This window comes from Musca domestica, unplaced genomic scaffold, assembly GCF_030504385.1.
Source record: "Musca domestica strain aabys unplaced genomic scaffold, Musca_domestica.polishedcontigs.V.1.1 20, whole genome shotgun sequence".
NCBI classification, from domain to species: Eukaryota; Metazoa; Arthropoda; class Insecta; order Diptera; family Muscidae; genus Musca; species Musca domestica.
Window position 1 is genome coordinate 12,708,184 of NW_026712250.1, and position 144,179 is coordinate 12,852,362.

The 144,179-nt window shown below is 33.9% G+C and overlaps 12 protein-coding genes and 2 long non-coding RNA genes across 18 annotated transcripts in view; 6 read left to right on the top strand and 8 right to left on the bottom strand.

Annotated features, from left to right (window-relative positions):
- Positions 1-29,851: 29,851 nt before the first annotated feature.
- Positions 29,852-30,776, top strand: LOC105261609 (uncharacterized). The gene is made up of 3 exons (XM_011292819.3): positions 29,852-30,170; positions 30,229-30,358; positions 30,610-30,776. Exons 1-3 carry the CDS (start codon positions 30,074-30,076, stop codon positions 30,683-30,685), a joined length of 303 nt encoding a protein of 100 aa, XP_011291121.2. The 5' UTR covers positions 29,852-30,073; the 3' UTR covers positions 30,686-30,776.
- Positions 30,777-34,983: 4,207 nt separating this feature from the next.
- Positions 34,984-37,284, top strand: LOC101892766 (uncharacterized). The gene is made up of 3 exons (XM_005175224.4): positions 34,984-35,131; positions 35,209-35,341; positions 36,917-37,284. Exons 1-3 carry the CDS (start codon positions 35,026-35,028, stop codon positions 36,990-36,992), a joined length of 315 nt encoding a protein of 104 aa, XP_005175281.2. The 5' UTR covers positions 34,984-35,025; the 3' UTR covers positions 36,993-37,284.
- A 5,713-nt stretch (positions 37,285-42,997) lies between these two features.
- Positions 42,998-44,541, top strand: LOC105262326 (uncharacterized). Its single transcript, XM_011297023.3, has 3 exons — positions 42,998-43,155; positions 43,222-43,345; positions 44,381-44,541. Exons 1-3 carry the CDS (start codon positions 43,092-43,094, stop codon positions 44,496-44,498), a joined length of 306 nt encoding a protein of 101 aa, XP_011295325.2. The 5' UTR covers positions 42,998-43,091; the 3' UTR covers positions 44,499-44,541.
- A 2,493-nt stretch (positions 44,542-47,034) lies between these two features.
- LOC101893117 (uncharacterized) lies at positions 47,035-52,234 on the bottom strand. The gene is made up of 4 exons (XM_005175226.4): positions 52,095-52,234; positions 48,499-48,661; positions 47,653-47,785; positions 47,035-47,235 (listed from the first exon to the last, which is right to left on the bottom strand). Exons 2-4 carry the CDS (start codon positions 48,599-48,601, stop codon positions 47,136-47,138), a joined length of 336 nt encoding a protein of 111 aa, XP_005175283.2. The 5' UTR covers positions 48,602-48,661; positions 52,095-52,234; the 3' UTR covers positions 47,035-47,135.
- Positions 52,235-56,101: 3,867 nt separating this feature from the next.
- LOC131802362 (venom peptide Pc-like) lies at positions 56,102-56,690 on the bottom strand. The gene is made up of 3 exons (XM_059122548.1): positions 56,494-56,690; positions 56,310-56,430; positions 56,102-56,243 (listed from the first exon to the last, which is right to left on the bottom strand). Exons 1-3 carry the CDS (start codon positions 56,543-56,545, stop codon positions 56,150-56,152), a joined length of 267 nt encoding a protein of 88 aa, XP_058978531.1. The 5' UTR covers positions 56,546-56,690; the 3' UTR covers positions 56,102-56,149.
- Positions 56,691-58,285: 1,595 nt separating this feature from the next.
- Positions 58,286-69,807, bottom strand: LOC105261613 (venom peptide Pc-like). 2 transcript variants are annotated; one of them, XM_059122456.1, is made up of 3 exons: positions 69,669-69,807; positions 69,500-69,614; positions 58,286-58,678 (listed from the first exon to the last, which is right to left on the bottom strand). In XM_059122456.1, exons 1-3 carry the CDS (start codon positions 69,721-69,723, stop codon positions 58,582-58,584), a joined length of 267 nt encoding a protein of 88 aa, XP_058978439.1. In that variant the 5' UTR covers positions 69,724-69,807; the 3' UTR covers positions 58,286-58,581. The 2 variants fall into 2 exon arrangements, with proteins under 2 accessions (XP_058978439.1, XP_011291145.2); XM_011292843.3 differs by lacking the exons at positions 69,500-69,614; positions 69,669-69,807 and adding exons at positions 59,631-59,745; positions 59,800-59,944.
- LOC105261616 (uncharacterized) lies at positions 62,314-62,966 on the bottom strand. 2 transcript variants are annotated; one of them, XR_009342161.1, is made up of 3 exons: positions 62,656-62,966; positions 62,454-62,580; positions 62,314-62,397 (listed from the first exon to the last, which is right to left on the bottom strand). It is a non-coding gene; the product is annotated as an uncharacterized LOC105261616 (long non-coding RNA). The 2 variants fall into 2 exon arrangements; XR_009342160.1 differs by having other exon boundaries at positions 62,660-62,880.
- Positions 69,808-71,328: 1,521 nt separating the features above from the next.
- On the bottom strand, positions 71,329-71,990 carry LOC131802335 (uncharacterized). The gene is made up of 3 exons (XR_009342162.1): positions 71,690-71,990; positions 71,482-71,608; positions 71,329-71,422 (listed from the first exon to the last, which is right to left on the bottom strand). It is a non-coding gene; the product is annotated as an uncharacterized LOC131802335 (long non-coding RNA).
- A 2,875-nt stretch (positions 71,991-74,865) lies between these two features.
- On the top strand, positions 74,866-77,839 carry LOC101893459 (venom peptide Pc). Its single transcript, XM_059122455.1, has 3 exons — positions 74,866-75,085; positions 75,189-75,303; positions 77,678-77,839. The coding sequence occupies exons 1-3, from the start codon at positions 75,019-75,021 to the stop codon at positions 77,769-77,771; spliced, it is 276 nt and encodes a 91-aa protein (XP_058978438.1). The 5' UTR covers positions 74,866-75,018; the 3' UTR covers positions 77,772-77,839.
- Positions 77,840-82,604: 4,765 nt separating this feature from the next.
- On the bottom strand, positions 82,605-84,955 carry LOC101893620 (putative uncharacterized protein DDB_G0271606). The gene is made up of 2 exons (XM_005175228.4): positions 84,342-84,955; positions 82,605-83,760 (listed from the first exon to the last, which is right to left on the bottom strand). Exons 1-2 carry the CDS (start codon positions 84,624-84,626, stop codon positions 83,164-83,166), a joined length of 882 nt encoding a protein of 293 aa, XP_005175285.2. The 5' UTR covers positions 84,627-84,955; the 3' UTR covers positions 82,605-83,163.
- Positions 84,956-87,447: 2,492 nt separating this feature from the next.
- LOC101899268 (kinesin-like protein Klp10A) lies at positions 87,448-109,907 on the top strand. 3 transcript variants are annotated; one of them, XM_059122453.1, is made up of 5 exons: positions 87,448-87,777; positions 91,073-92,132; positions 104,702-104,948; positions 105,019-105,765; positions 108,228-109,907. In XM_059122453.1, exons 2-5 carry the CDS (start codon positions 91,150-91,152, stop codon positions 108,543-108,545), a joined length of 2,295 nt encoding a protein of 764 aa, XP_058978436.1. In that variant the 5' UTR covers positions 87,448-87,777; positions 91,073-91,149; the 3' UTR covers positions 108,546-109,907. The 3 variants fall into 3 exon arrangements, with proteins under 3 accessions (XP_058978436.1, XP_058978434.1, XP_058978435.1); XM_059122451.1 differs by lacking the exon at positions 87,448-87,777 and adding an exon at positions 90,078-90,716; XM_059122452.1 differs by lacking the exon at positions 87,448-87,777 and adding an exon at positions 90,079-90,193.
- Positions 109,908-115,811: 5,904 nt separating this feature from the next.
- LOC101900458 (zinc finger protein 184) lies at positions 115,812-118,370 on the bottom strand. Its single transcript, XM_005174873.4, has 5 exons — positions 118,090-118,370; positions 117,180-118,030; positions 116,737-116,999; positions 116,448-116,677; positions 115,812-116,378 (listed from the first exon to the last, which is right to left on the bottom strand). Exons 1-5 carry the CDS (start codon positions 118,342-118,344, stop codon positions 116,166-116,168), a joined length of 1,812 nt encoding a protein of 603 aa, XP_005174930.3. The 5' UTR covers positions 118,345-118,370; the 3' UTR covers positions 115,812-116,165.
- Positions 118,371-120,424: 2,054 nt separating this feature from the next.
- On the top strand, positions 120,425-123,265 carry LOC101900122 (caspase-8). The gene is made up of 5 exons (XM_005174871.4): positions 120,425-120,644; positions 120,718-121,653; positions 121,722-122,072; positions 122,135-122,292; positions 122,366-123,265. The coding sequence occupies exons 1-5, from the start codon at positions 120,549-120,551 to the stop codon at positions 122,493-122,495; spliced, it is 1,671 nt and encodes a 556-aa protein (XP_005174928.2). The 5' UTR covers positions 120,425-120,548; the 3' UTR covers positions 122,496-123,265.
- An 11,378-nt stretch (positions 123,266-134,643) lies between these two features.
- The window catches only part of LOC101890458 (transmembrane protein 198), a 26,929-nt gene continuing 17,393 nt past the window's right edge, over positions 134,644-144,179 (bottom strand). Inside the window, exons 2-6 of the mRNA XM_059122257.1 lie at positions 140,949-141,051; positions 140,159-140,421; positions 138,604-138,768; positions 137,913-138,182; positions 134,644-135,940 (exon numbers count right to left, since the gene is read on the bottom strand). Coding sequence (XP_058978240.1) covers positions 135,758-135,940; positions 137,913-138,182; positions 138,604-138,768; positions 140,159-140,421; positions 140,949-141,051 — 984 coding nt within the window. The 3' untranslated portion in view covers positions 134,644-135,757. The remainder of the gene's footprint in view (positions 135,941-137,912; positions 138,183-138,603; positions 138,769-140,158; positions 140,422-140,948; positions 141,052-144,179) is intronic.

A 144,179-nucleotide genomic window follows, 5' to 3' on the forward strand; every position in this document is an offset into this window, starting at 1 on the left:
ATATGCTATTTTTCCTCTTTAAATATCTCAACACAAATATGGGCTAAAAACCCCGAAATGTTGATATTTAAGGAGTTATGGACCATTTTAAAATATGCTATTTTTCCTCTTTAAATATCTCAACACAAATATGGGCTAAAACCCCGAAATGTTGATATTTAAGGAGTTATGGCCATTTTAAAATATGCTATTTTTCCTCTTTAAATATCTCAACACAAAATGGGTTAAAAACCCCGAAATGTTGATATTTAAGGAGTTTATGGCCATTTTAAAATATGCTATTTTCCTCTTTAAATATCTCAACACAAATATGGGCTAAAAACCCCGAAATGTTGATATTTAAGGAGTTATGACCATTTTAAAATATGCTATTTTTCCTCTTTAAATATCTCAACACAAATATGGGCTAAAAACCCCGAAATGTTGATATTAAGGAGTTATGGCCATTTTAAAATATGCTATTTTTCCTCTTTAAATATCTCAACACAAAAATGGGTTAAAACCCCGAAATGTTGATATTTAAGGAGTTATGGCCATTTTAAAATATGCTATTTTTCCTCTTTAATATCTCAACACAAATATGGGCTAAAAACCCCGAAATGTTGATATTTAAGGAGTTATGACCATTTTAAAATATGCTATTTTTCCTCTTTAAATATCTCAACACAAATATGGGCTAAAAACCCCGAATGTTGATATTTAAGGAGTTATGGCCATTTTAAAATATGCTATTTTTCCTCTTTAAATATCTCAACACAAATATGGGCTAAAAACCCCGAAATGTTGATATTTAAGGAGTTATGGCCATTTTAAAATATGCTATTTTTCCTCTTTAAATATCTCAACACAAATATGGGCTAAAAACCCCGAAATGTTGATATTTAAGGAGTTATGGCCATTTTTAAAATATGCTATTTTTCCTCTTTAAATATCTCAACACAAATATGGCTAAAAACCCCGAAATGTTGATATTTAAGGAGTTATGGCCATTTTAAAATATGCTATTTTTCCTCTTTAAATATCTCAACACAAATATGGGCTAAAAAACCCCGAAATGTTGATATTTAAGGAGTTATGACCATTTTAAAATATGCTATTTTTCCTCTTTAAATATCTCAACACAAATATGGGCTAAAAACCCCGAAATGTTGATATTTAAGGAGTTATGGCCATTTTAAAATATGCTATTTTCCTCTTTAAATATCTCAACACAATATGGGCTAAAAACCCCGAAATGTTGATATTTAAGGAGTTATGGCCATTTTAAAATATGCTATTTTTCCTCTTTAAATATCTCAACACAAAATGGGTTAAAAACCCGAAATGTTGATATTTAAGGAGTTATGGCCATTTTAAAATATGCTATTTTTCCTCTTTAAATATCTCAACACAAATATGGGCTAAAAACCCCGAAATGTTGATATTTAAGGAGTTATGGCCATTTTAAAATATGCTATTTTTCCTCTTTAAATATCTCAACACAAATATGGGCTAAAAACCCCGAAATGTTGATATTTAAGGAGTTATGGACCATTTTAAAATATGCTATTTTTCCTCTTTAAATATCTCAACACAAATATGGGCTAAAAACCCCGAAATGTTGATATTTAAGGAGTTATGGCCATTTTAAAATATGCTATTTTTCCTCTTTAAATATCTCAACACAAATATGGGCTAAAAACCCCGAAATGTTGATATTTAAGGAGTTATGGCCATTTTAAAATATGCTATTTTTCCTCTTTAAATATCTCAACACAAATATGGGCTAAAAACCCCGAAATGTTGATATTTAAGGAGTTATGGCCATTTTAAAATATGCTATTTTTCCTCTTTAAATATCTCAACACAAATATGGGCTAAAACCCCGAAATGTTGATATTTAAGGAAGTTATGGCCATTTTAAAATATGCTATTTTTCCTCTTTAAATATCTCAACACAAAAATGGGTTAAAAACCCCGAAATGTTGATATTTAAGGAGTTATGGCCATTTTAAAATATGCTATTTTTCCTCTTTAAATCTCTCAACACAAATATGGGCTAAAAACCCCGAAATGTTGATATTTAAGGAGTTATGGCCATTTTAAAATATGCTATTTTTCCTCTTTAAATCTCTCAACACAAATATGGGCTAAAAACCCCGAATGTTGATATTTAAGGAGTTATGGCCATTTTAAAATATGCTATTTTTCCTCTTTAAATATCTCAACACAAATATGGGCTAAAAACCCCGAAATGTTGATATTTAAGGAGTTATGGCCATTTTAAAATATGCTATTTTTCCTCTTTAAATCTCTCAACACAAATATGGGCTAAAAACCCCGAAATGTTGATATTTAAGGAGTTATGGCCATTTTAAAATATGCTATTTTCCTCTTTAAATATCTCAACACAAATATGGGCTAAAAACCCCGAAATGTTGATATTTAAGGAGTTATGGCCATTTTAAAATATGCTATTTTTCCTCTTTAAATCTCTCAACACAAATATGGGCTAAAAACCCCGAAATGTTGATATTTAAGGAGTTATGGCCATTTTAAAATATGCTATTTTCCTCTTTAAATATCTCAACACAAATATGGGCTAAAAACCCCGAAATGTTGATATTTAAGGAGTTATGGCCATTTTAAAATATGCTATTTTTCCTCTTTAAATATCTCAACACAAAATGGGCTAAAAACCCCGAATGTTGATATTTAAGGAGTTATGGCCATTTTAAAATATGCTATTTTTCCTCTTTAAATATCTCAACACAAATATGGGCTAAAAACCCCGAAATGTTGATATTTAAGGAGTTATGGACCATTTTAAAATATGCTATTTTTCCTCTTTAAATATCTCAACACAAATATGGGCTAAAAACCCCGAAATGTTGATATTTAAGGAGTTATGGCCATTTTAAAATATGCTATTTTTCCTCTTTAAATATCTCAACACAAATATGGGCTAAAAACCCCGAAATGTTGATATTTAAGGAGTTATGGCCATTTTAAAATATGCTATTTTTCCTCTTTAAATATCTCAACACAAATATGGGCTAAAAACCCCGAAATGTTGATATTTAAGGAGTTATGGCCATTTTAAAATATGCTATTTTTCCTCTTTAAATATCTCAACACAAAATATGGGCTAAAAACCCCGAAATGTTGATATTTAAGAGTTATGGCCATTTTAAAATATGCTATTTTTCCTCTTTAAATATCTCAACACAAAAATGGGTTAAAAACCCCGAAATGTTGATATTAAGGAGTTATGGCCATTTTAAAATATGCTATTTTTCCTCTTTAAATATCTCAACACAAATATGGCTAAAAACCCCGAAATGTTGATATTTAAGGAGTTATGGCCATTTTAAAATATGCTATTTTTCCTCTTTAAATCTCTCAACACAAATATGGGCTAAAAACCCCGAAATGTTGATATTTAAGGAGTTATGGCCATTTTAAATATGCTATTTTTCCTCTTTAAATATCTCAACACAAATATGGGCTAAAAACCCCGAAATGTTGATATTTAAGGAGTTATGGCCATTTTAAAATATGCTATTTTTCCTCTTTAAATCTCTCAACACAAATATGGGCTAAAAACCCCGAAATGTTGATATTTAAGGAGTTATGGCCATTTTAAAATATGCTATTTTTCCTCTTTAAATATCTCAACACAAAATATGGGCTAAAAACCCCGAAATGTTGATATTTAAGGAGTTATGGCCATTTTAAAATATGCTATTTTTCCTCTTTAAATATCTCAACACAAATATGGGCTAAAAACCCCGAAATGTTGATATTTAAGGAGTTATGGCCATTTTAAAATATGCTATTTTTCCTCTTTAAATATCTCAACACAAATATGGGCTAAAACCCCGAAATGTTGATATTTAAGGAGTTATGCCATTTACAATATGCTATTTTTCCTCTTTAAATATCTCAACACAAATATGGGCTTAAAACCCCGAAATGTTGATATTTAAGGAGTTATGGCCATTTTAAAATATGCTATTTTTCCTCTTTAAATATCTCAACACAAAATGGGTTAAAACCCCGAATGTTGATATTTAAGGAGTTATGGCCATTTTAAAATATGCTATTTTTCCTCTTTAAAATATCTCAACACAAATATGGGCTAAAAACCCCGAAATGTTGATATTTAAGGAGTTATGGCCATTTTAAAATATGCTATTTTTCCTCTTTAAATATCTCAACACAAATATGGGTTAAAACCCCGAAATGTTGATATTTAAGGAGTTATGGCCATTTTAAAATATGCTATTTTTCCTCTTTAAATATCTCAACACAAATATGGGCTAAAAACCCCGAAATGTGATATTTAAGGAGTTATGGCCATTTTAAAATATGCTATTTTTCCTCTTTAAATATCTCAACACAAAATATGGGCTAAAAACCCCGAAATGTTGATATTTAAGGAGTTATGGCCATTTAAAATATGCTATTTTTCCTCTTTAAATATCTCAACACAAAATATGGCTAAAAACCCCGAAATGTTGATATTTAAGGAGTTATGGCCATTTTAAAATATGCTATTTTTCCTCTTTAAATATCTCAACACAAATATGGGCTAAAAACCCCGAAATGTTGATATTTAAGGAGTTATGGCCATTTTAAAATATGCTATTTTTCCTCTTTAAATATCTCAACACAAAATGGGTTAAAAACCCCGAAATGTTGATATTTAAGGAGTTATGGCCATTTTAAAATATGCTATTTTTCCTCTTTAATATCTCAACACAAATATGGGCTAAAAACCCCGAAATGTTGATATTTAAGGAGTTATGGCCATTTTAAAATATGCTATTTTTCCTCTTTAAATATCTCAACACAAAAATGGGTAAAAACCCCGAAATGTTGATATTTAAGGAGTTATGGCCATTTTAAAATATGCTATTTTTCCTCTTTAAATATCTCAACACAAATATGGGCTAAAAACCCCGAAATGTTGATATTTAAGGAGTTATGGCCATTTTAAAATATGCTATTTTTCCTCTTTAAATATCTCACACAAATATGGGCTAAAACCCCGAAATGTTGATATTTAAGGAGTTATGGCCATTTTAAAATATGCTATTTTCCTCTTTAAATATCTCAACACAAATATGGGTTAAAAACCCCGAAATGTTGATATTTAAGGAGTTATGGCCATTTTAAAATATGCTATTTTTACTCTTTAAATATCTCAACACAAATATGGGCTTAAAAACCCCGAAATGTTGATATTTAAGGAGTTATGGCCATTTTAAAATATGCTATTTTTCCTCTTTAAATATCTCAACACAAAATGGGTAAAAACCCCGAAATGTTGATATTTAAGGAGTTATGGCCATTTTAAATATGCTATTTTTCCTCTTTAAATATCTCAACACAAAATATGGGCTAAAAACCCCGAAATGTGATATTTAAGGAGTTATGGCCATTTTAAAATATGCTATTTTTCCTCTTTAAATATCTCAACACAAATATGGGCTAAAAACCCCGAAATGTTGATATTTAAGGAGTTATGGCCATTTTAAAATATGCTATTTTTCCTCTTTAAATATCTCAACACAAATATGGGCTAAAAACCCCGAAATGTTGATATTTAAGGAGTTATGGCCATTTTAAAATATGCTATTTTTCCTCTTTAAATATCTCAACACAAAATATGGGCTAAAAACCCCGAAATGTTGATATTTAAGGAGTTATGGCCATTTAAAATATGCTATTTTTCCTCTTTAAATATCTCAACACAAATATGGGCTAAAAACCCCGAAATGTTGATATTTAAGGAGTTATGGCCATTTTAAAATATGCTATTTTTTCCTCTTTAAATATCTCAACACAAATATGGGCTAAAAACCCCGAAATGTTGATATTTAAGGAGTTATGGCCATTTTAAAATATGCTATTTTTCCTCTTTAAATATCTCAACACAAAAATGGGTTAAAAAACCCCGAAATGTTGATATTTAAGGAGTTATGGCCATTTTAAAATATGCTATTTTTCCTCTTTAAATATCTCAACACAAATATGGGCTAAAAACCCCGAAATGTTGATATTTAAGGAGTTATGGCCATTTTAAATATGCTATTTTTCCTCTTTAAATATCTCAACACAAAAATGGGTTAAAAACCCCGAAATGTTGATATTTAAGGAGTTATGGCCATTTTAAAATATGCTATTTTTCCTCTTTAAATATCTCAACACAAATATGGCTAAAAACCCCGAAATGTTGATATTTAAGGAGTTATGGCCATTTTAAAATATGCTATTTTTCCTCTTTAAATATCTCAACACAAAAATGGGTTAAAAACCCGAAATGTTGATATTTAAGGAGTTATGGCCATTTTTAAAATATGCTATTTTTCCTCTTTAAATATCTCAACACAATAGGGCTAAAAACCCCGAAATGTTGATATTTAAGGAGTTATGGCCATTTTAAAATATGCTATTTTTCCTCTTTAAATATCTCAACACAAAATAGGGTTAAAACCCCGAAATGTTGATATTTAAGGAGTTATGGCCATTTTTAAAATATGCTATTTTTCCTCTTTAAATATCTCAACACAAAATGGGCTAAAAACCCCGAAATGTTGATATTTAAGGAGTTATGGCCATTTTAAAATATGCTATTTTTCCTCTTAAATATCTCAACACAAAAGAGGTTAAAAACCCCGAAATGTTGATATTTAAGGAGTTATGGCCATTTTAAAATATGCTATTTTTCCTCTTAAATATCTCAACACAAAAATAGGTTAAAAACCCCGAAATGTTGATATTTAAGGAGTTATGGCCATTTTAAAATATGCTATTTTTCCTCTTTAAATATCTCAACACAAAATGAGGTTAAAAACCCCGAAATGTTGATATTTAAGGAGTTATGGCCATTTTAAAATATGCTATTTTTCCTCTTTAAATATCTCAACACAAAATATGGGCTAAAAACCCCGAAATGTTGATATTTAAGGAGTTATGGCCATTTTAAATATGCTATTTTTCCTCTTTAAATATCTCAACACAAATATGGGCTAAAAACCCCGAAATGTTGATATTTAAGGAGTTATGGCCATTTTAAAATATGCTATTTTTCCTCTTTAAATATCTCAACACAAATATGGGCTTAAAAACCCCGAAATGTTGATATTTAAGGAGTTATGGCCATTTTAAAATATGCTATTTTTCCTCTTTAAATATCTCAACACAAAATAGGGCTAAAAACCCCGAAATGTTGATATTTAAGGAGTTATGGCCATTTAAAATATGCTATTTTTCCTCTTTAAATATCTCAACACAAAAATGGGTTAAAAACCCCGAAATGTTGATATTTAAGGAGTTATGGCCATTTTAAAATATGCTATTTTTCCTCTTTAAATATCTCAACACAAAAATGGGTTAAAAACCCCGAAATGTTGATATTTAAGGAGTTATGGCCATTTTAAAATATGCTATTTTTCCTCTTTAAATATCTCAACACAAATATGGGCTAAAAACCCCGAAATGTTGATATTTAAGGAGTTATGGCCATTTTAAAATATGCTATTTTTCCTCTTTAAATATCTCAACACAAAATAGGGTTAAAAACCCGAAATGTTGATATTTAAGGAGTTATGGCCATTTTAAAATATGCTATTTTTCCTCTTTAAATATCTCAACACAAAATATGGGCTAAAAAACCCCGAAATGTTGATATTTAAGGAGTTATGGCCATTTTAAAATATGCTATTTTTCCTCTTTAAATATCTCAACACAAAAATAGGTTAAAAACCCCGAAATGTTGATATTTAAGGAGTTATGGCCATTTTAAAATATGCTATTTTTCCTCTTTAAATATCTCAACACAAAAGATGGTTAAAAACCCCGAAATGTTGATATTTAAGGAGTTATGGCCATTTTAAAATATGCTATTTTCCTCTTTAAATATCTCAACACAAATATGGGCTAAAAACCCCGAAATGTTGATATTTAAGGAGTTATGGCCATTTTAAATATGCTATTTTTCCTCTTTAAATATCTCAACACAAAATATGGGTTAAAAACCCCGAAATGTTGATATTTAAGGAGTTATGGCCATTTTAAAATATGCTATTTTTCCTCTTTAAATATCTCAACACAAAATATGGGCTAAAAACCCCGAATGTTGATATTTAAGGAGTTATGGCCATTTTAAAATATGCTATTTTCCTCTTTAAATATCTCAACACAAATAGGGTTAAAAACCCCGAAATGTTGATATTTAAGGAGTTATGGCCATTTTAAAATATGCTATTTTTCCTCTTTAAATATCTCAACACAAAAATGGGTTAAAAACCCCGAAATGTTGATATTTAAGGAGTTATGGCCATTTTAAAATATGCTATTTTTCCTCTTTAAATATCTCAACACAAATATGGGCTAAAAACCCCGAAATGTTGATATTTAAGGAGTTATGGCCATTTTAAAATATGCTATTTTCCTCTTTAAATATCTCAACACAAAATAGGGCTAAAAACCCCGAAATGTTGATATTTAAGGAGTTATGGCCATTTTAAAATATGCTATTTTTCCTCTTTAAATATCTCAACACAAAAATAGGTTAAAAACCCCGAAATGTTGATATTTAAGGAGTTATGGCCATTTTAAAATATGCTATTTTTCCTCTTTAAATATCTCAACACAAAATAGGCTAAAAACCCCGAAATGTTGATATTAAGGAGTTATGGCCATTTTAAAATATGCTATTTTTCCTCTTTAAATATCTCAACACAAAAATGAGGTTAAAAACCCCGAAATGTTGATATTTAAGGAGTTATGGCCATTTTAAAATATGCTATTTTTCCTCTTTAAATATCTCAACACAAATATGGGCTAAAAACCCCCGAAATGTTGATATTTAAGGAGTTATGGCCATTTTAAAATATGCTATTTTTCCTCTTTAAATATCTCAACACAAAAATGGGCTAAAAACCCCGAAATGTTGATATTTAAGGAGTTATGGCCATTTTAAAATATGCTATTTTTCCTCTTTAAATATCTCAACACAAAAATAGGTTAAAAACCCCGAAATGTTGATATTTAAGGAGTTATGGCCATTTTAAAATATGCTATTTTTCCTCTTTAAATATCTCAACACAAAAATAGGGTTAAAACCCCGAAATGTTGATATTTAAGGAGTTATGGCCATTTTAAAATATGCTATTTTTCCTCTTTAAATATCTCAACACAAAAAGAGGTTAAAAACCCCGAAATGTTGATATTTAAGGAGTTATGGCCATTTTAAAATATGCTATTTTTCCTCTTTAAATATCTCAACACAAAAATGGTTAAAAACCCCGAAATGTTGATATTTAAGGAGTTATGGCCATTTTAAAATATGCTATTTTTCCTCTTTAAATATCTCAACACAAAATAGGGCTAAAAACCCCGAAATGTTGATATTTAAGGAGTTATGGCCATTTTAAAATATGCTATTTTTCCTCTTTAAATATCTCAACACAAAATAGGTTAAAAACCCCGAAATGTTGATATTTAAGGAGTTATGGCCATTTTAAAATATGCTATTTTTCCTCTTTAAATATCTCAACACAAAATAGGGTTAAAAACCCCGAAATGTTGATATTTAAGGAGTTATGGCCATTTTAAAATATGCTATTTTTTCCTCTTTAAATATCTCAACACAAAATATGGCTAAAAACCCGAAATGTTGATATTTAAGGAGTTATGGCCATTTTAAAATATGCTATTTTTCCTCTTTAAATATCTCAACACAAAAATGGGTTAAAAACCCCGAAATGTTGATATTTAAGGAGTTATGGCCATTTTAAAATATGCTATTTTTCCTCTTTAAATATCTCAACACAAAATAGGGCTAAAAACCCCGAAATGTTGATATTTAAGGAGTTATGGCCATTTTAAAATATGCTATTTTTCCTCTTTAAATATCTCAACACAAAATGGGTAAAAACCCCGAAATGTTGATATTTAAGGAGTTATGGCCATTTTAAAATATGCTATTTTTCCTCTTTAAATATCTCAACACAAAAATGGGTTAAAAACCCCGAAATGTTGATATTTAAGGAGTTATGGCCATTTTAAAATATGCTATTTTTCCTCTTTAAATATCTCAACACAAAATATGGCTAAAAACCCCCGAAATGTTGATATTTAAGGAGTTATGGCCATTTTAAAATATGCTATTTTTCCTCTTTAAATATCTCAACACAAAATATGGGTTAAAAACCCCGAAATGTTGATATTTAAGGAGTTATGGCCATTTTAAAATATGCTATTTTTCCTCTTTAAATATCTCAACACAAAATAGGTTAAAAACCCCGAAATGTTGATATTTAAGGAGTTATGGCCATTTTAAAATATGCTATTTTTCCTCTTTAAATATCTCAACACAAAATAGGGTTAAAAACCCCGAAATGTTGATATTTAAGGAGTTATGGCCATTTTAAATATGCTATTTTTCCTCTTTAAATATCTCAACACAAATATGGGCTAAAAACCCCGAAATGTTGATATTAAGGAGTTATGGCCATTTTAAAATATGCTATTTTTCCTCTTTAAATATCTCAACACAAAAATGGGTTAAAAACCCCGAAATGTTGATATTTAAGGAGTTATGGCCATTTTAAAATATGCTATTTTTCCTCTTTAAATATCTCAACACAAAATATGGGTTAAAACCCCGAAATGTTGATATTTAAGGAGTTATGGCCATTTTAAAATATGCTATTTTTCCTCTTTAAATATCTCAACACAAAATAGGGCTTAAAAACCCCGAAATGTTGATATTTAAGGAGTTATGGCCATTTTAAAATATGCTATTTTTCCTCTTTAAATATCTCAACACAAAAATAGGGTTAAAAACCCCGAAATGTTGATATTTAAGGAGTTATGGCCATTTTAAAATATGCTATTTTTCCTCTTTAAATATCTCAACACAAAAATAGGTTAAAAACCCCGAAATGTTGATATTTAAGGAGTTATGGCCATTTTAAAATATGCTATTTTTCCTCTTTAAATATCTCAACACAAAATAGGTTAAAAACCCCGAAATGTTGATATTTAAGGAGTTATGGCCATTTTAAAATATGCTATTTTCCTCTTTAAATATCTCAACACAAAATAGGGTTAAAAACCCCGAAATGTTGATATTTAAGGAGTTATGGCCATTTTAAAATATGCTATTTTTCCTCTTTAAATATCTCAACACAAAAAGAGGTTAAAAACCCCGAAATGTTGATATTTAAGGAGTTATGGCCATTTTAAAATATGCTATTTTTCCTCTTTAAATATCTCAACACAAAAAGAGGTTAAAAACCCCGAAATGTTGATATTTAAGGAGTTATGGCCATTTTAAAATATGCTATTTTTCCTCTTTAAATATCTCAACACAAAAATAGGTTAAAAACCCCGAAATGTTGATATTTAAGGAGTTATGGCCATTTTAAAATATGCTATTTTTCCTCTTTAAATATCTCAACACAAAATAGGGCTAAAAACCCCGAAATGTTGATATTTAAGGAGTTATGGCCATTTTAAAATATGCTATTTTTCCTCTTTAAATATCTCAACACAAAATAGGTAAAAACCCCGAAATGTTGATATTTAAGGAGTTATGGCCATTTTAAAATATGCTATTTTTCCTCTTTAAATATCTCAACACAAAAATAGGTTAAAAACCCCGAAATGTTGATATTTAAGGAGTTATGGCCATTTTAAAATATGCTATTTTTCCTCTTTAAATATCTCAACACAAAAGAGGTTAAAAACCCCGAAATGTTGATATTTAAGGAGTTATGGCCATTTTAAAATATGCTATTTTTCCTCTTTAAATATCTCAACACAAAAATAGGGTTAAAAACCCCGAAATGTTGATATTTAAGGAGTTATGGCCATTTTAAAATATGCTATTTTTCCTCTTTAAATATCTCAACACAAAAATAGGTTAAAAACCCCGAAATGTTGATATTTAAGGAGTTATGGCCATTTTAAAATATGCTATTTTTCCTCTTTAAATATCTCAACACAAAATAGGTTAAAACCCCGAAATGTTGATATTTAAGGAGTTATGGCCATTTTAAAATATGCTATTTTTCCTCTTTAAATATCTCAACACAAAAATAGGGTTAAAAACCCCGAAATGTTGATATTTAAGGAGTTATGGCCATTTTAAAATATGCTATTTTTCCTCTTTAAATATCTCAACACAAAATAGGGTTAAAAACCCCGAAATGTTGATATTTAAGGAGTTATGGCCATTTTAAAATATGCTATTTTTCCTCTTTAAATATCTCAACACAAAAGAGGTTAAAAACCCCGAAATGTTGATATTTAAGGAGTTATGGCCATTTTAAAATATGCTATTTTTCCTCTTTAAATATCTCAACACAAAATAGGTTAAAAACCCCGAAATGTTGATATTTAAGGAGTTATGGCCATTTTAAAATATGCTATTTTTCCTCTTTAAATATCTCAACACAAAAATAGGTTAAAAACCCCGAAATGTTGATATTTAAGGAGTTATGGCCATTTTAAAATATGCTATTTTTCCTCTTTAAATATCTCAACACAAAAATAGGTTAAAAACCCCGAAATGTTGATATTTAAGGAGTTATGGCCATTTTAAAATATGCTATTTTTCCTCTTTAAATATCTCAACACAAAATAGGGCTAAAAACCCCGAAATGTTGATATTTAAGGAGTTATGGCCATTTTAAAATATGCTATTTTTCCTCTTTAAATATCTCAACACAAAATATGGGCTAAAAACCCCGAAATGTTGATATTTAAGGAGTTATGGCCATTTTAAAATATGCTATTTTTCCTCTTTAAATATCTCAACACAAAATAGGTTAAAAACCCCGAAATGTTGATATTTAAGGAGTTATGGCCATTTTAAAATATGCTATTTTTCCTCTTTAAATATCTCAACACAAAAATAGGTTAAAAACCCCGAAATGTTGATATTTAAGGAGTTATGGCCATTTTAAAATATGCTATTTTTCCTCTTTAAATATCTCAACACAAAATAGGTTAAAAACCCCGAAATGTTGATATTTAAGGAGTTATGGCCATTTTAAAATATGCTATTTTTCCTCTTTAAATATCTCAACACAAAAATAGGTTAAAAACCCCGAAATGTTGATATTTAAGGAGTTATGGCCATTTTAAAATATGCTATTTTTCCTCTTTAAATATCTCAACACAAAAATAGGTTAAAAACCCCGAAATGTTGATATTTAAGGAGTTATGGCCATTTTAAAATATGCTATTTTTCCTCTTTAAATATCTCAACACAAAATAGGTTAAAAACCCCGAAATGTTGATATTTAAGGAGTTATGGCCATTTTAAAATATGCTATTTTTCCTCTTTAAATATCTCAACACAAAAAGAGGTTAAAAACCCCGAAATGTTGATATTTAAGGAGTTATGGCCATTTTAAAATATGCTATTTTTCCTCTTTAAATATCTCAACACAAAAATAGGTTAAAAACCCCGAAATGTTGATATTTAAGGAGTTATGGCCATTTTAAAATATGCTATTTTTCCTCTTTAAATATCTCAACACAAAAATAGGGTTAAAAACCCCGAAATGTTGATATTTAAGGAGTTATGGCCATTTTAAAATATGCTATTTTTCCTCTTTAAATATCTCAACACAAAATAGGTTAAAAACCCCGAAATGTTGATATTTAAGGAGTTATGGCCATTTTAAAATATGCTATTTTTCCTCTTTAAATATCTCAACACAAAAATAGGTTAAAAACCCCGAAATGTTGATATTTAAGGAGTTATGGCCATTTTAAAATATGCTATTTTCCTCTTTAAATATCTCAACACAAAAATAGGTTAAAAACCCCGAAATGTTGATATTTAAGGAGTTATGGCCATTTTAAAATATGCTATTTTTCCTCTTTAAATATCTCAACACAAAATAGGTTAAAAACCCCGAAATGTTGATATTTAAGGAGTTATGGCCATTTTAAAATATGCTATTTTTCCTCTTTAAATATCTCAACACAAAAAGAGGTTAAAAACCCCGAAATGTTGATATTTAAGGAGTTATGGCCATTTTAAAATATGCTATTTTTCCTCTTTAAATATCTCAACACAAAATAGGTTAAAAACCCCGAAATGTTGATATTTAAGGAGTTATGGCCATTTTAAAATATGCTATTTTTCCTCTTTAAATATCTCAACACAAAAATAGGTTAAAAACCCCGAAATGTTGATATTTAAGGAGTTATGGCCATTTTAAAATATGCTATTTTTCCTCTTTAAATATCTCAACACAAAAATAGGTTAAAAACCCCGAAATGTTGATATTTAAGGAGTTATGGCCATTTTAAAATATGCTATTTTTCCTCTTTAAATATCTCAACACAAAAATAGGTTAAAAACCCCGAAATGTTGATATTTAAGGAGTTATGGCCATTTTAAAATATGCTATTTTTCCTCTTTAAATATCTCAACACAAAAGAGGTTAAAAACCCCGAAATGTTGATATTTAAGGAGTTATGGCCATTTTAAAATATGCTATTTTTCCTCTTTAAATATCTCAACACAAAAAGAGGTTAAAAACCCCGAAATGTTGATATTTAAGGAGTTATGGCCATTTTAAAATATGCTATTTTTCCTCTTTAAATATCTCAACACAAAAAGAGGTTAAAAACCCCGAAATGTTGATATTTAAGGAGTTATGGCCATTTTAAAATATGCTATTTTTCCTCTTTAAATATCTCAACACAAAAATAGGTTAAAAACCCCGAAATGTTGATATTTAAGGAGTTATGGCCATTTTAAAATATGCTATTTTTCCTCTTTAAATATCTCAACACAAAAAGAGGTTAAAAACCCCGAAATGTTGATATTTAAGGAGTTATGGCCATTTTAAAATATGCTATTTTTCCTCTTTAAATATCTCAACACAAAATAGGTTAAAAACCCCGAAATGTTGATATTTAAGGAGTTATGGCCATTTTAAAATATGCTATTTTTCCTCTTTAAATATCTCAACACAAAAATAGGTTAAAAACCCCGAAATGTTGATATTTAAGGAGTTATGGCCATTTTAAAATATGCTATTTTTCCTCTTTAAATATCTCAACACAAAAAGAGGTTAAAAACCCCGAAATGTTGATATTTAAGGAGTTATGGCCATTTTAAAATATGCTATTTTTCCTCTTTAAATATCTCAACACAAAAATAGGTTAAAAACCCCGAAATGTTGATATTTAAGGAGTTATGGCCATTTTAAAATATGCTATTTTTCCTCTTTAAATATCTCAACACAAAAAGAGGTTAAAAACCCCGAAATGTTGATATTTAAGGAGTTATGGCCATTTTAAAATATGCTATTTTTCCTCTTTAAATATCTCAACACAAAAATAGGTTAAAAACCCCGAAATGTTGATATTTAAGGAGTTATGGCCATTTTAAAATATGCTATTTTTCCTCTTTAAATATCTCAACACAAAAATAGGTTAAAAACCCCGAAATGTTGATATTTAAGGAGTTATGGCCATTTTAAAATATGCTATTTTTCCTCTTTAAATATCTCAACACAAAAGAGGTTAAAAACCCCGAAATGTTGATATTTAAGGAGTTATGGCCATTTTAAAATATGCTATTTTTCCTCTTTAAATATCTCAACACAAAAATAGGTTAAAAACCCCGAAATGTTGATATTTAAGGAGTTATGGCCATTTTAAAATATGCTATTTTTCCTCTTTAAATATCTCAACACAAAATAGGTTAAAAACCCCGAAATGTTGATATTTAAGGAGTTATGGCCATTTTAAAATATGCTATTTTTCCTCTTTAAATATCTCAACACAAAAAGAGGTTAAAAACCCCGAAATGTTGATATTTAAGGAGTTATGGCCATTTTAAAATATGCTATTTTTCCTCTTTAAATATCTCAACACAAAATAGGTTAAAAACCCCGAAATGTTGATATTTAAGGAGTTATGGCCATTTTAAAATATGCTATTTTTCCTCTTTAAATATCTCAACACAAAATAGGTTAAAAACCCCGAAATGTTGATATTTAAGGAGTTATGGCCATTTTAAAATATGCTATTTTTCCTCTTTAAATATCTCAACACAAATATGGGCTAAAAACCCCGAAATGTTGATATTTAAGGAGTTATGGCCATTTTAAAATATGCTATTTTTCCTCTTTAAATATCTCAACACAAAAATAGGTTAAAAACCCCGAAATGTTGATATTTAAGGAGTTATGGCCATTTTAAAATATGCTATTTTTCCTCTTTAAATATCTCAACACAAAAATAGGTTAAAAACCCCGAAATGTTGATATTTAAGGAGTTATGGCCATTTTAAAATATGCTATTTTTCCTCTTTAAATATCTCAACACAAAAATAGGTTAAAAACCCCGAAATGTTGATATTTAAGGAGTTATGGCCATTTTAAAATATGCTATTTTTCCTCTTTAAATATCTCAACACAAAAATAGGTTAAAAACCCCGAAATGTTGATATTTAAGGAGTTATGGCCATTTTAAAATATGCTATTTTTCCTCTTTAAATATCTCAACACAAAATAGGTTAAAAACCCCGAAATGTTGATATTTAAGGAGTTATGGCCATTTTAAAATATGCTATTTTTCCTCTTTAAATATCTCAACACAAATAGAGGTTAAAAACCCCGAAATGTTGATATTTAAGGAGTTATGGCCATTTTAAAATATGCTATTTTTCCTCTTTAAATATCTCAACACAAAAATAGGTTAAAAACCCCGAAATGTTGATATTTAAGGAGTTATGGCCATTTTAAAATATGCTATTTTTCCTCTTTAAATATCTCAACACAAAATAGGTTAAAAACCCCGAAATGTTGATATTTAAGGAGTTATGGCCATTTTAAAATATGCTATTTTTCCTCTTTAAATATCTCAACACAAAAAGAGGTTAAAAACCCCGAAATGTTGATATTTAAGGAGTTATGGCCATTTTAAAATATGCTATTTTTCCTCTTTAAATATCTCAACACAAAAATAGGTTAAAAACCCCGAAATGTTGATATTTAAGGAGTTATGGCCATTTTAAAATATGCTATTTTTCCTCTTTAAATATCTCAACACAAAAATAGGTTAAAAACCCCGAAATGTTGATATTTAAGGAGTTATGGCCATTTTAAAATATGCTATTTTTCCTCTTTAAATATCTCAACACAAAAAGAGGTTAAAAACCCCGAAATGTTGATATTTAAGGAGTTATGGCCATTTTAAAATATGCTATTTTTCCTCTTTAAATATCTCAACACAAAAATAGGTTAAAAACCCCGAAATGTTGATATTTAAGGAGTTATGGCCATTTTAAAATATGCTATTTTTCCTCTTTAAATATCTCAACACAAAAAGAGGTTAAAAACCCCGAAATGTTGATATTTAAGGAGTTATGGCCATTTTAAAATATGCTATTTTTCCTCTTTAAATATCTCAACACAAAAATAGGTTAAAAACCCCGAAATGTTGATATTTAAGGAGTTATGGCCATTTTAAAATATGCTATTTTTCCTCTTTAAATATCTCAACACAAAAATAGGTTAAAAACCCCGAAATGTTGATATTTAAGGAGTTATGGCCATTTTAAAATATGCTATTTTTCCTCTTTAAATATCTCAACACAAAAAGAGGTTAAAAACCCCGAAATGTTGATATTTAAGGAGTTATGGCCATTTTAAAATATGCTATTTTTCCTCTTTAAATATCTCAACACAAAAATAGGTTAAAAACCCCGAAATGTTGATATTTAAGGAGTTATGGCCATTTTAAAATATGCTATTTTTCCTCTTTAAATATCTCAACACAAAAAGAGGTTAAAAACCCCGAAATGTTGATATTTAAGGAGTTATGGCCATTTTAAAATATGCTATTTTTCCTCTATAAATATCTCAACACAAAAAGAGGTTAAAAACCCCGAAATGTTGATATTTAAGGAGTTATGGCCATTTTAAAATATGCTATTTTTCCTCTTTAAATATCTCAACACAAAAAGAGGTTAAAAACCCCGAAATGTTGATATTTAAGGAGTTATGGCCATTTTAAAATATGCTATTTTTCCTCTTTAAATATCTCAACACAAAAATAGGTTAAAAACCCCGAAATGTTGATATTTAAGGAGTTATGGCCATTTTAAAATATGCTATTTTTCCTCTTTAAATATCTCAACACAAAAAGAGGTTAAAAACCCCGAAATGTTGATATTTAAGGAGTTATGGCCATTTTAAAATATGCTATTTTTCCTCTTTAAATATCTCAACACAAAAATAGGTTAAAAACCCCGAAATGTTGATATTTAAGGAGTTATGGCCATTTTAAAATATGCTATTTTTCCTCTTTAAATATCTCAACACAAAAATAGGTTAAAACCCCGAAATGTTGATATTTAAGGAGTTATGGCCATTTTAAAATATGCTATTTTTCCTCTTTAAATATCTCAACACAAAAGAGGTTAAAAACCCCGAAATGTTGATATTTAAGGAGTTATGGCCATTTTAAAATATGCTATTTTTCCTCTTTAAATATCTCAACACAAAAATAGGTTAAAAACCCCGAAATGTTGATATTTAAGGAGTTATGGCCATTTTAAAATATGCTATTTTTCCTCTTTAAATATCTCAACACAAAAAGAGGTTAAAAACCCCGAAATGTTGATATTTAAGGAGTTATGGCCATTTTAAAATATGCTATTTTTCCTCTTATAAATATCTCAACACAAAAAGAGGTTAAAAACCCCGAAATGTTGATATTTAAGGAGTTATGGCCATTTTAAAATATGCTATTTTTCCTCTTTAAATATCTCAACACAAAAGAGGTTAAAAACCCCGAAATGTTGATATTTAAGGAGTTATGGCCATTTTAAAATATGCTATTTTTCCTCTTTAAATATCTCAACACAAAAATATTTTAAAAACCCCGAAATGTTGATATTTAAGGAGTTATGGCCATTTTAAAATATGCTATTTTTCCTCTTTAAATATCTCAACACAAATATGGGCTAAAAACCCCGAAATGTTGATATTTAAGGAGTTATGGCCATTTTAAAATATGCTATTTTTCCTCTTTAAATATCTCAACACAAAAATAGGTTAAAAACCCCGAAATGTTGATATTTAAGGAGTTATGGCCATTTTAAAATATGCTATTTTTCCTCTTTAAATATCTCAACACAAAAATAGGTTAAAAACCCCGAAATGTTGATATTTAAGGAGTTATGGCCATTTTAAAATATGCTATTTTTCCTCTTTAAATATCTCAACACAAAAAGAGGTTAAAAACCCCGAAATGTTGATATTTAAGGAGTTATGGCCATTTTAAAATATGCTATTTTTCCTCTTTAAATATCTCAACACAAAAATAGGTTAAAAACCCCGAAATGTTGATATTTAAGGAGTTATGGCCATTTTAAAATATGCTATTTTTCCTCTTTAAATATCTCAACACAAAAATAGGTTAAAAACCCCGAAATGTTGATATTTAAGGAGTTATGGCCATTTTAAAATATGCTATTTTTCCTCTTTAAATATCTCAACACAAAAAGAGGTTAAAAACCCCGAAATGTTGATATTTAAGGAGTTATGGCCATTTTAAAATATGCTATTTTTCCTCTTTAAATATCTCAACACAAAAATAGGTTAAAAACCCCGAAATGTTGATATTTAAGGAGTTATGGCCATTTTAAAATATGCTATTTTTCCTCTTTAAATATCTCAACACAAAAAGAGGTTAAAAACCCCGAAATGTTGATATTTAAGGAGTTATGGCCATTTTAAAATATGCTATTTTTCCTCTATAAATATCTCAACACAAAAAGAGGTTAAAAACCCCGAAATGTTGATATTTAAGGAGTTATGGCCATTTTAAAATATGCTATTTTTCCTCTTTAAATATCTCAACACAAAAAGAGGTTAAAAACCCCGAAATGTTGATATTTAAGGAGTTATGGCCATTTTAAAATATGCTATTTTTCCTCTTTAAATATCTCAACACAAAAATAGGTTAAAAACCCCGAAATGTTGATATTTAAGGAGTTATGGCCATTTTAAAATATGCTATTTTTCCTCTTTAAATATCTCAACACAAAAAGAGGTTAAAAACCCCGAAATGTTGATATTTAATGGAGTTATGGCCATTTTAAAATATGCTATTTTTCCTCTTTAAATATCTCAACACAAAAATAGGTTAAAAACCCCGAAATGTTGATATTTAAGGAGTTATGGCCATTTTAAAATATGCTATTTTTCCTCTTTAAATATCTCAACACAAAATAGGTTAAAAACCCCGAAATGTTGATATTTAAGGAGTTATGGCCATTTTAAAATATGCTATTTTTCCTCTTTAAATATCTCAACACAAAAAGAGGTTAAAAACCCCGAAATGTTGATATTTAAGGAGTTATGGCCATTTTAAAATATGCTATTTTTCCTCTTTAAATATCTCAACACAAAAATAGGTTAAAAACCCCGAAATGTTGATATTTAAGGAGTTATGGCCATTTTAAAATATGCTATTTTTCCTCTTTAAATATCTCAACACAAAAGAGGTTAAAAACCCCGAAATGTTGATATTTAAGGAGTTATGGCCATTTTAAAATATGCTATTTTTCCTCTTTAAATATCTCAACACAAAAAGAGGTTAAAAACCCCGAAATGTTGATATTTAAGGAGTTATGGCCATTTTAAAATATGCTATTTTTCCTCTTTAAATATCTCAACACAAAAAGAGGTTAAAAACCCCGAAATGTTGATATTTAAGGAGTTATGGCCATTTTAAAATATGCTATTTTTCCTCTTTAAATATCTCAACACAAAAATAGGTTAAAAACCCCGAAATGTTGATATTTAAGGAGTTATGGCCATTTTAAAATATGCTATTTTTCCTCTTTAAATATCTCAACACAAATATGGGCTAAAACCCCGAAATGTTGATATTTAAGGAGTTATGGCCATTTTAAAATATGCTATTTTTCCTCTTTAAATATCTCAACACAAAAATAGGTTAAAAACCCCGAAATGTTGATATTTAAGGAGTTATGGCCATTTTAAAATATGCTATTTTTCCTCTTTAAATATCTCAACACAAAAATAGGTTAAAAACCCCGAAATGTTGATATTTAAGGAGTTATGGCCATTTTAAAATATGCTATTTTTCCTCTTTAAATATCTCAACACAAAAATAGGTTAAAAACCCCGAAATGTTGATATTTAAGGAGTTATGGCCATTTTAAAATATGCTATTTTTCCTCTTTAAATATCTCAACACAAAAATAGGTTAAAAACCCCGAAATGTTGATATTTAAGGAGTTATGGCCATTTTAAAATATGCTATTTTTCCTCTTTAAATATCTCAACACAAAAATAGGTTAAAAACCCCGAAATGTTGATATTTAAGGAGTTATGGCCATTTTAAAATATGCTATTTTTCCTCTTTAAATATCTCAACACAAAAATAGGTTAAAAACCCCGAAATGTTGATATTTAAGGAGTTATGGCCATTTTAAAATATGCTATTTTTCCTCTTTAAATATCTCAACACAAAAATAGGTTAAAAACCCCGAAATGTTGATATTTAAGGAGTTATGGCCATTTTAAAATATGCTATTTTTCCTCTTTAAATATCTCAACACAAAAATAGGTTAAAAACCCCGAAATGTTGATATTTAAGGAGTTATGGCCATTTTAAAATATGCTATTTTTCCTCTTTAAATATCTCAACACAAAAATAGGTTAAAAACCCCGAAATGTTGATATTTAAGGAGTTATGGCCATTTTAAAATATGCTATTTTTCCTCTTTAAATATCTCAACACAAAAAGAGGTTAAAAACCCCGAAATGTTGATATTTAAGGAGTTATGGCCATTTTAAAATATGCTATTTTTCCTCTTTAAATATCTCAACACAAAAATAGGTTAAAAACCCCGAAATGTTGATATTTAAGGAGTTATGGCCATTTTAAAATATGCTATTTTTCCTCTTTAAATATCTCAACACAAAAAGAGGTTAAAAACCCCGAAATGTTGATATTTAAGGAGTTATGGCCATTTTAAAATATGCTATTTTTCCTCTTTAAATATCTCAACACAAAAATAGGTTAAAAACCCCGAAATGTTGATATTTAAGGAGTTATGGCCATTTTAAAATATGCTATTTTTCCTCTTTAAATATCTCAACACAAAAAGAGGTTAAAAACCCCGAAATGTTGATATTTAAGGAGTTATGGCCATTTTAAAATATGCTATTTTTCCTCTTTAAATATCTCAACACAAAAATAGGTTAAAAACCCCGAAATGTTGATATTTAAGGAGTTATGGCCATTTTAAAATATGCTATTTTTCCTCTTTAAATATCTCAACACAAAAAGAGGTTAAAAACCCCGAAATGTTGATATTTAAGGAGTTATGGCCATTTTAAAATATGCTATTTTTCCTCTATAAATATCTCAACACAAAAAGAGGTTAAAAACCCCGAAATGTTGATATTTAAGGAGTTATGGCCATTTTAAAATATGCTATTTTTCCTCTATAAATATCTCAACACAAAAAGAGGTTAAAAACCCCGAAATGTTGATATTTAAGGAGTTATGGCCATTTTAAAATATGCTATTTTTCCTCTTTAAATATCTCAACACAAAAAGAGGTTAAAAACCCCGAAATGTTGATATTTAAGGAGTTATGGCCATTTTAAAATATGCTATTTTTCCTCTTTAAATATCTCAACACAAAAATAGGTTAAAAACCCCGAAATGTTGATATTTAAGGAGTTATGGCCATTTTAAAATATGCTATTTTTCCTCTTTAAATATCTCAACACAAAAAGAGGTTAAAAACCCCGAAATGTTGATATTTAAGGAGTTATGGCCATTTTAAAATATGCTATTTTTCCTCTTTAAATATCTCAACACAAAAAGAGGTTAAAAACCCCGAAATGTTGATATTTAAGGAGTTATGGCCATTTTAAAATATGCTATTTTTCCTCTTTAAATATCTCAACACAAAAAGAGGTTAAAAACCCCGAAATGTTGATATTTAAGGAGTTATGGCCATTTTAAAATATGCTATTTTTCCTCTTTAAATATCTCAACACAAAAAGAGGTTAAAAACCCCGAAATGTTGATATTTAAGGAGTTATGGCCATTTTAAAATATGCTATTTTTCCTCTTTAAATATCTCAACACAAATATTTGCTAAAAACCCCGAAATGTTGATATTTAAGGAGTTATGGCCATTTTAAAATATGCTATTTTTCCTCTTTAAATATCTCAACACAAAAAGAGGTTAAAAACCCCGAAATGTTGATATTTAAGGAGTTATGGCCATTTTAAAATATGCTATTTTTCCTCTTTAAATATCTCAACACAAAAATAGGTTAAAAACCCCGAAATGTTGATATTTAAGGAGTTATGGCCATTTTAAAATATGCTATTTTTCCTCTTTAAATATCTCAACACAAAAAGAGGTTAAAAACCCCGAAATGTTGATATTTAAGGAGTTATGGCCATTTTAAAATATGCTATTTTTCCTCTTTAAATATCTCAACACAAAAAGAGGTTAAAAACCCCGAAATGTTGATATTTAAGGAGTTATGGCCATTTTAAAATATGCTATTTTTCCTCTTTAAATATCTCAACACAAAAAGAGGTTAAAAACCCCGAAATGTTGATATTTAAGGAGTTATGGCCATTTTAAAATATGCTATTTTTCCTCTTTAAATATCTCAACACAAAAAGAGGTTAAAAACCCCGAAATGTAGATATTTAAGGAGTTATGGCCATTTTAAAATATGCTATTTTTCCTCTTTAAATATCTCAACACAAAAAGAGGTTAAAAACCCCGAAATGTTGATATTTAAGGAGTTATGGCCATTTTAAAATATGCTATTTTTCCTCTTTAAATATCTCAACACAAAAATGGGTTAAAAACCCCGAAATGTTGATATTTAAGGAGTTATGGCCATTTTAAAATATGCTATTTTTCCTCTTTAAATATCTCAACACAAAAATAGGTTAAAAACCCCGAAATGTTGATATTTAAGGAGTTATGGCCATTTTAAAATATGCTATTTTTCCTCTTTAAATATCTCAACACAAAAAGAGGTTAAAAACCCCGAAATGTTGATATTTAAGGAGTTATGGCCATTTTAAAATATGCTATTTTTCCTCTTTAAATATCTCAACACAAAAAGAGGTTAAAAACCCCGAAATGTTGATATTTAAGGAGTTATGGCCATTTTAAAATATGCTATTTTTCCTCTTTAAATATCTCAACACAAAAATAGGTTAAAAACCCCGAAATGTTGATATTTAAGGAGTTATGGCCATTTTAAAATATGCTATTTTTCCTCTTTAAATATCTCAACACAAAAATAGGTTAAAAACCCCGAAATGTTGATATTTAAGGAGTTATGGCCATTTTAAAATATGCTATTTTTCCTCTTTAAATATCTCAACACAAAAAGAGGTTAAAAACCCCGAAATGTTGATATTTAAGGAGTTATGGCCATTTTAAAATATGCTATTTTTCCTCTTTAAATATCTCAACACAAATATGGGCTAAAAACCCCGAAATGTTGATATTTAAGGAGTTATGGCCATTTTAAAATATGCTATTTTTCCTCTTTAAATATCTCAACACAAAAAGAGGTTAAAAACCCCGAAATGTTGATATTTAAGGAGTTATGGCCATTTTAAAATATGCTATTTTCCTCTTTAAATATCTCAACACAAATATGGGCTAAAAACCCCGAAATGTTGATATTTAAGGAGTTATGGCCATTTTAAAATATGCTATTTTTCCTCTTTAAATATCTCAACACAAAAATAGGTTAAAAACCCCGAAATGTTGATATTTAAGGAGTTATGGCCATTTTAAAATATGCTATTTTTCCTCTTTAAATATCTCAACACAAAAAGAGGTTAAAAACCCCGAAATGTTGATATTTAAGGAGTTATGGCCATTTTAAAATATGCTATTTTTCCTCTTTAAATATCTCAACACAAAAATAGGTTAAAAACCCCGAAATGTTGATATTTAAGGAGTTATGGCCATTTTAAAATATGCTATTTTTCCTCTTTAAATATCTCAACACAAAAAGAGGTTAAAAACCCCGAAATGTTGATATTTAAGGAGTTATGGCCATTTTAAAATATGCTATTTTTCCTCTTTAAATATCTCAACACAAAAATAGGTTAAAAACCCCGAAATGTTGATATTTAAGGAGTTATGGCCATTTTAAAATATGCTATTTTTCCTCTTTAAATATCTCAACACAAAAAGAGGTTAAAAACCCCGAAATGTTGATATTTAAGGAGTTATGGCCATTTTAAAATATGCTATTTTTCCTCTTTAAATATCTCAACACAAATATGGGCTAAAAACCCCGAAATGTTGATATTTAAGGAGTTATGGCCATTTTAAAATATGCTATTTTTCCTCTTTAAATATCTCAACACAAAAATAGGTTAAAAACCCCGAAATGTTGATATTTAAGGAGTTATGGCCATTTTAAAATATGCTATTTTTCCTCTTTAAATATCTCAACACAAAAAGAGGTTAAAAACCCCGAAATGTTGATATTTAAGGAGTTATGGCCATTTTAAAATATGCTATTTTTCCTCTTTAAATATCTCAACACAAAAATAGGTTAAAAACCCCGAAATGTTGATATTTAAGGAGTTATGGCCATTTTAAAATATGCTATTTTTCCTCTTTAAATATCTCAACACAAAAAGAGGTTAAAAACCCCGAAATGTTGATATTTAAGGAGTTATGGCCATTTTAAAATATGCTATTTTTCCTCTTTAAATATCTCAACACAAAAAGAGGTTAAAAACCCCGAAATGTTGATATTTAAGGAGTTATGGCCATTTTAAAATATGCTATTTTTCCTCTTTAAATATCTCAACACAAAAATAGGTTAAAAACCCCGAAATGTTGATATTTAAGGAGTTATGGCCATTTTAAAATATGCTATTTTTCCTCTTTAAATATCTCAACACAAAAATAGGTTAAAAACCCCGAAATGTTGATATTTAAGGAGTTATGGCCATTTTAAAATATGCTATTTTTCCTCTTTAAATATCTCAACACAAAAAGAGGTTAAAAACCCCGAAATGTTGATATTTAAGGAGTTATGGCCATTTTAAAATATGCTATTTTTCCTCTTTAAATATCTCAACACAAAAATAGGTTAAAAACCCCGAAATGTTGATATTTAAGGAGTTATGGCCATTTTAAAATATGCTATTTTTCCTCTTTAAATATCTCAACACAAATATGGGCTAAAAACCCCGAAATGTTGATATTTAAGGAGTTATGGCCATTTTAAAATATGCTATTTTTCCTCTTTAAATATCTCAACACAAAAATAGGTTAAAAACCCCGAAATGTTGATATTTAAGGAGTTATGGCCATTTTAAAATATGCTATTTTTCCTCTTTAAATATCTCAACACAAAAATAGGTTAAAAACCCCGAAATGTTGATATTTAAGGAGTTATGGCCATTTTAAAATATGCTATTTTTCCTCTTTGAATATCTCAACACAAAATAGGTTAAAAACCCCGAAATGTTGATATTTAAGGAGTTATGGCCATTTTAAAATATGCTATTTTTCCTCTTTAAATATCTCAACACAAAAAGAGGTTAAAAACCCCGAAATGTTGATATTTAAGGAGTTATGGCCATTTTAAAATATGCTATTTTTCCTCTTTAAATATCTCAACACAAAAATAGGTTAAAAACCCCGAAATGTTGATATTTAAGGAGTTATGGCCATTTTAAAATATGCTATTTTTCCTCTTTAAATATCTCAACACAAAAAGAGGTTAAAAACCCCGAAATGTTGATATTTAAGGAGTTATGGCCATTTTAAAATATGCTATTTTTCCTCTTTAAATATCTCAACACAAAAATAGGTTAAAAACCCCGAAATGTTGATATTTAAGGAGTTATGGCCATTTTAAAATATGCTATTTTTCCTCTTTAAATATCTCAACACAAAAAGAGGTTAAAAACCCCGAAATGTTGATATTTAAGGAGTTATGGCCATTTTAAAATATGCTATTTTTCCTCTTTAAATATCTCAACACAAAAATAGGTTAAAAACCCCGAAATGTTGATATTTAAGGAGTTATGGCCATTTTAAAATATGCTATTTTTCCTCTTTAAATATCTCAACACAAAAAGAGGTTAAAAACCCCGAAATGTTGATATTTAAGGAGTTATGGCCATTTTAAAATATGCTATTTTTCCTCTTTAAATATCTCAACACAAAAATAGGTTAAAAACCCCGAAATGTTGATATTTAAGGATTTATGGCCATTTTAAAATGTGCTATTTTTCCTCTTTAAATATCTCAACACAAAAATAGGTTAAAAACCCCGAAATGTTGATATTTAAGGAGTTATGGCCATTTTAAAATGTGCTATTTTTCCTCTTTAAATATCTCAACACAAAAAGAGGTTAAAAACCCCGAAATGTTGATATTTAAGGAGTTATGGCCATTTTAAAATATGCTATTTTTCCTCTTTAAATATCTCAACACAAAAAGAGGTTAAAAACCCCGAAATGTTGATATTTAAGGAGTTATGGCCATTTTAAAATGTGCTATTTTTCCTCTTTAAATATCTCAACACAAAAATAGGTTAAAAACCCCGAAATGTTGATATTTAAGGAGTTATGGCCATTTTAAAATGTGCTATTTTTCCTCTTTAAATATCTCAACACAAAAATAGGTTAAAAACCCCGAAATGTTGATATTTAAGGAGTTATGGCCATTTTAAAATGTGCTATTTTTCCTCTTTAAATATCTCAACACAAATATTTGCTAAAAACCCCGAAATGTTGATATTTAAGGAGTTATGGCCATTTTAAAATATGCTATTTTTCCTCTTTAAATATCTCAACACAAAAATAGGTTAAAAACCCCGAAATGTTGATATTTAAGGAGTTATGGCCATTTTAAAATGTGCTATTTTTCCTCTTTAAATATCTCAACACAAAAATAGGTTAAAAACCCCGAAATGTTGATATTTAAGGAGTTATGGCCATTTTAAAATGTGCTATTTTTCCTCTTTAAATATCTCAACACAAAAGAGGTTAAAAACCCCGAAATGTTGATATTTAAGGAGTTATGGCCATTTTAAAATATGCTATTTTTCCTCTTTAAATATCTCAACACAAAAAGAGGTTAAAAACCCCGAAATGTTGATATTTAAGGAGTTATGGCCATTTTAAAATATGCTATTTTTCCTCTTTAAATATCTCAACACAAATATGGGCTAAAAACCCCGAAATGTTGATATTAAGGAGTTATGGCCATTTTAAAATATGCTATTTTTCCTCTTTAAATATCTCAACACAAAAATGGGTTAAAAATCCAGAAATGTTGATATTTAAGGAGTTATGGCCATTTTAAAATATGCTATTTTTCCTCTTTAAATATCTCAACACAAAAAGAGGTTAAAAACCCCGAAATGTTGATATTTAAGGAGTTATGGCCATTTTAAAATATGCTATTTTTCCTCTTTAAATATCTCAACACAAAAAGAGGTTAAAAACCCCGAAATGTTGATATTTAAGGAGTTATGGCCATTTTAAAATATGCTATTTTTCCTCTTTAAATATCTCAACACAAAAATAGGTTAAAAACCCCGAAATGTTGATATTTAAGGAGTTATGGCCATTTTAAAATGTGCTATTTTTCCTCTTTAAATATCTCAACACAAAAAGAGGTTAAAAACCCCGAAATGTTGATATTTAAGGAGTTATGGCCATTTTAAAATGTGCTATTTTTCCTCTTTAAATATCTCAACACAAAAATGGGTTAAAAATCCAGAAATGTTGATATTTAAGGAGTTATGGCCATTTTAAAATATGCTATTTTTCCTCTTTAAATATCTCAACACAAAAAGAGGTTAAAAACCCCGAAATGTTGATATTTAAGGAGTTATGGCCATTTTAAAATATGCTATTTTTCCTCTTTAAATATCTCAACACAAAAATAGGTTAAAAACCCCGAAATGTTGATATTTAAGGAGTTATGGCCATTTTAAAATATGCTATTTTTCCTCTTTAAATATCTCAACACAAAAATATTTTAAAAACCCCGAAATGTTGATATTTAAGGAGTTATGGCCATTTTAAAAAATGCTATTTTTCCTCTTTAAATATCTCAACACAAATATGGGCTAAAAACCCCGAAATGTTGATATTTAAGGAGTTATGGCCATTTTAAAATATGCTATTTTTCCTCTTTAAATATCTCAACACAAAAATAGGTTAAAAACCCCGAAATGTTGATATTTAAGGAGTTATGGCCATTTTAAAATATGCTATTTTTCCTCTTTAAATATCTCAACACAAAAATATTTTAAAAACCCCGAAATGTTGATATTTAAGGAGTTATGGCCATTTTAAAATATGCTATTTTTCCTCTTTAAATATCTCAACACAAAAATGGGTTAAAAATCCAGAAATGTTGATACTTAAGGAGTTATGGCCATTTTAAAATATGCTATTTTTCCTCTTTAAATATCTCAACACAAAAAACCCCGAAATGTTGATATTTAAGGAGTTATGGCCATTTTAAAATATGCTATTTTTCCTCTTTAAATATCTCAACACAAAAATATTTTAAAAACCCCGAAATGTTGATATTTAAGGAGTTATGGCCATTTTAAAATATGCTATTTTTCCTCTTTAAATATCTCAACCCAAAAATGGGTTAAAAACCCCGAAATGTTGCAGTCACCCTGATGAAATTTAGTTCACAGTTGTGTATTAAGGGCACAAATACAAACACACACACACACCATTTTTATTAAATCAAAATGTAAACAATTACTACCTTGCCCAACAATTGTTGTGAATTTTTTTAATTGTTTATTGTTTTGTAGGCTCCAGGTATTATGGGGATTACTAAATTGTGATGGCTGGGCGAAAGTGTTGGCGGAAAACGATCCGACCTCCTTTTCCAGCTACTGCCAATATAAAACGGCAGCAGAAATTTTATTAATTCATTGCAATTTTGTAAAGTCTGCAGTTTGACACAACAATTAAAAAGGCAGCGGAAAATATGTTTTCCAGATACTTTCTCATTGGTCTGGGACTCCTGGCATGTCTGGCAATGGTTGCAACGCAGGCAACTTATCTGGGGAATCGCAGACATCCCAGTGAGTATTTTCAAAAAATTAAAAAAAAAAAAAAAAATTAAAAAAAATTCCTTCTTAGCTCTGCCTGGCCATTGTTTTTACGAAGAATACAATTTGACGATTAAAGTTAATCAAACTTCATATCCTCGCAATGTCAACAATTGCTTCAAGGTTTTTTGCCGCGACGATTTTGTCCTGAGGCTAAATCAGTAAGTTGGCTAAATCTAAGGGTGGAAATACATAAAGCGCATATTTGGCTGGCTTAAGTCATCGGCTGGCTGGCTTCTTCGTAGATGAACAAAGTAGTTTTAGGTTGACTTCGTTCGATTTTGGCCCTAGGCTCCTTTGTTCATTTCCGAAAAAGCCAGCCAGCGTTAAGCGCTTTATGTATTCCCACCTTAAGGTAATTTTTGTTTTGGAATCTAATTCGAAAAAAATTTTTGCTGTTCCACATTTACAGCTGTCCTCGCCGGGCCAATCCTTGTCGCCGAACTGATTTATCCAAACCCTTTCCGCAGTGTTGTGTTTGTATTTAATTAGACAAAACTCTGTACTACAAATAAACAATGATCAGCTGTTTCAAGCCATTTGTCTGCCATAGTAGAAGAATACAGGTAGATGCAGCAGAGCTTGGGAATATTGATAAGTCGAAAAAAAAATTTAATGTTTTTTTTTTTTTTGGGAAGGCTTGGGAAAATTGAAAAGTAAAAAAAAAATTTTAAGGTTTCTTCAAAAATAAGTAGATTTCTATACATTTTCCTATACGACGCCAATCGGAGCATGATATGAAGTGCATTTGTATACCCTCCACCATAGTATGGAGGGGGTATTTTAAGTTTGTCATTCCGTTTGTAACACCTCGAAATATACATTTTAGACCCCACAATATATATATATACTCCTGATCAGCATAAAATTCTATGTCGATTAAGCGATGTCCGTCCGACGGTTCGTCTATGAAAATCACTCTAGCTACCGAACGAATTGAAGTAGATTGATAATATTTTACTCAAATGTATACTATGACTGCAGGACTTTTGGTATTGAAAATGGGATATGTAGGTCCACGTTTTGGTATAGCCACAATATAACTATACCTCCGGATACTCGGTATTTTGATTATTTTAGCGACATTATTCACCGGAATTCTCTCAAATTTGGTATTTGAAATTTGTAATGGATACTACACCCAAAAACAGAAAATTGTCTGTGCAGGTCGACGTGTTCCTATAGCTCCCATATAACGGTTCGCCCCGATTTTCGGTATTTTGATGATTTTTGCGAAAATATTCCCTGGAATTGTTTCGAATTCGGTATTTGAAGTTCGTAATGGATACTACAGCCTAAGAAAGAAAATTGTCTGGGCACGACCACGTCGTCGTATAGCCACCATATAACGATACCTCCGGATATTCGGTATTTTGATGATTTTAGCGACAATATTCACCGGAATTGTTTCAAATTTGGTATTTGAAGTTCGAAATGGATGCTACAGCCTAAGGCAAAAAATTGTCTGGGCACGTCCACGTCTTCGTATAGCCCCCATATAGCGGTACCTTCCGATATTCGGTATTTTGATGATTTTTGCGAAAATATTCATCGGAATGATTTCGAATTTGGTATTTGAAGGCCAAAATGGACACTACAGCCTATGACAGAAAATTGTCTGGGCAGGTTCACGTGTTCCTATAGCCTCCATATAACAGTACCTCCCGATATTCGGTATTTTGATGATTTTAGCGACATTATTCACCGGAATTCTTTTAAATTTGGTATTCGAAGTTCGTAATTTATACTGTAGCTTTCTGCATAAAATTGTCCCTGTATGTTCACGTCTTCGTATAGCCCCCATATAACGGTACCTACCGATATTCGGTATTTTCGTGATTTTAGCGACATTGTTCACCGGAATTCTCTCAAACTTGGTATTTGAAATTTGTAATGGATACTACACCCAAAAACAGAAAATTGTCTGGGCAGATCCACGTCGTCGTATAGCCCCCATAAAACGGTACCTTCGGATATTCGGTATTTCGATGATTTTAGCGACATTATTTACCGGAATTCTCTCAAATTTGGTATTTCAAATTTGTAATGGATACTACATCCTAAGACAGAAAATTGTCCGTGCAGGTTCACGTCTTCGTATAGCCCTCATATAATGGTTCCTCCGGATATTCGGTATTTTGATGATTTTAGCGACATTATTTTTTCCGGAATTGTTCCAAAATTAATATTCAAAGTTCGTAATAGATACTACAGCCTAAGACAGAAAATTGTCTGGTCAGGTCCACGCCGTCGTATAGCCCCCATATAATGGTACCTCCTGATATTCGATATTTTGATGATTTTAGCGACATTATTCATCGGAATGATTTCAATTTTGGTATTTGAAGGCCGAAATGGATGCTACAGCCTAAGACAGAAAATTATCTGGGCACGACCACGTCGTCGTATAGCCCCCATATAACGGTACCTCCTGATATTCGGTATTTTGATGATTTTAACGAGATTATTTACCGGAATTGTTTTAAATTTGTTATTTGAAAGTCAAAATGGATACTACAGCCTAAGACAGAAAATTGTCTGGGCACGTCACGTCTTCGTGTAGCCCCCACACAATGGTACCTCCCGATATTCGGTATTTTGATGATTTTAGCGACATTATTTACCGGAATTCTCTCAAATTTGGTATTTGAAGTTCGAAATGGTTGCTACAGCCTAAGGCAAAAAATTGTCTGGGCAGGTCCACGTCTTCGTTTAGACCCCATATAAGGGTACCTCCCAATATTCGGTATTTTGATGATTTTTGTGAAAATATTCACCGGAATTGTTTCAAATTTGGTATTTGCAGTTCGTAATGGACGCTACAGCCTAAGACAGAAAATTGCCTGTGCAGATTCACGTCGTCGTATAGCCCCCATATAACCTCCCGATATTCGGTATTTTGATGATTTTAGCGACATTATTCACCGGAACTGATTCAAATTTGGTAGTTGAAGTTCGAAATGGATGTTACAGCCTGAGACAGAAAATTGTCTGGGCAGGTTCACGTCTTCGTATAGCCACCATATAACGATACCTCCCGATTTCGGGATAATTGTGCCCCAAATAACCAATATCAGTTCTAATGCCCTTAATTTTGGTACATCCCATCGAATTCAGAAGTAGAAGCAAGTACATCAAATTTGAAGAAAATCTGTTCAGATATAGCTATAGCTCCAATATATAGGTTTCTTCCGATTTGGGGTTGTAAGTCCCTCACATGCGTAATATGCACTCCACAAGAATGATATTTGAAACCGTCATAGGCTGCCCGAATGTTGCTTTTGCGGTATTTTGTCCCATTCCCCGCGAAGCTCTTGCTTGAGGTGATCGACACTTTGGTATTTTTTCAGTGCGCCAACCTTGCTTTCCAAAATTCAGAGCTCCAGACACAACGGAGTCCAACGGATTGGTATACAGAGATTTTTGTGACCATTGTGGGGTGGAAATGATGGGAGGAACCTCATTTAGTAACCATTCTTGGCTGGCGCGTGCTGAGTGCGATGGTGCTGAGTCCTGGCCTGCGGCCAAAATTTTTGCGTGCCCAAGGCATGAACTACACCCTCCAAAATATTTTCGCAATAATATTTATTTTAATTCCGCGGTCGATTAATACGAGCGAAGAACGGCCATCCGCTGTTATGGTGACCCACACCATCACCATGGCCAGCGCTTGAGTTCTGGTGGCCGGCCAACCAAGGTGCATATTTTCAGCTGACCTCTTGGCAGGTAAACACGATAATTGTGTTGTTGTTTACAAACTGCCGGACAACGAATGTTTTCTCATCGGAGACAACCAAATTCGGCAGTTCACCACTTTCGGCCAAGTGAGGCAACTCTTAACCTCTTTTGAGTCTATTTTCCTCCCGTTTGCAGTGTAAGTTCTTGCACTTTTTGGAATTTCAATGGCTTTGCGCCGAGCTCATTTTTCAATATTTGCCGAATGCGATATTGCGATATGTTCGGCACACGATCCATTTTTCGGCCACTGCGATGCGGGTTTCGATCAAATCGCTTCTTTCGCTTTTCGAACCATTTCTTCCGTCCAATTCTTTGACTTCGTCGAGCTACGAGACACGAGATTTATTCACATTTAAATGCTGCAGTGCCCTAACGATAGCCACTTGTGGTTGCTTTTCCAGCCAAATATAAAGAAATCGCACTATCCCGCTTGAATTCCATCACGAATAACTTCTGTTCTGGAAAATTCTCAACAAAATGCTTTTGTAGGCTTGTAAACAATATATGGAGCTGTCACTGGAATAATTTGGAACAGCTGTCGGACGAGTGGCTTAGAAATGACAGCAGTCTGAAGTTGATTTACAGTTTTTTTTTTTTTCATCTCAGTATAAGAAGGAGTAGGAGTTTTATTCCGAATCTGTAATATTTTTTATTAGTCTTAGGTCAGATTTGGCCAATTGGCCAACTGCTTCGGAACCTCCCCCCCCATAAAGGGTCTACAGTTAAAATAATTATAACTCAAGGCTCTATCGGCAAAACCGACTGATACTATTTTAAAAGTTCTCAAGTTCTCCCCACCAAAAAAAAAACTTTGTTAACTAGTGTAAAACTTTCGGAACTTATATTACTCTCAAATACCTGAAATGAGCACTCTAACTTTTCTTCTAAATACCAAACCGGATTGACTTTGTTTCGATTATTGTTTTTTTTTTTGTTTTTTGCAATAAGACATTGGTAAAATAATCTGTCCGAACAATAACAACCACAACAACACCAACAAAAAAACCAAGAATAATACAATTTCAAAAATTCCGTCATCGTAGAACATAAAACCAAAGTTTGCTCATGACAGGCGTATCAGTTCTCAACAATGTCTTCTAATCGTCGGTGGTGCATCGCTATCGTATTCCTTGCCATGATGATGGCCATGGTGGCATCTCAGGGTGCCATCTTAAGAGGGAACAAGAAACATCCCAGTAAGTGTGGGGGGGGGGAAATATTTAAAAAAAAAGAAAATTCTGAAATTAATAATTTGTTTCGATTATTTTTGCAGCATTGGACTATCACTGCTATGACGATGACCATGAACTGACCATTAAAGTCAACGAAACCTATTTCTCCGATGGCAGTGAGAAGAAATGCCTCAGTGTCTATTGTCGTGATGATTATGTTATACGTATCAATGGGTAAGTAAGCCAAAGGGGGGGGGGGGTCTAGGAATTTGATATTTGTGGAAATTAGGGGATTTGAAAATGACAAAATCATCAAAATACCGAAAATCGGAAGGTATGGTAATATGGGGGCTATACGAAGACGTGGATCTGCAGAGACAATTTTCAGGCACAGACTGTAATACCCATTACAAACTTCGAATACGAAATTTGAAACAATTCCAGTGAATGATGGCGCTGAAATCATAAAAATACCGAATATCGGGAGGTACCCTTATATTGAGGCTATACGAAGACATTGACCTACATAAACAATTTTCCGTCACAGGCTACAGTACCCATTAAGATCTTCAAACACGAAATTTGAAACAATTCCGGTCAATAATGTCGCTGTAATCATCAAAATACCGAATATCGGGAGGTACCCTTATATGGGGGCTATACGAAGACGTGGACCTGCAAAGACAATTTTTTGTCATAGGCTGTATTATCCATTACGAACTTCAAATACCAAATTTGAAACAATTCCAGTGAATAGTGTCGGTGATATCAGCAAAATACCGAATATAGGGAGGTACCCTTATATGGAGGCTATACGAAAACATGGACCTACATAAACAATTTTCCGTCACAGGCTACAGCACCCATTAAGATCTTCAAACACGAAATTTGAGATAATTCCGATGAACAGCATCGGTGATATCAGCAAAATACCGAATATAGGTAGGTACCCTTATATGGAGGCTATACGAAGACGTGGATCTGCAGAGACAATTTTCTGTCACAGGCTGTAGTACCTATTAGGAACTTCAAGTACAAAATTTGAAACAATTCGGGTAAATAAAGGCGCTAAAATCATCAAAATACCGAATATAGGGGGGTACCCTTATATGGAGGCTATACGAGGACGTGGACCTGCATAGACAATTTTTTGAAACAGGCTGTGGTGCTCCTTAGGAATTTCAAATACCAAATTTGACGCAATTCCGGTGAATAATGTCGCTAAAAACATCAAAATACCGAATATCGGGAGGTACCGTTATATGGGGGCTATACGAAGACGTGGATATGCAGAGACAATTTTCTGACATAGGCTGTAGTACCCATTAGGAACTTTAAATACCAAATTTGAAACAGATCCGGTGAATAATGTCACTTAAATCACCAAAATACTGGAAATAGGAAGGTACTGTTATATGGGGGCTATACAAAGACGTGGACCTCCATAGCCAATTTTTTGCCAGAGGCTCTAGTGCCCATTAGAAATTTCAAATACGAAATTTGAAACAATTCCGGTGAATAGTGGCGCTGAAATCATCAAAATACCGAATATAGTTAGGTACAGTCATATGGGGAGCTATAACTAAACGTCGACCTATATAGCCCATTTTCAAAACCAAAACACCCTGCAGACGAAACACACATTTGAGTAAAATTTTATCAACCTACTTCCATTCGCTTGGAAGCTAGAGTGATTTCTTTAACAGCTAAAGCGTTTCGCGCTTCTTCAAACGTTTTCATTGTGTTTCTGCTGCCTTAACTTCAAGTTGGACGATAAATTGAACGTTTTTGTTTTGCTTCTCTTTTCAGCTGTCAACGTAGCAGTAAAATTTGTGAACCCGACTATACCAAACCCTATCCCGAGTGCTGTGTAACGTCATGTTAAAGTTCGTTAAAAATTTTCTGCTTATTATTGCAAGTGCCGTTGTCGGGGTTTACACACAGGAAATTTTACGAAAAAAAAACGGAAGAGGATGAATGAGAAGGAAAATCAAGTGACTCCATGGCACAATAAAAAGCAGCTGATTTTTCGATAACCTGATATTATCCGTGATTATTGCGCCATAATTCCCTACCCTAATTCGACATCCGGAACTTTCCCTGTGTGTGAATTTCGTAAATGGTCAGCAGTTTTGAAGTGATTTACCAATAAATAATGCATATATAATACACCCTTTACGAAATGCCAGAACTTTTTCCTAAATATACAAAATATTGCATAACCAAGTGGTTAGATGATATTTAGGGTGGAAATACATAAAACGCATATTTGGCTGGCTTAAGTCATTGGCTGGCTTCTTCGGAAATAAACAAAGGAGCCTAGGGCTAAAATCGAACTAAGTCAACCTAAAACTTCTTTCTTCCTCTACGAAGAAGCCAACCGATGACTTAAGCCAGCCAAATATGCGCTTTATGTATTTCCACCATTATTCCATGGAACTATTAATTCATGGTCATGGCGGAATTAAGAGGGTAAAGTCATGCAATCATATATTTACAATTTTTTTCAAATTCATTGTATACTCACAAATCAGAGATGGGAACCTCTTTTCACCTGCAGTGACATTTGACAAGGTAAATTCCAGGTAATTTTCAGAGATGTCTTTGCTTATTTGAAATGACTGAACCTTCGTAAATTTGACCATTTTCATGTTAATCTCATTTCAAGAAATAATTTTCACTTCAAATTCAATACAAATTTCACGGTATAGAATAACAAGTTCCCATCTCTGATCTTTTACACAGAATGCGATGAAAAAAAACTGCCACCAAATTCAGACTGCTGTCATTTTTAAGCCACTCGTCTGACAGCTGTTAGAATTATTCCAGTGACAGCTCCATATATTGTTTACAAGCCTACAAAAGCATTTTGGTGAGAATTTTCCAGAACAGAAGTTATTCGTAATGGAATTCAAGCGGGATAGGGTGATTTCTTTATATTTGGCTGGAAAACCAACTATCGTTAGGGCACTCCAGCATTTAAATGTGAATAAATCTTTTAGGTCTCATACCATCGCTCGCTACTGGTAGCGTAGCCCGACGAAGTCAAGGAAGTGGACGGAAGAAAGCAGCAACATCAGCAGAAATGGTTCGAAAAGCGAAAGAAGCGAATTGATCGAAACCTGCGTCGCTGTGGCCGAAAAATGGCTCGTGAGCTGAACATATCGCAATATCGAATTCGGCAAATATTGAAAAATGAGCTCGGGGTAAAGCCATTGAAATTTCAAAAAGTGCAAGAACTTACACCGCAACGGAAACAGAACAGAAAATGGACTCGCATTCGGCAAATATTGAAAAATGAGCTCGGGCTAAAGCCATTGAAATTTCAAAGAGTGCAAGAACTTACACCGCAACAGAGAGAAAATGGACTCAAAAGAGGTAAAAAGTTGCTTCGCTTGGCGAAAGTGGTGAACTGGCGAATTAGGTTTTCTCCGATGAGAAAACATTCGTTGTCCGGCAGTTTGTAAACAAACCAAATGATCGTGTTTACTTGTCAATAAGGTCAGCTGAAAATGTGCACCATCGGTTGGCCAGCCACCAGAACTAAAGCGACGGTCATGGTCATGGTGTGGTGTGGGTCGTCATAACAGCCGATGGTCGCTTTACGCTCGTATTTATCGACCGTGGCATCAGAATAAATACCGAATATTATTGCGAAAATATGCTGGAGGTTGTAGTAAAGCCTTGGCCACCCAAATATACATATTGGCCGCAGACCTTGGACATTCCAACAGGACTCAGCACCATCATCGCACTCAGCACGCGCCCAAGAATTGTTACAAAATTAAGGTTCCCCGCTTCATTTCCAGCGCACAATGGCCACCAAAATCTCCAGATACCAATCAGATGGATTCCGTTGTGTCTGGAGTATTTTGGAAAGCAAGGTTGGCGCACTAAAAAATACCAAAGTGTCGATCACCTCAAGCAAGCACTACGCCTGAAATGGGCCAAAATACCACAGAGCAACATTCGGGCAGCGTGTGATGGTTTCATTGGCCGTTTCAAGGCCATAATTCGTGCCAAAGGTGACCAATTCGAACAAATCTAAACTTATTCTAAAATTTGATGCTATTTCCGACATTTTTGGCTTTCGTTCAATAAAATTTGAAAAAAAAAAAAAACAAGTAAAAAAAATTGTAAGTTCGGCCGAACATTGAATACCCTCCACCATTTGGTACCAAATTGGCAATTTTCAAAAAAAAAATGAAATCCGTTTAAAATTCTGTTAAAATCTTAAAAATACCGAATGTCGCTGTATGTTAGGGTCTATACGACGACGTGGACCTGCATAGGCAACTTTTGTCATAAGCTATTACAATATTCAAATGCGAAACTTGAAAAAAAAAAAAATCTGTATAGGGTAAGTGTACCAGTAGTCGGCACTTTTAGGATTTTCGCGTTTTTAATCGCTCACCATTCTGAGTGGAACATTTCAATTATTACAAAGTTAATTTATTCAGATTCGAAATTTTGTATAGTTTTTGCAATAATAAATTAAGTTTTATTAACTTTTTATTAAATTTCATAAATTTGTAGTTTTATTAAAACAATGCTTTTTTGCCAGTAGTCGGCACCACTTGCCAAATGTCGGTATGGCATTTTCAACGGTCGCCATACCCATTTTTTTGTAAGAATAATTAATAATAATAATAAATTAATTCATTAAAATATAATATTTTTGTTTAGTAAAACTGATTCGACGTCTTTATTGTACTTTTCTTAAGAATATGAATTGTTGAGGACCTTCACAGACAAAAATTTAATTTTTATAAGAATAATTCATATTTTTTTAGCGAAATTGTGCACAAAGACAGCTGACAATATATTTGAAGTAAACAAAATATACTTAGTTATAATAGTTTCATTTATTTGGGCTTAAAAATAAAAAGTGCCGACTACTGGGACATGCCGAACTTAGGCACACTTACCCTATAATGTAGCTAAAATCATCGAAATACCGAATATAGGAAGGTACCATGGGGGTTATAAAACGTGGACCTGTCCAGACAATTTTCTGTCATAGGCTGTAGTATCCATTGCGAACTTTAAATACAAAATTCGAAATAATTCCAGTAAATAAATTATCAAAATACCGAATATCGGGAGGTATCGTTATATGGGGGCTATACGAAGACGTTGACCTGCACAGACAATTTTCTGTCTTAGGCTGTAGCATCCATTTCGGCCTTCAAATACCAATTTTGAACCAATTCCGGTAAATAATATCGCTAAAATCATCAAAATACCGAATATCGGGAGGTACCGTTATATGGGGGCTATACGAAAACGTGGACCTACATGGCCCATTTTCAATACTAAAAGTCCAGCAGACATAATTTACATTTGAGTGAAATTTTATCAATCTACTTCAATTTGTTCGGAAGCTAGAGTGATTTTCACAGACGGACAGACGGCCGGACATCGCTAAATCGACATAGAATTTTATGCTGATCAGGAATATACATATATACTTTATGGGGTCTAAATTGTATATTTCGAGGTGTTACAAACGGAATGACAAACTTAATATACCCTCCATACTATGGTGGAGGGTATAAAAATGTAAAAATTATGGAGAAAATCGCTTCAGATATGGCTATAGCTCCCATAGATATGTTTCATCCGATTTGGGGTGTTTAAGTCCCTCACATGCGTAATATGCATTCGACAAAAATGATATTTGGTACCAGATATCTTATAGAGCTAGGAAATGCCTTTGCCAAATTTTATCGAGATCGGTTAAGATTTAGATATAGCTCCCATATATACATATATCTTCAACCGATTTCGTCCTAATTGTGCAGCAAATGGCCAATATAAGTCGAAATGATCTGAATTTTGGTACATCCAACCGTATTTAGTCTAGAAGCAAGTAAATCAAATTCGGAAAAAATCGGTTCAGATATAGCTATTGCTCCTATATATATGTTTCATCCGATTTGGGGTTTTAAGTGCCTCACATGCGTAATATGCATTCGACAACAATGATCTTTGGTACCAGATATTTTATAGAGCTCGGTAATACATTTGCCAAATATTATTGAGGTCGGATAAGATTTGGATATAGCTCCCCTATATATATATATATATATATATATATATTTATATATATATATATATATATATATATATATATATATATATATATATATATATATATATATATATATATATATATATATATATATATATATATATATCTTCAACCGATTTCGTCCTAATTGTGCCCCAAATGGCCAATATAAGTCGAAATGATCTGAATTTTGGCACATCCAACCGAATTCAGTCTAGAAGCAAGTAAATCAAATTCGGAGAAAATCGGTTCAGATATAGCTATGACACCCATATATACATACGTTTCATCCGATTTGGGGTATTAAGTCCCTCCCATGCGTAATATGCATTCGACAACAATGATATTTGGTACCAAATATTTTATAGAGCTCGGAAATACCTTTGCCAAATATTATTGAGGTCGGATAAGATTTGGATATAGCTCTATAGACCTATATATATCCTTAATCCGATTTCAGGTATATTGTGCAAATAATAGCTAATATCAAATGGTGTGAATTTCGGGACGTATGTTTCCAATCTATAGCAATGTTATTTGGTATAAAACAAAAAAAATATCTCCGTCAAATTTTGTGAAAATCGATTCAGAATTGGATATGCCTCCAACATATATTAGTTGCCTCTGAAGCCAAACTAGAACTGCTCTAAATCCAAATCTTGATAGGTGGTATGATCTACTTGAAATAAATTCGGGATTGTTACGGGAGCTCTACTAAATATGCATGGTGGTGTAGGTTATTATTTAGTCGGCTCCGCTCGACTTTTCCTTACTGGTTTTTATACCCTCCACCAAAGTATACCTCCCCATATTCGGTATTTTGATGATTTTAGCGACATTATTTACCGGAATTGTTTCAATTTTGGTATTTAAAGTTCGCAATGGATACTACATCCTAAGACCAAAAATGAGCCATGTAGGTCCACGCCTTCGTATAGCCCTCATATAACGTTACCTCCCGATATTGGGTATTTTGATGATTTTAGAGAAGTTATTTACCAGAATTGTTTCAAATTTCGCATTTGAAGTTCGAAATGGATACTACAGCCTATGACAGAAAATTCTATGTGCAGGTCCACGTCTTCGTATAGCCCCCATATAACGGAACCCCCGATTTTCGGTATTTTGATGATTTTAGCGACATTATTTACCGGAATTGTTTCAATTTTGGTATTTAAAGTTCGCAATGGATACTACAGCCTATGACAGAAAATTGTCTGGGCAGGTTCCTTTATAACCCCCATTGTATCTCCCTATATTCGGTATTTTGATGATTTTAGCTACAATATAAACAGGTTTTTTTTCAAGTTTCGCATTTGAATATTGTACTTTTAAGATTTTAACAGAATTTTTAACGGATTTTATTTTTTTTGAAAATTGTTAAATTTGTACCAAATGGTGGAGGGTATTCATAGTTCGGCCCGGCCGAACTTACAGCTTTTTTACTTGTTAATTACTTTTTTTTTTCTAAAATATTTGTTAATTTCCGTATGCGTGTACAACTGAAATAGTTTCTTTAGGAACGTGATTTCAACGATGTTAGAAAAAATATTGAAAACTATATTATTTATTTTATATTCAAAATTAAACTTCGTACGCCTGTTCTCAGAAGTATTTATTTTTAGAATTTTATGGCAAATTAATTTCTTTACTACAAGTCATCAATACAAAAATTATATTTTTTTTTTTATTAATTACATAAAACCGGCTGTTCGGAAATGGGAAATGCATTCGTGATTTGAAGTCGACTCAACGAAAAAACTCAGTTGGCATGACTCAAAAAGTTTTATAACTGTTATGCGATATTGGTTTTGAAATAAAATCGTGTATATATATTCTCAATTCTCCGTGGCAAAAATATACAGTTAATTCTAAGCTCTTGCAAATATTGGCAGATTTTTTAATTGCAAAATGAGGTTTAGTATTTTATTCGGATTATTATTTTCCCATCTCCTTGTGTCGGGAATTGTTGCGGGTAAGAATTGAGGTGAAGGAGTTGGAATTTTTTTCTTTTTTTAAAAAAAGACAACTAATTTTTTAGCCGCCCCCACCAACAACACTTGCACCCTAAATGGTATAACAGTCCAGGTGGGAGAGGAGTTTTTATTGACGGGAGTTTGTCAGAAACTGTTATGCTTTGAAAACAACAACATTGGAGCTGTCGGGTAAGTCCTTAGCATGGTAGAAGAATACAGGTAGATGTATCAACGCTTTGGGAACATTGATAGGTCAAAAGTTTCAAAATTATTTTACAAAAATTCGTAGATTTTTATACCCTCCATCTTAGAAAGGAGGATATATATTAGCTTTGTCATTCCGTTTGGAACATCCTCAAACATTCGTCGTAGACCCCATAAAGTATATATTTTCGCGATCAGCATAAAATTCTAAGTCCATTTAACGATGTCCGTCGGTCTGTCTATCTGTCCGTCTGTCTGTTGAAATCACTATACAGGCCACATTATTTGACGTAGAGCGTCAAAATTTTGCAGAACAACATGTATTGTGTCTAGGATGGTTGGTATTGAAATAGAGATATATCGGTCCACGTTTTGGTATAGTCTCCATATGACGATACCTCCCGATATTCGGTATTTTGATCATTTTTGCCACATTTTTCACAGATCGGTCTGAAAATAGTTATTTGTGGATCCCATTGGCTTCTAGGTCCACGTTTTGGTGTAGTCCCCATATGACGGTACCTCCTAATATTCGCCATTTTGATGGTTTTCGTTACATTTTTTCACGGATTTGTCTGAAATTTAGTATTTGTAGGTGTTCTAGTTCGTGTGGCGAAGCATTATATGTATGGGTCCTCCACGGTACCTCCCGATATTCGATATTTCGATGAGTTTTGCGACATTTTTTCACGGATTTTTCCAAAAATTGGTATTTGTGGGTCATAATGGGTTCTAATGTTTAATCTACCCTAAGGTGGAGGGTATTTAAAATTCGGCCCGGCCGAACTTAATTTTTTTTTTTACTTGTTATATGTTTCCTTATACGACGCCAATCGGAGGTTCCTTTGATATGCATTTTTTAAGAATTTTAATCATTTTGTTCGACAGTTCCTTGTCCCAGCAGCTGTGACGATGCGACTACCTGTATTCTTCTGTCATGGTCCTTACGTTTTATACATTTGATTAAAAAGTATTGATTTTTCTTTTATAATTTTCTAATATTATTCCCTTTACAATCAGCTGTGCCGAGGTTGCCTTTCCCCCACACTTGAATTGTACAAAAACTGTGGATTTGTCAAAGCCCTATCCCGATTGCTGTCCCCAATTTAGCTGCAAAAAATTGCCAGCATATTATTAGATATAATTTCTTTAATTTTTTAAATAGTAAATTTTGAGAAAAATAAAAATGTGTTTTTAATTTCAAATGTCATTTCGGAGCAAGGTCTACTAAATAGGTCGTTCGATTAGCACAGGTGATTGCTCTCTTCCACTCTGTCAAAATGTAAATTGTAAATGACAAGCTGTCATCATGCAATAGGTTTGTCTGGTTTCATTTCCCGGCAGGAATTGTCCAGCAGCCTCTTTCTTAGAATGTAAAGGTGGAAGTACATAAAGAGCTTGTTTGCCTGGCATAAGTCATCAGCTGGCTTCTTCGGAAATGAACAAAAGAGCCTAGGGCCAAAATCGAACTAAATCAACCTAAAACTCTTTTGTTCATCTACGGTCCAAAAACTCGATAATTTGACATGCGAACCGCTTATGAATAACCCCATCACGTGAGCTTTCAAACTACAGGGTGAGATAAAAAAAAAAACTGCAACAAAGTTAAACGCCATAATTTTGACATTTTTTTAAATTTTATTGAATGAAAGCCAAAAATGTCGGAAATAGGATCAAATTATAGAATAAGTTCGAATTGGTCACCTTGGGCATGAATTATAGCCTTAAAACGAATGTTGCTCTGCGATATTTTTGCCCATTCCCGGCGAAGCGCTTGCTTGGGGTGATCGACACTTTGGTATTTTTTAGGGCCAACCTTGCTTTCCAAAATATTCCAGACACAATAGTCCAACGGATTGGTATCCAGAGATTTTGTAACCATTCTTGGGTGGCGCGTGCTAAGTGCAATGGTGCTGTTGGAGTCCTGTTGGAATGTCCAAGGTCTGCGGCCAAAATGTTTGCGTGCCCAAGGCTTTAATACACCCTCCAGAATATTTTCGTGTTGATATTCGGCATTTATTCTGATGCCACGGTCGATTAATACGAGCAGAGAGCGACCATCGGCTGTTATGGCGGCCCACACCATCACCATGGCCGGCGCTTGAGTTCTGGTGGCCAACCGAAGGTGCACATTTTCAGGTGACCTCTTTGGCAAATAAACACGATCATTTTTTTGTTGTTTACAAACTGCTGGACATCGAATGTTTTCTCATCGGAACGGAGAAAACCAAATGCGGCAGGTCACTACTTTCGGCCAAGCGAAGTAACTCTTTTGAGTCTGTTTTCTTTCTGTTTCTGTTGCGGTGTAAGTTCTTGCACTTTTTTGAATTTCAATGACTTTAACCCGAGCTCATTTTTCAATATTTGCCGAATGGAATGCCGATATGTTCAGCTCGCGAGCCATTTTTCGGCCACTGCGACGCGGGTTTCGATAAAGTCGCTTTATTACTTTTCGAACCATTTCTGCTGATGTTACTGTTTTCTTCCGTCCATTTCCTTGACGTCGGGCTACAAGCTACGCTACCAATATCACGGTAACCAGGGATTTATTCACATTTAAACGCTGGAGTGCCCTAACGATAGCCACTTGTTGTTGGTTTTCCAGCCAAACATAAAGAAATCACCCTATCACGCTTGAATTCCATCACGAATAACTTCTGTTCTGGAAAATTCTCACCAAAATGCTTTTGTGCGCTTGTGAACAGTTTAATGAGCTGTCACTGGAATAATTTTAACAACTGTCGGACGAGTGACTTAGAAATGACAGCAGTCTGAAGTTGGTTGCAGTTTTTTCACCTCACCCTGTATACCTATTATTGTCTATATCAGGTAAACGGATCCGGGTCTAACCCGGTTCTTGAACCCAGACTTTCGGGTCAAACATATGGGGTCGCGGGTCCGTCCCTCAAGCAAAAATAAATAGTTTTAAGGAATTAGGGTAAAAGTATCTGCGCCTGGAAAAGATTTCGAAAAAATCGAAGAGTTTTTACTGAACTAGAGTTGTTCCCGAAGTCTACCTAAAACTCGTTTGAAGCCAGCCGTTGACATAAGCCAGTCAAAATAGTCTTTAATGTATTCTCACCTTAAGTCAGCAAACAAGGCGTTTTATATATTCTCACCTTCAGTTTGACAGTTCATTGTCCATTTTTCTACTATGGTGTAAATGTACTTTTAATGAATCACCCAGCTATTGATTATACCATGTTTACACTTAAGCCATTTGCCGAGGTAAAAATTTGGTCTATTCCAAAACTGCAAGAATGTAAACGTTTTTACTACGATAACCGATTTTCGATTTGTGATATCGGAAAAAAATTGCAAAACTAGTAGATATTTGCAGGTTCTGGAACAGAGCCGTTGTCCCCCAATAATAACTGTTAGGGTGGAAATACATAAAGCCCATATTTGGCTGGCTTCTTCGTTGATGAACAAAGGAGTTTTAGGTTGACTTAGATCGATTTTGGCCCTAGGCTCCTTTGTTCATTTTCGAAGAAACCAGCCGATAAGTTAAGTCAGCCAAATAAGCGCTTTATGTATTCCCAGCTTTACCCCTTGTTAATATGAGCATTACTTTTTCGTAAAACATTTCCATTAATTTTTATTAATTTATAAAAATTACAAAAGTATATAATAATTTAGAATATAAATATTAATAAAAATAAAAAATATAAAATATGTTTTTTTTATATTTCACTTAACTACGACATTATTAATTTCTATAAATTCTAAAATTGACACATGATTTCCGTGAAATTAAATTCGAAACACCATTTCGTTACTTTTTGGGACACTTGATTTTTGGACAACAGCTGGGATAGGGTTTCGAATAGTCATAGTCCGATTTTTCAATGCAATAGTTTGGATAACGATCACAGCTGTAATAAAATAAAATAAATTTAATATGAAAATTAAAAAAAAATAATTAAAGGTGAGAGTACATAAAAGTCTTTTCTGACTGGCTTAAGGTGGAAATACATAAAGCGCATATTTGGCTGGCTTAAGTCAGCGGCTGGCTTCTTCGTAGATGAACAAAGGAGTTTTAGGTTGACTTAGTTCGATTTTGGCCCTAGGCTCTTTTGTTAATTTCCGAAGAAAGCAGCCAGATAAGCGCTTTATGTATTCCCACCTTAAGTCATCGGGTGACTTCTTTGTAGATGAACAAAGGAGTTTTAGGTTGACTTAGTTCGATTTTGGCCCCACGCTCCTTTGTTAATTTTCGAAGAAGCCAGCCGATGACTTAAGCCAGCCAGATAAGCCCTTTATGTATTCTCACCTTCACACCATTAACTTACTGTTTTATTTCCAAAACATAATCGGAACGACAATGAATTTTAAAACATTCATATTCAATATCGGTTGGATGTTGAGTCTCTCCCAGGGGTATGGTTAGATTGTATTCCTCATAGAAACAGTGATTCTCCAGAGCTAAAACAAAACGGGAAACAAAACAAGGGGGGAGAGAGAGAGACTTAGAGAGATAGAGAGTAAAAATGAGAATACATAAACGCTTTGTTGACTGACTTAAGTCATCTATCGACTGGCTTCTTAGTAGAGGAACAAAGGAGTTATAGGTTGACTTAGTTCGACTTTGGCCTTCCGATGACTTAAGCCAGTCAGAAAAACGTTTAATGTACTCTCACCTTTAGTGTGGCAATAATTTTGTTTGGCACTGTATAATCTATTTATTTATCCATTTTTTTTGACAATCAGATGTTGTCAAAAGAATAATTTTGAAAAAAAAAAACAAATGTAAACAAATGATAGCATGACTTTACTTCATGGTAGAAGAATATAGGTAGACGCATCGACACAGCTGCTGGGACAATGAACTGTCAAACCAATTTTGGAATTGAAAATATTGAATGAAAAATTATTTAAATTTGCAAAAAAACGTTGAAAAACGCGGATTATAACTGAACCTCCGAATGACGTCTTATAAGGAAACATAAAAAATCTACTTATATTTGAAAAAAAAACATTTACAATTTTTTGACATATCAATGCTCCCAAACGTTGACGCATCTACCTGTATTCTTCTGCCATGCTTTACTTTCTTAATTCTACCATGGTTCCAACTTTAAAGCCACTTATAAAAGGTGGAAAAAATTGAAAATTAAATGAATTTTTTTTTTACTTACTTGGATGTACTGCATTTCCCAAATATTGTGTTGAAAAACACGCCACCACCTTCAATACCACGAGAGCGAAAAATATGCGACCCAAATATTGTGTTTGAAACATTTTTCTCTTTTTTTTAATTTAACAACAAAAAATCGCTTTTTTGTGAAATTTTTTGTTCAACTGCAAAGAAGTAATGAGAAACAGAATTTTGAATAAATTTCTAATCAGTATTCAAAATGCACTGGGACCTATGACCCCATAATGATATCGCAAACGATTTATGTATTTTAAATAGACTATCAAATGAGGATTTAAAAACAAGTAAAAAAACATTAAAGGTGGAATACATAAAGCTTCTTCGTAGATGAACAAAGGATTTTTAGGTTAACTTAGTTCAATTTATGTTTTCCTTCCTTAAGTCATCAGCTGGCTTCTTCGTAGATGAACAAACGAGTTTTAGGTTGACCTAGTTCGATTTTGGGCCTAGACTCCTTTTTTCATTTCCGAAGAAGACAGCCAGGTAAGCGCTTTATATATTCCCTCCTTAAGTCACGGGCTGGCTTCTCCGTAGATGAGCAAAGGAATTTTAGGTTGACTTAGTTCGATTTTGGCCCTAGGCTCCTTTTTTCATTTCCGAAGAAGCCAGCCGATAACTTAAGCCAGCCAGATAAGAGCTTTAAGTATTCTCACCTTAAATTCGGGCGGGCCGAACATTTAATACCCTCCACCATTGGGTAAAGAAAACGTTTTTATATAAAAGTATCTGAATTCCACTGTCCCACTTTAAACTACAAATGCCAGTAAGACCTTTGGGATAATGCTGTTAAACTTTTCAAAAAACCATAAGGTGGGTGAGGACGTTATATGGGGGCCATACCTAAACGGGAACGGCAATTTTATACTCCAAATCTTCTTCAATACCAAAGATTTGAAACAATTTCATGGATAAATGTGACTAATATTATCAAAATACCGAATATCGGTGGATATCGTTATATGTGTGCTATAAATAAATATTCAATGTTCTGCCACCGGAGCTAGAACCCATTGCGAACTACAAATACCAATTTTTAGACAAATCCGTGAGTAGATGTAGCGAACATCATCGAATACCGGGAGGTATCGTTATATGTGCGCTATAGGAAAACGTGGACGTATACATACAATGTTTTGCCACCGGAGCTAGAATCTATTGCGAACTACAAATAACGATTTTTGGACAAATACATGGAAAAATGTGGCGAAAATCATCAAAATACCGAATATCGGGAGGTACGGTTATATGGGAGCTACACCAAAACGTGGACGTATACATAAAATGTTTTGCCACCGAAGCTAGAACCCATTGCGAACTACAAATACCAATTTTTGGACAAATCCGTTTAAAAATGTGGCAAAAATCATCGAAATACCGAATATCGGGAGGCTATATCAAAACGATGGACCGATATATCTCATTTCCAATACCAACCATCCTGAACACAATACAAAGTGTTTTACCAAATTTTGCTATCTTCCAAAGGAATTGAGATAGAGTGCTGAAATTCGGCTCACACGCATTTGGGATATAAACTTTAATAAAGTTCGAAGATGGGCTATAGCGGCCGAATTTTTCGTATAGCCACAACAGTACGCCCTGATTGTAAAAATTTCGTGGATTTTCGACACATTTTTTTCAACGGAATTGTTTTGGGAATTTGGTATTTAAAGGTTGTTACGGGTTCCTAACCCCTTTACACAAAATAAACATTTAAAATAAGTCCACATTGCGATATAGGCCCCATATAACTGTACTAAGAGATTTTAGGATTTTTTTTTGTCACAATTACATATAGAATCTGCTGTAAATTGAAGATATGTGTTCCCAGTATGTAGGAAACATCCTCGCCGAGAACTGTACATACAGGTTGATGTTTTGGTGTAGACCCCATATAACTGTACCTTCCGATATCCGGTATTTTGATGATTTTAGAGATATTATTCACCGGAATTATTTCACATTTGGTATTTTAAGTTCGTAATGGATACTACAGCCTATGACAGAAAATTTACTGTGCAGGTCCACGTCTTCGTATTGCCCCCATATAATGGTACCACCCTATTTTCGGTATTTTGATGATTTAAGCGACATTATTCACCGAAATTGCTTCAAATTTTGAATTTGAAGTTCATAATAGATACTACAGCCTATGACAGAAAATTGTCTGAGTACGTCCAAGTCTTCGTATAGCGTCCATATAACGCCACCTTCCGATATACGGTATTTTGATGATTTTTGCGACATTATTCAACGAAATTGCGTCAAATTTGGTATTTGAAGTTCGTAATGAATACCACAGCCTCAGACAGAAAATTGTCTATGCATGTCCACTTCTTCGTATAGCCCCCATAGAACGGTATCTTCCTTTATTCGGTATTTTGATGATTTTAGCGTCATTCTTTACCGGAATTGCGTCTAATTTGGTATTTGAAGTTCGTAATGGTTACTACAGCCTATCGCAAAAAATTACTTATCCAGTACCTCGTATTCGTATACCCAACATAAAAAAAGCTTTCATTTGAGCGGTACTTTTCGACGGATTTTTTTTTTTTTTTTTTAAATTTTCAAGTTCCTTCCGAATGGTGGAGGTTATAAAAAGTTCGGCCCGGTCGTATCAATTTTTATATTTGTTTTATTTTTTAATTGCAGGCTTTTTTTTAAAGGTGAGAATACATAGAAGGCTTTTCCGATTGGCTTATGTCATCGGCTGGCTTCTTTGCAAAAAGGAAAAAGGAGTTTTAGGTGGACTTAGTTCAATTATGGTCCATAATTTATACTTGTTCACCCTACGCTCCTTTGTTCTTTTACGAAGAAGCCAATTGATGACCTAAGCCAGTCAAAATAAAATCTTCTATGTATTCTCAACTTAAGGTGCAGGTACATAAAGTGTCTTTTTTTACTGGCTTAAAGGTGAGTATACATAAAACGCATGTTTGACTGGCTTAAGTCATCGGCTGGCTTCTTCGGAAAAGCACAAAGGATCATAGGGCCAAAATCGAACTAAATCAACCTAAAACTCCTCTGCTCCTCTCATGGTAGAAGAATACAAGTAGATGCATCGACGCTTGGGAACATTGATATGTCAAAAATTTTTAAATATTCTTTCAAATATAAGTAGAATTTTATACGTTTTCTTACACGACGTCAATCGGAGGTTATTATAATTCGCATTTTTTTAAACAATATTTACAAATTTAAATAATTTTTTATTCAACATTTTCAACTCCAAGATTGGTTTGACAATTCATTGCCCCAGCAGCTGTGTCGATGCGTATACCTATATTCTTCTACCATGGGTCCTCTACAAAGCCGATGACTAAAAGGCGTTTTATTTTTTCTCACTTATTCTCATCGTTAAAGTACAAAGGAGCGTAGGGTCAAAATCGAACTAAGACAACCTAAAACTCCTTGGTTCATTTACGACGACGACACCAGCCGATGACTTGAGCCAGCCAAAGAAGCCTTTGAACATGAACTCTCTCGCCTTTAAATATTTGCCATGCAACTTTCAATTTCCCATTATTCGATATTCAAATAATGATTTATTAGATTCTCGAATACATTTCACCACACCTATAGCCAGTTTTCAATTGACGCCTACGATTTACAAGCGTTTAATTTTCTAAAAACGAATAAACCGCACGTTTTCAAAGCCAAGTCAATACTACCTGGCTGGGCAATACCAAGTCTCTGATATTTTTTTCCACCATAAATTTTATTGTTGTTAGTAGTAGATAATTTGTTTGAAAAGAAATTTTTATTATTTGTTTTTTTTTTTTATTTTTTTTTTGTTTTCGAATATGTTAATTTCTGAAATCATTCCTCTCCAATCAAATCCTGAGTCATTTCTGTATTTTTAAATATAGTATTGTGGCTGGGGTTTTGGTGACCATCATTTCTCGGTCGCATTTTAATTTGTAATCAGCTGCGCTCTAAGCTTTGGCAGATGAAATGGGAGATAAAACCATAAAAAAAAAAACAAAACATCACAGACAATAAACAAAACACACGCACACACACACACACACTCACTCATTAACAAGTTAATAACAATAAATAATACAGAGGTTATAGTGAAACAGCAACAACAAGCAATGCTAGTATTATTATTCAAACAAACAATCAAAAAAAACGCAATAATCCCAAGATTGAAATCAAACAGCTATTTCAGTTTTATTTGTTGTTGTTGCTGCTGTTATTGGCTGTGCCATTCATTCAATCGATGATTTGGAAATAATTTACAAAAACTTTCTGCATAATTTTCATAATTCAATTAGCATAAATAGCAGTAGTTTTTATTTCACACAGAGATAGGGAGAGAGAGAGAGAGTGTGAGCGAGTGAAGCTGAGAAAGAAAGGTGTCAAAAGGCAGTGATGTCAATTGGGCGATTTTTTTACGCTGGCAACTACCCTTATTGGTGAGTAAAAGGAAAACAAAACAAAAACCAGTAAGGAAAATTCATATTTAGCAGAGCTCCCGTAACAATCCCAAATTTATTTGAAGTAGATCATACCACCTATCACCATTTGGCTTTAGAGCAGTTATACTTTGGTTTCAGAGGGAAATAATATATGGGACGCATAAAAAAGCAATAATCCCAAGATTGAAATCAAACAGCTATTTCAGTTTTGTTTGTTGTTGTTGTTGCTGTTATTGCCTGTGCCATTCATTCAATCGATGATTTGGAAATAATTTACAAAAACTTTCTGCATAATTTTCATAATTTAATTAGCATAAATAGCAGTAGTTTTTATTTCACACACAGAGAGAGAGAGGGAGAGGGAGTGAGCAAGTGAAGCTGAGAAGGAAAGATGTCACAAAGCAATGATGTCAATTAAGCGATTTTTTTAAGATGGCATCTACCCTCATTGGTGAGTAAAAGGAAAACAAAACAAAAATAATTCACGTTCATTGGACGCTGGAAAAAAGATTTCTTTACCTGGCGTTTACACAAGCCAAATTGTACTGAATCAGAGTTGTATTTTACTAACACTGGATATATTATCTTCGTCACTGTTCCGCTTTGACAAAACAACAAGTAAAAAAACATTAAGTTCGGCCGGGCCAAACTTTTAATACCCTCCACCTTAGGGTAAAAGAAACATTAGAAGAAATGTGGCAAAAACCATTAAAATGCCGAATATCGGGAGGTACCGTTATATGGGGGCTACACCAAAACGTGGATCTTTAATTACAATGTTTCGCCACACGAACTAGGACCCATTATGACCCACAAATACCAATTTTTAGACAAATCCGTGAATAAATGTGGCAAAAAAAAAACTAAAATACCGAATATAGGGAGGTACCTTTATATGGGGGCTATACCACAACGTGGACCTATACATGCAATGTTTTGCAACACGCTCAGGGACCCGTTATGACCTACAAATACTAATATCCAGACAAATCCATGAAAAAATGTGGCATAAATCATCAAAATACCGAATATTGGGAGGTACCGTTATATGGGGACTATACCAGAACATGGACCGATATATCTCATTTTCAATACCAACCATCCTAGACACAATGCAAATAGCTCTGCTAAATTTTGGCGCTCTACGTCAGATAATGTGGGCTGTATCGTGATTTCAACAGACAGACGGACAGACAGACGCACCGACAGACATAAAATAAAAACAGAACAAAGGAATAAGGGAGAGGAAAATAAACCAGAAGATAAGTATTTTATTGTTTTTGCCGTTGTACAGGAACACCTATGTCCGTTTTTACAATTAATATGTCTTTTGTAAACACTGCAAAATGTAGATATGTCAAGGCAGTAATGCCAATTAAGCGATTTTTTTTGGCGTAAGTTACCCCTAATAGTATCAGTCGGTTTTGCCGACACATGTATACCCCCAGCCTTGAGTTATGATTATTCAAACTGTTGACCCTTTATGTGGGAGGTCCCGAAGCAGTTGGCCAATATTGACCAATTCGTATCTGAACTAAGACTGATAAAAAATATTACAACGTTCCAGATTTGGACTAGATCAACTACTTCCTATATTTTATATGAGATATGTGCAAAATTTTGGAAAATATGGAAATATGCGATAGGTGCCAGATATAGCGGACCGCAGTATTTCATTTGTATACTTCATCTCATTAATATTGGTATGTGCAAAATTTGAAGGAAATCGAACATTTACAGGATGAGATCAAAAACCTGCAACAAAGACAAACGGCATAATTTTTACATTTTTTTTAAATTGTTTTTTGAATGAAAGGAAACAAATGTCGGATATAGAATATGTTTAGATTTTTTCCGAATTGGTCACCTTTGGCAAGAATTATGGCCTTTAAACGACCAATGAAACCATCACACGCTGCCCGAATGTTGCTCTGCGGTATTTTGGCCTACTCCCGGCGAAGCACTGGCTTGAGGTGATCGACACTTTGGTATTTTTTAGTGCGCCAACCTTGCTTTCCAAAACACTCCAGACACAACGGAGTCCAACGGATTGGTATCCGGACGTTTTTGGTGACCATTGTGCGCTGGCAATGAAGCGAGGAACCTAATTTTGTAACCATTCTTGTGGGGTGGGGTGAGCTGAGTGCGATGGTGCTGCGTTCTGTTGGAATGTCCAAGGTCTGCGGCAAAAATGTTTGCGTGCCCAAGGCTTTAATACACCCGCCAGAATATTTTCGCGATAATATGTGGCATTTATTCTGAAGCGGAGAGCGACCATCGCCTGTTATGGTGGCCCACACCATCACCGGCGCTTGAGTTCTGGTGGCCAACCGAAGGTGCACATTTTCAGCTGACCTCTTTGACAAGTAAACACGATTATTTTGTTTGTTTACAAACTGCTGGACAACGAATATTTTCTCATCGGAGATTGGAGAAAACCAAATTCGGCAATTCACCATCTTCGGCCAAGCAACTCTTTAGCTCTTTTGAGTCTATTTTCTTTCTGTTTCTGTTGCGGTGTAAGTTCTTGCTCTTTTTGGAATTTCAATGACTTTACCCCGAGCTCATTTTTCAATATTTACCGAATTGAATATTGCGATATGTTCAGCTCATGAGCCATTTTTCGGCCACTGCGACGCGGGTTGCGATCAAGTCGCTTCTTTACTTTTCGAACCATTTCTGCTGATATTGCTATTTTCTTCCGTCCACTTCCTTGACGTCGGGCTACGAGACACAAAGGATTTATTCACATTTAAATGCTGGAGGGCTCTAACGATAGCCACTTGTGGTTTTCCAGCCAAATATAAAGAAATCACACTATCACGCTTGAATTCCATCACGAATAACATTTTTTCGGGAAAATTCTCGCCAAAATGCTTTTGTACGCTTGTAAACAATATATGAAGCTGTCACTGGAACAATTTTAACAACTGTCAGACGAGTGGCTAAGAAAAGACAACAGTCTGAAGTTGGTTGCAGTACATATGTCAATACAGTGATGCTAATTATGCGATTTTTTTTTCATTTTCCCTTATGGATCGTTGAAGCGAAATATGTTAACAACTTTACGTTTATTGAACTTTAAGAAAAATATTTTTTAAAACTCTTAGCAATCCTCAAAAAAAAAAAACAAATATTTAAAAAAATCAAATTTTCCACTTCACTTTTGGTATTCTTCTTTAATAAAATTTTACTAATCAACAAAAATTAACACTTGATTTGTGGACAGCACTCGGGATAGGGTTTCTTGGGATCTTCACGAATAAAGGTACAGCCAGCAGCTGGTTGGTCAATGGGACAACTGTAATCAAGGAAAAAAAATCATAATAATATTCAAAGAATTTCCACTCCAACACCTTGTCCTTACACCGAAGAAATCAGAACTTGCGACCCAGTACACTTCACCAATTGGCATTTGCCTATTCTTTCGAAATATTCACCAGCCTTAAAAGTGACACCATCAAGGGTACAGGTTTCAGGTTTTGAGGCTGTAATTTTTAAATTGAAAATTATCTCAATTTACCTAATTACACACTTTCATCAATACCAACCGTATACACACGCCACTGTTGCCACAAGAACCAATAAACCAAATTTTTCCATTTCAAAATATTTGCAATGAGTTCTAAGAAGCCCAAGCACTGAATTAGCAAATGCCTGGCTTGGCTAAATACTCGATATGTTTCTTGAAACCGTTTTTTTTTTTTTGTTGCGGAAAATAAATGGCAAATTCGACATAAAATCACGTTCCGAACAAAACTAATAAATTTATAATAATGTTTGTTATTGTTAGTGAATATAATGTCTGAAAATAACACGTCTGAAAGCTATGTTTTCCTTCCCCAAAAACACATACAATGTTCAGATGGAGCTACATTTAATTTTACCGTTAATATTTGTATATTAACCTATATTTTGATTAGATGACACAAGAGAGAAGCATATTTCTCACTCTTTAAAAAAAACACACAAACCATGTACAGATGACACATTTTGTAATTTGATGACACAAGAGAGACCCATATTTCTCACTCTCTGAACAAAAAAAACAAAAACACAAACCATGTTCAGATGGGGAAACATTTATTCTTAAACCTTATATTCTATACTAACACAAAATTTTGATTAGATGACAAAAGGGAGAACCATATTTCTCACTCCCTGAAAAAAACACAAACCATGTTCAGATGGGAAAAAATAATTATTAATCTCAATAACTGTTAATTTGAAATATTAAGCTTATAATTAATTAATTAAAAAAATAATTAATTATAAGCCTAATATTTCAAATTAACAGTTATTGAGATTAAATGACACAAGAGTGATCCATATTTCTTACTCTCTAAAGAAACACACATAATGTTCAGATGAGGAAACAGTTATTCTTAAACCAAATATTCTATATTAACAAATATTTGATGACTCACTCTCTGAAAAGAAAAACACAAACTATGTTCAGATGGGGAAACATTTATTTTAAAACATAAAATTCTATATTTACACATATTTTGATTAGATGACAAAAGATGGGCCCATATATCTCACTCTTTGAAGAAAAACACAAACAATGTTCAGATGAGGAGACATTTATTTTTACATTTTATATTTTCCATATATTTCTTTGATGACAAAAGAGGGGCCATATTTTTCACTCTCTGAAAAAATAACACAAACCATGTTCAGATGGGGAATGTTTTATTCAAATAACCAACCAATCGCGGACTTTTATGAAATATTTTTTCAAATAATTAACATTTTTTAAAAATCAATAGAATGTGGGTTTTTAAAAAATATTTTTCCAATAAAAAATATAAAATGTGAAGATCTAAGGCTGGAAATACATAAAGCGCATATTTGGCTGGCTTAAGTCATCGGCTGGCTTCTTCGTAGATAAACAAAGGAGTTTTAGGTTGAACTAGTTCGATTTTGGCCCTAGGCTCCTTTGTTCATTTCCGAAGAAGCCAGCCGGAAAAGCGCTTTATGTATTCCCACCTTAACTATGGGTCTATCACGATTCCTTCTCCATTGTACAAACAAATGGTGTAGGGTATAAATCAGGGTAGGGTATAACAATCATATCCATTTACCCTGTCAAATTTCACTTTGAAGAATACAGTTTCCTATCTCTGATTTGTGAAAATGTAATGGAAATGTTTTCTAATGAGTTAATTGAAAAAAAATGTAAAGATATGATTGCGTGACTTACCTTCATAAATCTACCATTGAAATGAGATTACCTTAAAATAATTGTACCCTGTATTTTTTCAAAGAAAAAAATATATTTTTTTTCAAAACCCTGAATATTAAATTGAGAGATTAAATATAAAAAAAACTATTTTCAAAAAAAAAATATATTTTTTATTTATTTATTCATATTTTTTTTCCAGAACTGCAAGAAAGTAGTAATTTGTATTACGATAACCGATTCTTTGTTGTTACAAAATAATCAGGCTTAATCCCATTATTGTTGTTGTTTTTTTTTTATAAAAAAAAACAACGTTTGTTTATTTATTAGTGGAGAAAATTGGTAATGTTGACCTTTATGACATCGAAAAAATTGCAAAACTAGTAGATTCCTGCAGGTTCTGGAAAAGGGCAAAATATTGAGATTTTTACAATTTTTCAACATCCGTTAATTTTTATTGGATCACACGGGCGCAGCAATCGGGGAAGGGTTTTTTCACATCCTTGTCAATAAATTTGCCTTTGCCAGTGAAGGTGGGCACGGGAGGACAGCTGAAACGGAAGCATAAATTTGTTAAGGTGAGTATACATAAAACGCTTTTTTGACAGGCTTAAGTCATCGGCTGGCTTCTTCGGAAAAAACAAAGGAGCGTAGGGCCAAAATCGATCTAAGTCAACCTAAAACTGATTTGTTCCTCTACGAAGAAGCCACTTAAGGTGGGAATACATAAAGCGCTTATCTAGCTGGCTTAAGTCATTGGCTGGCTTCTTCGGGAAAGAACAAAGGAGATTAGGGCCAAAATCGATCTAAGTCAACCTAAAACTCTTTCTTTTGTTTCTATACGAAGAAGCCAGCCGATGACTTAAGTCGCTCAAAGAAGCGTTTTATGTTTTTTCACCCTTATTCAAAAAAAAAAATATTTATTCCATGAACTTTACTACCAGACAGAATGAAAGCTTGCTGATAGGCGTTGTTTCCTTCTTGATTTATTTATATTTTTATATCCTTTATTTCCCCAATTTAAATATTTTAAATTCCAATATAAGATTTAGATATTCAAAGTATTTCTTCACAAACATTTTTTTAATTTAGCAAGCATCATCATGAAGCGCCTATTCTGTCTCGGTCGCCCTAAGGTGCAAGGTGCATAAAAAGCTTGAAGCCATGGCAAAGCATATTAATGTCAATTTATAATGGAAAACGGCGTTAGGATTTTAGTGCGGCTTTGTAATCCCTTTATGAAATGTCACAAAATATGGCTAGCCATGACTTCAAGCTACTTATGCACTTAAGGTGGGAACACATAAAGCGCTTATCTGGTTGGCTTAAGTCACCGGCTGACTTCTTCGAAAATGAACAAAGCAGCCTAGGGCCAAAATCGAACTAAGTCAACCTAAAACACCTTTGCTCCCCTACGAAAATGCCAGCCAAATATGCGCTTTATGTATTTCCACCCTTACACATTTCGTGATCGCCAACACTTTCCCCAATTCAAATACTCACTTGGTAATGCTGAAAAGACCCTCATCGGTACATTTGTATATACTGCATTGTCCGGCTGGCTGATGACTTTGACCGGCCTTTATGGTCCTGCCATCAATGGTACATGTCCTTTCGCCTAAAAATTCGAAAGTTTATTACAAGTTCTTCTCAAATAATTGCTAAAGCTTACCCAAGGCCAGTGTAAACACTACCATAAAAATAACAAAAATTGCGAGGAACTTCATTTTTATTGTTGTTTTTGAGAGCGTCTCTGTAAACCAACTAAATGCTGCGGCAGGCTAATGAGCTAAATAAAGTCTAGGCTTATTTAAAAAATTCTTTTCGATGTCTTATCAGTTGAAATATTTATTGCTTCCCAAGAAATTCAAAACATACTTGGAAATGCCAATTCGCTTTAGTATTCGATTGAAATCTATTGGCATAGCTTATCAGCAACAGAAAACTGATTTAAGAGCGACATCACAAGAGTTTCAGAAATTTCTCTCTTTATGACAAAATATAAATTTCTCTTCATCGAAAATCTACTACAATTTACACATTCAAATCTGAAACTCTTTGAATTTAATATGACGTTTAGGCATATACAGAATACATAAAACGTTTTTTTTTTTGACTGGCTTCAGTCATCGGCTGGCTTCTTCGCTGATGAACAAAGGAATTTTTGGTTGACTTAGTCCGATTTTGGCCCTAGGCTCCTTTGTCCATTTCCGAAGAAGCCAGCCATATAAACGCTTTATGTATTCCCACCTTAAGTGTTTTACACGCGTAGTGTCAAATTTTCCATATGTAAAAGTTGCACATACCGTGTAATACATGGACGACATTTCAGTTGTGAAATACATGAATAAAGTCATATCATGGTAGAAGAATACATGTAGATGCATCTACGCCTGGGAAAATTGATATGTCAAAATAATTTTAAATGTTATTCGGAAATAAGTAGATTTGTATATGTTTTCCTATACGACGTCAATCGGAGATTGGTATGACATAAAATTTATTTCTTAAACTTTTTTATTTTATTTAAATGTTTTTACAAATTTGAATAATATTCCCATGGTAGAATTAAGGATGTAAAGTCATGCAATCAAGTGTTTACAATTTTTTCAAAAATTATTCATTTGACAACATCTCATTGTCAAAATTTTTATTTATAAATCCATTGTACATACACAAATCAGAGATGGGAACCTGTTTTTATGTTGTGAAAGGTGACAAGGTAAATTACAGAAAATGCAGGGATGGAAATGCTTTTTTGAATTAACTTTACCTTCTTAATTATACCATGAATATTTCATTGAAAAATTTCAATTACAAAACTGTTTTGGTACATGTGTACCTTTTCGATCACAGCGAGCCCTATTTTCATGTGAAACATATAATTTGATCAAAAGTGTTGTTTGTTTATTGTCTGAAAATATATAAAATTAAATTTGCCGTAAAAATGCATCAACAAATTATTATCATTTATTATAACATACAATATAATCACAATGTAACAAAAGGAAATAAAAATACCATATGTAAGTGTGTGATAGCAAGAATTATGAGTCATATGTAAAATGGCAATTTTGACATACACATGGAAAATTAAAGTGACATATCGTCCCCCATTCTTTGCAAATCTATGACTTCAGTGCTGCCGAAAACGAAAAGACTTAAGGAGAGAATACAAAAAACACTTTTTTGGCTGGCTTAAATCATCGGTGGCTTCTTCATAAAATAACAAAGGAAAGTAGGGTTAACAAGTACAAATTATGGCCCGAAATTGACCTAAGTCAACCTAAAGCTCTTTTCTACTTTTGACGTAGAAGTCAGCCAATGACTTAAGCCATTCAAAAAAAAGTTTTATATATTCTCACCTTAATAGATTGATACTTTTAAGGTGAAAATACATAAAACGCTTCTTTAACTGGCTTGAGTCATCGACTGGTTTCTTTGGATAAGAACAAAGGAGCGTTAGATCAAAATTCAACTAAGTCAACCTAAAACTCATTTTTTCTTCTACAAAGAGGCCAGCCGATGACTTAAGCCAGTCAGAAAAGCTTTTTATGTACTCTCACCTTTCATTTTTTTTTTTGCTCTTCGAATTTATCTTAGAATAGTCACCACATTTACACTAAACTTTAAACCAAGTTTTAGGGCGCCATACAAACCATGGTAGAAAAATACAGGTAGACGCATCAACGCTTGGGAACTTTGATATGTCAAAAAATTTTAAATGTTTTTTTTTTCAAATATAAGTCGATTTTTATATGGTTTCTTATACGACGTCATTCGGAAGTTATTATAATTCGCGTTTTCAATTTTTTTTTTACAAATTTTAATATTTTTTCATTCAACATTTTCAATTCCAAAATTGGTTTGACAGTTCATTGTCCCAGCAGCTGTGTCGATGCGACTTTCTATATTGTTATACCATGATGCAAACATAAACAATAACAGCGTCACACGTGTGTGTGTATATGTAAACAAACATCAGCTGATTGTCACAAAAAATTACCTTTAATTCGAGATAAAGACTCTGTACCTATTCCCCAAATCGAGATCATTAAAATTTCATAATAAAACACAATAAAAGCTTTGTTTTCAAATGTTTTGGCAAAAATTTCATGAAATTTTCAATAAATCATATAATTTATGTCTGCTTATAAACCGTGGTGGTTTATCTTTGGGACACTCAATGCGTAAACAGCAGTCGGGAAAGGGTTTTGTGAAATCGGCACGCATAAAGACACAAGAATTATGGCCGAATGGTATGGGACAACTAAAAAAAAGAAAGAATGCTATATTATTAGCTTCCGAGTGGCTGGGTAAATCTACCTCTTTTTCGCCATTCCACGTTCGGTACACTCCAAAAGTTCACACCTGCTTGCCGGCTGATAAGTTTCTCCTCTCCGTAGAACTTGGTCGTCATAGGCAATGCAAATCTCATCGATGGCTGAGAAAACTGAAAACATGTTATGCTATTATTTTATGACAAGATATTGTTTTTAGACGTCTTTTAATTAGCATCTTTGCCCACCTACCCCCGGTGAAAGTAAGAAACGACGGAAGCAATATAAAAATAAAAACTTTCGTTTTCATTTCGCCAAAAAAAAAAATGTTGTGTCTAATGAATGAGGGATGCTTTCAGATCCAGTTTAGATTGTAAACTGTTTCGTATTTTAAACCAACATTGGCAATTCTATTGGCCAAGAGTTTTGGGGATGCAACAACAATTGGTACGAAACAAATTAATATATTTAGATCTTTGACAAGTTTGAAATAATTTATATTTATGTCCAATATTTTAGCACCTTTAAAAATCCACGCTTAAAGCGTCATTGAGGCTTGCAAAATATTCCAAAAAACGTCTAGTCTAACTCTGCTTCAAAGCGACGAGCCTAAATGACTTGTTTTACGTAGATTCATCATTTATTTGACGTATATTCAAGGGAATTAAGGTGAGAGTACATAAAAGGCTTTTTGACAGGCTTAAGTCATCGGCTGGCTTCCTCGGAAAAGAACAAAGGAGCGTAGGGCCAAAAAAAAATCAACCTAAAACTCCTTTGTTCCTCTACGAAGAAGCCAGCCGATGACTTAAGTCACTCAAAAAAGCGTTTTATGTATTTTCACCTTAATTCATAAAAATAATTCTTATTCCAGGCACTTTACTACCAACACAGAATGAAAGCTTGATGGCAGGCTTTGCTTCCTTCTTGATTTATTTATATCTTGATATCCTTTATTTCCCCAGTTTAAATATTTAAATTTCAACATAGGCTGGAAATACATAAAGAACATATTTGGATGGCTTAAGTCATCGGCTGGCTTCTTCGGAAATGAACAAAGGAGCCTAGGGTCAAAATCGAACTAAGTCAACCTAAACCTCCTTTATGCTAGGAACACAATTGGAGCGAACGACGAATTTCGCCCTACGCGGCGACAAAATAAGCCGCGAAAATTCGTCGTATGGAACACAATACCGACGAAATTATAAAACAGCTGATGAAGTTGTTTACTTTTTGCTCATTTGTTGACTACAATGAATTATACAAGAACACATAATTCTTTACGTTCTCTATTATAATTTCACTTATGTCCATCTTCTCTATTATAAATTCACTGATATCCATCTTCACTCAGGCGCAAGTACACAAATAAATAAACAAATTAATTATGTTTTTTTTATACGAGTAACAGATAGTAGAGTGACCATAACAAATTTTAAAGTAAAAAGTAACTTTATTTACTAAAACACATAAAATTCGTACAAGTATGGCCACCTTGTACTGTTTTGTTCGCCGGTCGCCGGCGTATGAAATAGAAATAAAGCTAATTGAGTTCGCGGCGACCGACGAAATTTTCGCCGGTGCCGTGATTGTGTGCACTTCCATATACACAATTCAATTTCAATTTTCTTTATTTGAGACTTCTTTTTATCAGATATTACAATTTTATATTTAGTAACAAACAATAACATATGTTGATTTTAGTTCTGTAAACGTATTGAACTAGTAAACTCTAACAGTGTTGACATCTTCAATTCGATACGAAATAATAGTTCTTATAAAATACATTTAATGTAATATAGTGACATTATAAAAACAATGTTTGCTCACGACATTTACGGTGTTGTACAGAGCTTGGTCTGATATTAACAATATTAAGAAAAACAACCTAACAGAAAACAGGATAACAATAAATTTCCTGTAACAATAAAAACATGAAATTAACAATTAACAATAATCGTTTTTTTTATAACAATGGAAATCGAAAGTACAATTACAGCATGTACATATACAGGTATAAACAGATAATAATCTTTATAATTGAGATTACGAAATTATAGCGTTCATATAATTGTATTATAAGCGTATATACAAAAAACATTAAAAACATATAATACTGGAGACGTAAGATTTTATCCTCGATGCGAACAAGGCACAGCCTTGATATAGAATTGAGGAGGTGAGGTTAGATTGACGTTATTAAGATCTTCGTGAAGTATTCCTACTGACGATAGGTATGTAGACGAAGTCCATGATGTATTGTGGTTTGCTTCAAAGATTTCGTTCATTAATGGATTTTCGTGATGCTCCAGTCTTTCGACGAATTTTAGGTGTTGTTGCATCGCATAGTGACAGAGAGGTTTGATGGAGGCGTTGGTGTAAATGAATTCGTTCGAGTAACGTTTCGAGGGGCATTGGAAGTTTTTGTTCAAACATTTGCGTAAGACATTTCTCTCGAATATTTCCATGTTGTTGGCCACCACAGGAGAAATGGAGAACCAAATAGGGAAAGCGTAGATGAGCAGAGGTCGAATCGCTACCTTATAAATTAGAAGTTTTGTCTGTGATGGCAGATATTTACTCTTGAGGATACCAGCATACATTCCAGCAACCTTTTTTGCTTTGGTGGTGATAAGCCGACCATGCTGATTAAATCGAAATAGATAACTAAAGGTTACACCTAGATATTTTAATGATGTTTTGAATGGAATTTGGATACCATCAAGCGGAAGAGAGAGGTTTTTACTTTGCGGCACCACCAGTCTATGACATTTGCCACTCGCATTGCGAATGCAAATAGCTTCAGATTTTGTGGGGTTTATTTTAATGCCCCATTTTTTGTAAAAGTTGTTAATGATATTGAGATGTGTGGCAACTGCGTTACGAGCTTCGTCTGGAAATTGGTTGTGCGAATAGATAAGACAATCATCTGCATACAGGATAGCTTGCGAGTTTAAGTGACGGTGTGGGAAATCATATAGATATAAATTGAATAAGAGGGGCGCTAGGACGCTCCCTTGCGGGACTCCGCTTCTTACTTCTCCAAAATCCGAAATGGCATTTTGAATTTGGACACAAAATTTGCGGTCCTGAAAGTAGTTATGTAACAACTTAATGAGGAATGGATCAACATTAAGTTCAATTAGCTTGTAAATAATACCTTTATGCCAGGTCGAATCGAAGGCTTTCTGAATGTCTAATGATACTGCGACTGTTGAATTCTGCAATCTTAGGTTGTAGACAATATCCGAGTGTAGTTTAAGAAGTGCATGTTGCGTCGAATTTCCAGGCCTGAATCCAAACTGGTAGTATGAAAGAGGATTTATAACAAAATCATTTTCGATTTTTGATTTTAACACAGCTTCAAAAAGTTTTCCGATATTAGAGAGCAGTGAAATAGGTCTGAAATCAGCCACATTTTCTGAGGAGTTCTTTTTTTTAATGGGAATTATCTTTGACATCTTCCACGATGGGGGGAAGTGCCCATTATTAAGACAGTTGTTGAAGACAATGACTAAGAGTTTTATGGCCGACTCAGGGATCTTTTTCAGTATGTAGTTCGAGATGTTATCAATGCTGCAGGATTTCTTGTTTTTAGAAGCGGCGATTATGCTTTTAACAGACTCCGAATTTGTGAAGTGGTAAAGGTCTTCATTATCGAGGGATGTGAAATCATCATTAAAGGTATAAATTTGACGAGGAAGGTTTTCCAAACAACGACCAATCCGGGAATCTATGTTTTCCACGGGGCTATCTGGGGCTTGCTCGCTGAAAACTGATCCATAATAATTGTGAAATAGGGTACATTTATCTTCATCAATTGTAGCCGATATGTTATTATATGTAATACAGTGGCTATGTAATGATTGTCTCTTACCGATGACTCTGTTAATCTGCTTGAAAGCCGTTGGACCGGGGGTAATTTGTTGCAGGAACTTCCCAAACCTTTTAGCTTGCTCCAATCTGATTAAGTCATTGATAATTATTTTTAGCAAGGAGATCTGCTTTGAAAGAATATTATATTCCGGAGAAGTTCGATTGCCATTCCGATGATAAATTCTCTTTAATTGTTTCTGCCACCTATGCTTTTGGCTTAGAAATTGTTTAATGTTTTCTGGCAGAGGCCAGTTGCCATTTTTTAGTTCGACTTTGGTGGAATGTCTATCAGCCATGTTTGCTAGGGTTTGAGAAAATTTGTCCACGATATTATCAATTTCGGGGTTGCTCAGATTCCTGTTGATAGGTGGCAAAAGGTCTGATGAGGCTGCATCAAGATCTCTTTTAAACTGTGACCAATTGGTATTCTTAAACGATTGGAATGAATTAGATGGTATTACATTGAATTCAAAGTCAGCTAATCGCAATTGTAACTTTAGTGGGTAGTGATCTGAAAACGAAGCTAAAGATGAAATTTCGTAATTAGGCGGGTTAAAGGAGATAAGATGCCTGCTAATTAGGAAGTGATCAAGGTATGAGCTCCCATTTGGGAATGAGGGATTCACATCACAGATTCTGTGTACGTCACTTACGTTGTCCTGAAGCCAATTCCAAAGAGAAACTCCATTCGGGTTTTGGATACGATCTCCCCAATAAGGGTTTTTGGAGTTTAAATCACCTCCAACAATCATACCATCATAATTATTAGCAAGGCTGAAAATTTTATCAAGACCTGAAATTATGTCCAATCTGGGGAAATTTGAAGGGATGTATAAAGATCCAATCATATACCTTTTCGCAACACCGCCATGTTTAAGAATTATTTCGAGAAAAATTGTGTGAAACCGCACATCCTCCAATGCTACTCGTTTGAAAAAAGTGTTGTCCTTAATTAAGATTGCTACACCCAGAGGGCTATCGTCAGAGATTAGTTTGTATCCTTTAATGTAAATTCGCCGTTTGTTCTTCAGATGAAGCTCTTGTAGGAGGCAAACATCAATTTTATTATAAAATAACATGTTTTGTAATTCAATTTGCCGCATCTTGTCTACGAGCGAGCGCACGTTAAAAGTCATAATATTAAGAGCCTTATAGACCATTTTTAACTTTGTTTAAAATACGAAGAAACTCAGCCTTAGCTTCACTTTTTGGCATATGTCGGTATTCGTTCAAGAATCTCTCGATTTCTTGTTCTAAGGTCAGAACTTCGGGCTCCATAAAATATTTTGACAATTTTAAAAACTCGTCAATCAATGCATTTGATTGGGAAGTTGGTGGTGAAGAAAAACAACCAGAAAAGGACTTACCAGGAACAATCATTGCAGAAATCGACTTCTTAACTTGCTGGGCCGCTACCTCTCTCTGCTCTCTGGATTTTCTCAATAGATTTCTTCTATTTTCCATATATTTTTTATATGAGGAACAACCCCTCCAGCTGGCAGGATGACCGGCTTCACCGCAATTTGAACACACAGGGACATTGGATTCGGCTTCTTTTAATGAGCAAGCACCTGGCTCATGACTGTCGCTGCACTTAACGCATTTAAACGGGTAATTACAATTTTTGGCAATGTGCCCCCAGTGTTGGCAGCGCCTGCACTGAATGACCTTTTCCTTGTTTTTGGGAACTTCCCAATAGACGGTTTGATGTAAAATTCTATTGATGTGAACAATATCGTTTTTGGTTTTGCTTGGGTGTAGCGTAACTAAAAAAAGCCCGGTGTCATAGTTGTTTTGTTTTGAGTGTTTTGTCACCAACTTCGAGACATTGGCTACAATGCCCGGCACCTCAGAATCCAAAATGTCCTTAACCTCAATGACGGAGGAACCACAATGCAAACCACGCAGCACCAAGGAAATTTGTTTTAGTTCAGTAGGGGTAAAAGAGTATGATTTTACTTTATTTTCTCTAAGAATCGCCATCATTTCGCTATGTAGCGAAGCGTCGTTAAAGTACAGTTTACTTTTATGTTTGTTCACATTTTTTATTATGAAAGAGCCGGCAGGCACTCTCTCTTCCAGTTGCTTTGCCAACAAGTTTATATCTTGATCATAAATGAAGATGGGTGGACAAAACTTATTTTTTGGTTCCGCATTGTTGGGACTTTTCTTGGCGGGCCGTTCCTTACGGCTGTTGGCAACTGGCTTACTGTCACTCAAATTGTTATAATTACCTTGGCTAGATGTATCGACAAATTTAATTTTACTCAAAATTGAGAAGCGGTTTTGGTTGTTAACGTCATAGGAAGTCACATCAACCTCCTCGTCATCAAAAGCACGCCGTTTCCTTGCGTTGCAAGCGCCTAACAGGTCGTTGTCACCATTGATTGTTTCTTTCATTCTGGATTCCTGAAGATTACTTACAGCCATAAAAAAAATGGCGTAAAAATTACCAGGAAGCACCACCGGTGAAAATTTCTTTTCAATTAAATTGAAAACTTTAATAAAATAAAACTTTGAAGCGGGACACGTGTGTTCTTGTTCGTTGCCAATTCTAACCCCTTATCTACCTTCCATATACACATATGTGTTTTATTTTTGACGACGAACATACGCCGCGAAAAAATTCGTCGTTCGCTCCAATTGTGTTCCTAGCATTATTCATCTACGAAGAAGCCAGCCGATGACTTAAGCCATCCAAATATGCTCTTTATGTATTTCCAGCCTAAGATTTAGATATTTATTTTTTCAAAAACGTTTTTTAATTTAGCAAGCATCATCCTGGAGCGCCTATTCTGTCTCGGTCGCCTTAAGGTGCAAGTACATAAAAAGCTTGAAGTCATGGCTAGGCATGTCAATTAATAATGGAAAACGACGGCAGGATTTTAGTGCGGCTTTGTAATCCCTGTCACAAAATATGCCTAGCCATGACTTCAAACTTCTCATGCACTTAAGGTGGAAATACATAAAGCGCTTATCTGGATGGCAATACATAAAGCGTATATTTGGGTGGAAATACATAAAGCGCTTATCTGGCTGGCATAAGTCATCGGCTGGCTTCTTCGGAAAATAAGAAAGGAGCCTAGGGCCAAAATCGAACTAAGTCAACCTAATACTCCTTTGCTCCCCTACGAAAAAGCCAGCCGATATGCGCTTTATGTATTTACACCCTTACACCTTTAGTGATCGCCAACACTTTTCCCCTATTAAAATACTCACTTGGTAATGCTGAAAAGTCCCTCATCGGTACATTTGTATAGACTGCATTGTCCGGCTGGCTGAAGACTTTGACCGGCCTTTATGGTCCTGCCATCAATGGTACATGTTCTTTCGCCTAAAAATTCGGAAGTTTATTACATTTGCTTGTCAAATAATTGCTAAAGCTTACCCAAGGCCAATGTAAACACTGCCATAAAAATAACAAAAATTGCAAGGAACTTCATTGTTGTTTTTAAGAGCGTCTCTGTAAACCAACTAAATGCTGCGGGAGGCTACTAGGCTAAATAAAGTCTAGGCTTATTTACAAAATTCTTTTCGATGTCTTATCAGTTGAAATATTTATTGCTTCCCAAGAAATTCAAAACATACTTGGAAATGCCAATTCGCTTTAGTATTCAATTGACATCTATTGGCATAGCTTATCAGTAACAGAAAAGTGATTTAAGAGCGACACCACAAGAGTTTCAGAAATTTCTCTCTTTAAGACAAAATGTAAATTTCTCTTTATCGAAAATCTGCTACAATTTACATATTCAAATCTGAAATTCCTTGAATTTAATATGACGTATAGGCCTACACACATGGTAGAAGAATACAGGTAGATGCATCAACGCTTGGGAACATTGTTATGTCAAATAATTTAAATGTATTTTTTAATAAAGTAGATATTTATACGCTTTCTTATACGACATCATTCGGAGATTATTATAATACGCATTTATCAACAATTTTTACCAATTTGAATAATATTTCATTCAAAAATTTCTATTCCGAAATTGGTTTGACAGTTCATTGTCCCATCAGCTGTGTCAATGCGAGACTACCTGTATTCTTCTACCATGGTACATGTACTTTTTCGATCATAGCGAGCCCTATTTTCATGTGAAACATATAATTTAATAAAAAATGTTGTTTGTTTGTTGGGTGAAAATATATAAAATAAATTTGCCGTAAAAATGCATCTACAAATTATTATCATTTATTATAATGGCAATTTTGACATACACTCGCAAATACACATGGAAAATTAAAGTGACATATCGTCCCCCATTCTTTGCAAAACCATGACATCAGTGCTGCCGAAAACACTGAAGACTTAAGGAGAGAATACATAAAACCCTTTTTTGGCTGCCTTAAGTAATCGGTTGGCTTTTTCATGAAAGAAAAAGGAGAGTAGGGTAAACAAGTATAAATTATGGCACGAAATTGAACTAAGTCAACCTAAAGCTCTTTTGTGCTTTTACATAGAAGTCAGCCAATGACTTAAGCCAGTCAGAAAAGCGTTTTATATATTCTCACCTTTATAGATTGATACTTTTAAGGTGAGAATACATAAAACGCTTCTTTGACTGGCTTAAGTCATCGGCTGGCTTCTTTGGAAAAGGACAAAGGAGCGTTAGAGCAAAATCGAACTAAGTCAACCTTAAACTCATTTTTTCCTCTACAAAAAGGCCAGCCGATGACTTAAGCCAGTCAGAAAAGCTTTTTATGTACTCTCACCTTTCATTTTTTTTTTTATCTTCGAATTTATCTTAGAATAGTCACCGCATTTACACTAAACTTTAAACCAGGTTTTAGCACGTAATTTACCATACAAACAATAACAGCGTCACACGTGTGTGTTTATATGTAAACAAACATCAGCTGATTGTCACAAAAAATTACTTTTAATTCGAGATAAAGACTCTGTAGCTATTCCACAAATCGAGATCATTAAAATTTCATAATGAAACACAATGAAAGCTTTGTTTTCAAATGTTTTGGCAAAAATTTCATGAAATTTTCAATAAATTATATAATTTATTTGTGGTGCGTGGTGGTTTATCTTTGGGACATTCAATGCGTAAACAGCAGTCGGGAAAGGGTTTTGCGAAATCGGCATGCATAAAAACACAAGAATTATGGCCGAATGGTATGGGACAACTAAAGAAAAAAAGAAAGAATGCTATATTATTAGCTTCCGATTGACTGGATAAACGTACCTCTTTTTCGTCATTCCACGTTCGGTACACTCCAAAAGTTCACACCTGCTTGCCGGCTGATAAGTTTCTCCTCTCCGTAGAACTTGGTCGTCATAGGCAATGCAAATCTCATCGATGGCTGAGAAAACTGAAAACATGTTTTTTAATTAATTTATGACAAGATATTGTTTTTAGACGTCTATTTTAATTAGCATCTTTGCCCACCTACCCCTGGTGAAAGTAAGAAACGACGGAACCAATATAAAAATAAAAACTTTCGTTTTCATTTCGCCAAAAAAAAAAAATGTTGTTTCTAATGAATGAGGGATGCTTTCAGATCCAGTTTAGATTGTAAACTGTTTTTTATTTTAAGCCAACATTGGTAATTCTATTGGCCAAGAGTTTTGGGGATGCAACAACAATTGGTACGAAACCAATTAATATATTTAGATCTTTGACAAGTTTGAAATAATTTATATTTATGTCCAATATTTTAGCTTCTTTAAAAATCCACGCTTAAAGCGTTATTGAGGCTTGCAAAATATTCAAAAAAGAGTCTTGTCTAGCTTTGCTTCAATGCGACGAGTCTAAATTACTTGTTTTACGTAGATTCATCATTCATTTGACGTATATTCAAGGGAATTAAGGCGAGAGTACATAAAAGGCTTTTTGACCGGCTTAAGTCATCGGCTGGCTTCCTCGGAAAAGAACAAAGGAGCGTAGGGCCAAAAAAGTCAACCTAAAACTCCTTTGTTCCTCTACGAAGAAGCCAGCCGATGACTTAAGTCACTCAAAATAGCGTTTTATGTATTTTCACCTTAATTCATAAAAATAATTCTTATTCCAGGCACTTTAAGGTGGGAATACATAAAGGGCTTATCTGGCTGGCTTAAGTCATCGGCTGGCTTCTTCGGAAATGAACAAAGGAGCCTAGGGCCAAAATCGAACTAAGTCAACCTAAAACTCCTTTGTTCATCTACGAAGAAGTCAGCCGATGACTTAAGCCAGCCAAATATGCTCTTTATGTATTTCCAGCCTTACTCCCAAAACAGAATTAACTCTTGCTAGCAGGCTTTGCTTCCTTCTTGATTTATTTATATATTTTTATATCCTTTATTTCCCCAGTTTAAATATTTTAATTCCAACATAAGGTTTAGATATTCAAATTATTTTTTCAAAAAAAAATTGTTTTAACTTTGCAAGCATCATCCTGAAGCGCCTATTCTGTCTCGGTCGCAAGTATATAAAAAGCTTGAAGTCATGGCTAGACATATTAATGTCAAATTATAATGGAAAACGACGGCAGGATTTTAGTGCGGCTCTGTAATCCCTTTGTGAAATGTCACAAAATATGCCTAGCCATGACTTCAAGCTTCTTATGTACTTAGCCCTTAAATCATCGGCTGGCTTCTTTGTAGGGCAACAAAGTAGCCTAAGGCCAAAATCGATCTAAGTCAACCTAAAACTCCTTTGTTCCTCTACGAGAAAGCCAGCTGATGACTTAAGCCAGCCAAATAAGCGTTTTATGTATTCCCACCTTCAGAATTCTAAATAACGGGTTTTATGAAAGCATATTTAGAGTGAACAAGGCTTATAACAGTACGTTTACATATAAATGGTTTAACCCACTGAATTTAAATTAAAATTGTCATGTGCATTAAGGTGAGAGTACATAAAAGGTTTTTTTTTGACTGGCTTAAGCCATTGGCTGGCCCCTTTGTGAAAGAACAAATGAGTTTTAGGTTGACTTAGTTTGATTTTGGTCCATCATTTATACTAGCTCATCCTACGAGTCATTTCAAACCGTCCAAATTGTCCGAAACCTGTAGCTTGCCGATTGACCCGTATCCCAACATTTTTGACTTTTACATTTGACTTTTTCGTAAAAGAATAAAAGAGAGTATAAATTACGGGCCGAAAATGAACTAAGTCAAGCTAAAACTCCTTGGTTCTTTTACGAAGAAGCCAGCCGATGACTTAAGCCAGCCAAAAAAGCCTTCTATGTACTCTCCTCCTTATGGTGATACATGGCATATTATTACGGCGCCAGAATTCGAATGCGATGCAGACATACTCTTTTACCGTGTCAAAAAATAAGTCGTGCCATAATGACAAATGCTTATGTACAAAAACCTTTAAGGCAAGAATGCATAAAAGTCTTTTTCTGACTGCCTTAAAGGTGAGAATACATAAAAAGCTTTTTTGACCGCCTAAAGTCAGCGGCTGGCTTCTTTGGAAAGGAACAAAGAAGCCTAGGCCCAAAATCGAACTAAGTCAACCTTAAACTCCTTTGTTTATCTACGAAAAAACAGCCGATGACTTAAGCCTGTCAAAAAAAACTTTTTATGTATTTCTGACTCGCCTGCTTTTTCAACTGTCAAATATTAGGGATAAAGACTATGGAATTCATTGATGTGTTTTACCTTTTTTTTGAAAACATTAATCTTAATAAAATTAATTTTTGTATTCCGCAGACGAAAACAAGTAAAGGTGGGAATACATGCAGTGCTTATCTTGCTGGCTTAAGTCATCTGCTGGCTTCTTCGAAAATGAACAAAGGAGCCTAGGACCAAAATCGAACTAAGTCAACCTAAAACTCCTTTGTTCATCTACGAAGAAGTCAGCCGATGACGTAAGCCAGCCAAATATGCGTTTTATGTATTTCCACCCTAAATTAAATTTTATATTAGGCCGTAAAAAATTGCTTTTTACATAAGTCAACTACGTAAATTGCAACAGCGCAACAACTTGAACATCTAATTTATATGTGTCACACATTGGATTTAAAAAATCTGTTAAACAAATCTTAATTTTATTCGAAAATCTCCTGATAAACTACACACACATATATATATATAAATATGTGTGAGTCAACAGATGACCTTTGCTATCAAGCGGTTTCTTAAAAATAAAAATTGACACAATTACACAATGAAAGAAATAGCCGGAATATAAGACAAGCATTGAGACGATGAAGATTGAGCTAATACAACGACTTAAAAATGTAGTACGTTAGGTGAGAATACATAAAACGCTTCTTTGACTGGCTTAAAAGTAAGGATACATAAAGAGCTTATATGGCTGGCTTAAGTCATCGGCTGGCTTCTTCGGAAATGAACAAAGGAGCCTAGGACCAAAATCGAACTACGTCAACCTAAAATTCCTTTGTTCATCTACGAAAAAGCCTGCCGAGGAGTTTAAGGTTGACTTAGGTTGACTTAGTTCGATGTTGGCCCTATGTGACTTAAGCCATTCAAAAACGCATTTTATGTATTCTCACCTTTGATCCCCCTTACTGTTGTTTTTATAATACTTAATAGAATTTTTTGCCAATTTTTTCTCCAAGTCTTGCCAACCGAACGATGTACCAACAATACCATCCGCTTCTCCGTACAGCTGCAGTAATTAAGAAATTTATTTTAATTCTTGGCGATTGTTTTATTCCGCAGTCATTCGGAGAAATTGTGAACATGGTTGGAATACGAAAAACAAAATCTAATCAGTTGATATTTGGACAACAAGACGTAAAGAATTCCCAAATAATAAACACAGAAAAAAATGTCAGCCATGAAATTTATTGTTTTAATTGCAATTTGTGTGCTGAGCTTTGTTGTTGTGGCGCAAGGTAAGTAAACTCTTTAAATGTGTTTTTTTATAAAATCCAATTTTTTTCAAAAAAAAAAAAACAATTTTAAAATAATGTGAATTTATTACTCCTTCTTTGACAGCTGCTGACAAGTGCACCATCAATGGCAAAACTTTGGAACAGGGTGAAAAATACCAGCCACCGGGAAAGTGTGAACAATATGAATGCTTTGGCAAAAATGGTGTCATACAAACAGGGTAAATATGGGAAATTATATTACGTTTACATGCACCTCGTAACACATGCATGAGGAAAATGCATATTTCAGATAGGAAAATTTACTATGATTGGTCAATACCAGCACGGCAGAAGAATACAGGTAGACGCATCAACGCGTGGGAACATTGATATGTCAAAGAATTTTAAATGTTTTTTGAAATATAAGTAGATTTTTATATGTTTTCTTATACGACGTCATTCGGAGGTTATTATAATTCGCGGTTTTCAACAAGTTTTACAAATTTCAATAATTTTTCATTCAACATTTTCAATTTCAAAATCGGTTTGACAGTTCATTGTCCCTGCAGCTGTGTCGATGCGACTAACTGTATTCTTCTACCATGGAAAATATGTGAAATTATATTAAGTTTACATGCACCTTATTACACATACATCAGGAAAATGAATGTTTCATCCCCAAATGTTAAATGCTTACAATTTGTATACCCTCCAGCATAGTATGGAGGGTATATGACATGGTAGAAGAATATAGGTAGACGCGTCGACATAGATGCTGGGACAATGAACTGTCAAACCAATTTCGGAATTGAAAATGTTGAATGAAAAATTATTTAAATTTGTAAAAATTGTTGAAAACGAGAATTATAATAGCCTCCGACTGACGTAGTATCAGAAAACATGCAAAAATCTATTATATTTTAAAAAACATATAAATAATTTGACATTTCAATGCTGCCACGAGCGTTGATGCATCTACCTGTATTCTTCTGCCATGGTATATGAAGGTTGTCATTCTGTTTGTAGCACCTCGAAATATACATTTTAGTCCCCACAGAGTATAAGTACATATTCTTGATCAGCATAAAATTCTATGCCGATTTAGCGATGTCCGTCCGTCTGTGGAAATCACTCTAGCTTCCGAATGAAATGAAGTAGGTTGATAAAATTTTACTAAAATATACATTATGTCTGCAGGACTTTTGGTTTTGAAAATGGGCTATATAGGTCGACGTTTAGTTATAGCCCCCATATGACTGTACCTCTGATTTTAGCGACATTATTTACCGGAATTGTTTCAAATTTGGTATTTAAAGTTCGTAATAGAAACTACAGTCTATAACAGAAAATTGTCTGTGCAGATCCACGTCTTCGTATAGCCCTCATATATCGATACCTCCAGATATTCGGTATTTTGACAATTTTAGCGGCATTACTCACCGGATTTGTTTCAAATTTGGCATTTGAAATTCTTTTTCGGTACTTCTACCTATGACAGAAAATTGTCTGTGCATGTCCACGTTTAGGTATATCCTCCATATAATTGTACCTCCCTATTTTCGGTATTTTGGAGACTTTATCGACATTATTCACAGGAATTGTTTCAAATTTGGTATTTGAAGTTCTAAATGAATACTACATCCTATGACAGCTCCACGTTTTGGTATAAACCCCATATAATGGTAGCACCCGATATTCGGTATTTTGATGATTTAAGCGACATTATTTACAGGAATTGTTTCAAATTTGGTGTTTGAAGTTCGTAATAGAAATTACAGCCTATAACAGAAAATTGTCTGTGCAGATCCACATCTTCCTATAGCCCCAATATAAAGGTACCTCCGAATATTCGGTATTTTGATGATTTTAGACACGTTATTCACCAGGATTTATTTCAAATTTGGTATTTGAAGTTCGTAATGGATACCACAGCCTATGACAGAAAATTATCTCTGCATGTTACGTCTTCGTATAGCCCTCATACAACGGTACCTCCCGATATTCGGTATTTTGGTGATTTAAGCAAGATTATACACCGGAATGGTCTCAAATTTGGTATTTGAAGTTCGTAATGGAAACTACAGCCTATAACAGAAAATTGCCGATATTCGAAATTTTGATAATTTCAGCGGCATTATTCACTGATTTTTTCAAGTTTTCCACTTGAATATTGTAATGGCTTATGGCAAAAGTTGCTTATGCAGGTCCACGTCGTCATATAGACCCTAATATAACTGCAACATTCGGTATTTTTAAGATTTTAACAGAATTTTTAACGGATTTTTTTTATTTTGTTTATTATTTATTTATTTATTTTATTTTTTTTTTTTTTTTTTTGAAAATTGTCAAATTCGCTCCAAATGATGAAGGGTATTTAAAGTTCGGCCCGGTCGAACTTACAGTTTTTTTACTTGTTTTAATTTAAAAATATACAGCAAACAGGTTGAAATCCATTGAATTTTGTATATGTGAACATGCTTTTAGTCAAAAAGCCAAATAAAGCTGTATGGCCACAGATTAACTTATACTTGGCACCATTGTTTACTAACATTTTAAATGACTAAAAAATATGTAAATTTTGACAAATTTTTTTATTTTTGTTTTTAATTTCAGCTGTCCCAAAATAGATTCGCTGAAGCCCTGTAAATATATACCCCAAGATCCATCAAAGCCCTATCCCAAGTGTTGTGCCAGTCAAAAATGTTAAATGTGTATTTATGTTTATAAATTGTAAACAAATAAAACAACAAATAACTAATAAAAAATTAAAGCATATTTTATAAAACTAATAAGCTTGGTCTGGGGTACATACTTAAAGAAAAACAAAACAAACCAGCAAGGAAAAGTCAAAAGTCGGACGGGGCCGACTATATGATACCCTACACCACTATGCATATTTAGTAGAGCTGCCGCAACAAACTATGGCTATATCTGAACCGATTTTCACCACATTTGATGTGCTTGCTTCTAGACTGAACTCGGTGAGATGTACAAAGATTCAGATCATTTGGACTTATACTGGCCATTTGGTGCACAATTAACCCGAAATCGGTTGAAGATATATATGGGAGCTATATCGAAATCTGAATCGATCTTGATAAAATTTGGCAGAGGTATTGCAGGGCTGTATCTGATATCTGATACCAAATATCATCCTTGTGGAGTGCATATTACGAATGTGAGGGACTTAAAACCCCGAATCGGATGAAACATATACATGGGAGCTATAGCTATATCTGAATCGATTTGCATCAAATTTGATGTACTTGCTTCTAGACTGAATTCGATGGGATATGCCAAAATTCAGGTCATTTGGTCTGATATTGGCCATTTGGTGCACAATTAACCCGAAATCGCTTAAAGATATGTATGGGTGCTATTTCTAAATCTGAACCGATCTTGATAAAATTTGGCAGAGGTATTTCCGAGCTCTATAAGATATCCGGTACCGAATATCATTCTTATCGAGTGCAAATTACGCATGTGAAGGGCTTAAAACCCCAAATCGGATGAATCATATAGATGGAAGCTATAGCTATATCTGAATCGATTTTCATCAAATTTGATGTACTTGCTTCTAGACTGAATTCGGTGAGATGTACCAAAATTCAGGTCATTTGGTGCACAATTAACCCGAAATCGCTTGAAGATATGTATGGGTGCTATTTCTAAATCTGATTCGATTATCACCAATTTCAATAGGGTTCGTCCTTGGGCCAAACAAATATTTTTTGGAAAATTTCATCTCAATTGGATAATAAATGTGAGCTGCATTTTGTTCACAAGAATACATAGACAGACGGACGGACGGACTGACATGTATAAATCCACTCAGAAAGTGATTCTATGAAGATCCTCAAAAGTAGCTATGGGTTTATCTCGCTTCCTTCTCCATGTCACAAATATATGCACAAAGACCTAATACACTTACCTTATACTATGTGATGTATCCCATGAGAATTAAATAAAGCCACCTCCTTATTCCAAAAGTATTCAATACCCCTATATTTGGAATTTAATTTCTTTATTTATTTTTTGTTTTATTTTATTACTATTAATCGCTTGGTATACAATAAATACATATATTTAATAAGAAATATATTATTACTCAATAAATTATTTTTATGGTGTTCTCCTGTTTTGTTTCGGAAAATTCCTCATGATTATTATTGGTTTGCTCAAAAATCGTATACTTTCATAAAAACCACAACGGCAAACGGGAAACAATGATTGGTGAAAACCAGTAAAGAAAGTCTTTATGATACCCTACACCACTTTGCTAATTTAGTAGAGCTCCACATAACAATTAAAAGTTTTTATGGGAGAATTCAATCATACACGCTATGATATAAAGTTCAAAGGACTAAATTTGCCGAAGCATTTGTATCTTTTAAATTCGGAATTGTATTGCCCATTTGGTGCAAAATTAATTTGAAATCGGTTAAAGATATATATGGGAGCTATATCCAAATCTGAACCGATCTCGATAAAATTTGACAAAGATATTTCTGAGCTGTATTTGATATATTTCCCTGAATATCGTTGTTACGGAGTGCATATTACGGTTGTGGGTAACAAATATAACAAATCGGATGAATAATATATATGGAGGCTATAGCTATATCTGAACCGATCTTCACCAAATTTGACATACTAGCTTCTAGACTCAATTCGGTCGTAAGTGCCAAATTCCATCCCATTTGGACAAATATTAGACGTTTGGTGCACAATAAAAGGTAAATCGGACGAAGTTATATATGGGAGCTATATCCAAATCTGAACCGATCTCGATAAAATTTAGCAAATGTGTTTCTGAGCTGTATTTGATATATTTCCCAAAATATTGTTGTTGCCGAGTGCATATTACGGCTGCGGTGGACAAAAATAACAAATCGGATGAACAATATATAGGGGAGGTATAGCTATATTTGAACCGATTTCGATCAAATTCGGCATACATATTTTCAGGCCTAATTTGGGTGTATATGCAAAATTCCATACTATTCGGGCTGATATTACACGTTTGGTGCACAATAAAAGGCAATTCGGACGAAGATATATATGGGAGCTATATCTAAATTTTGACCGATTATCTCCAATTTCAATAGGGTTCGTCCTTGGGCCAAACAAATGATCTGTGCAAAATTTCATCTGGATCGGGCAATAAATGCGACCTGTACTTTGTTTACAAAAATACATGGACAGACGGACGGACGGACAGACGGACGGACGGACATGCATAAATCGACTCAGAATGTGATTCTATGCAGATCATCAAAAGGAACTATGGGTCTATCTCGTTTCCTTCTGCCTGTTACAAACAAATGCACAAAGACATAATACCCTGACCACCTTGTGGTGTAGGGTATAAATACATGAGTGGTACTGGCAAATATTTTTTGGTCATTAATTGTTGTTTTATATTTCTAATTTCTGATTTAATTGGATTTTGAAAATTATTGTTTTCGATTATGGACTTCAAGAATAATCATCCACCCGCAAAAAATAATTTTTTGCAGCTTCTTTTTTCCAAAAAAAAAAATAACCTTCAGTTCCAATCTTTTAATAACTCTGTGTTGCAGATTTGTTTTACACTTAGGCATTGTATGATTTTTTCTATTTAATTTAATTGTATATTAACATATATGTATTAAAGGCTCTTGTTTGAGGTATCTTCAAGTCTATAACTATTTTTCTTTTACTCTATAAACTAGCATTTTAAAGAGGTGTATACAGATTCTTTTTGGATTTGTTAGGTCGAAACAAATTCTGTCCATGATTTTTTTCGATAAAATTGTGTAACACAGGTCTTTTGCGGTGATAAACGTTATTCGGATAAAGTTTTCATAAGGCTAACATTATGTGGACATTGTTTTCCTATAGGAAATCTTTTTTCCGGATAATTTTTTTTATAAAAAGCCTCCTAGGGATAATTTTTTCCCACAGGAAACCTTATGTGGAGAACATTATACCAAACATAACCCGTCAAAATGGTTACCAGGGGCCGAATTCTTGCATTCGATATTGAAGAAAATTCATTCAAAACTCACTTTTGAATGCTAATTTTAGATTAATAAATCGAATGGAAGATTTTTTCCAAAGGATATGCTCCGTTCCAGAATCTGCAACGATCTACTATTTTTATACCCTCCACCATAGTATGGAGGGTATATTAAGTTTGTTATTCCGTTTGTAACACCTCGAAATATACATTTTAGACCCCATATATTCTTAATCAACATAAAATTCTATGGCGATTTAGCGATTTCCGTCCGTCTATCCGTCTATGGAAATCACTCTAGCTTCCGAACGAAATGAAGTAGATTGATAGAATTTTACCCCAATGTATATTATGTCTGCAGGACTTTTGGTATTGAAAGAGGGCCATGTAGGTCTACGTTTTGGTATAGCTCCCATATAACGCAACCTCCCGATATTCGGTATTTTGCTGATTTTTGCGACATTAGTCACCAGAATTGTTTCAAATTTGGTATTTGAAGTTCGTAATAGACGCTACAGCCTAAGACAGAAAACTGTCCGTGCAGGTCCTCGTCTTCGTATAGCTCCCATATAACGGTACCTCCCGATATCCGGTCTTTTGATGATTTTAGCTACATTATTCACCGAAATTGTTTTTAAATTTAGTATTTAAAGTTTGAAATGGATACTACATCCTATCACCGAAAATTGTCTGTGCAGGTCTACGTCCCCAAATAACGATACCTCCCGATATTCGGTATTTTGATGATTTTAGTGACATTATCCAGCGGAATTGTTTCAAATTTGGTATTTGAAGTTCGTAATGGATGCTACAGCCTATGACAGCAAATTTTATGTGCAGGTCCACGTATTCGTATAGCCCCCATATAATGGTACCTCATGATATTCGGTATTTTGTTGATATTAGCGACATTATTCACCGGAATTGTTTCAAATTTGGTATTTGAAGATCGTAATGGATACTACAGCCTATGACAGAAAATTTTCTGTGCAAATTGTCACCGATTTTTATTTTTTCAAGTTTCGCATTTGAAGATTTTAAGAGCATTTTTAACGGATTTTATTGTTTTTGAGAACTGCCAAATTCGTCGCATATGGTGGAGGATGTTCAAAATTCGGCCCGGCCGAACTTGAAGTTTTTTTACTTGTTAATTTTTGTTCGGTATCATAAAGGGAAAATCGGCTATCCTAGTAAAAAAAAAGTTTACATTTTCGCACTTCTGGAACAGACCAATAATGTTTTCCTTTTAGAAACCTTAGCCGGATGTTATTTTCCATAGAAAACTTAATTCGGATAATATTATCCGATAGGAAACCTTATGTTTTTCAAAAGAAAATATCCGGATGGTTTCCTATACAAAATGTCATTTTTATCTGTTTTTACATAAAGCGTTTCTTGTAGGTAACTTTATCCGAATACTTTTTTCCTTTTAGTAATATTTTCCCCACAGGGAAATGTGTACGAATTTTATCCCAATGGGCAGAATTGTTTCAATTACTTTATATGAATTTCAATAAAAGAAAAAAAAGAACAAAAAAATTAGGTGATAAAATATAATTTAATAAAGCAAAAAAACATCCATCCACTATAAGCGGAAGGAAGAACTAATCTAAAATAATTATCATAAATGAAATCTGCAAAAAAAATTAAAACAAAAACGTCTTGAAAATTTTCCAAAACCATACATTAGATTCGTTAAAGAAATCTTCGATTCAATGGAATAATGCTTTGGTCATGATCTCAGATTTTTTTCTAACAATATATATGTGAACAAAATTATTCTTCAGGACAAATGTATTGGTATTTGGAATATAATTTTCGTTTAGCTAAATGACTAAATTCTAAACTAAAACTAACTTATGAGCAAGAGATGAAATACAAAAAAAAACGTGTACGGGAAAAAAATTTAAATAAATTCAAAATTTGTTATAAAAGTTATTTATAAAGGCTATTGCTTAAAACAACTATCAGTAGTACTTTGTAATGAGATGCTGCTGCTGTTACTTGCTGTTGTCGTCGTCTTCGTCTTGAAATCGCTCTCCTCCATTTGCTCACTTGTTTCTTGGTGTTGTTTCAGCTCAGCTGGCGAAAGTAAATCTCATTGACGTGCCGAACGTTCGGTTTCCATTAAACATTCTCGCACCAAAATACGAGCATGTACAATGCCACGTTTAAGACGTTCCGTTGATGTTCTGGAGCCGGTATATGTGGGTCTTATGTCACGACCCATTTCTTCAATAACTGCCAAGAGTTGAGCATATTTTGTTAGGCCATTGCCGCTACTGCTGCTGCTATTCGATGAACTGAGGTTTAGGGAAGCCTGAACGGCTAAAAGTTCAGCTGGTGACGAGGATTGGGGATATTTAAGTTGCGATTGGGTATGTTGCTGCTGCTGCTGTTGTTGCACCTGTTGCTGGGAGTTATTTGATCTAATACTAAGATTGGTACTATTTTGGTTAGTGTTGGCATTACTGTGATGATGATGTTGTTGTTGCTGATGATGACTTAGGTTGTGATTGTTTGAATGTGACGACGAGGATCGTGATGGGGCTGCTGGTGTCAATGTTATTGATGGCGAGGCAGTGGTATTTGCCTGCTGCTGCAGCAAAGCCAATTGGGCCTGCAATTGTTGGGTGTACTGTAAGGCGGCCGCTGCCACAGCTGCACTAGTATTTCCGCCGCTAGCCAAGCGCCGCTGGAAAAATGCAAGAAAAATTAATAATAGTAAGCGTTAAAATAGATTTTGAAATGAAGGATATATATTTTTTTAAGTAAAGATATAAAAACTCGTTCTGACGAAATTACCGAACATTAACCAGATAACAATTTCTGCAGGAAAACATTATCCGAATAATATTTTCTATACGATAACAAATCGCTCATCGTATTTTCAAGGCGAAAACATTAAGGTGATGATGCATAAACAGCTTTACATCATGGCATGACATGGTGGGTAACATATCGTAAAGGGATGTCAGAGCCCCACTGGAATCCAGCCGTCCAAGGCCTATATAAGGTCGGCCAGAAAGCCCAAAAGACAATTGTGATTTCACATTTAAAGAGAATCAAATCACAATAATGTAAAAACTACTAAGTTTATGGTAAAAAGTAGTCTTCTTGGCCAACCTTATATAGGCCTTGCTGCCGTCTTTTTCCCCTTATAATTGAACATTAATATACCACGGTATGATGCCAAGCTGCTTATGTATTATCACCTTTACCCGGATGTTTTTTGATGAAAGCATTGTGCGGATAGCGCTGCAAAACAAAACCTACTTGTAAATCATCAGCACCTGCCGCCACATTACTCAACTGCTGATGATAGTCCCTGTCCCGCTTTGATGTATACAAATCACGGCTTGAAGATGATGAGGTCCTATCACTGTGATGTCGATCGCGGGGTGTATGATGTATGGCGGATATTTGTATCTGAGGCTGTTGTTCGCGCTGCTCACGTTGCTGTTGATAGTTGTAGAAATTTTGAACCTGAGAGCGTGGTATTGGTGTAACAGTGACGTCACTTAACTTAGATTCTACAGCTTGTATATCCATAATATCCATTTTGTTTGTTCTAGTTTTGCTTTGCTTGCTTGGTTGCCTGCCTGCTTGCTTGGTTGTTTTGTTGTTTGCCAAGACTCGCTTTTCTATTTCAGCTTTGATCCACTGACACACTTTAGCGCAAGTTATTTAGATATCAAATTGACAATACTTTTTGCTTTTAGGTGTACTGATTGTATACAATGGGTAGTAAATAATATTTGTATATTGTTTTTGTTAACTTTTTCTATTCGATTTCCTTTATTTGTTAGCTACGAAACTTTTCACAAAACTCTGCCAGAAAAACAAAAAACGTCAAGGCAAATTAGGGTTGTGAAGATCGATTTACAAACAATGGCAGGGTTATGGAAATCGAGTTATTAATATGGGCGCCAATTAAAGCAATCCATGCAAATTTACTAGGCAGCATTGTTGGGACAGCTGTTTTCGAAAATGTATAACTACTCATATTTTATTTTTTTAATTTAATTAAATTTTATTAAAATTTTAAAGGAGAATAGTTATTAATAGATGTACTTTGTCATAAGCCGTTACAATATTCAAATGAAAAAAAATCGGTGAATAATGTAACTAAAATCATCAAAATACCGAATATATGGAGTTACCGTTATATGGGGACACAGACAATTTTCTGTCATAGGCTGTAGTATCCATTACGAACTTCAAATACCAAATTTCAAACAATTCCGGTGAATAATGTCGCTAAAATCATCAAAATACCGAAAACAGGGAGGTATCGTTTTATGGGGGCTTTACGAAGACGAGGACCTGCACAGACAATTTTTGGTCATGGGCTGTAGTATCCATTACGAACTTCAAATACCAAATTTGAAACAATTCCGGTGAATAATGTCGCTTAATTCACCAAAATACCGAATGTCAAGAGGTACTGTTATATGGGGGCTATACCAAAATGTGGATCTACCCATGGTATAATGATATCAAGGTAGGGCTATGATACCATATGATTTAATTTTTTTTTATTTTCTTGGCTTAATATGTCATCTTTATTTGTTTATGTATGTGTTTTCTTTTCAATAACAAAAAAATTGTTCAGAAAATATTCAAATTCGGGTATTTTCAAAATGTTTATTTCAACGTATGCATCGACAAAATCTAGAGTTTTTGTAGCGAAATAATCCTTTAGAGATATATAGTACATGATCTTGAAAATAAGTGTTGACCTTTCATTCAGTTATCGCGGTTTTCAATTATTTATTCAAAATAAATGCAACAAGTTGTTTGATTTTTTTATTGTTTTAATACTAATTTTGACATTACAAGCCAAACAGGTAGGCCTCTATACTTGCAATTTTTTCAAAGTTGACCTACCTTCTCTTCATTGTACCATGGATCTACCTGGCCCATTTTCAATACCAAAAGTCCTGCAGACATAATATACATTTAAGAAAAATTTTATCAACCTGCTTCATTTCGTTAGGAAACTGGTGTCGCTAAATCGACATAGAATTTTATGCTGATAATAATGGAGTCTAAAATGTATATTTCAATGTGTTACAAACTTAATATACCCTTCATACCATGGTAGAAGAATACAGATAGTCGCATCGACACAGCTGCTGGGACAATGAACTGTCAAACTAAATTTGAAATTGAAAATTTTGAATAAAAATTATTTAGATTCGAAAAAATTGTTGAAAAACGAATATCATAACAATCTCCGATTGGTGTCGTATAAGAAAACATGTCAAAATCTACTTATTTTTGAAAAAGCATTTCAAAATTTTTGACATATCAATGTTCCCAAGCGTTGATGCATCTACCTGTATTTTTCTACCATGCTCCATACTAAGGTGGAGGCATGGTAGAAGAATATAGGTAGACGCATCGACACAGCTGCTGGGACAATGAACTATCAAACTAATTTTGGAATTGAAAATGTTGAATGAAAAATTATTTAAATTTGCAAAAATTGTTGAAAAACGCGGATTATAATAACCTCCGAATAACGTCTTATAAGAAAAAATATAAAAATCTACTTATATTTGAAAAAACATTCACAATTTTTTGACATATCAATACTCCCAAGCGTTGATGCATCTACCTGTATTCTTCTGCCATGGGTGGAGGTTATAAAAGTATGAAATTACGTGTGAATAAACACTAAATAAACGAATGCCTCAAGGAATGTTGACATATAAATGCTATTCACTTTTCACTGATAGCAAAGTTTCTGCAATGATTATCGTTATAACAGAACAGAATGAATGAAAAACATTTTCTTTGCAATTTTATTTTTCATATTATTCTTTTTTTATTGTACTATTGTTCAGAAATTTATTTCCTCTACAAAAGGTTTAACTTCAAGTTTTCCAGATTTCATATAGTCTGTAAGAGATATGTGTTGCATACTTTCAGGCGCTTTTGCATTTAATTTGACCAAACATTCACGAAATATAAAAAGACATAAAAGGATCTAAGAAATATTTATATAAATTATGATTTCGATATAATTTCCGACCTGAGAGGAAAAAAGGCGGCAAGTAACCGGAACAAAAAAAATCTCTCAAAAAAATGTGTGTGGAGGTCTAAAACCAAAACAACAAAAGGATGGAAATGGAGAGTGAATGTAAAAGCAAAATTTCCATTTGCCTTTGTGTGTTCGGCTTTCCACAGTAGTTTATTTACATTGAACAAACGCGTTGTCGAGGAAACTGTTATTAAGGTGACGAGAAAATTTAAATAGTTGTGGTTGTTGTTGTTGTAGCCACTGCTGATAATACAAAAGAGAAAACAAAGCCAAAAAAAGACACGACCGTAAAAATTAAGCACGAATAAAAGAACACCGCTGCCGCCATTGCGACTGACTGACTAAACATACAACAACAACAAAAAACAAATATCGAGCGAGCCCAGTTTGATTTTTTGGAGCAGTATTAAAACACAACGTCGCACTGAAACATAGCCAAGAGGAACCAAACGGTGACAATGGATTTCAAAAAGAATTGACTAATGCCGATACACACACAACAACAACGGCGATGACAACAGAATTTCATACCATTTTTGGAAAACTATTTATTAACTAAAAGCGTGAAAGAATATACGGCTTAAATGTAAACAAAGAAAGAAATCAAAAGTGAAAATTATAAACAGCAGAGCAGCAGTGTGCCAATATTTCATCAAACAAAAAGTGAGAGCGATAAATTTTGAAAAAAAAAATCGAAAAACAAAAATTAAAAGCTTTAAAAAGGATAAAAAATTACTAATTACTTTTCGAAATTTCTCTTGCATAAGTGTACAATTGCAAGTACTGTGTATGGGCGTGTGTGTGTGTATGATTGAATATGCCTCGACGTGTTGCAGCAATTATTGTGTCGCCTCCTCACTGTTGTATGTAGATTTTCGATTTTTCCATTGTATCTTTCAAATTCAGTTTTTATCTCCCTTTGTTTTCCTACCCAGTTCATTTGATTGTTGTAACTAACCAACCAACCAACCAACCAGCGAAACCAAGTCCAATAACATTTTTGTTGTAAATTTTCCTCATTTTCCTATGCACAGACATGCAACAACAGACAGACAGACAAGCAGGCACACAGTCAAACAATGGTGGTTACCTCCCTAGTTTTACATTAACAGTTTTTTGTTACAAAAAATCGTCACTGTTCGTTACAAGCGAGAAACATGGAAAATCTTAACCCCCCACCCACTACCAGCTAATAAGCAAATATGGTAACAGCTGTTCATGTCGAGAAATAACAAATAACCGCAGAAACATTAAAATATAACAGTTATTTAAATACTAAATAATACAAATTGATCTCTGTCTATATATTTTAATTTACTTTTAAGTTACTAGTATTGTTTTCATTATTTCTAATTTTATTTGAAATGTTTTTGTTTATTTTTATGAAAACCGCATAAATTAGATGTCAGAGAGTAGAGTAGAAATTCCTTCAGAGAGTGATAATAATAATTTTTTGCTCATTGATAGGGATTTCTAGGCTGAAAAAAGTATTCGCCGTAAATTAGGTGTCTGCCATTCAGAGGTGCATGAAATAGTATAAAAGGATGGTTGCCTTAATAGCGAGTTGATGTCATATCAAATTAGGACTTTCTTTAAAATTAAGCTTTTTACGATTGGCAAACGCTCTATCGTGATTAGATGTATTAAATCAAATATGCATTTTTGATATATAGACTATTATGATAAAAAAAGTATTCACGAAAAAAGTTCAATTTCATTAAAACAGTAGGCCGGGACAAAGCTAAATGAACGGGAGTTGAAGTATTATTTCATTTCAAGAGTCACCAATGACTCTTTGTGTTTTTTGTCGATAACACATGTTATTTATTAAATCATGCGAATATGTCCACAAAAATAGGGAGTTTTCAACACTGCACTACCATTTATGTAAAAAACATCTTTCGAATAAAAAAATATGCTTTTAAAAAAAGTTTTTCATATCTTATTATCACGAAAACAGATATGAGCATTTATCAATTTTCAAATTGATGCCTATTTACGTCTTTTGGTTTTTTTATAATTTTTGCACAGAAAGAGAAAGGATAATCCGATTTTGCTCCAACTTTGCATATACAAATATTTGCATCAGTGCAAAATCTGGTGCGAAAATGGATAATATCGGTCCACTCCATCAAGTACCTTACCCACAAAGGGTTAACATTTTGAATAACCAAAATGATTATAAAATTCGAAACAATCATCCGGTTCTCTTAAAATTTTACACATCACAGCATTTTTATTAATCCAAAGTCTGGTGTAAAGATGGGATATATCGGCCTACTCCTTGTGGTACCTACCCCACAAAGGGTCAAAACCAAGAATATTCATGAAGCTCATAAAACACGAAATTAACATCCGATTCCACTCAGACTGGGCAAATCCCAATATTTCCATCAACACAAGACCTGTTATGAAGATGGTAGAGATCGGACCATTCCTTCTGGTACCTCTCCCACAAAGGGTTAACATTTTGAATAACCAAAATGATCATAAAACCCGAAATAAGGATGCAGTTCTCTCAAAATTTTACACATCGCAATATTTTTATTAGACCAAGGTCTGGTATGAAGATGGGATATATCGGTCCACTCCTTCTGGTACCTTTCCTAAAAAGGGTCAACATTTCTCAATATTTCCATCAACGCAAGATCTGTTATAAAGATGATAGAGATAGCACCATTTCTTGCGGTACATATCCCATAAATGGTTAAAGTTTTGAATGACCAAAACGATCATAAAATTGAAAATAAGCATCCTGTTTTCTTCAAATTTTACCTATCACAATATTTTTATTAACCAAAGATCTGGTGCGATGATGGAATAATTCTTCGACTTCGGAATATTTCTTCAACTGTCCCTTGTGCCTAATTTTTGCAATAGTGCAAATAATACAACCCTGGCAACGACACCAAGAGAGAAAGAGAAGACATGCCTGCATATGAAATAATTCGCCGCTTTAGTTGTCAGTTGTATTCGAATTGCAGGCGAATTGAGACACACACTCATACAACTCGAATTTTGTTTGACTCTGCAGCTGTTTGTTATTTTCTATTCTATTTGTTAACGAAGCAAGCAGCTTGTGAGTAATCTTAATTCATGTTAACGGCAATTATAACAAAAAACATAAAAATTAATGTAAATTATTAAAATCAAAAAAATATAAATAAAAAAAATCGAAGCAAGTTTATACAAGCCAAGAAAGAAAAAAAAATTCAAGCCCACACAAATTTTTTAACAGAGGCAAAAAAGAAACTGCCTGTCAAACGAACGTCAGCGGCAACGGCACGACAGCAGCAGCTAGAAAAATTCGCGAAAATAAGGAAGTGGTGTGTGTTTGTAAAGTGAGAATAAAGAAAAATTGAAGTAGTTTTTGCAAAAGGAATCTTTGTTATATTGAAAAAAAAAATCCAAAATTGAAAGAAAGAATTTTTTTTGTAAATGAGAGAGGAGGAGGCCAGCGCAATTGATAGTTGTTGTCTCCTTAGAAATGTTGAAAAAAGAAGCCCTGTGAACGATTAAAATAAAAAAACACGAAAACTTTAATTAATTATTAGTTCCCGAGTCATTTTTTGCTTTTGGGCTGAACACAACAACAAAAAGCGGTGAGTCTTTTCTTCTTTTTGCTGAGCAGCAGCAGCAGTGACACCAAACCTCACTTTTTTCGTCTTATATTTTTCTTGTTCTTCTTGCCTCTCCTATGCAAGCTTTTTGAGCATGTGTGTGTGTGCGTGAGTGTAATTGTGTGAATTTTGAATTGAAGTCATACAAACGTTGACGTTATTTTAACGGCGACGACGACAGACGGACAGACACAATTTTTGTACTGCATCAAAAACTAAACTACTGTTGTTTTTGTTGTTGTTTTTTCATGTTCTTCAACTACTCTCTGGCCTGCCTGGTTGGTTGTGTTGTGTTTTGCTGTGCTGTGCTGTGCTCTGAACCTACGCCAAAAAATTAGACAAACAAGTATTATAGCTTGCTAGCCAGCCACCAGCACAAGTAGCAGCAACAGCAGCCGCAGCCACAACTCCCACAATGGAATTCATCACAATTGGCCAGAGTGTCAATATAAAACGAACGGATGGCCGTGTACATGCGGCCGTCGTCTCCAAGATCAATGAATCGGGCAAATCAATCACAGTCGAATGGTACGAAAGGGGCGAGACCAAGGGCAAAGAGGTAGAGCTGGAGGCCATATTGGCTCTTAATCCCGAGGTATTGGAACAGGCCGAACAAGAGGTGGTGCACACAGCCCCCGAACCGAAAAAGATTGCCACAGCTCCCATGAACTTGTCCCGCAATGCCACACAAGGTGCCATCGGCCATCGCACTAATCGAGCCACCATTAATTCGTCCAATATCCTGTCGTCGGCCTCTGTGGCTGAGCATGTGGAGAATATACCGCCTCAACAACAAATCCAACCGCCCACAACCGGCATAGTGCGGTCACGTACCACCAACAATGCCTCCCGACTAGCCTCGGCCAATTCGGGCAGTGGTGGTGGTGGCGCTCAAACAACAAACACCTCCAGTATTGGTAATAACTCATCATATGGTGGTGGTGGAGCGGGTTCAAATTCCGTTGCCACTGCCGGCAATGCACGGCGTTCCTATGTGGTCAAAGAAGTGGAACGCCTCAAGGAGAATCGTGAAAAACGACGAGCCCGCCAGGCGGAAATCAAAGAGGAGAAAAACGCCCTAATGAACCAAGATCCCGGCAATCCAAATTGGGAAACAGCACAAATGATACGAGAATATCAATCGACATTGGAATTTAATCCGCTAATCGATGGCGCCGCCGTAGAAGATCATCAAATTACCGTGTGTGTACGTAAACGACCATTGTCGCGCAAGGAAATTAATCGCAAAGAAATCGATGTTATCTCCGTGCCGCGCAAGGACACCCTGATTGTACACGAGCCGCGCAACAAAGTGGATTTGACGAAATTCTTGGAAAATCACAAATTTCGTTTCGACTATGCCTTCGATGATCGCTGTGACAATGCCATGGTTTACAAGTGAGTAATTGTTAGTTGTATTTATTTTTAAAACAAATAACGGTTTTTTCTCTTTTTTCATTTTATTTCAATTAACGTCAAGCTAGAGATTGTCAAGAATTCATTTGTAGATCACGAAGTATTTTCCATTTATTATTGTCTTATATATATATCTAGCGATATCAAGTGACGTCATATTGCTAAGAAGAATGACATTTGATATGAGTGGTATATAGACTTCATTTATAGATCACGGTGTATTTTCCAAGAATCTCATCAATTGAAGGCTATTGTGTTTTTAGGAAAAAACTTTTCAATAAGGATTTTTTTTCTAAAAGAGAATTTGTTATCGAAAATCAGTCCTTATAGAAACACCATTCCATTTAAGATGTAATTTTGCTTTTTAACAATTTTTAACAAAAGAATTCTTATCGGCAACTTTTCTTTACAGGAATTGCGCCATCGCCAACCTGTATTTAAAAAAAGTTGTCGAGTACATTTTTAATGTTATCGAATTTTTTTCGTGATAATATAGACAGTGGAAATAGGCTGTAATTGGTAGTTTACTGGATAATAAAGCTGTTATCGACAGTGGAAAAAGGTAGTAATCGAGGATTTTTTTGAATGGAACTTTGTTATTGACAAATGTTCGTTAAAGAAAAGTTGTTATCGACAACCTTTCATTAAAGAAAAGACAACTTCGTTATAGATAAATTGTTATCGACAACTTTTGGTTATAAATAAGATGTTATCGATAACTTTTCATTTTACATAAGTTGGTATCGACATCTTTTCATTTTATATAAGCTGTTATCTACAACTTTTCGTTATAGAAAAGTTGTTTTCGATAACTTTTCGTTTTAAATAAGTTGTTATCGATAACTTTTTGTTTTATATAAGTTGTTATCGACAACTTTTCGTTATAGACAAGTTATTATCGACAACTTTTCGTCATAGAAAAGTAGTTATCGATAACTTTTTGTTATAGATAAGTTGTTATTGACAACTTTTCGTTATAGAAAAGTTGTTATCGACAACTTTTCGTTATGGAAAAGATGTTATCGACAACTTTTCGTTATAGAAAAGATGTTATCGACAACTTGTCGTTATAGAAAATATGTTATCGACAACTTTTCGTTATAGAAAAGTTGTTATCGACAACTTTTCGTTATAGAAAAGTTGTTATCGACAACTTTTCGTTGTAGATAAGTTGTTATCGACAACTTTTCGTTGTAGATAAGTTGTTATCGACAACTTTTCGTTGTAGATAAGTTGTTATCGACAACTTTTCGTTGTAGATAAGTTGTTATCGACAACTTTTCGTTATAGAAAAGTTGTTATCGACATCTTTTCGATATAGAAAAGTTTTTATCGACAACTTTTCGTTATAGAAAAGTTGTTATCGACAACTTTTTGTTGTAGAAAAGTTGTTATCGACAACTTTTCGTTGTAGAAAAGTTGTTATCGACAACTTTTCGTTGTAGAAATGTTGTTATCGACAACTTTTCGTTATAGAAAAGTTGTTATCGACAACTTTTCGTTATAGAAAAGTTGTTATCGACAACTTTTCGTTATAGAAAAGTTGTTATCGACAACTTTTCGTTATAGAAAAATTGTTACCGAAAACTTTTCGTTATAAAAAAATTGTTATCGACAACTTTTCGTTATAGAAAATTTGTTATCGACAACTTTTCGTTATATAAAATTTGTTATCGACAACTTTTCGTAATAGAAACTTTTTTATCGACAAATGTTCGTTATATAAAAGTTGTTATCGACAAGTTTTCGCTACAGAGAAGTTGTTATCGACAACTTTTGGTTATATAATAGTTGTTATCGATAACTTTTCTTTATAGAAAAGTTGTTATCGACAACTTTTCGTTATAGAAAAATTGTTACCGAAAACTTTTCGTTATAAAAAATTGTTATCGACAACTTTTCGTTATAGAAAATTTGTTATCGACAACTTTTCGTTATATAAAATTTGTTATCGACAACTTTTCGTAATAGAAACTTTTTTATCGACAAATTTTCTTTATATAAAAGTTGTTATCGACAAGTTTTCGCTACAGAGAAGTTGTTATCGAAAACTTTTGGTTATAGAATAGTTGTTATCGATAACTTTTCTTTATAGAGAAGTTATTATCGACAACTTTTCGCTCTAGAAAAGTTGTTATCGACAACTTTTCGTCATAGAAAACTTGTTATCGACAACTTTTCGTTATAGAAAAATTGTTATCGACAACTTTTCGTTATAGAAAAGTTGTTATCGACAACTTTTCGTTATAGAAAAGTTGTTATCTACAACTTTTCGTTATAGAAAAGTTGTTATCGACAACTTTTCGTTATAGAAAAGTTGTTATCGACAACTTTTCGTTATAGAAAAGTTGTTATCGACAACTTTTCGTTATAGAAAAGTTGTTATCGACAACTTTTCGTTATAGAGAAGTTGTTATCGACAACTTTTCGTTATAGAAAAGCTGTTATCGACAATTATTTTTAATGGGATGGGTTTTTTTTGGCAACTTTTGTGTAAAGGAAAGTTTTAATCGACTACTTTTCTTTATAGAAATGTTGTTATCGATAACATCTCAATGCAATTGCTATCATTAGAGTGAATATTTTTATATTATAGAGTGAATATTTTTATATGGATTCTAAGAATCAACCTATAATAGAGAAATATATATATAAAATTATATACAAGACTTCAACGGGAAATGACACATCGTGATCCCCCAAAAATTGTCTGATTAGGAATTCAAATTTTAAACGATAAAAATTTTCAACGACGTAATTGATATGGTGGTTGGATAGTGATGATGATGTTATGACTCATCAATTGAACTGTTTAGAGTATATTTGTGTTTCTTAAATATCAAAACAAATACTTTGGCGACGGTTTATACAAATCCGCAAAAGATTTTAATTATGAATCATTCATGAGTTCCAAACTTTATAAAATAAAGATTCAAATATAGATTTTGTTGATATTTTTAAGAGTCTTTTGCACCTCGAAAGAACAGGTTATTTTAAAAGTTATATCTAGAAGCATTGGACTTTTCCAGACATAACTAGATTAGATTTTAGGGCGTTGGATGTTTTTATTATTTCCTTTTTTTTTGATTTTCCCCTATTTAAATGAGTTGATAGTTCTCAAATTTTCCCCCTAAGGCAGAAAACTAAAATACATAGTTCCCCCAACTTCTCAGCAGTTTTGATTTGTTTTTCGTGTTAACGACAACGACTGATAATCCAATTCTCCCCCCACAACAATATTTGCAATGGCGACCTTGCGTGTGCGTTAATCCAACACCCGGTTCACCATTTTTGTTTTGTTTTCATATTTTGCTTGCTGACTTGACAATTGACATATGGTCCGGTCCGGCCAATGGTCTTTATTTTTGCCTTTTTCATCTACCAATGGAAAGGTGATCGTTATGGCGTTGATGATACATGCATGCAATGGAAAGTGGTGATATGCATTGTACATCTGCCGGTTAAATTACATAAACAAATGGATGTTTATATGTGTGCTTTTTTTAATTTTTAATATGCATGTAGCGGATAAGAGAAAAAGTGAAGGAGGAAATTATGACAAAATGATTGTGAAATTTTTCGCTTTTGAATTGTCGACACATTTTTGAGTTGTTATCGATACCTCCTGTCCATTTGCCATGTGTTCTTGTGTGGCCCAAGGACGGACCCTATTGAAATTAGTGATAATTGGATCAGATTTAGATATAGCTCCCATATATCTTCAACCGATTTCGGGTTAATTGTAAACCAAATGGCCAATATAAGTCCAAATGACTTGAATTTTGGTACATCTCATCGAATTCAATCTAAAAGCAAGTACATTAAATTTGGAGAAAATCGGTGGAGATATAGCTGAAGCTCCCATACATATGTTTCATCCGATTTGGGGTTTTAAGTCCCTCACATTCGTAATATGCATTGGACAACAATGATATTTGGTACCAGATATCTTAAAGAGCTCAGAAATACTTTTGCCAAATTTGGTCGAGATCGGCTAAGATTTGAATATAGCTCCCATATATATCCTTATTGCGATTTCAGGTGATATCCCACACTCTATAGCAATGTCATTTGGAATAAAAGATTAAAATGTCTCCGTTAAATTCAGTGAATATCAATTCAGAGTTGCATATTTCTTCTATATTTTAATTCCCTTTGAAACCAAACTATAACAGCTCTAAAGGCAAATGTTGGTGGGTGGTATAATCTACTTCAAATAAATTCTTTTTTTACCGGAGCTCTTCTGAATATGCATAGTGGTGTAGGGCGGCCTCGCCCACCCGTCTTATAACTTTTCCTTACTGGTTCTTTGTAGAAAGTGGGGTATCTTTGAAAATATTTGAAATTGAAGGAAAGTTGTCATTGAAATTGAAACCTTATGGTTCTAGAAATCTTCATTCTTTTCCTTAGATGTTCTTCAGTCTTTATTTCTTCCAATAAATTGCTCGAGATCATCTTTTCAATTAAAATCAATTTACATTTTTTACACTTTCTTTGTAAAACAACAGCACAAAAATGATTTCATTGTTTACATAGACACATTAATCAATACGATAATCACTGTCAGTAAAGCGGTTTTTGTGTTGTCTTTCACATAAACAAAAGAATCCACAAGCAAACAACTACAAAAAACAAAACGTCACCATATTCAGAGACAGGGAAATCAAAATATCATAATAATAACTGCCGCCGCTAAAACACTTGTGCTCTGAGTAATTTATAACTCATGAAGAAGAAGAAGAGGAAAAACTGATATTGTTTGTGCAAGCACCACATACACACACACAGAGAAACTTACTTCCATTGCTAATGACAGAATAATGCTAGGAACACAATTGGAGCGAACGACGAATTTCGTCCTACGCGGCGACAAAATGAGCCGCGAAAATTCGTCGTATGGAACACAATACCGACGAAATTATAAAACAGCTGATGAAGTTGTTTACTTTTTGCTCATTTGTTGACTACAATGAAAATTATACAAGAACTCATAATTCTTTATAATTTCAGTTATGTCCATCTTCTCTATTATAAATTCACTGATATCCATCTTCACTCAGGCGCAAGTGCACAAATAAATAAACAAATTATTTATGTTTTTTTTATACGAATAACAGATAGTAGAGTGACCATAACAAATTTTTAAGTAAAAAGTAACTTTATTTACTAAAACACATAAAATTCGTACAAGTATGGCCACCTTGTACTGTTTTGTCGCCGTTCGCCGGCGTATGAAATAGAAATAAAGCTAATTGAGTTCGCGGCGACCGACGAAATTTTCGCCGTCGCCGTGATTGTGTGCACTTCCATATACACATATTGCTAGGAACACAATTGGAGCGAACGACGAATTTTTTCGCGGCGTATGTTCGTCGTCAAAAATAAAACACATATGTGTATATGGAAGTGCACACAATCACGGCACCGGCGAAAATTTCGTCGGTCGCCGCGAACTCAATTAGTTTTATTTCTATTTCATACGCCGGCGACCGGCGAACAAAACAGTACAAGGTGGCCATACTTGTACGAATTTTATGTGTTTTAGTAAATAAAGTTACTTTTTACTTTAAAATTTGTTATGGTCACTCTACTATCTGTTACTCGTATAAAAAAAACATAATTAATTTGTTTATTTATTTGTGTACTTGCGCCTGAGTGAAGATGGATATCAGTGAATTTATAATAGAGAAGATGGACATAAGTGAAATTATAATAGAGAACGTAAAGAATTGTGTGTTCTTGTATAATTCATTGTAGTCAACAAATGAGCAAAAAGTAAACAACTTCATCAGCTGTTTTATAATTTCGTCGGTATTGTGTTCCATACGACGAATTTTCGCGGCTCATTTTGTCGCCGCGTAGGGCGAAATTCGTCGTTCGCTCCAATTGTGTTCCTAGCATATGGTTTTTATTTTTGACGACGAACATACGCCGCGAAAAAATTCGTCGTTCGCTCCAATTGTGTTCCTAGCATTATGATGTTCATTGCCATTTTTGGGGTATGCCCATAAAAAGAGAAAGAGTGACAACAATTGAGAATAACAGCTGATTCTTGGTGTTTGTATTAAAGAATCGCCAAAAATCGTTAAAATTCAAAAAAAAAAAAAACATTCCCTGACCTTCTTTTGCATGCATGCTTCTCGCTTAATAGAGACTATATGGGTTTGGTATTTGATGATCCATAACCTTCGATTTAATTCCATTTCGGTTTCAAATCATTCACAAATTTCCAAGTTAAAATTAAGATTTATGATAGTCGTATTGGTGGTGGTGTGTGGTGTTGGCGCTGTGTATATGTGGTTTGTTGCCGTTTTAGTTTTTATTTTCTGTCCATTGTCTTCGTCACTTTTTTTTCAAAAGATTAGTCATCCAATCCAATAAGGGGCCCAGCCACAAGACAGCCAGCCAGCCAGCTACTTCTTAGTCAGAGTACTTTGCACACTCTTTACATACTCTCTTCCACCATGCACAACTACCTCTCCAGCTGTTTTGATTTGGGCTATTGCTCTTTGCTCCATAACGTACACAAATACCACCACCACCACATCGACACAAAGACAGGCGGCGCAACGATCTTGTTTGTGTTCACACAAGACAGATCATGATTTTACTTTTATTTCTTCTTTTTTTTGCAAACTATTGTTTGAAACTTTTATTTAAAATAAATGCAGATGATGGTGTTGGTGCGCCACAACAAAAATTTTGGACCAACTGCGCGTTGCTAAGGCCCAAATAGTGTGGAGAAGGTAACAGAAAGCCAAACACAAGATATAATGCATTATTTGACTTATTAGATTGTCTGGCTGACTGACGGTCCCATGAACATTTATTTATTTCGTTTTTTTTTTCATTTTCAAATGTCTCAGGTTAATACCGCCATGTATTTTTTTGAAGATATGGATGACACAGCCAGCAGCCAGTCAGCCGCCATTCATTCATTTCTTAAATTCATTCACGTACATTATTTTTTTATTTTATTTATTTTCTGCATCTTTTCCTCTTAAGAGGAGAGTGTGTGTTTTGTTTATAATTATTGTTGTTCCTTTTGTTTATTGCCAGACGTTTTTTTTTTTTAAATTTAAACTTAACTCGGCTTTGTCTTGGCTTCTTCAATTGTTGATCATTTGCCAACTGGAAGCTGGAAGTTAATTTCCTCAATGAAATTTCATTCACCTTTTCCTTTCTCTGGCTGTGATCAAATGTCGACTTACAAGAGAGAGAAGTAAGGAGGGATCCAAATCTGAAAATAAATACCGGAAACTATCATCGGAATGCCGGCTCAAAATGTTTTTATACCCTCGACCATATGGCTACAGAGGGAATGATATATACCCTTTGTGGTCATATCTCCGAGAAACTTGTCTCATCGAAATAATGGCTTTAGACCCTAGGTCTCTTTGGACCAAATCCGTTTCAAGATATTTGGAGTCGATCTAGGGATGTCATTCCGTCGAACTGGAAGCTGGAAGTTAATTTCCTCAATGAAATTCACCTTTATTTCTCTGGCTGTGATCGAATGTCGTCTTACAAGAGTGAAGTAGGAAGGGAAGAAAAATGTAAAAAAAAAATACCGGAAACAATCGTCGGAATGCCGGCTCAAAATGTTTTTATACCCTCAACCATATGGTGGCTACACAGGATATATGTATTTTGACACCTCCAAAACGTGCGTCATCGAAATAACGGTTTTAGAACCTAGGTCTCTTTGGACCAAATCCCTTTTAGGACATTTGGAATCGATCTAGAGATGTCCGTCCGTCCGTATGTCTGTCTGGCTTGGTGGTGCGCACTATAACTCTCGAAGCGAGTATCCGATATGATCCAAACTTGGTGCATTGTAATATTATTGTGAAACTTAGATCTCGTTCGGAGATAGGAAATATCGGTCCACCCCTTCACAAAATATCAATATTTTCAAAGAAAATATTTTACTGCACGGAAAGTGAAGCGATAATCCGATTTTGCTCCAACTTTGCAAATCCTAATATTTGTATCAATGCTACCTCAGGTGAGAAAATGGACAATATCGGTGCACTCCATCAAGTACCTCCCCCACAAACGGTCATAGTTTTGAATAATTATAACTCTTATGAAATGTGATGTAAATGTCCGACTGTCTTCAACACACATCACAATATTTTTATATATCCAAGGTCTGGTGTAAAGATGGGATATATGTCTACCTCCACTCCTTCTGGTTTCTCTCCCACAAAGGGTCAAAATTGTGAATATTCATGAAGCTCATAAAACACGAAATTAACATCCGATTCCGTTCAGACTTGGCACATTTCAATATTTCCATCAACGCAAGATCTGTTATAAAGATGGTAGAGATCGGACTGTTCCTTCTGAGACCTCCCCTACAAAGGGTTAAAGTTTTGAATAACCAAAACGATCATAAAATCCGAAATAAGCACTCGGCTCTCCTCAAATTACATACATCACAATATTTTTATTAACCCAAGGTATGGTGTGAAGATAGAATATATCGGTCCACTCCTTCTAGTACCTCCCCCACAAAATGGTAAAAATTTGGAATATTCATGAAGCTCATAAAACACGAAATTAACATCCGATTCCGTTCAGACTTGGCACATTTCAATATTTCCATCAACGCAAGATCTGTTATAAAGATGGTAGAGATCGGAATGTTCCTTCTGAGACCTCCCCCACAAAGGGTTAAAGCTTTGAATAACCAAAACGATCATAAAATCCGAAATAAGCACTCGGCTCTCCTCAAATTACATACATCACAATATTTTTATTAACCCAAGGTATGGTGTGAAGATAGAATATATCGGTCCACTCCTTCTAGTACCTCCCCCACAAAATGGTAAAAATTTGGAATATTCATGAAGCTCATAAAACACGAAATTAACATCCGATTCCGTTCAGACTTGGTACATCTCAATATTTCTACCAACACAAGATCTGTTATAAAGATGGTAGAGATCGGATCATTTCTTCTGGTACCTCTCCCACAAAGGGTCAACGTTTTGAATAATCAAAACGATCATATAATCCGAAATAGATTTCCTTCCAATTTTGCACATATCAATATTTTATCTGTATTAGATGAAGTATGAAAATGGAATACTTGGGTTCGCTATATCTGTTTCCTGTCGCATATTTCCACATTTTCCAAAAATTTGCACACAACTCATAAAGTACAGGAAACAGTCGATATAGTCCAAATCCGATCGTTATAAGTGGGAGTCTTTATGGACGTTTTAGGGAGAAGGCAGTATACATAGTTTAGAGGCTCATCTTCATATTTTTTTGCAGGAACAAATATAATTTTATTGTGGATGTCCGAAAAGTAATCCGTATCTAGATAAAAAGAAGAGAGTTTTTTTTTTTAATTTCTGTTGGGAGTATTTAAAGGACGGCCTACGCCAGAAAAGGGCGTAGACGACCAAAAGAAGGGTTTATACTATAAATAGATTCGTTACAGCTGGCCCGAAGAGAATCTTACCAGATAATTAGAAGAGGATATAGGTGGTCATAATAAGGACTTTATAAAATTCATTATGAGAGCATAGATAGACGATCATGTCGGTATTCTGCTCACCCAGAAGAGAGTCTCCCTCTGCTGGGTGGCCAGAATACCGACATGAACTGTCAAATATATAATTTCACAATAGCCACTTCATAATCTCCCAGATGGACAATCGAATTGGCAAATTTCTGCATACCACCTGACATTTACAAAACAGGTGTTTATTTCTCTGCGATTTAAAAAAAAAACTTTTCATTTGATTAGATATTTTCACGAGCTCCGTCTCTATTCTGCTCTTGTAAACTAAAGTTGTAATTATTTTAGCAAAATTCTTGGCCCTAAATTGTGGGTCATTTCCTTTATTTGGCACCACAAAACCTAAAATAACAAAACTTTGTGTGGTGCGCTAAGTCATGCGGCTGGGGGTTTGTGTGTATGGTAGTTAGTGGTGGCATCTAATCACTCTTGCTTGATGGTTCTTCTTGTTGGTTTGCCATTGGAGTAGACGACTAATGCATTCAACCAAAACATTTGACATTGAATTTGTTGTTGTTGTTATTGTATTTAATACTTTGGCAACTGGGTAACCCGAAAGATTTTTATAGATTTTTTTTGTGGGTTTGTCCATAACACAAATTGATGAATGAATGGAATTTTTTTGTTATTCCAGTTGAATTTGTTTTTTTTTTTGTGTAATGGCAATTTGTAACTTGCTTTTTCAAAAAAAAAAAAAATAAAAAATATACTAAAGATGGGGTGGTGTCGGTTTTTTTTTTCATTTTAAAATCGTATAATTCAAAATGAAACAAGTGGGTTGTTTTATTTTTTTTTTTTATTCTGAGGTGTGTGTTTTTCTCTCATTGTTTGGTTTAATGAGTTTTCACGAATGTAAACATTGTAAATAAATCATTTATTTAAATTTAATGGGGTTTAATAAACCTATTTAATTTGTTAATAGAACAATCAACGGATATATGTTCGGTCTTTTAAGCTAAACGATTTAGAGAATTTGTAATTAAATAACAACTACAAAAGCTGTAAATTCGGACGGGTCAAACTTTGAATACCCTCCACCAATTGGAACGAATTTGGCAAATTTTCAAAAAAAAAAAAAAAGAAAAAAAAATAAAATCCGTTAAAAATTCTGGTAAAATCTTAAACCCTGGACCTGCACAGACAGTGTTCTGTCATAGACTGTAGTATACATTACGAACTCTAAATACCAAATTTGATACAATTCCGGCGAATAATGCCGAATATCCGGAGGTGGCGTTATACGAAGGCGTGGACCTGCACAGGCAATTTTCTGTCATAGGCTGTAGTATCCATTACGAACTTCAAATACCAATATTGAAGCAATTCCGCTGGATAACGTTGCTAAAATCATGAAAATACTGAATATTGGGGCTACACTTATATGGGGGCTATACGAAGACGTGGATCTGCACAGACAATTTTCTGTCATAGGCTGTAGTATACATTTCGAACTTCAAATACCAAATTTGAAACAATTCCACTGGATAATGTTGCTAAAATAATCGAAATACTGAATATCAGGAGGTATCGTTATATGGGGGCTTTACGAAGACGTGGACCTGAACAGGCAATTTTCTGTCATAGGCTGTAGTATCCATTACGAACTTCAAACGCCAAATTTGAAACAATTCCGCTGGATAATGTTGCTAAAATCATCAAAATAGCGAATATCAGGGGCTACACTTTTATGGGGGCTATACGAAGACGTGGGCCTGCACAGACAATTTTCTGTCATAGGCTGCAGTATCCATTACGAACTTCAAATACCAAATTTGAAACAATTCCGCTGGATAATATTGCTAAAATCATCAAAATAGTGAATATCGGGGGCTACACTTATATGGGGGCTATACGAAGACGTGGGCCTACACAGACAATTTTCTGTCATATGCTGTAGTATTTATTGCGAACTTCAAATCCCAAATTTGAAACATTTCCGGTGTATAATGTTGCTAAAATCACCAAAATACTGAATATCGTGGGCTACACTTATATGGGGGCTATACGAAGACGTGGACCTACACAAACAATTTTCTGTCGTAGGCTGTAGTATCCATTACGAACTTCAAACGCCAAATTTAAAACAATTCCGGTGAATAATGTAGCTAAAATCATCAAAATACCGAATATCGGGAGGTGTCGTTATATGGGGGCTATACGAAGGCGTGAACCTGCTAATTTTCTGCCTTAGGTTGTAGTATCTCTTACGAACTTCAAATACCAAATTTGAAACAATTCCGGTGAATAATGTCACTAAAATCATCAAAATAGCCAATATCGGGAGGTACCGTTGTATGGGGGCTATACGAAGACGAGGACCTGCACAGACAATTTTCTGTCATAGGCTGTAGTATCCATTACGAACTTCAAATACCAAATTTTAAACAATTCCGGTGGATAATGTTGCTAAAATCACCAAAATACTGAATATCGTGGGCTACACTTATATGGGGGATATACGAAGACGTGGACCTACACAAACAATTTTCTGTCTTAGGCTGTAGTATCCATTACGAACTTCAAACGCCAAATTTAAAACAATTCCGGTGAATAATGTAGCTAAAATCACCAAAATACCGAAAATAGGGATATGCGGTTATATGGGGGCTATACCAAAACGTAGACCTACATGGCCCATTTTTAATACCAGAAGTCCTGCAGACATAATATACATTTGAGTAAAATTTTATCAATCTACTTCATTTCGTTTGGAAACTAGAGTGAATTCCACAGACGTATAGCCGGACGGGCATCGCTAAATCGAAATAGAAATTTATGCTGATCAACAAAAATATATATAATTTGTGGGGTTTAAAATGTATATTTCGAGAAGTGACAAACTTAATATACCCTCCATACCATGGTGGAGGGTATACAAAATTTAATTAATTTCAGATTTTTATAATTTTTTGAGGAAAATTTAAATTTTTTACTTTTTGAAAATCTTTCTTTATTTTCAAAATTTACCATATTAATTATTTGCCAACCCTTTTTCTATTTCTCTCCCCCTCTTTAGATATACCGCCAAACCATTGGTTCAAACCATATTCGAAGGTGGCATGGCCACATGCTTTGCTTATGGTCAAACGGGTTCGGGTAAAACACACACCATGGGTGGTGAATTCAATGGCAAGATACAGGATTGTAAAAATGGTATATATGCAATGGCAGCTAAGGATGTATTCAATTATCTCAATGGACCACGGTATCGTCACTTGAATTTGGTTGTCTCGGCCAGTTTCTTTGAAATCTATAGTGGCAAAGTAAGACGTCCTGCAAATGTTCTTTTCATAACAAAACCCTACAGTAACTCATTTCCTTATTTGCTTGCAGGTTTTTGATTTACTCTCCGATAAACAAAAACTTCGCGTACTAGAAGATGGCAAACAGCAGGTCCAAGTTGTTGGTCTCACCGAGAAGGTAGTCGACAGTGTTGAAGAAGTGCTCAAACTAATTCAGCACGGCAACAATGCTCGCACCTCCGGCCAGACCTCAGCCAACGCGAACTCATCCCGTTCGCATGCAGTATTCCAAATAGTTCTACGTCCACCGGGCTCGACAAAAATCCACGGCAAATTCTCTTTCATTGATTTGGCCGGCAATGAACGTGGTGCTGACACATCGTCCGCAAATCGCCAGACTCGCATGGAGGGTGCTGAAATCAATAAATCCCTGTTGGCTCTCAAGGAATGTATACGTGCTTTGGGCAAACAATCTGCCCATCTACCGTTCCGTGTGTCAAAGCTAACCCAAGTACTGCGTGATTCGTTTATCGGTGAGAAGAGTAAGACCTGCATGATTGCCATGATATCGCCGGGTTTAAGTTCATGTGAACATACCCTAAACACATTGCGCTATGCGGATCGTGTCAAAGAGCTGGTGGTTAAGGAGTTGCCCGATGTGTTGCGTGAAGAGGATGCCGAACAGCTGATGTACGAGGAGGATGAGGAGACCAATAATATACAGCATGTCCAACAGAAGCCAATGCGACATAATAATCACACAAATCACAATAACAACAATAACAATAAGAATGGTCAAATGTCGGCAAATGACTTGGCATTGTTGCGTTCGTTGAGCGTAAGTATTAAAGGCCAAACTTTTTTTTTTTGGCAATAATAGCATAAGAATTTCGTTAAGGTCGCATGTAAAAATCCTCCTTTTGGGTCACCTAGTTTGGGTGCCTATATGGACTCTTTGAAAGTCTTTTTTTGGACATGTAAATGCTCAACACTACTTCCTGGTCGTCTATAAAGGCTCATTTTGCTTTTCTAGAAAATTTTCATTTGTTTTTTCTTTAGATTCTTAGGCCGCTTTACCTTCAAATCGACTATGCCTTTGGCTGAGGGTATAGCCATAGGGCTATCATTTGGTAAGACCAAAATGTGTCTCATCCAAATAACAGTTTTAGACCCTCTTTGGACCAAATCCTTTGTTTGGGCATTTGGCGTCAATCTAGCGATGTCCGTCCGTCCGTCTATCCGTCTGGCTGGGGCGCACGATAACTCTCTAGGGGAATATACGATTTGATCCAAACTTGGTACATCGTAATATTATTGTCAAACTTAGATCGAGCTCGGAGATGGACAATATCGGTCCCCTCCTTCTGGTACCTGCCCCACAAAATGTCAACATTTGCAAAGAAAATAATTTACTGCACAGAAGAAGACACGATAATCCGATTTTGCTCTAACTTTGCACATCCTAATATTTGCATCAGCGCTAGGTCAGGTGTGAAAATGGACACAATCGGTGCACTCCATCAAGTACCTCCCCCACAAAGGGTCAAAATTTGGGAAAATTATAATTCTTATAAAATATGAAGTCTATGTCCGATTGTCTTCAAATTACACACATCATAATATTTTTATTAAGCCAAGGTATGGTGTGAAAATGAAAAATATCGGTCCTCTCTTTCTGGTAGCTCCCCCACAAAGGATCAAAATTTGGAAAATTCATGAAGCTTCATAAACCACGAAATTAACATCCGATTCCACTCAGACTTGGCAGAACTCAATATTTCCATCAACACAAGATCTGTTATAAAGATGGTAGAGATCCGACCTTTCCTTCTGGTACCTCCCCTACAAGGGGTCAAAGTTTTGAATTATCAAAACGATTATAAAATCCGAAATAAGCATCCGGTTCTCTTCTAATGACACACATCACAATATTTTTATTGGCCCAATGTGTGGTGTGAAAATGGGATATATCGGTCCACTCCTTCTGGTACCTCCCCCACAAAGGTTCAAAATTTTGAATATCTATGAAGCTCATAAAACGCGAAAATGACGTCCGATGTCATTCAGACTTGCAAAATCTCAATATTTCTATCAACACAAGATTTGTTATAAAGATGATACGGATCGGACCATTCCTTCGGGTACCTCCCCCACGAACGGTCAAAATTTTGAATAATCAAAACGATCATAAAATCCGAAATAAGCTTCCGGTTCTCTTCATATTTCACACATTACAATATTTTTATTACCCCAAGGTCTGGTGTGAAGATGGAATATACCGGTTCACTCCTTCTGGTACCTCCCCCACAAAGCGTTAAAAATTTTAATAACCAAAACGATCATAAAATCCGAAATAAGCATCCGGTTCCCTTCAAATTACACACATCACAATATTTTTATTGGACCAAGGTCTGGTGTAAAGGAGGGATATATCGGTCCACTCCTTCTGGTACCTCCCCCACATAGGGTTCACAATTTTGAATATTCATGAAGCTCATAAATCGCGAAATGACATCCGATTCCATTCAGACTTGGCACAGCTAAATATTTCCATCAACGTAAGATTTGTTCTAAATAAGGTGAAAATCGGAACATTCCTTCTGGTACCTCCCCCACAAAAACGCTCAAAGAAAGCGAAATCAGCATCTAAATTCAGCTATCCATCCATCTCCTCAAATTTCCCACATAGAAACATTTTTGCACAACACAAGATCTTTGCTGAAGATGATATATATCTGGCAACCCCTTCTGATACCTCAACCACAAAGGGTAACAATTTCTAATACTTATATCTGTCATAACTTGCGAAACAAGTCGGCGATTCTTTACAACTTGCCATGTCTAAATATTTCTCTTAACCAGAAATCTGATATATGAATATGTAATTAATCGGAATTTATGATTTCGTCTAAAATTGGACATAAATGTTCGATTTCCTTCAAATATTTGCCCATACCAATATTTTTATCTGCATTAGATGAAGTATGGAAATGATGGAGTACTTCGGACTCACGCATATTTCCATATTTTCCAAAAATTTGCGTATATCTCATATAAAGTATAGGAAATAGCCGATATAGTCCAAATCTGGCCCATTGTAATATTTATATCAGTCTTAGGTCAAATAGGAATAGGGCAATATTGGCCAATTGCTTTGGAACCTCCCCCAATAAAGGTTTCAACAGTCATTCATCATAACTCAAGGCTGGGGGTTAAAAATCTGTCGGCAAACCCGACTGATACCATTTTACTTGTTGTTGTTATTATTATTAATTTTTTTTCTCTCCTCCCTCCCCCCAGGAACATGATATGTCTGATGAACTATTGGATCAACATGCTGCTATATCGGATTTACAGCAAACCGAAGAAATGGTGGTCGACCAGCATCGTGCTATCAATGATTTCCTATCACAATTCTTACCAGAATCCATGAGACTCTATAATCTAACCAATTATGTGGACTATGACCAGGATTCCTATTGTAAAGAGGGCGAAGCCTATTTCACACAATTAGCCGAGATGGCAACAAGTTGTCGAGATCTAATGGCCGACTTCCGCACAAAATTGGCCAAAGAAGAGATGCTGTCGTGTACGGTCAAGCCACCAGGCAAACGTTAAGAAGAAACTGAAATTAAAAAGTGAAAACTGTCTTGCGCAACAACATGTGTATGAGCTGATTGATGATGATGATAATAACGGAGAAGAAGATCAAAGAAGCATCAAAAGATTACAAGAAGAAATACTCTCTCTCTCTCACTTTAAACAGAAAAGAAAAAAAAAAAGAAAATGAAAACAAAAACTATTTTAAATATTAAAAAAAAAAGAAACAAAAGCAAGAGAAGAAGATTAATGATAGCAACCAGCCTCTAGTAGTAGTTATATAATTAACTTTAAATGTCATATATTATATACATTACAAAACCAACAAAAAAACCAGAAAACATTAAAAAAATTAACAGTGCCGTTAGAAAATGCACTTAAAAACAAAATTTCAATTAACACATAACAATTTTACGTTAAAAACAAACTCAAATAAGACAAAATGCAAGAAAACGACGGGACACTTTCACAGAAAAAAAAAAAAACAAGAACAACAACACCCTACAAAACGACTAGCAACAAAAGAAATGAAAACAGAATCTTCTTCCCTACCAACGAAACATAAAGACACTATATAATTCCTTTTTTATTCCTAACTAAAACTACAACAATGCCACCCTTCATTCACCCCCTTCAAACATTACCAATAAGGCCCCCTTCTCTTTTTCTATTTTTTTTTTGTTCTTTACTTACCCCTCAAATTTACACACATGAGATTTGTGATAATACCGGAAGATGAGAACTCGTTATATAAATTCTATTAATGAAATCTTGTTTTGTTTATGTTCTATGTTATATAAATTTCAAATTAAACTATTTCTAAAAAAACTAATGTTTTCTTTCACTTCAGCTTCATTTCCATTCAAAAGCAAAAAAAAAAAACAACTTCCTATCTATTTTTAATCTCCTCCCTACCACTCACTCTCTAGTTCTTTTTTTATAAATATTTTAAAATTAAAACAAAACAAAAACAGGACTTTTTGTTTCCTATAATAATTTTTTGTCGCATCGCATATACTTATATTTATTATTATTTGTTTAACTTTTTTTATACTACTTCTATTTACTACTACTACTATTACTAGAAAACCGTAAAAAACAACCACAACTACCCAATATGTTTATTACTTATTCTAATTTTAAATGATATTAACTATAATTATTTTTATTTTATTTTTAATATTATTACAAAAACAACACAAGGAAATCAATCAAAACGCTAAACAAAAAAATCGAAAGCAAACAAAAAAATAATCCATGAAAAAAATATTATATTCCCCTGCAAAATTTTATAAAAAAAACCCCAACAACAACAAGTATTATATATTCTACAACCGTTGCCGCTTAAGAAAGGAAATAAGTCATCAAGGCTGTTTTTCCCAATAAACAAATGCTTTCACAATAACAAGAAAAAACAACCGTTTGACAGGATATCCTTTTTTGGGAAAATAAAATAAAAAGACATTAATAAATTATAAAAAAATGAAAACTTTTTTAATATTTTTATTTCTTTCTATTTATTTTAAAGACTACAAACCAGAAGACTATGTTCCAGAACTGCAGAAATATAAAAGTTTCCACTACGATAAGCGATTTTTCCTTTATGATATCGAAGAAAATTGCAAAAAGTAGTAGATTCTTGCAGGTACTGTGGAACAGAACCATTTTCAACTTTAATTGAAAAGAAAATAAAAGGGCTGTTCCAGAACCTGTACAAATCTACTAGTTTTGCAACTTTTTGGATATCGTAAAGAAAAACTCGGTTATTGTAGTAAAAGCTTTTACATTCTCGCAGTTCTGCAACAGACCAAAAAGTTCATTACTTTTTTTTAAAAAAAAAATTCCAGATCTACCGAGAACAATTTTCCATAAACATAAGTTATCGATGGCGAATTTTATGTTTAACGATTTATCTGGGCAATGAACTTCTTCTGAATTGAGATAAATTCTTTTACATAAATAAAAGTTATCGCATATATTTGATAAGAAAGTTTTCCAAAAAGAAACATTTTTCTCAAAAAAAAAAAAAAAAAAAAAAAAAACGATAACAAATTTCTCTAAAAGTAACTTCCATCCCAAAAGAAAACCAATAATTGGTTTGTTCTAATTCTATGTTATCAATAAGAAAATTTCCAAAAAGAAGAAGTTTTCTCAAAAAAAAGAAAATCGATAAAAAATTTCTCTAAAAGTAACTTCCATTCCAAAAGAAAACCAATATTTGGACTTTTCCAGAAGCTTCAAGAATCTACTAGTTTTGCAATTTTCTTCGATTTCATAAAGGGAAAATTGGTTATCGTAGTAAAAAATGTCTAGATTCTAGAATATCTAGAATGTCAGTTCTGGAACAGACCAAATAAATATAATAACTTTTAGGAATGAAAATTGATCGAAAACACCTCGACAACAAGTTTTATCCTAAAAAAGATCGATAAGAACTTTTCTCTGACGAAAAATTGTCAATTATAATTTTTCTGTAGAGAAGAGATAACCAATTTTCTGTAGAGAAGAGTTATCGATACCAACTTAATGTGTCGATAACTTTTCTATAGAGATAACAACTTTTCTTTAGAGAAAATCTATCGATAACAACTTTATTTTGAAATAAAATTATCGATTAGAACTGTTGTATATAGAATAGTTATCGGTAACATATTTTTTGTTGGGAAATGCCGTCGATAACAACGTTTGTATAGAGCGAAGACATCGACAACAACGTTCTTATAAAGAAATGCTGTCGATAACAACTTTTCTATAAGAAAAGCTGTCGATAACAATTTTTCTATAAAGAAAAGCTGTCGATAACAAATTTTTTATAGCGAAAAGCTGTCGATAACAACTTTTCTACAAAGGAAAGCTGTCAACAACAACTTTTCTATAAAGAAAAGCGGTCGATAACAACTTTTCTATAAAGAAAAGCTGTCGATAACAAATTTTCTATAAAGAAAAGCTGTCGGTAACAACTTTTCTATAAAGACTGTCGATAACAACTTTTCTATAATGTAAAGCTGTCGATAAAATCTTTTCTATAAAGACTGTCGATAACAACTTTTCTATAATGTAAAGCTGTCGATTACACCGTTTCTATAAAGAAAAGCTGTCGATAGCAACTTCATTGTGATGTAAATTATCGATGACATCTTTTCTATAGCAAAAAATCTGTCGATAATAACATTCCCATATAAGAGCTAAGTCGATTAAAATGTTCCTAAAGAGAAAATTTTGTCGATAACAAAAGCTCAATGGGAAAACGTTTTTATAGACAAATGTTGTCGATAACAACATTACTTTGAAGAAAAAGTAACGATAAGATCTATTGTATATAGAATAGCTGTCGACAACAAGGCAACAGCATTTCTATAGAGAAAGCCTGGCGTTGATAATTTTATTTTGAACTAAAGTGATAGTTGTAGTAGAAATGTTCCATTTTCTATAAAGAAAAGTAGTCTATAACAACGCTTTTAAAGAGGAAAGATATCGACAACAACAATTGCTATAGAAAAATGATGTCGATAAAAATTCTCTATAGAGAACTTATCGATACCAGTTTTTATATTAAAAAGTTGTAGAAAACAACCTTTCTATAGAGAATAAACAGTCGATAAAATGGTACAATAAAAAGGTAACCAGCTACCAGCTGACTACATTTTTTTTTCTAAGTGTTCCCGACTGCTGCCAATTTTGTGTATGTATTTATTGTTTTGAAAAAATGAAAACATAATATTTTCAAAACCAATGATTGGAAGACACTTAAATTGCAGCTCGCGCATTGAAGCTATTAACCAGTTTAGCCATGAAATTGAAAGATTGAACAGTTTGGATCATATTTTTGGGCGAAAATCCAGGCATATCATTCATTTTTTTCGCGCTATTCAACTCATTTTAAAAATGAGGAAAAATGTAAAAAAAATTAAAACAACTTTTTGCATATAATTTTGAATGAGTCTGACAGGAAGAGGGCATAGCTCCAGAGCTGTATTTCTGTACTTTTACGAAGCTGTTCTACCTCCTTATTGTACCATGGTCGATAACAACTTTAAGTTATATAATCGATAACATATTTTCTACAGAGAAGGTATGTCGTTAACAACGTTCCAATTGGGGAAATTTTTTTTTCTATAGAAATAGTTGCCGATAACATTTTTTTATAGAAAAGAAGATGTCGATAGCAATTTGTTATAGAGAAAAAATCTCGATAACCACAATATCTATAGAGAACAGTCATCGATTATCAAGTTTTAATAGAGAAAAGATACCGACAACAACGTTGCTATAGAAAAACGATGGATAACATGTTTTTCGATAACAATTGTCTTCTTTACCCATAGAAAAGGTTATTAGCATTTGTAAATGCATGCGAATTAACAGTCTGTTCCAGAAGTGCAAGAATGGAAAAGTTTTTTCTACGATAACCGTTTCCGTTTATGATCCGTTTTTCCGTTTATGATATCGAAAAAATGGTAAAAATTATAGATTCTTGCAGATTCTGGAAGATAGAATATGGTCTGTTCCAGAACTGCAAGAATGTAAAAGTTTTTACTACGATAACCGATTTTCCCTTTATGTTATCGAAAAAAAATCAAAACTAGTAGATTCTTGCAGGTTCTGGAACAAATCAATAAATTTGAAAATGGTTTGGGGAAACAAGTTTGATAGTTTTACATTTTTATTTCCATGAACTTGAAATAAAAAATTCCACATTTCTCTCTCTCTCTTTCCGTAAAGCATTTAATTTAGAATCTTGGATTTCTTTAAAAAATTGCAAGTATTAATAATAATAATAATTTCGATTCTTATCCTCTATTTGAATTTAATAACATAAACTGTCTATGTGCTCAATCAGTTGTTTTCAAAGAGGGCAGTTTAGTTTTTTGTAAAAATTCCAAGTTTTGTGGCACTGCTCTTAAATATAATTTAAACAAAACCAATTCCACCAGCAAATCAACCGCCCTATCTATATATATATATACACACACAAATGCTATATATTAAACCTACAAACGTTTTTTTTAATTTATACATACTGTAGGCTGTATTAGAATAAAAAAAACTTCTCTCCTGCCTCTACAGGGGCGATATAATACAACAAAATGTAACTTATTTTTTCCTAATCCAAGTACTTTTTCAAGCTTCTGTTATCTTGCATTACTGTTTTTATACCACCCCCCAGTTTCCACTTAGTTTCCCCCTCCTTTCGTGGCTAACTTTTTTGTAAACTTTTTTCTATTGCTTGATCTTAAGCAAATATTGTTTATTTTTAATTTGTTTTTTTTTTTTTCATATAAATACTGCTTATCGCGTTTTAAGAATAAATCCTGAAAAACAAAACCCCCTCAAAAATATTTAAATATTAAAAAAAAGAAAATTTTTCTGTTATACAAGTGCTTCAAAAATAAATCCAAACAACAAAAGAAACAAAAAACAACATAATTAGTATCTATTAATTATTAAATTATACAAAAAAATGAAGAAAGCAAAAAAAAAAAACAATTAAACCTATTATTTAAAAAGTAAAATAAAAACAAATCAATTGAACTTTTTGAATTAACAAATTAATAGCATTAATGCGTTTTATTATTGAATAGGGAAGAGTTACAAAAGAAGGGGACTAACAAAAATGATTAATAAGCATTTTTTAAACCCCCTGCCATATGGAGGAGGTATATATCATTTGATACGACGGGAACGTGCCTCATCAAAATAATAGTTTTTACACCCCTAGGTCTCCTTGGACCAAATCCGTTTCAGGAGATTTGGAGTCGATCTAGCGATGTACGTCCACCCGTCCGTTTGTCTGTCTGGCTGGTGCGCACGATAACTCTCGAAGGGAGTATTCGATTTGATCCGAACTTGGCACATCGTAATATTATTGTCAAACTTAGATCGAGTTCGGAGATGGGCAATATCGGTCCACTCTTTCTGGTACCTACCCCACAAAATACCAACAATTACAAAGAAAATAATTTATTGCACAGAAGGAAAAAGGATAATCCGATTTTGCTCCAACTTTGCATATCCTTATATTTGCATCAGTGCTAGGTCAGGTGTGAAAATGGACAATATCTGTCCGCTCTTCCTGGTACCTCCCCCACAACCGGTCAAAATTTGGAATAATTATAACTCTTATAAAATGTGATGTAAGAGTCCGATTGTCTTCAAATTGCATACATCACAATATTTTCATAAGCCCAAGGTATGTTGAGAAGATGGAATATATCGGTCCACTTCTTCTGGTACCTACCCCACAAAGGTTAAAAATTTTGAATATTCATAAAGCTCATGAGATGCGAAATTAACATCCGTTTCTATTCAGACTTGGCACATCTCAAAATTTCCATCAATACAAGATCTGTTATAAAAATGGTAGAAATTTGACCATTCCTTCTGGTACTTCCCCCACAGAGGGTTAACATTTTGAATAACTAAAACGATTATAAAATCCGAAATAAGCATCCGATTCTCTTCATATTGCACACATCACAATATTTTCATTTACCCAAGGTCTGGTGGGAAGATGGAATATATCGGTCCACTCCTTCTGGTACCTACCCCACAAAGAAAGCGAAATAAGCAGTCAAATCCCTCCATCCATCTCCTCAAATTTCCCACATACAAACACAATACAAAAAAGATAAAGATGATATACATCTGCCAACTCCTTCTGGTACCTCACCCACAACGGGTCACAATTTCCAATACTTATATTTGTCATAACTTGCGAAACAAGTCGGCGATTCTTTTCAACTTGCTATATCTAAATGTTTATCTTAACTAGAAATCGCATAAAATTCGATATGATTTCAAATTTTGCCCATACCAATATTTTTATCTGTATTAGATGAAGTATGAAAATTGAATACTTCGGTCCGCTATATCTCTTACCTCACGCATATTTTCACATTTTCCCAAAATTTGCACTCATCTCATATAAAGTGTAGGATGCAGTCGATATAGTCCAAATCTGTCACATTGTAATATTTATATAAGTCTTATGTCAGATACGAATTGTTCAGTATTGGCCAACTGCATCGGAACCTCCCCCATAAAGAGTCAACCGTTTAAAAATCATAAGTCAAGGCTGGGGGTATACATCTGTTGGCAAAACCGACTGATACTATTTTACGTGTTTCATTAGCACTTTTGGGAACCCAAATTGGGTTATTTAACTAAGGCGAATTTTCGGCGCCCTTGTTAAGATATTGACGGTCAAAATAAAATTTGTTAGTCATTTAGAACAAAGGTGAGTTTTTATAACAATTTGTTCGTTTTTTTTATTCTATATTATGAGATATGGAGATGATGTACATAATACAAATTTATTGCCGTAAACTAATAAATACAGATATGTGATGGAAACTGGATTTGTAAATATTTTCTTTTTCGGTGAAACATTGTTTTGAAAATGTATTTGGAGCAGTCTGCCAAAATAGTTTATATTTATCATTCATGCTCAAATATACACAATTTCGATATTACATATTGCTTCGAATCGGTTTCCATCACATAACCCATACAATACTTTTCTCAATGTGAATGCGATGTGATGTGCTGCGAAAGACGTTTATGAAAATTATTCGAAAAATTATTCCAGAAACTAGATCCTATTTTAAATAAATAAAATCGTCTATCTGAATGATTATTTTACATTAACATTGCTTCATCATTTAAGGCCACAAAACCGGAATCTTGGATAATATCATTTTCATCATCACTCTGCTCATTGTTGTTGCCACATTCATCAGGATTATCAACATCCTGTTCACTGAGAATCAGATTGTCATTTACTCGGCTGCCATGGTCGGCCATATAGTTGGGATCTTTTAAAATGTTCTGGGGATGCAGCTTCATATGATACTGAAAAAAATGAAAAAGCAAAAAGAAAATAAATCAAAATATTTCAATATCTCATGAGCATTTACACACCTGCAAATGATGTTTTCTGCGAAAAGGTTTGGAGCAAAATTCACACTTAAATCGTGGCTCGGACACATGTATTGTTGTAACATGCTGCCTCAGCGTTTTGGGGTTGGCAAATTTTTGCGGACACAATTCACAGCTAAATTGGACATTCATATGCTTGAGGATGTGGGTACGTAGATGTTCGGCCATCATATAACTATTGCCACAAATTTCGCATACATGCGGTCGATCACCTACAGAAAATAAACATTAGACAAAATAGGTATTTCTTTTAAAATACAACAGCACCTACCTGTGTGCTGCCTTTGGTGAACTTTTAAATCGGCTTTGGCCAGAAACGATTTGTCACATTGATCACATTTAAAATTACGTATATTATTGTGACGATTCATATGATACTGATAGTGGACTTTTTGATTAAAGGTACGTTGACATATTTCGCATTGATAGGCTGGCGTATCCGTGTGCTTTTTCATGTGGGATGCCAAGCTTCTGGCCGATTTCAATACTGTATCACACAATTTGCAGGCATAAGTCTGGGCATGAATGTAGGTGCTAAAAGAAGTAGCAGAGTGGAATTATTTAGAATGAATGATTTGGTATAAAGTTTAAGGTCCCCTCCCAGATTAATCTTTTTAGCTATCCGGAGAGCCAATTAACTTAAAAATTCTAAATTTTAATTCAAAATTGTTAAAATGTTTTCTCAAATAACAAATGCCTCTCCTCTCCACCTACCTATGATATTTGTAATCCTCGTGTTCGGTAAATATTTCCGAACACTCTGTACAATTGTACACCTTGAGATGTTGATTACTAATCGACAAGGTTCTGCGGCTTGCTATTGATTTTCTTTTCACTTGCGTTTGACATGACTCCACACTTCTTTCACTTGTCACAAAGGATTCAATATCAACATATTGTTCATCGCTACAGGACAATTGTGAATTGATTTCTTCAATGGTAAAATTGTCCAGAGAATCTACTGTTTCTGCATCAAAGTTTTCACTCGCCGTTCCTATGGTATCATTATCCATTGTTCCCTCGTCCTCCTCTTCGTTCAAATCTTCACTTTGTTGTGTATTATCATCAATTACTTTGTATATTTCCATAACATAATCAGATTTATCTAAGGCAACACAGTTTTCTATGTCTTCCTGATCGATGGTAATTTGGTCTTGTTCGGGTTCGGGTACATTTATTTGATTGGTTTCCAAAATATTCTCCATATCATTTGAGTGGTTTTCTTCACTCGCTGTCATGGGCAGGATCAAAACTCCAGCCATAGACATATCTGTTGCCTGTGGCACCATGTAGTGGGGAGTGTTATCCATTTCTGTTGTTCCATGTGTATTATTCACCATTTCCAAATGTTGATTTTCCAGAAAGGCTCTTTCTTGTTTTTCTTCCTCTTGTGGTATAGAAAACTTTTCTTCATCGCCCAATGCCAATAGACCTTCATCGTATAGTGTACTCAAATACTGTAATGTACTGAGGGCCTTTTCCCGCAACTTTCGAAATAGTTTCATTTGTAGGCCACAGCTATTACACAGATATCGAGGATAGTAATTATATGATTCTGGCAACAGCTAAAAATATATATATTTTACTTTTCATTGATATTTCCACAAATTCCTCCCAACCTTACCTCTGTGAAGAGATTCTCATATAGTCTACCACTTTCCGTCAGTGGTGGCGGAATCATGGTTAATTCATTTGCTATTTCATACAAACACTCATAGTCTCCATCCTGATTGGGGCTACGGCACACCCTACAGCTATTTATTAAGTCTGGATTTGAAATTAACATTTCTCCGGGTTTGTTTTCACTTAGAAATGTTGTTCCTGCTTTTCCATAATTTGCATCAGAGCTCTTTGGAACGCTATGGTTCAAATTAACCATTCACAGAATGGAACTGGTTTGGGCAAATTCAAGAAACAAATGATTTAAATTTCTTTGGTTTCAAGTAAAATTATTAATTTTTTAAATATTTATATAACATTTACAAATTAAATATTTATATAATATTTAATAATTAAATATTTATATAATATTTAATAATTAAATATTTATATAATATTTAATAATTAAAAAAAATCAATAAAAAATGATTGCTTTTAAATTTCTCGGAACAACTCTAGTTTAGTAAAAACTCTTAGATTTTTTCGAAATTTTTTCCAGGGGTAGGTATTTTTACCCTTATCCCGGGAAACTATTTTTTTCTTGGGGGACGGACCCAGGACCCCAGATTTTTGACCCGAAAGTCCGGGATCAAGACCCCACCTGGACCCGGATCCACTTACCCGATATAGACAATATGGGTATCGATGGAAAGCTTATGGAAATACCTATCCAACAAGTGGTCACATGAAGGGGTAAGTTGTCATGGTTCAGAAGTTATAGTCAAATTATCGATTTTTTGGACCCGGATTTTTTATGAAACCCCCAAAAAGTCAAAAAAGGGCCCATTATGGGGGGTCAACAAAATTGTTTCCAAATTATAGCTGACACTCTTACCTTTCAAAAATGCTACAATTTGTGCTAATACCTTTTTCGGGTCCAGAGATATGGGTCTTTCCATCCGCATAACCCGATTCTAACCAGTTCATTAAAATGATGTTTTTAATAAAAAAAGTGTTTATTTCGCGTAGCAGTCGTCGGAATAACAAAAGTTTTCTAAATTTGGCTCTTTTTGTAAATAGCCGGCCTTCGGCCGGGTCTTGAGATTTTCACCTATGGGTATGTCCGACACCGGCTAACGCGAACAAAAGGTTTATAATTTCGGCACTTTTTGTAAATAGCCGGCCTTCGGCCGGGGCTTGAGATTTTCTCCTCTAGGTATGTCCTACACCGGCTAACGCGAACCAAAGTTTTCTAAATTGGATACCTTTTGTAAGTAGCCGGCCTTCGGCCGGGGTTTGAGATTTTCTCCTCTGGGTATGTCCTAAACCGGCTAACGTGAACCAAAGTTTTCTAAATTTGACACTTTTTGTAAATAGCCGGCCTTCGGCCGGGGCTTGAGATTTTCTCCTCTGGGTATGTCCCACACCGGCTAACGCGAACCAAAGTTTTCTAAATTTGACACTTTTTGTAAATAGCCGGCCTTCGGCCGGGGCTTGAGATTTTCTCCTCTGGGTATGTCCCACACCGGCTAACGCGAACCAAAGTTTTCTAAATCGGATACTTTTTGTAAGTAGCCGGCCTTCGGCCGGGGCTTGAGATTTTCTCCTCTGGGTATGTCCTACACCGGCTAACGCGGACCAAAGATTTCTTAATTTCATTCTTACGCAAAATATACCATTTTTTATTGAAAACATAGTTTTAATGAACTGGATAGAATCGGGTTATGCGGATGGAAAGACCCATATCTCTGGACTCAGTGAAGGTATTGGCACAAATTGTAGCATTTTGGAAAGGTAAAAGTGTCAGCTATAATTTGGCATCAATTTTGTTGTCCCCCATAATGGACCCTTTTTTGACTTTTTGGGGGTTTTATAAAAAATCCGGGTCCAAAAAATCGATTATTTGACTATAACTTCCGAACCGTAACATCCTACCCCATCATGTGACCACTTGTTGGATAGGTATTTTCATTTGCTTTCCAACGATACCCATATTGTCTATATCGGGTAAGTGGATCCGGGTCTAGTCGGGGTCTTGAACCCGGACTTACGGGTCAAAAATCTGGGGTCCCAGGTCCGTCCCCCAAGAAAAAAATAGTTTCCCGGGATCATGGTTAAAATACCTACCACTGAAAAAAATTTCGAAAAAATTGAAGAGTTTTTACTAAACTAGAGTTAAGCCAATTTCTCAATTAATAACCCAAATGTTATGCAAATTAAAAAAGGGAGATTTGTTTGTAATAAATGCCTGTGTGGCCAGCCATCTTTAAATGAATGCTAACGAAATTATCAGCTGTTTGAATGTACTAAATGAACAGGGTGAACTAAAGAAACTAGTTGCCATAAAGAGACGAAAGGAACTAGTTCTAATAAAGTCCCTATCACAGAACCGTTACATTGAACTTAATCATTTCGGTAGGCTGCAATAGCAAAACAATTCTGGTGATTCCCAGAGAAACCGCCAATCAAACCATACTCTTCACCATGGCATATCGTCGTAAAACCTTGATGGATCGCATCAATGACATAGACATCGAGGATTTACAATATGTCGAAAGGGATTTGTGTTTCTATGAATTGGTAAGCATGTAGAGGGGGGGTCACTCCTAAACCACCATGACTAATCCCATCTCTGTGAATCCTTGTGCTCTAGGTATCTTTGGGATTTCTATTGTATGGTCGTGAGAAAACCACCGCTGAATATATTTTACAAAAACTTATTGTACTGCAACAAAATCCACCGCAAGGCAAAGGCTTGGAGTCGACGAACAGTGATATACTACGCAAATATGCCACGATAAACAGTCACACTTGGCAGCTAAATATAATCGAAGCTTTGGCTATTATTCGTGCCAGGAAGGTACTACGAAAATTGGGATTCGTTTGGCAGGAACTTCGTGATATTTATTTACCCCATCTGCCCGAAATCAGTGTTCACATACATCCCATGCTAAAGGCGCTCTACAAGATTTGTGAACGTCTGTCCACTACCCAGGCCGGGCGTATGGTAATGAAAATCAATGAAATGCATTTACAACGCGAGGCACACAATCTACGTTTCTATGACTATGAATATTTGGAAGTGTTCCTCTTGTTTTGGATAACAAGAGATGTCATTTCAATTGGCAATCAAAATCTCCAGGGTGTAGATATATTGAATTTGAAGGCATATTTCAAGGAAAATGATTTGGACTCAATGAAAGCCATAGTAGATGATACAATTAATCATAATTTTGGACGCCGTGACAATGTGGTGGCAAGTGATTCAAATGGTGATAGACCAGGACCAATACATGGGCACATAGGCGGTGCTCTTACTGCAACACCAGGTGCAGCAGGCATGGCAAATTGTCGTCCAGATGGGGATACAAATCAAGATTCTGGAGCTGTAATGGATTCTCTGGATATGCACTCTGGCGAACAGCAACAACAGCCAGGTGTTCAAGAAGCAAACAACTCGCCATCCACTGAGGAAATACATGAAGAATTCGATCATACCGAACGTTATTTGATACGTACAAAGCATGCTGGTTATGTTTTAATTATAAATCAAAGTGATTTCTATCTGGACACCAATCCGGAATTTAAGGTAAAAATTATTTTCATGATTTTTTGTTTTTTTTTAATTTTCTTTTAATTTTCTTTAATATATTGCAGGAACTCTTGCCCGAAAGACCCTTCAAAAAACAACGTGCTGGCACTGATGTTGACCGGGATAAACTCAAAGAACTTTTCTCTTCGTTCGGCTATACGCCGGTGGTGTGCAATAATCTAACGCACGAAGAAATGCAAAACACAATACGGGACACCGTCCAAAGATCTCTGCTAAGAGACTCACTTATTGTTTGTATATTAACTCATGGCATGGAAGGTGTTGTCTATGGCTGTAACAGTGTGCCAGTTAGCATAAATCAAATAAAAACCATTATGGCCGATGATTCGCTGAGGGGCAAACCTAAATTGTTGATAATACAAGCATGTCAAAAGAACATTGCCCCAGTGGATACGGTGAGATTTTTTCTTTTGGTGGTTTATAGCTATTTTTTTAATAATAATATTCTAATACCCAGAGCATTTCGAATTCGAAACGAAACTTGGAAGTTGATACCTATGCTGATATGCTAACAGCAATGTCCTCCATACCGGGTACTGAGGCCCTACGTCACACCATATCGGGTAGTTGGTTTATCGATTCATTGTATAAACTCACAAACAAGTGGTGTTCACGGTAGGGATTAGCTTTACGCATGGCTTTTTATGATGTATTTTTTATTTGTTTCTCTTTTTTTATTTTTCGCCAGAAAACACATGCTGGATATATTGACAAGTGTTACAGCCGATGTGGCCAAAAGACGTGACAAACAAGACTATATGTTACCCATTATGAGTTCCACTTTGAGAAAAGATTTCTTTTTACCTCCACGCATTTGACGAAAACTATGTAATTGTAAAGATCTTAGGTCCTCTTTCTGTATGGCGATAGAAAAATGAATGCATAAGAAAAACACCATTGCAAATGTGTTTTTCAGGTCCTTACCAAGACGAGTGTGTAGCATATGAAGGATCGAAACGTAAACAAAGTTCAAAAAAAAAAAAAAAAAAAAAAAAAAACTTGAGAAAGAGAGTCAATTGTTTTAAGAAGAAATTGAGCTGAAGCGATAAGCGAGTTTTCCTTTATCATGACGGGAAAAGTTGCAAAAACAGTAGATTCTTGCAGGTTCTGGAACAGAGCATATGTTTTTATTGAATACTTCAATTCAAGCAATCAGTAGACTCTCGGTCAAAGTTGAGCATTTTAAATATTAATTTTTCACATGCGTCTCTATCACATGGTGAATAAAATATACGATCGCAGGCATTTTGGTTAAGACTTTGAAAAACCCAAATCTAACCTATGAAAAACATTGGCATGCATAAACAGGCCCTTAAGCTTATTTATTTAGAGTATATGGTATTATTGATTATAATTTTATTTTTGTTTTTTACAAGTGTTTTTATAAAAGTAAAGAAAAAATATTTGATAAATAAATTTTTTTAAGACATCACAATTTGTAACTATTCAATAAAAAAAAAGTAGAGTAGACACATTTTGAAAATCATAAATCAATCATGAATATATAAAAAACCACGTGTAAACATGAAAAAATATATTTAGTACCAGACAGTTTTCCCGACAGATGTATGGTCCGGTCTCTACCATCTTTATAACAGATCTTGTGTTTTTTGAAGTATACTACAGCCTATGACAGAAAAATGTTGTGCAGGGCCACGACTTCGTATAGCCCCCATATAACAGCACCTCCCGATATTCGGTATTTTGATGATTTTAGCAACATTATTCATCAGAATTGTTTCAAAGTTGGCATTTGAAGTTCGTAATGGAGGCTACAGCCCAAGACAGAAAATTGTCTGTGCAGGTCCACGCCTTCGAATAGCCCCCATATAACAGCACCTCCCGATATTCGGTATTTTGATTATTTTAGCGACATTATTCAACGGTATTGTTTCAAATTTGGTATTTGGAGTTCGTAATGGATGCTACAGCCTATGACTGAAAATTTTCTGTGCTGGTCCATGTTTTTTTGTAGATCCCATATAACGATACCTCCCGATATTCGGTATTTTTTTTTTAAGTTCGTAAAGGATACTGCAGCCCATGACAGAAAATTATATGTGTATGTCCATGTCTTCGTACAGCCCTCATATAATGTTACCTCCCTATATTCGGTATTTTGATGATTTTAGCGACATTATTCACCGGAATTGTTTCAAATTTGGTATTTGAAGTTCGTAAAGGATACTGCAGCCAACGACAGAAAATTGTCTGTGCATGTCCATGTTTTGGTATAGCCCCCATATAATGGTACCTCCCGATATTCGGTATTTTGATGATTTTAGCGACATTATTCACCGAAATTGTTTCAAATTTGGTGTTTGAAGTTCGTAATGGATGCTACAGCCTATGACAGAAAATTTGCTGTGCAAGTCCACGTCTTTGTATAGCCCCAATATATATAGGTACCTCCCTATATTCAGTATTTTGATGATTTTACCTACATTATTCACCGAAGTTTCGCATTTGAATATTGTAATGGCCTTTGACAAAAGTTGCCTATGCTGGTCCACGTTGTCGTATAGACCCTAAAATAAGGGCTACATTCGGTATTTTTAAGATTTTAAAAGAATTTTTAAAGGATTTTATTTATTTATTTTTTTTTTTTTTTTGAAAATTGCCAACTTCGTTCCAAATGGTGGAGGGTGTACAAAGATGGGGCCGGCCGAACTTACAGTTTTTTTTTACTTGTCATTCTATCCAATTGATTTATAATTTACGATTTAAGGTGGGAATACATAAAGTGCTTATTTGGCTGGCTTCTTCGGAAATGAAAAAAGGAGCCTAGGGCGAAAAACGAACTAAGTCAACCTAAAACTTCTTTGTTTCTCTACGAAGAAGCCAGCTGATGACTTATATATTCCCACCTTTAGTCCCAAAAGTCCCCGGCCCCATTAACTGTTCCTAAAATACAAAAAATTCTCCCAAATTCGTTTGTTTTTGTTAAACTTGTCTTTATTTATAATTTCATTTGTTTGGCATTATATATTTTTTTTATTTTTGTTTAAAATTTACATTTAATTTTTGTTGAACTTAATTATACATGTTAGTCATTTATTTAACTCTGGCCTCTAGACATAGTCTCCCGCACATACACATTTGTTTAGGAGATTTTACTTAAATCAACAAAAGTTTTTTTTGGTTTTATTTAATTTTTTGTTTTAATACTATTTATTTTATTCTATACATATGTAGGCTTTAGTTTTTTTTTATTTATTTGAGATTTGAACCAAAAATTTTGTGTACATATCCGTATATAAACAGTTATAAATAAGAAACACGTCATAAAAATTGTTACATTTTAATTGGATTAAATGTGATATTAAGTACTAAATTAAAAAAAATTGTTTTTATATATGTTTTTGCATTTTTTTTTTCACAATATTTTATTGATAAAAATAAATTCCATTCCAATTGATTCTAAGTTTCATCAAACTTTTGCAGCAAAACATATTTGGGTGAATATAAATTTAACGTGTGGCCAGTCAGCTTTACAATATAACATGTGACCTAACAGCAGGTTCACACATAGGAAATCAATATTCATTTCATTTCAGAAGAATATAGGTAGACGCATCGACACAGCTGCTGGAACAATGAATTGTCAAACCAATTTTGGAATTGAAAATGCTGAATGAAAAATTATTTAAATTTATAAAAATTGTTGAAAAACGCGTATTATAATAATCTCTGAATGACGTCGTATAAGAAAACATTTAAAAATCAACTTATATTTGAAAAGACATTTAAAATTTTTTGACATATCAATGTTCCCAAGCGTTGGTGCATCTACCTGTATTCTTCTACCGAGTTTCCATTGCGTATATGAAATACCATGGTAGAAGAATACAGGTAGACGCATCGACACAGCTGATTGTACAACGAACTGTCAAACACACTTTGAAATTGAAAATTTTAAATGAAAAATTATTTAAATATGTAAAAAAATTTAAAAAACGCGAATTTTAGTAGCCTCCGACTGACATAGTATAAGGAAACATATAAAAATCTACTTATATTTGAAAAAACATTTAATTTTTTTACACATTAATGCTCACAAGCGTTGATGCATCTACCTGTATTCTTCTGCCATGACACTAGAATTGTATATAAATCATCTGGATTTCAAATATGTAAACATGGCTTGAGGCTACGTCACATCATGGTAGAAGAATGCAGGTAGACGCATCAACGCTTGGAAACATTGATATGTCAAATTTTTTAAATGTTATTTTCAAATATGAGTAGATTATTATATGTTTTCCTATATGACGTCAATTGTAGGCTATTATAATAGAATTTTTAAAGTTTTGAATAACTTGTCATTTAAAAATTTCAATTCCAAAAATTGTTTGACAGTTCATTGTCCCAGCAGCTGTATCGATACATTCTCCTTTATTCTTTTGTTTTCATATCAAACTTAGTTTTATTACCTACTGGCAGCGAGCAGCAAAAACAAACAAATTTCAGATTTATATAAAGAAATGTTTAAAAAATATCATTTCTTTTATTTACGTTGTATTTTTATACAGTATTTATTTTTTTTTTTTGGTTTTAGAAAAATATTTCTTTTTTCTACAATGTTTATATTTCATATTAATTTTTTACTTTATTATGAATTTGTTTTTCTTTTTTGTTATCGAACATTTAATCCTACCACAGTTTGAGGACTCATTAGAACTTAAAAACAATTTTGTCGTTTTGTTTTTCTCTCTTTCGTTTGTACTGACCTGATCCTTCACATAAAACAATTAATAAAAAATAATAATAAAAAAAGTTTTGCCGTTTATATTGCGATTTTCACAATAATTGGGATTTTCCATGGAGATTTGTTTAATTATGAATTTCCGACACAAAAATTACGCATTTTACACTTTTATGCCATGTTTACGTTAGAACTTTTTGCAGGGTTAACCTACTTCAAGAGGATTTATTTGAAGTATAAGTAATGGATATGACAATTTTAATCCAAATCCAGTGGTTAACCCACATTTATATGTAAACGTACTGTTACTCATGGTAGAGGAATATAGGTAGATGCAACAATGCTTGGGAACATTAATATGTCAAACATTTTAAAGAGTTTATCAAAAATAAGTAGATTTTTATATGTTTTTCTGTGCGACGTAAATCGGAGGTTGTAATGATTTGTAAATTTCCAAAATTTTTACAAATTTCAATAATTTTTCATTCAAGATTTTCAATTCCAAAATCGGTTTGACAGTTCATTGTCCCAGCAGCTGTGTCGATGCGACTAACTGTATTCAAACCAATTTTGGAATTGAAATTCGAAAAATATTATTGAATTTGGAAAAATATTCAAATTCGTAAATTTTTTTAAGAAAATGTATATCACAACAAGCACCAATTGGCGTCGTATAGTAAAACATATGCAAATCTACGTATTATTGCAATTTGTTTTGACATTTCACTGTTCTTAAGCATTGATGGAACTGACTGTATTCTTCTACCATGCTACTTGTCATATGTGCATTTCTAATTATTGATAAAGGGTTCTCATGATCGATTTTCGTGACTTTGTGAAATGTGACTTTCTTGTTTGGTAACAATTGTTTTTATTAATGCTCTCTTCCAGAACTGCCGGAATGTAAAACATTTTACTACGATAACCGATTTTTCCTTTATGATATCGAAAAAAAATTGCAAAACTATTAGATTCCTGCAGGTTCCGAAACAGAGAATAAGTCATTATATATACACAGTGAGATGAAAAAACTGCAACCAACTTCAGACTGCTGTCATTTCTAAGCCACTCGTCCGACAGCTTTTAAAATTATTCCAGTGACAGCTCATTATATTGTTTAGAACCGTACGAAAGCATTTTGATGAGATTCTAGAAAAAAAGTTATTCGTGATGGAATTCAAGCGTGATAGTGTGATTTCTTTATATTTGGCTGGAAAACCACAAGTGGCTATCGTTAGAGCACTCCATCATTTAAATGTGAATAAATCTTTTGTGTCTCGTACCATCGCCGTGATACTGGTAGCGTAGCCTGACGAAGTAAAGGAAGTGGACGAAAGAAAACAGCAACATCAGCAGAAAAGTGTCGAAAAGTAAAGAAGCGACTTGAACGAAACCCGCGTCGCGCCGCTTTGGCCGAAAAATGGCTAGTGAGCTAAACATATCGCAATATTCCATTCGGCAAATATTGAAAAGTGATCTCGGGGTAAAGCCATTAAAATTCCAAAAAGTGTAAGAACTTACACCGCAACGGAAAGAAAATAGACTCAAAAGAGCTAAAGAGTTGCTTCGTTTGGCCGAAGAGGGGTGAACTGCCGAATTTGGTTTTCTTCGATGAGAAAACATTCGTTACCAAGCAAGCGCTTCGCCGGGAATGGGCCAAAATACCGCACAGCAACATTCGGGCAGCGTGTGAAGGTTTAATTGGCCGTTTGAAGGTCATGATTTGTATTAGAGGTGACCAATTCGAACAAATCTAAACTTATTCTAAAATTTGATGCTATTTCCGACATTTTTGCTTTCATTCAATGAAATTAAAAAAAAAAGTAAAAATTATGACGTTTGCCTTTGCTGCAGTTTTTTTATCTCACCGTGTATATAAAAATAAATCAGATTATTCAAATTTATTCGAAACAACCAAAAAAGTATATGTTTAAGATGTATTTTAGTTTGGTTTTCTTCACTTTCCAATGAGCAATTTCTTTTTTTATTAATTTTTAAAACGATGGTTGATTTTTTATTTATTTACATGGTATTGTTTAAACAATTAGCATTTTTCAATTGTGGAAGAATTACATTGTATGTTTTGTTTTTGATACATTTTTTTGTTTTATTACGTTATTTTTTAAATTCACCAGGACTGTTAGGGTGAGAGTACATAAAAGGCTATTTTGCCTGGCTTAAGTCATGGGCTGGCTTCTTTAGTAGTGTGGGGCCAAAATCGAACTAAGTCAACCTAAGATTCCCTTGTTTAAAGACATAGGCCGGTTATTACATCTTGCCGTTAGATAAAAAAGTGATGTTGTCGGACACATAAATCGTTTTTCGTTATTACCAGTTTCATTTAAGTATGAACTGTCCGATAGGGAAAAGCTCAGGCCATCTTCCCTTTTTCTTTTAACGTAAAGTTGACTTAATTCATGTTGTCATATTTTTTATTGATAATGTAACTGTTTAGCTCAAAGGGGCTCCGCCGATGGGAGTAAAACGCCGAATGCGTCGAGCAGTGGACCGTAGGGTATATGCAAAAAGATAAATAAAAACACAAAGGTTTTTCTTAGTATAATATAGATCTATTTATTCTCAGTTTGGTGGTTGGTAACAATTTTACTTGTGGCAACAATATGCCTTTCTATGCACAACGATATGTGCTGCAAACGATATTGCGGGTGTTGTCTGTCCGAATGACCGCGAAATACTCCTTGATGTCTAAAGGAGGCGGCAAAACAAGTGACAAATAATACAAATACAAAGGCGCTAGCACAAGGTTGCAATAAACCGTAGCGCGTACATTTTAACGACTAATTAAGGACCAAACCAGGGGTCAATAAATAGTTATATTTTATGCAATTCTAAATTAAACAGTAAAAATAACAGCAAAATTTATTTAAATAAAAAATGGATAACGCATCTCGTTTATTTTATATTGAAGAACTGAATTATAAATTTATTTCACGAAATTATTTACAAATTTCGTTTTGTTTATTATTTTCAATCTAAAATGAAGATGCCATTGTGAAAAAATGCAGTGACTTTCAGTTACTTTTACAAAAAGCTTGCCATATCTCTGTAAAAAATATGTATATTTTAAAGAAAATATGTAATAATGAGAACCCGATAATGTGAACTTTATCCTTCAATTTTCCTAAAGTAAGGGATAGCAAAGTGGACTATAAAGGAAAGATATAAACCAGTAAAGAAAGTCTTAAAGTCGGGCGGGGCCGACTTTATGATACCCTACACCAGTTTGCTAATTTAGTAGAGCTCCACATAACAATTAAAAGTTTTTATGGGAGAATTCAATCATACACGCTATGATTATAATTATAATTTAAAGTTCAAAGGACTAAACATGCCGAAGCATTTGTATCTTTTAAATTCGGACTTGTATTGAACATTTGGTGCACAATTAATTTGAAATCGGATAAATATATATATGGGAGCTATATCCAAATCTGAACCGATTTCGATAAAATTTAACAAATGTATTTCTGAGCTGTATTTGATATATTTCCCTGAATATCGTTGTTACGGAGTGCATATTACGGCTGTGGGTAACAAATATAACAAATCGGATGAACAGTATATATGGGGGCCATAGCTATATCTGAACCGATCTTTACCAAATTTGACATACTAGCTTCTAGACTCAACTCGGTCGTAAGTGCCAAATTTTATCCCATTTGGGCAAATATTAGACGTTTGGTGCACAATAAAAGGTAAATCGGACGAAGTTATATATGGGAGCTATATCCAAATCTGAACCGATCTCGATAAAATTTAGCAACTGTATTTCTGAGCTGTATTTGATATATTTCCCCAAATATTGTTGTTGCATAGTGCATATTACGGCGGCGGTGGACAAAAATAACAAATCGGATGAACAATATATATGGGAGCTATAGCTATATCTGAACCGATTTCGATCAAATTTGGCATACATATTTTCAGGCCTAATTTGGTTGTATGTGCAAAATTCCATACAATTCGGGCTGATATTACACGTTTGGTGCACAATAAAAAGCAAATCGGACGAAGATATATATGGGAGCTATATCTAAATTTTTACCGATTATCTCCAATTTCAATAGGGTTCGTCCTTGGGCCAAACAAATGATCTGTGCAAAATTTCATCTGGATCGGGCATTAAATGCGACCTGTACTTTGTTTACAAAAATACATGGACAGACGGACAGACGGACGGACGGACGGACGGACAGACGGACGGACGGACATGCATAAATCGACTCAGAATGTGATTCCATGCAGATCATCAAAAGGAACTATGGGTCTATCTCGTTTCCTTTTGCCTGTTACAAACAAATGCACAAAGACATAATACCCTGACCACCTTGTGGTGTAGGGTATAAAAAGGGCCATAGATGAGTAAAGATAGGACAAGACAGAGTCAGGATATGGCAACCCTGTGAAAATACCTCTGTTGTTACGATATCGTCATGGTAGAAAAATACAGTTAGATGCATCAACACTTCGACACATTGTTATGTGAAAAATATTGTAAATGTTTTCTTTCAAATATAAGTAGATTTTTATATGTTTTCTTATACGACGTCATTCGGAGGTTATTATAATTCGCGTTTTTCAACAATTTTTACAAATTTAAATAATTTTTCATTCAATATTTTCAATTGCAAAATTGGTTTGACAGTTCATTGTCCCAGCACAGCTGTGTCGATGCGTCTACCTATATTCTTCTACTTCTTCGTAGATAAATAAATGAGTTCTAGGTTGACTTAGTTCGATTTTGGCCTTAGGCTCCTTTGTTCATTTCCGAAGAAGCCAGTCAGATAAGCGTTTTATGTATTCTCACCTTCTACTTCTTCGTAGATAAATAAATGAGTTTTAGGTTGACTTAGTTCGATTTTGGCCCTAGGCTCCTTTGTTCATTTCCGAAGAAGCCAGCCGATGACGTAAGCCAGTCAGATAAGCGTTTTATGTATTCTCACCTTTAGATTTTTTTTATTTTTTCTTATTTTTTTCAATAAATTCTTATTATTTTTTAACTTACTAAAGCCTAAAAAAATAAATGCAAATATGTTTTTTTGTTCATTATAAATGCAATTACATTTCGAGAGAAAAATAAGAAACATATAAATAAATGCACATTATATTGGAATGGTATCAAGTTTGGTATACTTCATTTCTACATATATATATATTTTTGAAATTAAATTACACAAAATTTATTGTAAAAATTTTGTTTTTTTTTTTGGAAAACATTGTGAACAATAATTAATAAGAAAGTTACATTTTATTACCAAAAATTTTAATTATTTTTACCATTTTTAATATTTGATTTTATTTTTATTTTTAATTCAAATTTAAATATTTTTTTTATTCCAACTTAAAATTAAGTTTATTTTTTGTATTTTTTTTTATTCTTTGGTATATATATATATAATAATATAGTGTAAGTATTTGTTTAACAATGTCACTTTTTATAAATACTTACATATAAACAAAAGTTAATTGTAATCCCTGTTTATATAAATTAGGAATAGAATTTTCCGTGTGTTTTTTTTGTTGATTTCATGTGATAAGTAACAGTTTGTCAAGAAAGATTTCTAATAATTTTTAAGAAAAACTCGTCAGAGAGCGTTTACATCATGGTATAATTAAAAAGGTAAAGTCATGCAATCCTATGTTTACAATTTCTTTCAAAATTACTCATTTGAAAAAATCTTATTGTCAAATTGCAATATTTAGTAATTCAGAGAATCAAAGATGGGAACCCGTTTTCTATGCAGTGAAATTTAACAAGGTAATTTACAGAAAATGCAGAGATGGATATGCTTATTTGAAATTACTTTAAGTTCTTAATTTTTCCATGGTTTATTTTTACACAAATAACGTCAATATAAACTCTTAAGGCTAAAACACAACAAAACCTAAATTCTGATTTCGGCGTGGAAGTACAACACTGTTGCTATTTTTGGCTGCACGAAACGGGAAAATACAACACTGCTGTCTACCGAAGTCATGATTGTAGATTTGATCTGTTTTAGTCTGAGATGAAAAAAACTGCAACCAACTTCAGACTGCTGTCATTTCTAAGTCACTCGTCCGACAGCTCTTAAAATTATTCCAGTGACAGCTCATTATATTATTTACAAGCGTACAAAAGCATTTTGGTGAGAATTTTCCCGGAAAAAAGTTATTCGTGATGGAATTCAAGCGTGATTTTTTTATACAGGTTAAGATGAAAAACTGCAACCAACTTCAGACTGCTGTCACTTCTAAGCCACTCGTCCGACAGCTGTTAAAATTATTCCAGTGATAGCTCTTTATATTGTTTACAAGCGTACAACAGCATTTTGGTGAGAATTTTTCAGATGGAATTCAAGCGTGATAGTGTGATTTCTTAATATTTGGCTGGAAAACCACAACTGGCTATCGTTAGAGTACTCCAGCATTTAAATGCGAACCAATCGTTTGTGTCTTAAACCATAGCTCGTTATTGCGACACCTGTAGCGTAGCCCGGCGTCAAGGAAGTGGACGGAAGAAAATAACAACATTAGCAGAAATGGTTCGAAAAGTAAAGAAGCGACTTGATCGAAACCCACGTCGCAGTGGCCGAAAAATAGCTTGTGAGCTGAACATATCGCAATATTCCATTTGGCAAATATTGAAAAATGAGCTCGGGGTAAAACCATTGAAATTCCAAAAAGTGCAAGAACTTACACCGCAACAGAAAGAAAATAGACTCAAAAGAGCTAAAGAGTTGCATCGCTTGGCTGAAAGTGGTGAACAGCCGAACTTGGTTTTCGTGATCGAAACCCGCATCGCAGTGACCGAAAAATGGATCGTCAGCTGAACATGTCGCAATATTCAATTTGGCAAATATTGAAAAATAAGCTCGGGGTAATGCCATTGAAATTCCAAAAAGTGCAAGAACCTACAACACAACAGAAAGAAAATAGACTCAAAAGAGCTATAAAGTTGCTTCGTTTGGCCGAAAGTGGTGAAATGTCAAATTGTCCAGCAGTTTGTAAACAAACAAAATGATCGTGTTTACTTGCCAAAGAGGTCAGCTGAAAATGTGCACCTTCGGTTGCCCGGCCACCAGAACTCAAACGCCGGCCATGGTGATGGTGTAGGCCGCCATAATAGCCAATGGTCGTTCTCCGCTCGTATAAATCGACCGTGGCATCAGAATAAATGCCGAATGTTATTGCGAAAATATTCTGGAGGGTGTATTAAAGCCATTGCACCATTGCACTCAGCACGCGCCACCCAAGAGTGGTTACAAAATGTGGTTCCTCGCTTCATTCACAGCGCCCAATGGCCACCAAAATCTCCGGATACCAATCCGTTAGACTCCATTGTGTCTGGAGTATTTTGAAAAGCTAGGTTGGCGCACTAAAAAATACCAAAGTGTCGATCACCTCAAGCAAGCGCTTCGCCCTGAATGGGCCAAAATACCACAGAGCAACATTCGGACAGCGTGTGACGGTTTCATTGGCCGTTTGAAGACCATAATTCGTGCCAAAGGTAACCAATTCGAAACAAATCTAAACTTATTCTAAAATTGGATGCTATTTCCAACATTTTTTGCCTTCGTTCAAATAAATTTAAAAAAAAATTTAAAAATTATGGCGTTTGACTTTGTTCCATTTTTTTTATCTTATCTCCTGTAAAAGAATACATTGTTTAAAATTGTTGTCAAAAATAAGTAGATTTTTATATGTTTTCTTATACGAAGCCAATTGCAGGTTATTATGATATGCAATTGTTAAAAGACTTTACAAATTTCAAAAATTTTTCATTATACCTTTTTAATTTCAAAATTGGTTTGACAGTTCATTGTCACAGCAACTGTGTCGATGCGACTACCTGTATTCTTCTATAATGATATTACGTCAATGTAAACACTTTAAGTCTGTTTACACATAACGATCAATTTCATAGCGCATTTATACTATTGCCGATTAATCCACTGGGTTAACCTTGTTTGTGCGTTTACATTCCCCCTTAGGAACATGGTAGAAGAATAGGGTAGTCGCATCGAAACAGCTGCTTGGGACAATGAACTGTAAAACCTATTTTCGAATAGAAAATGTTGAATGAAAAATTATTCAAATTTGTAAAAATTATTGAAAATGCATATCAGAACGACCTCTGATTTGCGTCGTATAAAACAAAACATATAAAAAACTACTTATTTTTGATAAAATATTTTTGGAGACATCAATGTTACCATGGTAGAAGAATACAGGTAGATGCATCAACGCTTGGGAGCATGGATGTGTCAAAAAATTTTAAATGTTTTTTTTAAATATAAGTAGATTTTTCTTATAATTCAGGATTTTCAACAATTTTTAGAAATTTAAATAATTTTTCATTCAACATTTTCAATTCCAAAATTGCATTGACAGTTCATTGTCCCAGCAGCTGTGTCGACGCGTCTACCGATATTCTTCTACCATTAATGTTACCGAACTTTGATGCATCTACCTGTATTCTTCTACCATACTTAGGAGGATACAAAGTGGAGAATGCATAAAGGTGGGAATACATAAAGCGCATATTTGGCTGGTTTAAGTCATCGGCTAGCTTCTTCGTAGAGAAACAAAGGAGTTTTAGGTTGGCATAGATCGATTTTGTTCCAAGGGCCTTTTTTTCAGCGTAGAGCCAAAATCAAACTAAGTCAACCTAAAACTTCTTTCTTCCTCTATGAAGAAGCCAACCCATAATTTAAGCCCGCCAAAAAACGTTTTATGTACTCTCACCTTAAGACGATTTCTTGAATTGTCTTTTACGAAATATGATCTTTTTTGACAAACTGCATTAATATATATATTTTTTTGTTTTAAAAACATATAGTAAACACAAAGTTGCAAATAGTAAACTTATAGTTTTTCTCAAAAAGGAAAATAAACTTAGAGATAAATATAGCGCTTAAAAAGCGTAATCACTTTATGTTTTAAATAAGAATAAAATTATTTTAGTTTGTTTTGTAACTTTAAGGTTATTATTTCATTTTTCTTTCTTGCTTTCTTTTGGAACCATTAAAAACCTGTAAGGGTATATCATTGTTTTTCAAAACTTTACTTTAAGTGCTCTTCTTTTTTTCCATTTTATCATTAGTATTATTATTTTTTATTTATATTTTTTTGTTTCGTCAGAGTTTCTCTATCTGGGAAACCATTTAAAGCTTAAAAAGTTCTTTAAGACGCAACTGTCAAATGTTTTCTTTTTTTTTTTGGTTTTTTACTTTATTTTAAAAATATTTATTGGCAACTCTGCCCCCCGCTTCTATACATACTATTTATTTACTCACATTTCTCCACGTGCTTCTTCTTCTTCTTTGTCTTCTTCTTCAATATAACGCTTTACATATAATTATATACCGTTTGTTATGCTATATCTCGTACAATTTCAATTTTATCAAACATATCGGAATCGGGTGGTATTGTCGTAAAGTGGGTACGATCGCTGCGAAAGGTATTGCGTTCATTTGAGCTGGTCTTCAGAGAACGTTCTGAGGGTGTTTCGGTGCCGCTTAGTTGTATACGTTTTTGTAGAGCTGAAACAAAGTTCTGGAAGAAGAAACAACATTTTAAAAATAGGGTATAGGTATAGTTAAGTAAGATAAAATAAACACAGCCTCTCTATAAATAAAATGTCAAAAATTTTTAAAGGTTTTTTTTTCAAAAATAAGTAGATTTTTATATATTTTCTTATACGACGTCAATCGGTTTTTTCAACAATTTTTACAAATTTCAATAATTTTTCATTCAACATTTTCAATTCCAAAATTGATTTGACAGTTCATTGTCCCAGCAGCTGTGTCGATGCGACTACCTATATTCTTCTGTCATGCGATTAACAAACAATCATGCATTTTGACAGCATGGTAGGGATCAGCTGATCTAAAAGTACGTTTACATACATATCTTTATCGGGTTTACATTAAAGCCTTTGGATGGGAGGATTTATTTGATATATGCTATGGAAATGGTAGATTTCAGAAGGTAAAGTCGCACAGAAAAATCTTTGTCATAGGCAGTACTACCCGTTACGAACTTTGAATACGAAATTTGAAACAATTCGGATCGCTAAAATCACCAAAATACCGAAAATAGGTAGGTACCATTATAAGGGGCCCATACCAAAACGTGGACACGCATGGACAATTTTCTGTCACAGGATACAGTATCCATTACGAACTTCAAATACCAAATTTGAAACATTTCCGATGATATCGGGAGGTACCATTATATGGGGGCTATACGAAGGCGTGGACCTGCACAGATAATTTTCTGTCTTATGCTGCAGTATTCCTTATGAACTTCAAATACCAAATTTGAAACAATTCCGGTGAATAAGGTCGCTAAAATCACCAAAATACCGAAAATATGGAGGTACCATTATTGGGGGCTATGCGAAGGCGTTGACCTGCACAGATAATTTTCTGTCATAGACTGTAGTATCTATAAGGAACTTCAAATACCAAATTTGAAACATTTCCGGTAAATAATGTGGCTAAAAACATTAAAATACCGAATATCGGGAGGTGCCGCTATATGGGGTCTATACGAAGACGTGGACCTGCACAGATAACCTTCTGTCTTAGGCTGCAGTATCCACTACGAACTTTCAAATACCAAATTTGAAACAATTCCGGTGAATAGTGTTGCTAAAATCATCAAAATACCGAATATGGGGAGTTACCGCTATATGGGGCCTATACGAAGACGTGAACCTGCACAGACAATTTTCTGCCTTAGGCTTTAGTACCCAATACAAACTTCGAATACGAAATTTCAAACTATTCCGGTAAATAATGTTGCTAAAATCATCAAAATACCGAATATCGGGAGGTGCCGTTATATTGGGGCTATACGAAGACGAGGACCTGCACAGACAATTTTCTGTCATAGGCTGTAGTATCCATTACGAACTTCAAATACCAAATTTAAAACAATTCCGGTGAATAATGTCGCTAAAGTCATTAAAATACCGAATATCGGGAGGTACCATTATATGGGGGCTATACGAAGGCGTGGACCTGCACAGAAAATTTTCTGTATTAAGCTGCAGTATCCATTACGAACTTCAAATACCAAATTTGAAACAATTCCGGTGAATAATGTCGCTTAAATCATCAAAATACCGAAAATAGGGAGGTACCATTATATGGGGCTGTACCAAAACGTGAACCTACACGGCCAATTTTCAATACCAAAAGTCCTGCAGACATAATATACATTTGAGTAAAATTCTATCAAACTACTTTATTTTGTTTGGAAGCTACAGTGATTTCTACAGACGGACGGACATACCTATATCGGCATAGAATTTTATGCTGGGCATTAAAATGTATATTTCGAGGTGCTACAAACGAAATCACAAAGCTAATACACCCACCATAGAATGGTGGAGGTTTATATAGCCTCAATTTGGTTATGTAACTTTTTTTGGCCATAGGTCATGTCATGCTTGTGTAAACATGGCTTAAGCATATTATGTAGGGTACACACTATCAAACTAACCATACATTTCACTTACCTGCGATATAATATCACCCCTGGCAGTGCGTACTTGATATAAATAACGGAATTTTCGTTGTCTCGCCTCTTCGCGGGTTTCACGCGGCCGCGATTGCATGCGCGCCAATTGTTGATGTCGTTTCTGAAAGACCCGCTTACGATGATCAATGCCCCAGGCTGTGATGAAACTCTGAATCATTAGACCGATAATTATGCTCACGGGCCAGGCAAATATCAAGATGCCACCATAGCAGGCGGGAGGATTTGGATGGGGTTTCATATTGAATAGCTGAAATTAAAAAAAAAGGGAAATAGTAAAACTTATAGGGGGAAAATGAAGAGAACATAAATAAAAATAATAGTTTCTTTAAGCTGCTCTCTAAGGATTTTACATATGTAGTGTCAAACTTTCCATATGTAGAAGCTGTGATACATTGACGACATTTCAGTTATGAAAAATATGAGGAAAGTACATATGTATTTTTTCGATCACAGCGAGCCATATTTTCACCGGATGTCTTCTCAGTTAAAATAGAACAAAGACTCGTAGGGTGAACAAGTATAAATGTTGGGCCAACATCGAACTAAGTCAACCTAAAACCCCTTTGTTCTTTTACAAAGAAGTCAGCCAATGACTTAGGGCAGTCAAAAAAGCCTTCTATGTACTCTCACTTTTATGTGTTTTATCACTAAATTTATTTTTGACTTACCCATGTGGTCAACTGGAGGCCATGTAAAAAGAAATCCACCGAACATATGATCATCGCTGAGCCCACCACACTGGTGGTTAAGATTGTCACATACTTTGCACTGCACAGTGTAAGGACCGAACAAATGATGGCGCCACCAATCAAGGCCACTGCTATTTCGATTTGCTGGAAAGGAAAAAAACATAAATTTATTTTGAGGAACCCAAAAAAAAAATATTATTCACTAAGTGATTGATTTATTTTTCATGTTTTGAAATTTTTGAATTAATTTTATTTTTCGAATGACTGGAATTTCTTAATCTTTGTCGGAGTTAAGGTGAGAATACATAAAAGGCTTATTTGACTGGCATAAGCCATCGGCTGGCTTCTTCGGAAACGAACAAAAGAACAAAGGGCTATACCAAAACGTGGACCTGCACAGACTATTTTTTGCCATAGGCTGTAGTATCCATGGCGAACTTTCAATACCAAATTTGAAACAATTCCGGTGAATAATGTCGCTTAAATCACCAAAATACCGAATATCAGGAGGTACCATTATATGGGGCTATACGAAGACGTGGACCAGAAACAGACAATTTTCTGTCTTAGGCTGTAATATCCATTGCGAACTTCAAGTACCAAATTTGAATCAATTCCGGTCAATAATGTCGCTTAAATCACCAAAATGCCGAATATAGGGAGGTACCGTTATATGGTGGATATACGAAGACGTGGACCGGTACAGACAATTTTCTGTCATAGGCTGTAGTATCCATTACGAACTTCAAATACAAAATTTGAAGCAATTCCGGTGAATAATGTCGCTTAAATCACCAGAAAACTGAATATCGGGAGGTACCATTATATGGGGCTATACGAAGACGTGAACCTGCAAGGACAATTTTTTGCCATAGGCTGTAATATCCAATGTGAACTTTAAATACCAAATTTGAAACAATTCCGGTGAATAATGTCACTAAAATAATCAAAATTCCGAATATCGGGAGTTACCGTTATATGAGGGCTATACGAAGACGTTGACCTACATGGCCCATTTTCAATACCAAAAATCCTGCAGACATAATATACATTTGAGTAAAATTTTATCAACCTACTTCATTTCGTTCGGAAGCTAGAGTGATTTCCACACACGGACAGAGGGACGGACATCGCTAAATCGACATAGAATTTTATGCTGATCAGGTAAATATATACTTTGTGGGGTCTAAAATGTATATTTCGAGGTGTTACAAACGAAATGACAAACTTAATATACCCTCCATGCTATGGTGGAGGGTATAAAAATAAAGGAGTTTTAGGTTGACTTAGTTCGACCTTAGCTCATAATTTATACATGTTCGCTATACGAGTCTTTTTTCTTGTACGATTCACTCGTATGGCGAACAAGTATAAATGATGGGCCAAAATCGAACTAAGTCAACCTAAAACTCATTTCTTTATTTTTTATTTTTTTTTTTTTTTGTAAGAAGAATCCGATGACCGATAACTTAAGCCAGTCCAAAAAACCCTTTTATGTACTCTCACCTTTAGGATCCCCCTTTTTTTAACTTACCCCAAATTCATTGTCCGGCATTGTGGCAACACAGACCGCCATTGCAGCACCGGCCAAGATGACTCCGGCAAAGGCGCTTATGAAAAATGTTGCCACCGGATATGTTGAGCCCAGCACAGCACCCACTAGACCACCCACCAAAGAGGAGGCTGCATCGGCCGGTTCTCCCAAATAGCCGGTTATATAGATACGCATCATTGCCACAGCCTTAATGCCAATAAAGGCTCCGGTCAAAAAGCCCACTGCTCGTAGACAGCGATAACCTAAAAGAAACAAAAAAAAAAACAACAACAAGGAAGAGAGGTACATAAAAGAGAATGACAAAAATCCGCAATTATTGTAAGGCCTTTTTAATTAGTGTGTCAGAAAAAAAATTGTTTTATGATTACATTAAATCACGTCATTATGTTATGGCGTTTTATACACATGTGTGTGAGTGTGTGTGAACATACATAAGCCATTTCCCCCCTTTTCGTGTAAACTTTGTGTATGTTTATCACAGCATTGCCCAGGTGCTTGGTAATGTGTCAAGAAACGACCTTCAGGCATATTTTGTTGTTTAGCTCTTGAAATGTTGTTGTAAAATAGGTGAACTTTATGTGCTCTGGAGTGTGTGTCTGTCAAATTACCACTGTGGGGTGTTTTGCTTTTTTGTTTTTTTGTGGCCACATCACCCAAACACATCTTTCTCATCCATGTGTGAGAGAGAGTGAGCGAGTGAGAGGGGTGTTTGTGAGTATCCGTTATTTTTTTGTTTTGTTGTGTTTTTTTTTTTGTTTTGTGTACTCACCTAGCAGCACAAACACTATGCCAAAGACCGCACACATTGACCATAGCAGTGCATACATGGTGTCTGGTGGTGCACTGGTGCATGGATGATCTTCTAGGAAACCCTAAAAATATACCACAAGATTTATGTTAATAAGGTGTTGCCACAAGAGCAAATTTCGTTTTTTTAGTTGATGGGCAAATGATTTGAGGGCAGAAACTGGAAAGAGCAAAAAAAAGATAAAGAGTGAGGAACTAAAGAACGCAAAAAGTAAACACTTTGGGCCTTTAATATCCTGGGGGCATGAAGTTTTCCTCTGTCATGTTAAAGAATGAAGTGAAGTGTGTTTGTGTGTGTGTGTGAGGAGGTGATATATCCTTGACTCAATTTAAAACTTCATGCTGGAGATGATTTTTTTAGGGTTGAGTTTTTTTTTAAAGTTTCTATTATAAGGAAATAGAACTTCCATATTGGGCGCCACAATTTTTTTTAATGTATAGGGTGAGATAAAAAACAACTGCAACATAGTCAAAGGCCATAATTTTTAAATTTTTTTTTTTAAATTTTATTGAATGAAAACAAAAATTGTCGGAAATAGCCTCAAATTTTAGAAAAAGTTTAGATTTGTTCGAATTGTTCACCTTCGGAACGAATTAAGGCCTTCAAACGGCCAATGAAAATGTAACACACTGCCCGAATGTTGCTCTGCGGTATTTTGGCCCATTTTCGGCGCCAAAGCGCTTGCTTGAGGTGATCGCCACTTTGGTATTTTTTAGTGCGCTAACCTTGCTTTCCAAAATACTCCAGACACAACGGAGTCCAACGGATTGGTATCCGGAGGTTTTTTGGTGGCCATTGTGCGCTGGAAATGAAGCGAGGAAGCTCATTTTGTAACCATTCTTGGGTGGCGATGATGCTGAGTTCTGTTGGAATGTCCAAGGTCTGTGGCCAAAATGTTTGCGTGCCCAAGGCTTTAATACACCCTCCAGAATATTTTCGCGATAAAATTTTGCATTTATTCAGATGGCACGGTCGATTAATACGAGCGGCGAGCGTCCATCGGCTGTTATGGCGGCTCACACCATCACCATGGCCGGCGCTTTAGGTCTGATGGCCAACCGAAGGTGCACATTTTAAGCTGACCCCTTTGATTTTAGCAACATTATTCACCGAAATTGTTTTAAATTTAGTATTTGAAGTTCGTAATGAATACTACAGCCTATGACAGAAAATTGTCTGTGCAGATGCACGCCCTCGTATAGCCCCCATATAATGGCTCCTCCCTATTTTCGGTATTTTGATGATTTTAGCTGCATTATTCACCGGAATTGTTTCAAATTTGGTATTTGAAGTTCGTAATGGATACTACTACCTATAACAGAAAATTGTACCTGCAGGTCCACTTCTTCGTATAGCCCCCATATAACGATACCTCCCGATATTCGGTATTTTGATGATTTTACCGACATTATTCACTGGAATTGTTCCAAATTTGGCATTTGAAGTTCGTAATAAATACTACAGCCTAAGACAGAAAATTGTATCTGCAGGTCCACTTCTTCGTATAGCCCCCATATAATGGTACCTCCCAATATTCGGTATTTTGATGATTTTAGCGACATTATTTATCGGAAATGTTTCAAATTTGGTATTTGAAGTTCGTAACGGATACTACAGCCTACGACAGAAAATTTGCTGTGCAGGTCCACGCGTTCGTATGGTCCTCATATAAAATGGTACCTTCCGATATTCGGTATTTTGATGATTTTAGCGACATTATTTATCGGAATTGTTTCAATTTTAGTATTTGAAGTTCGTAATGAATGCAACAGCCTATGATAGAAAATTTGCTGTGCAGGTCCATGACTTCGTATAGCTCCCACATAATGGTACCTCCCTACTTTCGGTATTTTGATGATTTTAGCGACATTATTCACCGGAAATGTTTCAAATTTGGTATTTGAAGTTCGTAATAGATACTACAGCCTATGACAGAAAATTGTCTGTGAAGGTCTATGTCTTCGTATAGCCCCCATATAATGGTACCTCCCGATATTCGGTATTTTGAAGATTTTAGCAACATTATTCACCGGAATTGTTTTAAATTTCGTATTTGAAGTTCGTAATGGATAGTACACCTTCATACAGAAAATTGTGCGTGCAGTTTCACGCCTTCGTATAGCCCCCAGATAATGGTACCTCCCGTTATTCGGTATTTTGATGGTTTTAGCTACATTATTCACCGGAATTGTTTCAAATTTGGTATTTAAATTTCGTAATGGGTACTACAGCCTGTGACAGAAAATTCTCTGTGCATGTCCACGCCTTTGTATAGACCTCAATATAACGGCTATATTCGGTATTTTTAGGATTTCAACAAAATTTCTAGTGGATGTTACATTTTTTTGAAAGTTTCAAAATTCGTTTCAAATGTTGTAGGGTATTCAAAGTTCGGCCTGGCCGAAATTACTGCTTTTTTGCTTATTAGACGTTACTTCCATGTTGGGCGCCACAAAATTCATCAGAAAATTAAAATGTTAAGGTGGGAATACATAAACAACAGTCGATGATTGGTCGAAATGGATGAGGCCGTTGTATGGGGGCCATACCAAAACGAGAACCTCTATTGACAATTTTATATTTCAAGGGTTTTCATCTGGCCGAAATTACTGCTTTTTTGCTTGTTAGACGTTACTTCCATGTTGGGCGCCACAAAATTCATTTCAATTTCATACCTTTCAGATTTGAACTGGCCCATTGGACTATTTCCTCCAACCTCAAAGATTTCTTACCCACCATCAATAAAGAAAATGTCCTTGCAGCATAACAATGATGTCAAGTTATTAAACTAATCTATAGATCTTTCACATATCTCTTTTACTAAAATAAATTGATTGTATCTACACACACATTCAAATCCCACACAATCAACTAAACATTGTCTTGCATCTTTACCAATAGGTCAGGTCATAACAGGCGAGGACAAATCCATAAACACACACACATACACACAAAGTTAACATGTGTATCTATGTTCTATATATACCATCAATTTTTTTATTGCATTGGATGATGGCATCGATCGAGATTAAAACAAAAAACGCTCGAAAACACAATAAATAGTCGTATAAACTTTGTTATTTGTTCGTATTTTTTGCTGGCAATTCCATTGTTTATTATGTGCTGCATTCGACCTCAAACCAGTGTTGATTACTATCGCAATGTGATTTTGATGAACGGAAAAGGACAAAC

What these genes read in the sequence shown, in the direction of transcription:
- LOC105261609 (XM_011292819.3), top strand. Translation starts at nt 30,074, where the DNA reads ATGTTTTCCAGATACTTTCTCATTGGTCTGGGACTCCTGGCATGTCTG. An exon ending in GGGGAATCGCAGACATCCCA is followed by an intron (nt 30,171 to 30,228) that starts GTGAGTATTTTC and finishes ATTCCTTCTTAG; the next exon opens with CTCTGCCTGGCCATTGTTTT. An exon ending in TTTGTCCTGAGGCTAAATCA is followed by an intron (nt 30,359 to 30,609) that starts GTAAGTTGGCTA and finishes CCACATTTACAG; the next exon opens with CTGTCCTCGCCGGGCCAATC.
- LOC101892766 (XM_005175224.4), top strand. Translation starts at nt 35,026, where the DNA reads ATGTCTTCTAATCGTCGGTGGTGCATCGCTATCGTATTCCTTGCCATG. An exon ending in AGGGAACAAGAAACATCCCA is followed by an intron (nt 35,132 to 35,208) that starts GTAAGTGTGGGG and finishes TTATTTTTGCAG; the next exon opens with CATTGGACTATCACTGCTAT. An exon ending in TATGTTATACGTATCAATGG is followed by an intron (nt 35,342 to 36,916) that starts GTAAGTAAGCCA and finishes TTCTCTTTTCAG; the next exon opens with CTGTCAACGTAGCAGTAAAA.
- LOC105262326 (XM_011297023.3), top strand. Translation starts at nt 43,092, where the DNA reads ATGAGGTTTAGTATTTTATTCGGATTATTATTTTCCCATCTCCTTGTG. An exon ending in TGTGTCGGGAATTGTTGCGG is followed by an intron (nt 43,156 to 43,221) that starts GTAAGAATTGAG and finishes CTAATTTTTTAG; the next exon opens with CCGCCCCCACCAACAACACT. An exon ending in AACAACATTGGAGCTGTCGG is followed by an intron (nt 43,346 to 44,380) that starts GTAAGTCCTTAG and finishes CTTTACAATCAG; the next exon opens with CTGTGCCGAGGTTGCCTTTC.
- LOC101893117 (XM_005175226.4), bottom strand. Translation starts at nt 48,601, where the DNA reads ATGTTTCAAACACAATATTTGGGTCGCATATTTTTCGCTCTCGTGGTA. An exon ending in GGGAAATGCAGTACATCCAA is followed by an intron (nt 47,786 to 48,498) that starts GTAAGTAAAAAA and finishes GTTTTGTTTTAG; the next exon opens with CTCTGGAGAATCACTGTTTC. An exon ending in TATGTTTTGGAAATAAAACA is followed by an intron (nt 47,236 to 47,652) that starts GTAAGTTAATGG and finishes ATTTTATTACAG; the next exon opens with CTGTGATCGTTATCCAAACT.
- LOC131802362 (XM_059122548.1), bottom strand. Translation starts at nt 56,545, where the DNA reads ATGGAAAAATTTGGTTTATTGGTTCTTGTGGCAACAGTGGCGTGTGTA. An exon ending in AACAGTGGCGTGTGTATACG is followed by an intron (nt 56,431 to 56,493) that starts GTTGGTATTGAT and finishes TAAAAATTACAG; the next exon opens with CCTCAAAACCTGAAACCTGT. An exon ending in CAAGTTCTGATTTCTTCGGT is followed by an intron (nt 56,244 to 56,309) that starts GTAAGGACAAGG and finishes CCTTGATTACAG; the next exon opens with TTGTCCCATTGACCAACCAG.
- LOC105261613 (XM_059122456.1), bottom strand. Translation starts at nt 69,723, where the DNA reads ATGAAGTTCCTTGCAATTTTTGTTATTTTTATGGCAGTGTTTACATTG. An exon ending in AGTGTTTACATTGGCCTTGG is followed by an intron (nt 69,615 to 69,668) that starts GTAAGCTTTAGC and finishes CCGAATTTTTAG; the next exon opens with GCGAAAGAACATGTACCATT. An exon ending in GGACTTTTCAGCATTACCAA is followed by an intron (nt 58,679 to 69,499) that starts GTGAGTATTTTA and finishes CTTCCGTTTCAG; the next exon opens with CTGTCCTCCCGTGCCCACCT.
- LOC101893459 (XM_059122455.1), top strand. Translation starts at nt 75,019, where the DNA reads ATGTCAGCCATGAAATTTATTGTTTTAATTGCAATTTGTGTGCTGAGC. An exon ending in CTTTGTTGTTGTGGCGCAAG is followed by an intron (nt 75,086 to 75,188) that starts GTAAGTAAACTC and finishes CTTCTTTGACAG; the next exon opens with CTGCTGACAAGTGCACCATC. An exon ending in AATGGTGTCATACAAACAGG is followed by an intron (nt 75,304 to 77,677) that starts GTAAATATGGGA and finishes TTTTAATTTCAG; the next exon opens with CTGTCCCAAAATAGATTCGC.
- LOC101893620 (XM_005175228.4), bottom strand. Translation starts at nt 84,626, where the DNA reads ATGGATATTATGGATATACAAGCTGTAGAATCTAAGTTAAGTGACGTC. An exon ending in CAGGTGCTGATGATTTACAA is followed by an intron (nt 83,761 to 84,341) that starts GTAGGTTTTGTT and finishes GCATTTTTCCAG; the next exon opens with CGGCGCTTGGCTAGCGGCGG.
- LOC101899268 (XM_059122453.1), top strand. Translation starts at nt 91,150, where the DNA reads ATGGAATTCATCACAATTGGCCAGAGTGTCAATATAAAACGAACGGAT. An exon ending in TTGAAATCTATAGTGGCAAA is followed by an intron (nt 104,949 to 105,018) that starts GTAAGACGTCCT and finishes ATTTGCTTGCAG; the next exon opens with GTTTTTGATTTACTCTCCGA. An exon ending in CATTGTTGCGTTCGTTGAGC is followed by an intron (nt 105,766 to 108,227) that starts GTAAGTATTAAA and finishes CCCTCCCCCCAG; the next exon opens with GAACATGATATGTCTGATGA.
- LOC101900458 (XM_005174873.4), bottom strand. Translation starts at nt 118,344, where the DNA reads ATGGTTAATTTGAACCATAGCGTTCCAAAGAGCTCTGATGCAAATTAT. An exon ending in GAGGATTACAAATATCATAG is followed by an intron (nt 117,000 to 117,179) that starts GTAGGTGGAGAG and finishes TACTTCTTTTAG; the next exon opens with CACCTACATTCATGCCCAGA. An exon ending in GCAGAAAACATCATTTGCAG is followed by an intron (nt 116,379 to 116,447) that starts GTGTGTAAATGC and finishes CATTTTTTTCAG; the next exon opens with TATCATATGAAGCTGCATCC.
- LOC101900122 (XM_005174871.4), top strand. Translation starts at nt 120,549, where the DNA reads ATGGCATATCGTCGTAAAACCTTGATGGATCGCATCAATGACATAGAC. An exon ending in ATTTGTGTTTCTATGAATTG is followed by an intron (nt 120,645 to 120,717) that starts GTAAGCATGTAG and finishes CTTGTGCTCTAG; the next exon opens with GTATCTTTGGGATTTCTATT. An exon ending in ACACCAATCCGGAATTTAAG is followed by an intron (nt 121,654 to 121,721) that starts GTAAAAATTATT and finishes AATATATTGCAG; the next exon opens with GAACTCTTGCCCGAAAGACC.